Source organism: Asterias amurensis, chromosome 6, assembly GCF_032118995.1.
Source record: "Asterias amurensis chromosome 6, ASM3211899v1".
Classification (NCBI taxonomy): domain Eukaryota; kingdom Metazoa; phylum Echinodermata; class Asteroidea; order Forcipulatida; family Asteriidae; genus Asterias; species Asterias amurensis.
The window spans coordinates 14,442,694-14,586,872 of record NC_092653.1 but is presented as its reverse complement, the minus strand read 5'-3'; the positions used below and the strand labels follow the sequence as shown (position 1 = coordinate 14,586,872).

General features: G+C 37.7%; 3 protein-coding genes and 1 pseudogene across 3 annotated transcripts; 3 read left to right on the top strand and 1 right to left on the bottom strand.

The window, feature by feature from the left end:
* Positions 1-4,595: 4,595 nt before the first annotated feature.
* Positions 4,596-17,533, top strand: LOC139938238 (uncharacterized; annotated as a pseudogene).
* A 24,312-nt stretch (positions 17,534-41,845) lies between these two features.
* On the bottom strand, positions 41,846-81,485 carry LOC139938832 (uncharacterized). Its single transcript, XM_071934473.1, has 31 exons — positions 81,211-81,485; positions 78,448-78,564; positions 74,392-74,520; positions 73,372-73,497; positions 72,435-72,551; positions 71,759-71,881; positions 70,854-70,994; positions 70,214-70,336; positions 69,303-69,416; positions 68,501-68,617; positions 66,690-66,806; positions 65,467-65,592; positions 63,749-63,880; positions 62,284-62,403; positions 60,903-61,016; positions 59,934-60,053; positions 58,424-58,546; positions 57,376-57,495; positions 56,474-56,590; positions 55,991-56,128; positions 54,572-54,682; positions 53,510-53,626; positions 52,218-52,331; positions 51,320-51,430; positions 50,753-50,869; positions 50,267-50,380; positions 49,075-49,185; positions 46,483-46,596; positions 46,093-46,122; positions 45,735-45,843; positions 41,846-44,118 (listed from the first exon to the last, which is right to left on the bottom strand). The coding sequence occupies exons 1-31, from the start codon at positions 81,341-81,343 to the stop codon at positions 43,767-43,769; spliced, it is 3,867 nt and encodes a 1,288-aa protein (XP_071790574.1). The 5' UTR covers positions 81,344-81,485; the 3' UTR covers positions 41,846-43,766.
* Positions 81,486-85,765: 4,280 nt separating this feature from the next.
* LOC139938833 (uncharacterized) lies at positions 85,766-116,508 on the top strand. Its single transcript, XM_071934474.1, has 13 exons — positions 85,766-85,858; positions 99,300-99,452; positions 99,615-100,165; positions 100,577-100,856; positions 101,301-101,318; positions 102,878-103,186; positions 105,963-106,073; positions 107,344-107,445; positions 110,434-110,538; positions 113,676-113,771; positions 114,774-114,910; positions 115,465-115,732; positions 116,252-116,508. The coding sequence occupies exons 1-13, from the start codon at positions 85,813-85,815 to the stop codon at positions 116,506-116,508; spliced, it is 2,433 nt and encodes an 810-aa protein (XP_071790575.1). The 5' UTR covers positions 85,766-85,812.
* Positions 116,509-132,186: 15,678 nt separating this feature from the next.
* On the top strand, positions 132,187-140,623 carry LOC139938237 (uncharacterized). Its single transcript, XM_071933645.1, has 10 exons — positions 132,187-132,247; positions 133,336-133,584; positions 134,466-134,561; positions 135,191-135,286; positions 136,311-136,421; positions 137,868-137,963; positions 138,982-139,118; positions 139,646-139,919; positions 140,183-140,346; positions 140,546-140,623. The coding sequence occupies exons 1-10, from the start codon at positions 132,187-132,189 to the stop codon at positions 140,621-140,623; spliced, it is 1,362 nt and encodes a 453-aa protein (XP_071789746.1).
* Positions 140,624-144,179: the final 3,556 nt, after the last annotated feature.

Below are 144,179 nucleotides of genomic sequence, written 5' to 3'. Positions count from 1 at the left end.
AAATTAAATGCGCATTACACAAATTGTTTATATGGAAAAAATTTTATTATAAAATTAATTTTGAACTGTGCCAATGCCTACTTTTAATAACATCTTTTAGACTGAAGATTTTAAATTCACACCCCGGTCTAATCGCTTTTTTGATCTTTACCAATACTAACATAAATTATGGGATTAATTGTGTTGATATGGTTAAGGAGAAAAATACGTATTTTTGGCTACTGTCTGTTTAGTCTTTAACTATAAACACTTTGTACTTGCCACTTTTGCTAAGGTGTGTCCTTCCACCAAGCCATGCTTTTTGTCCACTACTCTAACATCAACAGGTTCTCACTCTTTTTATTAGGTCATCTATTCAACCACTGGCGCAGTGAGCGTCGGTAAATTAAATTAAATTATAAATAAACAAGGGACATTTTATGAAGAGCTCGGTCGCTCTGCCTTTCATAACAGTCAGTATATAGGCCCTGGTAGCGTTTGTTTACACCGCAGCGAGGGGTTTTGTAAGCTGACAATTCTTGTATTGAGATAAGAAGGCTACGTTGCCACGCTTTTAAAAATAATACTCCAATGGTGGTGTGTAAAGCGGCGTTTTGACAATATTATTATATGGAATTTTGGCTTTTTCACATTTTTTTAAATAATCCTTTTGAACATTACATACGGCGTTATTATTATTGAGTCCCATTTTAAGACGGGAATTTGCAGTGTAACAATACAAAATCAAACCGTTATCAGTTATCAAACCCCTGTAATTATGGACTGGTTTTTGAGGCATCGGGTTATACACCTGGGTTTTCGCCATTGTTGTTTCCTCCTAAATCTAAACATCACTCGATCTCATTCATCCATATTGATGCAATAATTGTGCCTTTGGATAGATATGTAAGAAACAAGTAAGTAAATAAGCAAATTAAAGAAATAGATTAATAAGCCCGACTATAGGACAACATACCGTTAATGATATACTGATGAGTTAAACAGCTTAGTCTCCAGCCGTTTCGTGAACATACAAATTAAAAATTTCGAACTTGGATGTGGAGCCAATGCCGTGGGTTTACGAAGGACCAACAGTTTTCAGTACAGTGGTTGTAATTATATATATACAATATATATAGTATTTTAAAATTTTATTCAAACTTTATAAAACTTAAAACTGATCGTGTCAACTGGAAGTGGTATTTTGTCAAAATAAAGCTTTTGTCACTAAAATATGTGTTTTGATGAGTGGAATATGAATAAACAGTTTAATAAAAAGTTATTTTCCATTTTATTTACGAATTTAAAAGTAGGCCCGACTCGAGAGGGCGCTGTTCGTGACGTCAATCGAGGCGCGATATTTGAAGAGAAAATGTGTAGTCTGGCCCCGTACACTACGTCTGGATACCTGATCGGTATGATGCCTTTGTACATAACTACGGTCACGGAGCAGACTGCACGCACTGTATGGCTGCTGTGCGGACGGTCCACTCGGATTACCCAGCACGGTGAATCGCACGCAGTAACACAATATAGTGACGCTTGGCGCAAGCTAAAAATATGCCCTCAAAGTTGAAACAATACCCGATTTTTTCACGTTAGACAAATGCTCCTTTAGGTTCATCACGTCTTTCAGGTACCTTTTTCGACTTCCCACTAGCTGGAAAAATTGTTGGGATGGCGTCATGTTTTAAAAGAGAACTTTTCTCTTCATGTCAAAATGTGTATTGTATTCCGGATTCTCGAAGTGTTTGCTGCACAGCGCTTGAAAAAACGTCGGACCGGACCACTTTGCAAACTGACCCCATCTTTAGTTGTTTTGCTGCATCCAGCAGCAATACACCTGGTCGACATTGCCGGAAAAATGCAAGAAAAAACTTGTTTTCGAAACGTACAAACTCACGACTATAGGACTTGCATGTACTTGCACGACGTGTGTTCGATGTTCGATCGAGGTATCCCCCCCCCCCCACAAACAACTTTATATATTTTTCAAACAAATAAATCATTACAAACAATTATTCAAAAAAAATATTTTCATTGTTCATAAACATATACTCTAATGTTTGACGTTTTTTTTTTTTTTATATATTTCCTGGTGACTTTAACATATTTTAAACAACAGCCGTCCTTTCACCCTGGTGCATTATAGAGACAACAATTATGAACATGGAAACAATAATTATGATGACTCCATAGGGGAACTCTAAAGACTGGGGTTGTCCACAATAACGTTTGTGTTCAAGGTCTACGGGTTACTGTTCCGTATGCAGGGACAAAGGAAAACAAAAAACAATGACCCACAGGGATGCATTCTTTGAGATTGTGTGCTTTAAAGGGAAGAGAATTAAGATAGTTATAAGAATGACAATTAAAGAAATTGTTGTGATTGGGAACATTGTATAGTTTTTTTTCAGATTCACTTTAATTTTAAAGCAAACATATTGTTGGTAAATTTGCTGCTATTTAATCTGTATACGTTGCAGAGGAAAATATTATTATTTAATGGTGGAAAGTTTTCAGTTAAATATTGAATCTGTGGTGTGGTTTTTTTCTTTAAATGAAACGAGCACGACGTATGTAGAGACCAAATTGATTTCAAAATATCTGGCGTTGACGTGTCATTTAAACTCAGCCAAGCGATCTATCCAAAATTAAAAATGGTTTTCAAATATTGATCAACATTGATAATGAACAAAATAAAAATGGCAAAAATAAATATGACGCAAGAGAGCGTGCATCAAAGTGAAATTGACATGAAGAATTGACAAGAATACTGCCGACGGCATGTGTTGTTGGGGATATACCAGGGGCGGCACCTGTGTTTTGTTAATAGGGGGGGGGGGGCACACACTTTTAGTCCTAGGTGTGCACCCCATCAAAGAGGGGGAAACAGACCATCGGCCTCGTTGTTTTTTTTCTTCAAGATTTCAATAGGATTACTTTCGCTTAACAAGTTCTGGCTATTTTGCTAACCTAATTGCGGGGAAAATATTCTTGGGTTGGGAAGGTATAATCAAAACGTGCGAAAAGCTGAATTTATCAGGAAACTATAATTTCTTGCTGCCTCAGTGACCGCATTGATAAGCAACACCTAACGATGAGTGATTAACAACAATAGAACACCATACACCGCGTGCCCGTAACTGTAGCAGTACTAACCTGGCCACACTGCCACTTCCCTTAATATTTTTGAAGCCTTATTAAGTTTTTGAAACGAGAGAAGACGAAATATAATATATCCGTCGATATCACAATATTTTTATTCCTCTATTATTTGGTTTATCATTTTATTAAGGGAATAACTGAGTGGCGACGAGTTATAAAACGGCCGTTTAAGACCGGCAGGGTCGTGGTGACCGTGCGATAAACAAGCTGAAGGCGAGGCCGGGCCTTTATTTATCGCACGGACATGACCCTGTAATGTTTTAAACGGCTGTTTCAGAAAGATTCAGACTGTTATATACTCGACCCATTTTTGTTACAATGCGTAGTAAAGTAGAAAGCTCTGTAAAAACTTATCTGTTATCCAACCTTCCTGATCTTTGTTACTGAAGTGCATTTGTTATGAGACAGCTGCGGATAGCATTTGTTTGCATGCTAACCCGCACAAATGCTATCCGAAAACAGTCGATCTTAACCAGCTCATAATCAGGCATTCAAACACCCCACGTCTGTCTCAGGAATAACGAAACATTTTATTAAACATTGCTTCTTTCTCTTCATAGGCCATGGGCCCAAGCCATTTATTCTGTCAAAATGCTGCAGGGTCAGGGGTGAAGAAGGTTTGAGGTCATAATATCATAGAGAAGGTATTCATAATAAATAATTTACAATGTTCAAGTTCAAAGTTTGGTTTGGCTCCTCAAAAAAGGCGATTTTCTTAGCCCCTTTTTTAGGCAAATTATTGGAGTTACAACCTTGTTCCCAAATATCACGAAAATGGTGCTATGGGACTTTAGTACACATAAACTCACTACCCATGGGAACGAGTGTGAGATTGTTTGTTTGTTTGTGTAACAACGCAGATGTCAGACAGTGCATGCAATGGAGGGGTTGCAGTGGGTGTTTGTCGTGCAACAAAAGACGAATTTGAACCTGTTATTGCATTTAAAGAGTCTTCTTGGGATAAAGTTATTGAATGTGTAAGTACATGGAAAGAGTTAGATGGTTTAGAGAAGAAAGCTGCCATGGAATTTGACCTAGAAAAGAAACATTTGTATGGGTATGACATACAACATCATGTATGTATTAGTTACATAGTACTACATGTACCAACGTTCTACTGGAGGCGTATTGGATATGGGTTTCAGTTGAAGGAAGATGTTATATCTATCCTCTCCAGAAACATTTATATCCAAAACCAATAAGAGAATGGAGAGGTTAGATCTTCTTGGGTATTCTTAAGCAAAAAGCAAAACAAATCAGCAATTTGTAAAAAAGTCTGTCAGACACACATTTTACAGATATTGAGCTAATCGTATTTTTGCGTGGTTTGAACTTCATCCCCAAACGGTCTACCATCCTACGCCATTTGAAACTGCTTTTCAGAAAAATGAGACTAAGCGTTTTAATGGCGGGGAAACAAAGGCGGAGCCTATATACACCCCTTCCGAATGCCATCAATAAGGAATCTTCAAGTCACCTTTAACACATACCTAGAATCGTACATTGAAGGTACACTGGAGGAGTTGTCCAAAACAAAAATTAAAAATGTGTGACAAATTGACTAAAGCAGACGTCCAAGTCAAACAAAACAAAAATTGCCATAAACCATTTGACAAAGCCAGGGGTGTTTGCGTTCTCAATAAATCAGACTATATACACGAGGGGACTAGGCAACTATCTGGGCCGCACTATAAGTTGGTTGACGAGGATTTAACAAGTGAAATTACAGCTGCGGTCTACCAGGCAGTAACTAATCTGTTCAACAGGCACGTTGTCTTTTGGAACTAATCAATGGCGCAAATGTCTTTGAGTTTAATAACAGATTCTATAAACAAACAGTAGGCGTGGTAATGGGTAGCGAATGCAGTCCAGAAATATGTAATATCACTCTGTTCAAATACGAAAAAAAAACACCGTCAAGACGTCGTCCGTTTTGATCAAGTTGTTTTTGTGATAATAACTCTTCTCCTGACCATTAATGTGTATTGTGGACATTAAAGGCACTGGCCCTGAATATTGTCAAAAACCAGTGTTTTCACAAAGTTTTTTTCTCTTCAAACATTTTAATTATGTGTGAGAGAGGTGCCACTCAACAATTAACAGCTCACGGAAAGGGCCTTAAAAAGAGCATTTTCAAAAATCTCAGCAAAAGAATCCTATCAAACACTGTTCACTGTTACCTTTGAGGTATTTTAAACACCTATACCTAAACGGAATGTTTGCAACGAAAACCGCTGGATAAGGGCAACGAAATGATTTTTTTTTACACAATTGAAATATATTTATAATCATATGACTCGATTTCCATATTCATTGAAAAGATTTTAAGTGAAATTCAGCAAAGTTCACGACTTGATATTTTCGTTCAAGCAGGTCTTTAATTCGGCGCGGTGCAGCGGCCATTGACCCGGTCGTCGCCCAAGAAGGGAAACCCGGGTCAAAATGTTATTCCCTCATTAGTCTCGCGATGCCATGTATAGATTGTTGAACCAAGCGTAGCAAGCCGCAATCTATCCCTACCGTTGATCAAAACACTGCAACTTTTCTTTTACTTTGGATAATCTTATTTGAAACATTTTATTTCTTTTAATTTAAAGTGTCCTTGATGAGGTTCGCAACAGTTACAGCATTTAGTTGCAGCTTCGGGAGGGAACCGGACCCTAAGAAGAACGGCATTATACGGTGGGTCATGCCGTTAAATCACCGCCTACGATGCCAGTGTACCAGCATCTACCCTGGAGGCATGAACACGTATACACCCGAGAGAGGGTTTGATCCGTTTTACACCGATCACCCTCTATTCACAGACCTCGATTTTGAAATATTCAACTACTTCGATTGTGAAAGTGAGTAGCCTAAAGACAGTGGACACTGGTAATTGTCAAAGATCAGTCTTCTCACTTAGTGAATCTCAACATATGCATAAAATAACAAACCTGTGAAAATTTCAGCTCAATAGGTAGTCGAAGTTGCGAGATAATAATGAAAAAAAAACAACCTTGTCACATGAAGTTGTGTGCTTTCAGATGCTTGATTTCGAGACCTCAAATTCTAAATCTGAGGTCTCGAAATCAAGTTCGTGAAAAATTACTTCTTTTTCGAAAACTACGTTATTTCAGAGAGAGCTGTTTCTCACAATGTTTTATACTATCAACCTCTCCCAATTACTCATAACCAAGTAAGGTTTTATGCTAATCATTATTTTGAGTGATTACCAATAGTGTCCACTGCATTAAAATGAAGATATTAAACCACTTACTCTTTTTTTTATCCCGATGGATAACTATTTAGAAATAGTCTTGTTTGGTCAAGACTGTTTTTTTTTAAAGTAATTTACCGACACTCTTTTGAACCAAAGTGATTCAACAAAGGTGTGGGCTGAAAAGAAGAAAAATAAAGTAAAAAATTAGGCGGCATGATGGCCGCCTGAATTTACGGTCCAGATAGATTTCAGACGATCTTGGACTTCTAAGTTCACAACATCCATTTAGACAAACTTGAAAGAAAACCAAGGTCTGAATAATAATAAACCTTCAACTAATTGCACCATTTGACTTTGTATTTGCGCATATATTTGCGTTTTCATTATATCTGCCATTATGGGGAAATCAGTCTACTCTACAAAACTTTTCCTAATCTTACTTCTTCATAAAGTGATTGTCATTATCAATCTTTGTGATTACACGGATTTCTCATTCTCAGATTGCTCACTGACTAATTGTGAAAACGGAGGTACATTCATAGACGATCCTTGTCATTGTTCCTGTGCCCAAAACTGGACTGGCAAAACCTGTACTGGTAAGTGCAACTAAGCCAAAGCAACTAAGTCATTGCAACTAATCACAGCAATGATTGTGGTCGGACAAACTCGGTCATGCGTGCGCGTATATTTGGCACGCGCGGCAGAATCGTGCAGAATGTCATTGGGAGTGCTCATACACGTGTCTTGCTCACGTGCGCGGTGGGCGGAGCTTAGTGGAAAGCCGGAACGGTCCATTGCCCAAAGTGTGAACGGCAATGCATTTGAACCACCGCCAAACGTCACTTAAAGAAACACGTTGCCTTGGACCGGTCGAGTTGGTCTTTGATAAGCGTTTGAAACAGTTTGTTATGTAGATAGATAATTTAAAAGTAGAATATAATGATCCACACAAATGTACCTCGAAAATGCACGGTTTTCCCTTAAAGGATTTGGGTACTTTTTGGGTACTTTTTGAGAAATTTTACTTGGTTTGGTTTGGCTAAAACAATTGACTCTGAGAAACCATAACTCGTATCTCAGTTTCTCAGCATGAGTCGTTTGTTAACTGTAGCGTCATTACTACCCGGAGTGACACACCAAAGACCCACTCACTGTTGCCCTTATTGATAATTGAATCCCATGTCAGTCAATGTTATCAACGTCAACAGAAACTTGACTACTAATCCATGAATTAAAGGCAGTGGACACTATCGGTAATTGTCAAAGACTAGCCTTCACAGTTGGTATATCTCAACATATGCATAACATAACAAACCTGTGAAAATTTGAGCTCAATCGGTCATCAAACTTGCGACATAATAATGAAAGAAAAAAACACCCTTGTCACACGAAGTTGTGTGCGTTTAAATGGTTGATTTCGAGACCTCAAGTGCTAAACTTGAGGTCTCGAAATCAAATTCGTGGAAGATTACTTCTTTCTCGAAAACTATGGCACTTCAGAGGGAGCCGTTTCTAACAATGTTTTATACCGTCAACCTCTCTCCATTACTCGTGCTCAAGAAAGGTTTTATGCTAATAATTATTTTGAGTAATTACCAATAGTGTCCACTGCCTTTAAATGTGTCTAAAATTATCATAAATTTCGTAAAAATAATAAGTTTCGTGAAAAAGCAGTACTCCACCAGACACTACATCAGAAACAACAAGTTTGCTGGTTTTCGTTACTCATAAACACACAATTTCTGCAGTAGTCCAGTCTCCAGACGGCTTTTATTTATATTAGCCATTATTTACCCTGAAGAGAAAATTGTTTCCAGAGTGTGCATTGACTGGCTGTGAGAATGGCGGTACGCTCGATGCAGCAACCTGCAAGTGTACATGCCCGAAACAATGGATGGGAAATGACTGTGCTGGTATTAAGTAGAAAGTCATGATTCATGGTCCTTAAAGGCCGAGTTATAGTCGGTCGCGCGATGGTCCGGCGATGGAAATCTTGACGCGCGATCATAAAAAGACACAGTTTTTAGGCCTCAGTCTTAGGATTGCGCGCAAGATTTCCATCGCGCGACCGACTGTAAACAGGTGTGGCGGTTTCAACTTTCCGCCGTGTTCAGTTTTCCGAATGACCAAATACGGTAACATTACGTCATGCGATGCCTGCGCACAGCAAGCAAAATTTGTCAATTTTTAGTGCTGTATTGAGTCATCCGCGTTAATCTCCGGTAGCTGTCATGGCGGCGTCCACGAGTACAACGAGCGGCGAACGCGTGGATCGTATGAGAGAATTTGGTGTGGCACAAGCAGTGTGACCTGCTTAAAGTTGTACGCATGAATACGTGTAAAGATGGGGCAAGAGGATGTGACTAAACAGAAAAGAATCGTAATAATAAACAATTTGGGGTCACTGAGAGAACTACAGTACTCGCCAGGGTACTCGCGGTGGTATTTTTGTCTGGCTACGTCACCCGGAAAACTGAACACGCCGGAAAGCTTAAACCGTTCGAACAACGTGGTGAAATGTCCGGCTACGTCACCCGGAAAACCGAACACGGCGGAAGACTGAAACCGCCACACCGGGTTAGAAGGAACACGTTGCCTTGGATCGGGCGATTTGGTCTTTGAAAAGCGTTTGAAACCGTTTGTTATGAAATGCATATGGTGAGATTGATAATTCAAAAGTAGAATATAATGATCCACACAAACATGCCTCGAAATTGCACGGTTTTCCTTTCACTTTGCGAACTAACACGGTCGGCCATCATGGAGTCCAAACCTTATTGACTCCACAAAATGGCCGACGGTGTAGCTTTCACGACATAAAAGGAAAATCGTGCAATTTCGAGGCATGTTTTGTGTGGATCATTATATTCTACGTGTACCGTAATGTTAATTTATTAACAAGTTACGTTCGAGAGATAGTTTTGTTTGTAAATTAATACAGAGTGTGCATTGAAGACGGATGAAGATTGTGCGCATAGCGGCTCGCTCAGTGACACCACATCGGCCTGCAAGTGCACTTGCACAGGGAAATGGACGGGAAACACCTGTACTGGTGAGTATGATCTTCATCGCTTTTGGTGAGAAACATTGAGATGCTGACCATTTAGAGACATTTTTTACTTAATGGTTTGGTTTGGATTTTGTTCACAACAAACGTTTGAATAAAAAAAACAAAAAAAACAAAAAAAACAAAACAAGAATGCTTTCTGAGGATTGCAGTGCCCGTTTGCGAATGAATGCTGCGGCCAGAGATGCGGTTAGTACCCCTATGCTTAGTACCCGCTTTCACCTCGCAAAAACCAGGATGGGTCCGAAGTTCTTCTGAAGAAAAAGAAAACCCTGACAGGCTTGTGTTGATTCTCCAACCATAACCCTTTAACTCCTCAGAGTGACACACCAAAGACCCACTTCAATTGATGTAATTGTCACGGGAATCCTATTGCAATGCTCCCGTTTCACAACCGATAGAAACTTAACTGATGCACCTTGCAATGTGTAGAAGCTGCCATCTTTTTTGTAAACAAAACTCAAAATAACAAGGAATTAATGCAGCAGCCCATGGGCTGCTGCACAGTCTCTGATGGTTTATAAAGCCACGAAACAAACTAAAGTAGGAAAATCTAAATGTTCAATCAATTTCACCATCTTTGCTTGAAGAAGATACTTTCTGCCTCACTGCAGAATCTGAACTGTTAAAACTGACATCATATGTATTAACGTTTAGATATCAAAAAGGAATACAAATGTAGTCCTACGCCATAATTTAAACACCATAACAAAGAACTTGAATCCCCGCCGAACAACAATTGAAATAATCCACAATGAAATGTGTAAAATCTAACCATCTCTCTGAATAATTCTCGGGGATTGTCATTTATTGATATTAACTTCTTGCAGCCTAGGCTCCAGGCAATTTATGTTAACACAATTTTTTATTTTATTCACAATTTAAGCTCGAGAGATAATTTTGTTTGTATATTAAAGAAACGTTACATAATTGGTAAGAAACAAAAAATCGTTTAAGATCACAGATTTACATACAACTTACACAGTCTAATGATGATGACAGTTGAAAACATTCCTTGAAATATTTCTTTCTGAAATGTCATATTTGATGAGAAATAAAAAAATCTAACTTCACGTTTGGAGTTTATCGATCAGTGAGCGTTTTATTCATTTTTATTTTGGCATCGATGCAATGCAAAATTTGTAATCGGGTTCTCACTATTGTCTCATGACCCAGATGGCCGATCGATCTCAAACTTTTACAGGTTTGTCAGTTTATGCATATGGTGGATTACATGAAGTGCTTTATACACTGCCAGCAACTGTTTTGTTAGCAAAAACCAATTCTGTAACGTTCCTTTAATACAGAATGTGCATTGAAGACTGACAGCTGTGCGAATGATGGCTCGCTCAATGCCACAACTTGCACGTGTGATTGTACAGGGAATTGGAATGGAAACACATGTTCTAGTAAGAATGATCTTAATGTTTACATGTATGGACATACATTGGTAAAAACTCCAATATTAATGATCGTAATAACCGTTGATGAGAAGCAACGAGCTGCTGGCCATTTTGAGAAGTTTTACTTGCTTTGGTTCGGCTAATCATTCTCCCAAAACAATTGAATCTGATAAACCATGAATGCGTGACTCGTATCTTTAGTTTATCAGCATGAGTCGATATTGAACTGTTGTCATAACTCCTCAGAGTGACACACCTAAGACCCATTCACACTAGCCCTAACTATGAATTGAATCTTGTTGAAAAACGGTGGCCCTATGGGATTGCACTGTTTAGTTTGGGTGGAAATGATCAGATATACCCAAACCTAATAGTGTAGTACTGTGTCTTCGAAATGGCTTAATGGCAGTGCTATTTTATCAACGTCAACATAAACCTTTTATTACTGATATTCCATGATTCAATGTGTAACTAGTGTACGTCTATTTCCCCAAGGGACTTTGAGTGACCATTGCTCTTCTGGTCACTCACAAGCCCGAGGGGGAATAGACGTACACTAGTCACCGAATTATGCCAGTCAATATGTGTTTTATTACACAGCTCGGTCTTAAATGTGAGATAAGAACAGAAATCTGGAAAAGAAAGTGTTTCAGCCTACCATACTACAGAACAAGCAAGAGGTGTGTTATAACACACCTCTTGCTTGTTCTGTATTCTGGTTGGCTGAAACACGGTCACGTGGGATGAACTAATAATATTATAGTCTAATGATCGCGCGCACTAGTCTTTGAAAATAGTGCCCGGTTACAGCGCCCTCTCTTGACTTGAGCCGTGAACAGCAACTACAAAACTTCCTTTCTTTTCCATATTTCTGTTCTAATTTCACATTTAAGGCCGAGCTGTGTTATAAAACAAATATTGACTGGCATAATTCGGTAACTTGTGTACGTCTATTTTCCCCTCGGGCCTGTGAGTGACCAGAAGAGGGACCTATTTCCCTCGGCCTTCGGCCCTCTTCTAGGTCCCTCTTCTGGTCACTCAAAGTCCCTCGGGGCAATAGACGTACACTAGTTACCTCATTGCCAGTCAATATGTGTGTAATAGGCCTATCTTTCGTTAAAATAATAAGTTTCAAGAAAAAGCAGTACCACACAAGACACTACAGCACCACACTACTGATTGTCTTTACTAACGAGGACCTACAGCGTCTAGTCTGTCGAGAAGGCCTTTAATGTCACGAAGTGTTGTTAAATATACTTTTGTTTCAGAGTGTGATTTGACTGGCTGCGAGAATAACGGTACGCTCAATGAAGCAACCTGCACGTGTGGATGCCAGGACCAGTGGATAGGAAAACTATGTACTGGTGAGTAAAATGTAATTCATCCTTAATCTTTCCATTCCAAGATCGCGTTCCTTACATCCAATTGGTGCATATCAAAAATACTATTTGTATCAACCCTATATCGCTCAAAAGAAAAACATCTAACTGCCTCGTAAGGATTCTTTGATGCCCATTGCAAAAAAAAATTGAACTGTTATAAATGACACTATTTGAGTTGCCATTTTGATACTTAAAAGGATCCAAACTGTACACCATCGAGTAACATTTTTGTTGTTTGAGCAACCTTTTAATTGAATTTAAAATTTTAATTTAGATTCTCTCGTCGGTTTCTTTATGAGGCAACACCAATGGTGTCATCCAGTTTTTGCAGTGTATACTTATGTGAACACCGTCGGTAATACTAGTATTACTCTGCAAACTGCCATTGCTGCAAAGAAAGATCAGTTTTTTACAGAAAACCGGTGTAAACAAAAATGGTGGCCGTAATGTTCACCACCGTCATTGGCTTGAGAAGAGTTAATAACATATTCTAAAACCAATAAAACGAAAAACAAAAAACTAGGACTGTTGACGGTGGATAAATATTGATTAATCAAATTTCACAAAGAACACAAACTTCATTGATATTTCACCACGAAATCTGTCAAATCTTATGATCGCTTTTGTTCACCAACATAGTTCGTCGGTGATTGTCGTGTTAACGTTCGAGAGATGTATTATACTTTTTAATTATTTATAGAGTGTGCATTGGTTACCGGAGATTGTGTGAATGGCGGCTCGCTCAGTGACACATCTGCCTGCAAGTGTGATTGCACAGAGAAATGGAAGGGAAACACCTGTGCTGGTGAGTATGATCTTAATGTTTACATGTATGGACATAAATTGGTAAAAACTCCAATATTAATGATCATAATAACCGTTGATGAGAAGCAACGAGCTGCTGGCCATTTTGAGAAGTTTTACTTGGTTTGGTTTGGCTAATTATTCACCCAAAACAATTGATTCTGATAAACTATGAATGCGTGACTCGTATCTTTAGTTTCTCAGCATGAGTCGATATTGAACTGTTGTCATAACTCCTCAGAGTGACACATCTAAGACCCATTCACACTAGCTCTAACTAGCCCAACTATGAATCGAATCTTGTTGAAAAACGGTGGTCCTATGGGATTGCACTGTTTAGTTTGGGTGGAAATGATCAGATATACCCAAACCTAATAGTGTAGTACTGTGCCTTCGAAATGGCTTAAAGGCAGTGCTATTTTATCAACGTCAACATAAACCTTATATTACTGATATTCCCTGATTCAATGTGTAACTAGTGTACGTCTATTCCCCCAAGGGACTTTGAGTGACCAGAAGAACGACCTTTTTCCCGAGGCCGAAGGCCGAGGGAAATAGGTCGCTCTTCTGGTCACTCACAAGCCCTAGGGGGAATAGACGTACACTAAAGTCACCGAATTATGCCAGTCAATATGTGTTTTATAACACAGCTCGGTCTTAAATGTGAGATAAGAACAGAAATCTGGAAAAGAAAGTGTTTCAGCCTACCAGAATACAGAACAAGCAAGAGGTGTGTTATAACACACCTCTTGCTTGTTCTTGCTTGTTCTGTAAACGTGACAGGTTTTGGTTGCTTTCTTAAATCCTATCACACATAACTCCCGAACGTGACTCACACACACTGCAAAAACTGGGGTGCTTAATTGACTTTCCTGGTATCTATATGTGACAACACCAACACGGTGTTATTTATCCCCGTTACTTTATCGTTGGTAAAATTAACACCGTGTCAGTGTTGCCACATATAGATCAAGAGAATCAATTGAACACCCCAGTTTTGGCAGTGCAAGGCCTACTTACAATATTGTCGAAGTTGTGGAGGGAATCCCATTGCAATGCCGATAGAAACTTTACTGATGTTTCACCATGCAAAATATTAACATGAGACATTTGTTTCCAGAGTGTGCATTGACTGAGTGTAAGAACGGCGGGACGTTCGATGCAACAACCTGCATGTGCACATGCCCGAAACAGTGGATGGGAATTATCTGTGCAGGTGAGTAGGATGTCTCTTATTATTTTACATTTTCATAGATTGAGTTCCTTATTCCAAATTGATGCATATTAAAATAATATCTGTTTCATCCTGATTGCGCAAGAAGAAAATACAAATAAATCTTCAAAATGATTTTAACCGTTTGTACCCGATGAGAGTACTTCTGCCCCACTGCAAAAACCGGGGTGTTAAAGTTTTACAGTTTGGGTGCTTCATGGATACACAAAAAGGAATCAAAGGTACACCTTAGGGTGTTCATACAACCCACATTTCTACCGAACAGGTTGTTCGACGTGATAAGAGCATGGTTTTGAGCACTCGCTCCAACTGGTGGGGTTGCACCGAGATAAACATAGAATTTGACATATGCCATTTTCGACAGCTCAGGTTTGCGGACTTCGGCTTCTTTTCCCCTTATGTGTGAAGCCACTATAAGGACAGCACACGCTTTATAAATATCCGACAGCCAAATATGTTGTTTCGAAAACGACCACATTATTTGTTCTGAGACTGCGGAGTTAAAACAAAAACAGTTACTTCACTGTGATGCCGAAAGTGATCTAAGAGCCAATCCGCTTTAGGCCCGGGGTCGATTTCACGAAGCTCTTCTTAACTTACGATGCATCGTATGGTTTACGATGCATCGCGGCTCTGCGATGCATCGTAGCTCCGACGTACTGCATAAACGATTTCACGAAACGCGTCGTACCGACGACGCATCGCAACGCATTGAAAATGCCCTTTATATAAAACGAAGTTTTAGAACGAGGATGACCTTTTTGCACTACGGCTGTTTTATGTCAAATACGCGGTGTAATAACGAAACAGCCGTTTAACAAGAGACGAAGAGAGGAGAAAGAAATGGCGCAGACGCGCAAAATGTACAAGACACTGCGTGAACGCCGCCATGTTTGTTTATGTTTTTTCATGTTTTTTGAGCAAACGAATGGTGGCGCTAGACAGTTTGCTTTTACTGCTGAAGGGATTTTAATCACTGGCGTTTTGTCGAGTACATGTACTTGTGTAAGTTTACAGAAATAAATTAAAATTGTTCATGTAATAAGTAACAAATTAAACATTTCATCGATGCTTATTAATTAAAATTTACCTTTTGTGTCGTGTTCTAATTCAACCCTTTCCAATAAACCAACAATTCCATTTCGTGTAAAGCGATAGCGCCTGTAAATTTCATCGTCCGTTAATAATGTATCAAGTGGGCATCTTCGGTCACGAATAACCTTTCTCGGCGTAATGCCCGCCCGGCTTCTCTGTCTAGAAGCAGCATTAACGCCATTTGAGACTAGAGCAACGTGAGTTAAGACGACCCTTTGGGTGATCGTAAGTTACGATGTACCTTAGCTCGTTGTCAAGGAATTTGCGACGTCTAGAATGCATCGTAAGTTTCGTGCAATCGATGGGGGAGCACGTCGTAAGTTTACGACGCGTATACATCGTAACTTGAGGTACGACGCCTCGATAACGAGAACGAAAAAGAGAACGATAAAAATGCACGCCCTTGATTGGTTGAATGAGCGTTGGTGTTTTCTGCGTAGAGCATTTCAACCAATCGATGGCGTGCATTTTTATCGTTCTCGATTTCGTTCTCGTTTTCGTTCTCGTTATCGGGGCCTGTGTGACCGGGCTTTTAGCGTCGTTATCGTTATCGTTTTTGTAATCGCTACAGTGTGATACAGCCTTTATGGACTGTGGTAATCCACGGATGTTGCCCAGGATGTTTATGTTTTCCTCCTTAATGTTTTTATTTCATTCTATAGAGACCAGACACTACGATTGCCAAGACTATTTAAAGGCTAACTCTAACAGTATGAGCGATGTTTACACTATTTACACATCGAAGTATCCACAAGGCCTCCAGGTACGCTGCGACATGAACTACTGGAAAGGATCGATTGTAAGTTCCTCCTCCATCAACAATTTTACAAAAAGAGACTTAGGAGCACATTTATATTCCAGTTGCTGAGAGTTGTCATGTTCAATATTTCAAAGAATGTGGTCTCTTATAAGAATTTGAATTCAACTCATATTAAAACGTCAAATAAATTGGGAAAAAAAAATAATTGTGTTAAATTCATTACTGTGATTATCTATACGTCAACGTGTCAACATGTGGGCGGACCAAAATGTCAATACCTGATAATATTTGAGTCCACCAACATCAAATCCGCACCAAATTAAAGCGATTATCAATTCATGAATACTCTCTTCACAGAGCCTCCCATTATTTAATTTTCCACAAATTAAAAAACAATCGATGAATTTGATCAAGACAAAATTTACAAGCTGATAGACTTTTTGGTGTAGGCTATTGTCCTTTTAAAGTATTCTTGTGCAGACAACGTTAATAAATAAACACATGGTGGACCTATTATTTATGTCGGTTACAAAATAATGAATTATTTGCACAAAATGTGTTTAATCACCACACAAACCTTGGACAAACTTGTTAATTAAGTTTGATGATATGCCTAGTTGTTCTGTGTGCTTGGTTTTAAAGGTTATCCAGAAGCGTGTAAGTGGTGACTTGAACTTCACCCGCGGATGGGATGAGTACAAGAAGGGCTTTGGTGACCTGAGTACAGGGAGTTTCTGGCTTGGAAATGAGAAGGTCCGTCAGTTGACTGAGGATCAAGACACCAAGTGGGAGATTCAAGTCAAAGTTCGGAATTCGTCAACGACTCATCGGCGGTGGAGGAGTTATAAATTGGGTAACTTTCGCCTCTCGGGTGAAAACTACACCATTCAAGTTGACGGATCAATGGACTGCGGAAACGGTAAGCAGAGTCTTTCTCAATTCAATCACAGGCTCGTACACTTGTTCTTGTTTATGTTTAAAAAACCTCATTTTCTATTCGACCGCTACTCTATCAAGATTCCGACATAAATGCTCCTTTAAGAAAACAATGAACAATAGGCAGGACCAAACACTCTTTTTATAAACAGTTTTTTAACATTACTTTTAAATGTTAAGCAAAACTGTTTCAAACCAAATGCAACCTAAAAAATGTGCAAACTTAATGTTTTTCTATTTACTCAGGTTGTGCTATTTTGTCTGCAAATGGCAAACCGTTCTCAACACACGACAAAGACAACGATGGCGACGAAGGAAGGAACTGTGCCGGGGAGTCGAAGGGAGGCTGGTGGTTTAATGGTTGTGATGATAGTGAGATTAATCTTAATGCCGAGTATACACATAATGGTATTTTGAACGTACCCTGTGGGCCTCTTGGCATTACAGACACCAGGCTTAGAATCAAACGCATGTCAGGAGAAACTTAAACATTCACACCCTAAAGCAAACCCCAAATTGCCATAGAATCCTGATTTTAAACTTGATATTCCATGCGCTTTTCTGTTAGAGCAAACCCATCGGAAATATAGAATGCTCAGTTCCAACAAAAGCCAACAGTCGCATCGGAATCAAAACAGCGCTGTGAAATATTTTTAGACTTCTATCAATGTATTGTATTTGTTTTCATGATCGAAAACGAATCGTAGGTAACAGACGCGTCTGGATTTGTAGAAAAAAAAAATACAAATCATCGGAAGAAATGTTGTGTTGTATGATTAGCTAATTGTTGTCAAGTAATATGTTACGTATAGGATTTGAAACTTTGCATGGTAGAAATAATGATATACAAAGGTTTGCGGTAATACCATGTAATAACTATCTCTAATGAGTTGGGGTGGTTCTGAAAAGAACCATTGGTTTCAACTCCTATAAGTAATATATTGTTGTAATTTTGTATTAGAGCCAAAAGCTTCTATGGAGTCAGGGAGGGGGGAGGGTGGGAGAGGGTCAAAATCTCAAGTAGCTAACTATTAAACAAAAAATTGATCAAATTTCTGTTTTTAATTTGAAGATTTATTTATTTATTAATGTCATTATTACTATTCTCCGTACATTTCCCCCAGTTTATGGTTACAAATATTTGTTTTATAAATCACTGATTAACTTCATAGTTGGAAATCCTTATTGTAATCGGTAGTTTTAAAGTTTAAAAAGTAATAATTTCATAAAATTCAATTGGTGTATGTTGTGGTTTTTCGGACCTTTTAAATATTTAACCATTGTGAATCACTATTAAGCTTTTTTATTTTAGGTCTTTAAGTTCATCCTCAGCAAAACGTCATGTGTAATTAATGGGAGTAGTTAACTAGTTAAATTCTACCCGTTAACTTTGCCGGGGGGGGGGGGGGGGTTAAACAATTTAGCTCTGACTTTGAAACTTTTAAAACCCATCAACAAGTGGAAATGAATGACAGCATACATAATTAGTGAGGCTTTTATTTCCTTGTATGCGACTCAGTCTGATGTGAACGGTCCATAGTGATGAATATTCATTATGAAGTATCAAACGCCATTCATAATTCAGCGTCATCCAATACTCGCGGGATGAACGCATTCAAATACAAGTGATGTTTGGAGTACAAAGGGTTCAAGAATAATATACAAACTAAACAAAGCTTATAGTATTGGCTGCTCTCAGTGAAAAACAACAACCTGTTTGGGCTCAGAACAATGTGTATTGTTCACTTATTTTGCTCTTTTAAATGGACACTTGTCTTTTATTCGTAAAACGGAGGTAAAAATTCATTGCACTTTTAACTGCACACTGTTGTTTGATGAATGCACGTAAAGTGCAAGAAAATTATACGTAAAGTAACAGCCGTTGCCATTGAAGTGTTTTTAGTAGAAATGTTAGTTGTGTTGTTTATGAAAAACAATCTTTTAAATTTAAGATAACAATGTAGTAAATAAATTATTTCGGTGTGATTATATCTGGTAATAATTGAACTGCTTATGAAGAAAAATAACATTCAAATTGTGTAGTCTTGAATAAAAGTATAGATATACTGTAACAAAATCATTGCTCGCGCTTTTGAGATATCGCCGACAATCCGGGCGATTATGTCCTTGCAAAAATAATGGGCGGGCAGGCACATCCTGAGAGAGGTTACTGTAAGTAACGCTTCTCAGATTCAAATTTTGGTGGATAAACACCTGATATTATATAGTCCACAACTAATTTATATCACTATAAAGTGACGAATAAGTTTGTGCTGCCATTATTCATTTGAAGTGTGATCACTGTTTTCTTTGTCAGATACTGTGCGCTCTCTCTAAGTGCTGTATATTATTATTATTACTTGATTACCAAACGTTCATTCCTTTCAAATAAAAATAGAGGACCACAGCCCAGTGGGCAAAATACGTTGAAATAACGTTGAAACAACGTCATACCCCGACGTTGAAGTAACGTTGAATAATAGTTGGAATTGCAAATAGTTTTCACGTTGAAATGCCGACGTAAAAACAACGTTAAAATCACCATGTTGTTTCAACGCCAAGTTTAGAAGTTAAAACAACGTTGAATAATAGTTGGATTTGCTAATCGTTATAACGTTGAAATGCCGACGTAGAAACAACGTGGCAATCACATTGTAGAAACACTGGCTCTTTAAATACCTAGTTGATTAATTATTTATTATCATTAGTGTTAGTTAATACTACTCTGTTGTTTACATGTACTTGAATAGCCCGGATCCCCTTTGCACAATTATTATTAGCATTCATTATTGTCATTCGATTCAAGGAACATGGTAGCCTTTAGTCAAGGCGCACGCGGCACACCGGATAGCACGCACAGCCCCAAAAATGTAACGCACGAAAAAAGACTGTCACCGCGAGCGGCGAAGCCGCGGAGCGCCTTCTAATACCAACTCGTTTTGGGGGCCTTATGTTTTTCTTTACATTTGCCAACGATTTTGGTGGGAAAAAATGTAACGAATTTGCATCGAACGTTCTTGTGACGTCATACAAGTAATTGTGGCTTCTTATTGGCCAGCAGACTCACCACGCTAATGCATTATGCATTACATTTTCTCCCACCAAAATCGTTGGCAAATGTAAAGAAAAACATAAGGCCCTAAATTTGAGTTGGTAAAGGCGCTTCGCGGCTTCGCCGCTCGCGGTGTAGTTTTTTTTCGTGCGTTACATTTTTGGGGTTGTGCGTGCCATCCGGTGTGCCGCGTGCGCCTTGACTAAAGGCTAGGAACATGGGCAAGATGGAGACAGCATGATATAAAGGTATATTGAATAAGCTCCACAACCAATCGCTTTGTATGGCATTGCCATATTAAACGAAATTGCTGGAACTATCACTAAATCCGTTGCCTGCGTGTGAACAGACAAAACAGATTTGAAGTTATTAATTATCAAATTACTACATGGCTACAATAACATTTTATTCTGTTGTTTCAACATCTGAAAACATACAGGGCGTAACTGCCTAAAACTGTTTGAACACAAGAAGTGTTATCTACAATACAAGAAGTGTTATCATGGCTATACGTATTGCTCGTTTATGTTCACGTATTGCCAGGCGCGCACGATTTGATTGTTTGTCATCAAAGATGGCGGCCAACGTTGGAATTTTACTTCTATTTCGTTTGTTACATTATTGTTTAAAAATTGCGGACGTAAAATAATCAAAAACAGTATAAGTTTTAAAGCTTCAAGTTTCCAAAAACAAGAAAAGAACATTTGAGAACACTCTGAAATGTTGAAGGATATAGTGGTGTCTTTAAACGTTATGGCCCTGTCACAAGAGACATGTTTTACGGGCATCTTGGACGCAACCAACTGCAGTGCATGCTACATTAGGACAAATTCGGTTGCACGTGGGTCTATCTTTAAAAATTATATTCCAACCCCAAGAAAAAATTTAACGGCCGCATTTGAAAGAATTATGTTCTTTAAAGACACTGGACACTATTGGTAATTGTCTAAGAATAGTCTTCGCAGTTGGTGTATCTCAACATATGCATAAAATAACAAACCTGTGAAAATTTGAGCTCAATTGGTCATTGAACTTGCGAGATAATAATGAAAGAAAAAACACCCTTGTCACACGAAGTTGTGTGCGTTTAGATGGTTGATTTCGATACCTCAAATTCTAAATCTGAGGTCTCGAAATCAAATTCGTGGAAAACTACTTCTTTCTCGAAAACTATGTCACTTCAGAGGGAGTCGTTTCTCACAATGTTTTATACCATCAACCTCTCCCCATTACTCGTCACCAAGTAAGGTTCTATGCTAATAATTATAATGAGTAGTTACCAATAGTGTCAACTGCCTTTAACCATTGTGAATCACTATTAATTTATTTTTAGGTCTCCAAGTTCAGCCTCTGCAAAATGTCACGTATTGCCAACGCGAACATTTTCAAAATGGCTGCCATGTTTCAATTCTTGTGAAACTATAGGTCATTAAAATGAAGAGGAGTAGTTAATTAATTAAATAATACCAGTGTATTATGCCGGGGGGGGGGGGTAAACAAGTCAGCTCCGACTTTGAAACTTTTGAAACCCATGTGGTAATGAATGACAGAATACACTGTTAGTGACGCCTTTGTTTCTCTGTAAGCGACTAAATCTGATATGAACGGTCCCTTATTCAATATTTATTTTGAATGATCAAAACGCCCTTGATAATTAACGTCAGTCTATACACGCGGGATGAACTCATTCAAATACCAGTAATTTTTGGAAAACAATGGGTACTTAGAACAGACAACATACAGAGACAAGGCTTATAATTACATTATCGGCTGCTTTGACATGGAGTGCATTTTTTTTTTTTTTTGGGGGGGTGGGGGGGTGGTGCTTAAAACAATGTGTGTTAGTCCTTTTATTTGTCTTTTCACTGGATACTTGTCTTTTATTCGTAAAACGGTTGTAAAAAATCATTGCACTTTCAACTGCCAGTGCTGTTTGATGAATGCACTATCAAGAAAATTGAACGTAAAGTAACAATAGCTAGTGTTGTCGTTGAAGTGTCTTTAGTAGAAATGTTATTTGTATTACTTATGAAAACAAATCTTTCTAAACGTTGGTAACAATGTTGTGTGATTATCTGGTGATAGTTTAACTGCTTAGAGGAAAACAAAAACATTGAAAGGAACTAGCATGGCAAAGTCCGGGACACATTGAGTTACCGGTCCATGCTGATGAGTCGCTTCATGACCTTGGCAAAGTCCGGGACACATTGAGTTACCGGTCCATGCTGATGAGTCGCTTCATGACCTTGACCTTGGTAATCACATACAACAAAATCTGAAATGGGACGCTCATATTGACTGTATGTGTAATTCTTTTAACCGTAAACTTTATTTTTTTAAGACAGTTAATACGTTGTAATATACCAGCCAGTGACATGAGAATTGTATAATGTCAAATATATTAGACCCGCCATTGAATATGCATCTCCTGTCTGTTTCTCTGGACTAACTCTGTGTTTGGATTGGTTGCAAAAGAAGGCCTTACCTATGATTACTGTATGAGTCACCTATACGAGAAGATTTGTAATGACTTAAATATTCTTCCCATATCACAGAGACTTGAAAAGTTGACAATACATTTCGGCAAAACACTCCTCAACTCAAACACATCCTGAGAGACGTTACTGACAGTAGCGCTTCTCAGATTCAAATTTTGGTGGATAAAAACTGATACAATAATCCACAACCAAATCACTTCAAAGTGACGAGTAAGTTTGCACTGCCGCTATTCATTTTAAAAGTGATTACCAAACGGTCATTGTTTTCATACAAATAGATGGCAACAGGTGTTCTTAAATATAACATATTTATTGTTCTTAACATACTTTACAAAATGTTGAATCAACAATTAAGTGTTAAGTAATAATGTATTTGAATGTTGTGCTTGTGTTCACAATTTAAATAAAATTGCACAAAACCCACTTCTGTGCGTTAAAGAGTCAATTAATGCCCGAGGTCATCACTCAGGCAGTGTAGATTCTGCACATAACAATCCGCGAACGGTATCTAAATTGTCCCCGTAGATAGTCTCTCGTGATCGTTTTATTTAACGGCACAGGGGTGGATTTCACAAAGGTAGTCCTAACTTAGGACTAGTCCTAAGCAATGCTAAGAGATAGGACTGGTCCTAAGTTAGGACCAGTAACTCATCCTAACTTAGGACTGGTCCTATCTCTTAGCATTGCCTTGGACTAGTCCTAAGTTAGGACTACCTTTGTGAAATCCACCCCAGGGGTCGATTTCACAAAGGTAGTCCTAACTTAGGACTAGTCCTAAGCAATGCTAAGAGATAGGACTGGTCTTAAGTTAGGACCAGTAACTCATCCTAACTTAGGACTGGTCCTATCTCTTAGCATTGCCTTGGACTAGTCCTAAGTTAGGACTACCTTTGTGAAATCCACCCCAGGGGTCGATTTCACAAAGGTAGTCCTAACTTAGGACTAGTCCTAAGCAATGCTAAGAGATAGGACTGGTCCTAAGTTAGGACCAGTAACTCATCCTAACTTAGGACTGGTCCTATCTCTTAGCATTGCCTTGGACTAGTCCTAAGTTAGGACTACCTTTGTGACACCTTTGGTATTTGTTAAAGACCAGTCTTCTTATACTTGGTGTATCTCAACATATGCATAAAATAACAAACTTGTAAAAATTTGAACTCAATTGGTCGTCGATAATATAATAATGGAAGAAAAAAACCTTGCCACACGAAGTTGTGTGCTTTCAGATGCTTGATTTCGGAACCTCAAAATCAAATTCTGAGTTCTCGAAATATAATTCAAATATTTTAGTGGAAACTTGCTTCTTTTTTTCGAAAACTACGTTACTTCAGAGGGAGCCGTTTCTCACAATGTTGTATGTTACAAAGTAAGTTTTTATGCTAACAACTATTTTGAGTAACTACCAATAGTGTCCAGTGTCTATAAACTTAATACCAGAAGAAAGTTTGGTGGAAAATAATTTTTTTGGTCTCATAATATTACCAACAACAAAAAGATATCCATGTCAATAAAAACAAAATAACAAAAAAAAAAAACCTGGGAAAAAAATTATGCGGGTTTTCACACACATGTTTAATTAGTACTTGATGACGCTTTCACCGGCTGGTTTTAAGGGGAAGGAGAATAGTTTCGAATTATTTCTGAATATTAATTTTATGTTTTTTACCCATACACCGATGTTTGTTAGCACTGTATACTCAGTACTTCCCGATTCCTTATTTCTGAATGTTGATTATACCTTAACTTTACACTGGTAGTGTGCCCGTGGCTGATTATAGGACTACAATGTATACGTAAACACCCAGTAAATATGCTGCCATCTAGCGTTGCAAAGGCTCCAACTGGTGTAGACGGGTTTAGCCTGAGCACCTGACGTCACGCTTCGAGGCTCGTGATAAAGACAGGGGCCCAGTTTATAATACGGGTGTGCAATTTTATTAAAAGAAATCATTATTTTACTGTTATCTGTATAGTATGCAGTCACCTAGGCTACACATTTAACCGGCACCTGTAATGAATTCCCCGGTCTATATCGGTGAACTTCATCCATCGTTCATGCTGCCTTTTGATTGGTCGGCGCATCTTCAGAAGGCAACGCCCAGAGTTCACCACGTCGCCAAGCAGAGATTGTACTTGAAAAGACCACGAGACTCCAGTATGCCAGATTGCTGGCTGGGAAGGAATCGTCTTTCGTGTGTCGCAGTTACCGATAAAACTGAGTTTTACGCGTTGTTGTACATCTATCCGCTGTGTTTATTTTATGAATATTCATTGGAGGATTTGGCCTAACTTACTGGTGTCTAGGACGCCAATAGAAACGGGAAGATGCACAGCACGCAGTGGGTTAGCTTCATTACCGCTGTGGGTATCGGTAAGTCAATTTTAGCCTTTCTGCAATGTTGCATTTAATGATGTCTGATTTGAAAGTGATTCCATTATTAATTTTGTTCAATCTCCACATAGTTAATTATCCCCTCATCCCGGAGCTCAATTGCGAAGTTATCGGGATCGCGTAAAATGTCCCGGTTTCCAACAAATATCAATTCAGTTTTTCGCATTCTAATATAAGACATGTAATACTACATTATTGAACGATTCTTCAGTTGAATTTATACAGACCGTTTTTTCTGTATGAAAAAAAATATCAATCCAATATTTTACCTGTTTACTATACATAGGGCGACGTATGTTGGGAGACCGAACAGACTCAATTGTTAAACTGGCGTCAACCTGTCAACTCAATCAAGCAATCTCACTGATTTTCAAATGGTTTTCAACTATTGATCAAATCAGCGGCATGTGATGTTGAACGTACGTTATAGTTTAAACCAAGGGCGACACCAGGGTATTGTTAGGGGGGGGGGGACGACACACACACAACTTTGAGCCTAAGGGATGCACCCCCAATAAAAAATAAACAGAAAATTAATTACAAGTCTCAGAAAATGTTAAAGTGTCAAACTAACAGGATAACTTTAATAAGAGATGTTAAATTTTCATCGGGGATAAAAATTATTAATTGGTTTTTACCCATACACCGATGTGTGTTAGCACTGTATACTCAGTACTTTCCCGAGTCCTGTGAATAAATATCACAGGCATGTTACTCGGGTGAGATTCGAACCTATGACCCTTGCAATTTTAGAGCAGTGTCTTACCCACTAGACTACCGAGATTGCCCGGTAGCTAGAGGCAGTTCGATGTTTTGGCAGCGGGTACCGCAACGATAATAAGAGATGTTAAAATTGCATCGGGGATAACTTTACATAAACATGCATTAAAACACGTTATTTAATTGTATGACTCCATCTTTCTCTACATGTACCAGTTCTGATCTGACTGTTATAATCAGCGTTTTGGTGGACTGAAATCTAAAATGTTTGTCCTGCTCATTTTGGTTAATTTTTATGTAGACATTTTTAACAGGAAGTTTTCCACCACGACAAATTTTAGACGCACTTCTTTTGAAATAGTGTTTTTAAACTATTATTATAAGAAAAATAAGGGAAGCAGAAGGCAAAGGTTTAAAATTATGTATGTATTTGTTTTTCTTTTCTATAAAGATGAAAAATATATAATAATTTCCCCCCTTATCTGTTGTATATTTCTTCTTGGAAAACAACTAGTCCCTTTGTGTATATTGGCTATAACCTTTACGATTTCAATAGAATTACTTTCGCTCAACTAGTTCTCGCCACTGTGCCAACCTTAATTGCGAGGAAAATAATCTTGAGCACGGAAGCTACAATAAAATCGTGCGAAAGGCTGAATAATTATCAGGAAACTATAATATCGTGATGCCTGAGTAAACCACATTGCTAAGCAACACCTAATGATAAATGATTACCAACAACACAACACCATACACCGCGTGCCCGAACTATAGTTGTAAAAACCGGGCCACACGGTCACTTCCTAAAGTATTATAGTTGCCTTACAATGAAACAAAGAAGCGCTGGCAGACTTTCAAAAAAACACCCCTATATCAAAAGTGGATCACACTTAATTTTAAAAACCAATTTCTGAAGGGGTAAAATAATGTATGAAAGAACAAATTCTATTTTTTTCCTTTTAAATGTACAGGTGCTTCAAATTTACCATTTTTTTTTTACTTAAATAGAAAAAATGACACCTTTAAAAAAAAAAATCTTTGATTTTGACAGGAACCCAGTCTCAAATTTTTGAAAGAGAGAAAGTGAAATCTATTACTAAATGTTGTCGATGTCAACAATACATTTTTTTCTATTTTTTTGGTTTACAACTATTTTTAAATTAAATTTAATGAACATTGCTTCTTTTTGTTTAAGCATCCTGGTATGGGTTCGCAACAGTTACAGCATTTAGTTGCAGCTTCGGGAGGGAACCGAACCCTAAGGAGAACGGCATTATACGGTGGGTCATGCCGTTAAATCACCGCCTTCGATGCCAGTGTACCAGCATCTACCCTGGGGGCATGAACACGTATACACCCGAGAGAGGGTTTGATCCGTTTTACACAGATCACCCTCTCTTCACAGACCTAAAGATAGAAATTGACAACTACTTCGAGTGTGAAAGTGAGTATCTTAGGTAAAGATAAACAAATTGGATACCATTGGCTGCACCAATCAGTTTCAACATGGAAAAAAAAATGAATCGATAATTTACTTTACTCTGAAGAGCCTTTCATTAAACTTTGCCCCATGTCCGTTGCACTAGCAAGTTCTGCTTGATGACGTTTTCCTAAATTGTATTACCGCCTTAAAGGACATTGTAAATGTGACCCACTTTCGATCGAAATTATTTTTTTCTCCCATAGCTTTCCTATTTTACGCCCAACTACCATAAACTTTGCAAAAAAAAAAAAAAAAGCAAACAAACGCTCACTAACCCAAAAATCTCCAAACGCGAAATTAGATTATTTATTTCTCATCAAATATGAAATTCCAGACAGAAATATTTCAAGAGATGTTTTCTACTATCATTATCATTGGTTCTATATGTGAATCTGTGATCTTCATGGTTTTTGTTTCTTACCACTTCGGTAGCGTTATGAAGGTACGGTACAAAACATTTCATGTGCATCGTCTTAGAAAGATATTATATCACTATTAACATTTGTACTGACTACCATTCTCAGATTGTTCACTGACTTGTAAACACGGCGGTAGATTCATAGACGATCCATGCCATTGCTCGTGTGCTCAAAACTGGGCCGGCAAAACATGTACTGGTAAGTATTGCGGGCACAACTTGAGTAAGATCGTTATGTGGAATCCTTGATACTTCAGATAAGCAGACAGACTGACTAGACAGGCTCTTATCTTGATGGACATAACGCATGTTTCCCCCAAAAATTGTGAATGGAATCTGAAAGCAAGACCCTATTGTCTTAATTTTGTTTCTTAAAGGCAGTGGACACTATTGGTAATTACTCAAAATAATTATTATCATAAAACCTTTCTTAATTACGAGTAATAGGGAGAGGTTGATAATATAAAACATTGTGAGAAACAGCTCCCCCTGAAGTGACGTATTTTACGAGAAAGAAGTAATTTTCCACGAATTTGATTTCGAGACCTCAAGTTTAGAATGAGGTCTCGAAATCAAGCATCTAAAAGTACACAACTTTTTGTGACCAGGGTGTTTTTTTTTCTTTCATTAATATCGCGCAACTTTGACAACCGATTGAGCTCAAATTTTCACAGGTTTGCTATTTTATGCATTATGTTGAGATACACCAAGTGAGAAGACTAGTCTTTGACAATTACCAATAGTGTCCACTGTCTTTAAAGACACTGAAAACTATTGGTAATTGTCAAAGACTATGCATAAAATAACACACCTGTTAAAGTTTTAGCTCAATCGGTCGTTGAAGTTGCGAGATAATAACAAAAGAAAAAAAAAACACCCTTGTCACACAAAGTTGTAACCTTTCAGATGCTTGATTTAGAGACCCCAAATTCTAAATCTGAGGTCTCGAAATTAAATTCATGGAAAATTACATCTCTCTCGAAAGCTACATCACTTCAGAGGGAGCCGTTTCTCAGAATGTTTGTTACTACCAACCTAGACCGATCCATTACGCCCCACCTCCTTACCAGTTGGCCAATCACAGCCGCGAAACCCGATCACCATTAGTGCAAAGATCACCAAACGGTTCAAATGGTGATCAGATTTCGCGGTTGTGATTGGTCAATGGTAATTGGGCCTGGCTTAATGGATCGGTGTATTTCCATTACTCGTAATCCAGTAAGGTTTTATGATAAAATTGTTTTGATTAATTACCAACAGTGTCCACTTTGCCTTTAATTGATACAAAGTGTGCCTTGACTAACCAAGATTGTGCCAATGGCGGCTCGCTCATTGACTCAACCTGCACGTGTGATTGCCCATGGTATTGGAAGGGAAACACCTGTACTGGTGAGTATGATCTTCATTGTTCTCATGTATAGCCAAAGATTGGTAAATACTTGAAAATTAATGATCAAATCAAATTTTGGTGAGACGCACTGCGGCTGATTTTGAAAATGTATACGTCAAAGAATGGTTTCAGAAATGATTGCTCGGCCCCAAACATTCGATTCTATGAAACTACGAATTCATCTATCGTTTCTGGGTTGATGAGGGTTGATGCCCGTTTGCGGCCAGGTATGCGGTTGGTGTCCGCTGTCACATCGCAAAGTATTTATGGATTTCATGTTCTTTAAAGATCAAATTAAAATTTTAAATAATTGTTGAGTAAGGGACTGTAAAATATGATTTTGGGTTGCCACGGCCAAATAAAATTTCCTCTAGAATTATTTTTTTCGTGGACCTTTCCCCCAAAACTATATCAAACGGGACAATAAAATAAAGATTGCTTCGTTGCCATTGCAACAGCCGATTTACACAGAGTGTGCATTAAATACCAATGACTTACAGTTATTCTTAAACCATAAATATGCCATAAACTTAGTGTGGAGAATTGCATGCTTAACTTTAATGCTGGATAAATATTCAGTACTCAAAATATTATCACCGCAAACTGGTATTCCACTATGCAATGTGTCAACTTTTTTGTATATAACAAATTAACCAGGAGGCCTATCCTGTGATTGTCGTTACTGACATAAACTTCCCACAGCCGAGGCTGTAGACAGAAATGCACGACATTTTATTTACAATTGACGACCGAGAGATATAATATTTTGTTCAATCCATACAGAGTGTGCATTGACTTCCGAAGATTGTGCGAACGGCGGCTCGCTCATTTACGCAACCTGCACGTGTGAGTGTGAAGGGAGTTGGATGGGAGACACATGTAATGGTGAGTACGATCTTAAAGGCAGTGGACACATGTATGGTCATGAAGTGGTAAATACTCCAATATTAATGATCATATCAACTTTTGGTGAGAGCACTGCAGCTGTTGACCATGTTTTAAATTGGTACTTTGAAGATGGTTTCGGAAATTATTGCTCACCCCAAACAGCCGGTTCACTGAAACTCTACGAATTTATCCATCGTTTCTATTGCGGCCATAGATGCGGTTGGTACCCGCTGTCACATCGCATTGGTTTGTGGTCTTGTAAAGTTACTGGGACAGTGTGTTGTTGAATATCTCGAGCAAAAATCGCGGTCGGAATCCTGCTGATAATACACCTTGCTCTGTTTCTAACCTTCATTAGGTGTTCGGCCACCAGCCGAACAACTATTGTTATTGTTCTGTTTTTTTTTTTTTTAGGTGTTCGGCCACAAGCCGAACAACTATTGTTATTGTTCTGTTTTTTTTTTTTTTTTTTTTTCTGCGTGTTCTTCTCCTCGAACGTTCTCGCGCGATTTTCGCAAAAACTAAAGCTTGTATGAACCTGAAACTTACCATATATATTGATCTTAATGAGTAGACGAAACAGCAACATTTTTGGAATGATGACGTCATTGATGACGTCATTACGTTCAAAAAAACGCTAAAAATTGGAGAGTTCATATCTTGAGAACTACAAATGCCACACACAAGATATTTGGTGCATATAAAAGGTCTTGTAATTAGCTACAAAAGTCGTGCACAACGTGACCTCATGTGACTTTTACTTCCGGTTGAAACCGGAAGTACAAAATTTCAAAAGTTTATATCTCAAGAACTATATATCATATTCGCAAAATTTGAATATCAGTTTGAAGATCAGTTATCCTGCTCAAACTTTTGCACAAACATAATGCCAGTTGAATTTTGCCTTCTGGTCGTAAAAGCGCGCGTTTGTGTTGACCTCCATTCATTACGCGTAGAAACCAGATAGTATCGCCATTCATGTATGTGAATGCTACTATTGTATTGTGGGTGTGTGTGTGTGTGTGCGTGTAGTTCATGTAGGCCTACATTGTATCCATGCTCTACGACAAAACAGCACTGCGTGGCTGTGGGCATTACGGGTTGTGTATACACATGCAGACTCCGTTGAAGGCGCGCGTAATTCAAATTCCACTACGCTGGGATTCGCCTCATCTTTCTTCGTGCGATTTTGAACAAAATGTTAAACTACTATGAACTTGAAACTTATCATGAACATGAACCTTCATGAGTAGATGAACCCGCAACTTTTTTGGAATGATGACGTCATTGATGACGTCATTACGTTAAATAAACGGTAAATAAATGAAAAATTCATATCTTGAGAACCACAAACGCTACGTACAAGATTCTTTCACTACATGAAACCTCTTGTAATGTTCTACAAATGTTGTACACAACGTGACCTCATTTGACCATTCACCCGAACACCCTGAGTTTGTACACAAACTCTCAATTTCTAGTTTTTTTTTTTTTTTTTTTTTCTGCGTGTTCTTCTCCTCGAACGTTCTCGCGCGATTTTCGCAAAAACTAAAGCTTGTATGAACCTGAAACTTACCATATATATTGATCTTAATGAGTAGACGAAACAGCAACATTTTTGGAATGATGACGTCATTGATGACGTCATTACGTTCAAAAAAACGCTAAAAATTGGAGAGTTTATATCTTGAGAACTACAAATGCCACACACAAGATATTTGGTGCATATAAAAGGTCTTGTAATTAGCTACAAAAGTCGTGCACAACGTGACCTCATGTGACTTTTACTTCCGGTTGAAACCGGAAGTTCAAAATTTCAAAAGTTCATATCTCAAGAACTATTTATCATATTTGCAAAATTTGAATATCAGTTTGAAGATCAGTTATCCTGCTCAAACTTTTGCACAAACATAATGGCAGTTGAATTTTGCCTTCTGGTCGTAAAAGCGCGCGTTTGTGTTGACCTCCATTCATTACGCGTAGAAACCAGATAGTATCGCCATTCATGTATGTGAATGCTACTATTGTATTGTGGGTGTGTGGGTGTGTGTGCGTGTAGTTCATGTAGGCCTACATTGTATCCATGCTCTACGACAAAACAGCACTGCGTGGCTGTGGGCATTACGGGTTGTGTATACACATGCAGACTCCGTTGAAGGCGCGCGTAATTCAAATTCCACTACGCTGGGATTCGCCTCATCTTTCTTCGTGCGATTTTGAACAAAATGTTAAACTACTATGAACTTGAAACTTATCATAAACATGAACCTTCATGAGTAGATGAACCCGCAACTTTTTTGGAATGATGACGTCATTGATGACGTCATTACGTTAAATAAACGGTAAATAATTGAAAAATTCATATCTTGAGAACCACAAACGCTACGTACAAGATTCTTTCACTACATGAAACCTCTTGTAATGTTCTACAAATGTTGTACACAACGTGACCTCATTTGACCATTCACCCGAACACCCTGAGTTTGTACACAAACTCTCAATTTCTAGTCTTTTATATATAGTTTTTTTTTTTAAATATTGTTTATATAAACAATAAACTTGTTGAAGAGGCAGTACTCCACAAAGCACTACAACAATCTTTAATAACATGGCCACAAATGCAGCAGTCCAGTCTTTATGGACGGACTTTTTAAAGCCTCGAAATGCTGTTAAGAATTATATTTATCCTCAAGAGATAATTTGTTTGCAGAGTGTGCATTGACTGACTGTGGGAATTATGGTGTCCTCGATGTAGCAACCTGCACGTGCACATGCCAGGAACGCTGGATGGGAAAAACCTGCAATGGTGAGTTCAATATCATTTATTTTTTATCTTTTCCAAGTTTGCTCTCCGTATATCAAATTGGTGTAGATTAACATAATTTTATTTGTTTTGTTCAAGAAGAAAATACAAATTTTCAAACAATATAAGAGTAAGGGGACTGTAATGTCAAGGGTGGCCGCAGTCAACAATTACTTTTCTTCCAGCTTTCTTGTTTCGTGGACCTTTCCCACAAACTACAAAATACGTGAATATTTAAAACAAAAATTGCTTCGTTGCCAAGGCATAATTTTCAGCTGTCATAAGTATATTGTATGTTTTCATACTTAAAAAGGAAAAAAAAACTATTTGAAATTAATGGCAGAAGCCAACTTGTATACATTAAATCCAACCTCTAAGGACTTATCTACCATGTCCATTGATTTACATTAAACTTACACAGTTTGAAGATTGTGATACAGGTTTTCTCGGTCAAATTCGGCAAATCAGCAGTCAATTTCATTATCGTGCGTTCGAATTAAAGCTGCTTTGCCTCTCCAGTTGTTACTGCGTTTCAAATTCAGAATTCGGCCATTCGATTTAGTTTTGAGTTGAGTCAAATTCCTTTAGCACTCTGTTCAATTTATCGTATCGTCATTCTTTTTCGTGCTACACATGCCTCGAGAAGCGTCTGCGAATTTGAATGCTGCTTTGACGAATTGTTAAATTGAATGACGATTTTGGTAAGTCGAATGACGCAACATTACATTTGACTAATCATAAAACGAAATCGAATGACCCTTTTCAGTTGCATTCGATTTCGCGCGAAAGAGAATAGCCTAGAGGTTAAATTGGCTGCTCATTTTCCGAAATTGACCGAAAAAACCTATAGTAGAATTTTACTTACTGAGGTGCTGTAGTTTTTGAGAAATGAGTAAAACAAATAATTTTCGTCCAGTTTTAGCATGTAAAAACGTATTAACCAGTTATGCTATGGTATGGTATGGTATAGTATAAAAATATCATAACTGGTTAATGGGGTTTTACATGCTAAAATAGTTTTCTTCTTTTTGAGACGAAAATTATTTTGTGACTTGTTTTACTCATTTCTCAAAAACAACGCAACCTCAGCTAGTAGTATTTGAAGGGAAACTTTCCATTGTCATTATCTTCAAACCCTGTAAGTTTAATGTAAATATGTGGACATTTTGAAAAAGTACCCGAATCCTTTAACATTTGTTTTGTTAGAAAGTAATCAACTTCATGAAGCACATAACTGATTATCTTTACTAACATGGACTCAAATGCTATTCTTTACGGACGGACTTTGAAAGCCACGAAATGCTGTTAACTATTATTTACCCTCACCCTGAACTAAACGGCAACACAATATTTTTGTTTTAATATACATAAAATAATGCCAAGGTGCAACAGCTATAGAGCAACTTTGTTTTGCTTTCTTCGTTTACAGTTTGAAGATTGTAGCCAATCCGCTACGCATGGGGATTTTGTAAGGCTCTGTGATATTGCCCAGGATGTTAAAAACCGCCCTTCATTTGAAACAGTTGACAATCTTAAATTGCTTGGAGTTACATTGTCTTTTAATAATATGTTTTGGGATATACATGTTCAAAACATAGTTCCTAAGTGCAATAGATTACTTGGTTTTATCCGCAGTGTAGCTGGTCATACATCACTTGAAGCTCACTTGCAATTGTATAAGTCTCTGGTCTTGCCTGTGTTGTATTATTGCTTTCAATTTGGAATCCATACTTACAAACAAATATTGCGGCTGTAGAAAAAATTCAACGGACAGCCACTACAGAATGATTCTTAAACAGAGACGCCAAGATGAACCCCATGAGTCTATATTTGCTCGCATCAAAGCTCATGTTTGAATTCCAAATTGCTTATTAATTTTCAAAGAGACACTGTCCCACCTTAAGTTTAATTACCATCAACAGCAGGCATACTGACAAGCTTTGTTTTAACCATTTATCATTCAAGAAAAATTCAACCAAAAACAGCTGCATTTTCTCTTTTCCAACTAAGTGGTCTGCTCTACCTAATGATGTTAAAAACTCTCTTCTCACTAATATTTTCAACATTTTTAAAGGGAAACTAAAAGTTGCGGTGTATTCCCGATATATCCTTTTTCTGGCAGTTTTGTAAACAGATGTTTTCATCTTGTATGTTTTTTCTTGTTGTCTTGCGTCCATGTTTTGTTTGTCTTCGTAGTTTGTTAATTTGTGTCTTGTTTAGTTTGCATGTTTGTTTGTAATTTTGTGCTTCATTGTATTTAAATGCCTGTTTGTCTTGTTTATTTTTTCGTTTGTTTGTTTGTTTGTTAGTTTTTTGTTTGTTTGTTAGTTTTTTGTTTGTTTGTTTGCTTGTTTGTTAGTTTTTTGTTTGTTTGTTAGTTTTTTGTTTGTTTGTTCGTGTTTAATTGTTTGTTTGTTTTTAAAAAACCTGTTTGTTATGTGAAATTGTTTGTCCTTTTGTCTCTTGTCCTTCCAGGTTGGACTAACACACCTCTTGGTGACAGTGCAGGCACTTTTGTCAGTCCTGGCAAACCTGGATTGTTGATGTCTTTCTGTTGTCCTGAGTCCTGTAGTACTTTGTTATCTTTCTCTTTTACTGCCTGCCCTCCTTTTTCTATCTTGATGTATCTTGAGGTCTCGAAATCAACCATCTAAACGCACACAACTTCGTGTGACAAGGGTTATTTTTCTTTCATTATTATCTCGCAACTTCGATGACAAATTGAGCTCAAACTTTCTCAGGTTTGTTATTTTATGCATATGTTGAGAAACACCAACTGTTAAGGCTATGTCTTTGACAATTACCAAAAGTGTTCACTTCCTTTAAGAGTTTTATTCTTTTCGTATAAATTTTTGTATTTTTATGTGAATTGCAAAAAAAATAAAAATATATATATATTATTTCAATTTCGTTCTAGAGACCAGATACTACGACTGCCAAGACTACCTCCAGGCTCATCCTAACAGTGAGAATGGTGTCTACACTATTTACCCATTGAAGTATCCAGAAGGCCTCCAGGTACGCTGCGACATGAACTACTGGCCAGGATCGATTGTAAGTTTCTCTTATATCAACGATTCGTCAAATAGAAAAGTGTTTTAAGGGAAGGTACACGTTTGGTAATTGTCAAAGACCAGTCTTCTCACTGGTGTATCCCATCATAATATGCATAAAATAACAAGCGTGTGAAAATTTGGGCTCAATCGGTCATCGAAGTTGCGAGAAAATGATGAAAGAAAAAACACCCTTGTTGGACGAATTTTGTGCTTTCAGATAGGAATAAAAGACTTCTAGATCGAAGTCTTTTATTATTTTAGTGAGAAATTACCTCTTTCTCAAAAACTACATTACTTCAGAAGGAGTCGTTTCCCACAATGTTTTATACTATCACAAGAGCTCTCCAATGCTCGTTACCAAGTCAGTTTTTAAGTGAATATTTGTTTTGAGTAATTACCAAACATATACCTTCCCTTTAAATTAAACAATAGATCCCTCTCTCGGATTGTCTCTACATTCTAACTCCTACTAGGAGAACACATTTTGCAGTTTCACAATAAACAGTTTCAAAACCTAACCAAAATATATTTGGTAATTAGTTTGTGTAAGTTTTTAGCGACTCTTCTCAAACTTTAGTTAAGCCCGTAAAAACCCGTTTAGGCGCAATTCATCTTATCTTAAAGGGTCTAGTTATTTTTTTGTAGGACACAAAATACAATGTCCACAGATTTACACTAAACTTACACAGTTTTTGAAGATAAGGATATAGTAGAAAGCTTATTAGAAAGATACTTATAGTTCAGACGTGGACCCTACCCATAAAACATCTAAAACCACATTTACAGTGCTTATTCTCAAGCCAACAATGAAGCCCCCTGCCCCACTGAATCACGCGCACGGACAGTGTCATAATTATATCATTTATATCTATCATGTAAAAAGTTCATTTGTATTTAATGTCTGTTACGTAAATCCCTTATTTCGAATAACATACTTCCCCATTATGTCTGACGGCCAAACATCATCAACTGAAAGCCGTAATTGACCGCCATCTTTGATGTAAAACAGTGGAAAGGTGTACACTCGACTCTCAGCCAATGACAGCTCCTCATCATGCATTCACATTTTATCAAAGATGGCGGCCAATGACGTATATTGCAGTCCATATCAGAACCACACCCACCGCAGTAAGAGCAATTGTTAACACATTGATACTCTCGTTTACGCACCCATTGTTTAATCATCGAGAAAGATGAACTTGATAAAAATAACTACACGTTGATGGTCTGTCCTGGTTGAACACTGTCTTTTTGTGTTCGGATAGGTGGACAGATTTCAAAGTTAACACACATTGTAGGCAGTCAATAGATACTTTTTTCTTGCACAAAAAGTGGATGCAATAACCTTTAAAACCACAACAACAAACATCCCTTAGTTAGAGTTTGTTATGATTTATGATGCTTTTTCTCTTGTTACCCCCGACTTTAAAGGTCATCCAGAGACGTTTAAGTGGTGTCTTGAGTTTCAACCGCGGATGGGATGAGTACAGGGATGGCTTTGGTGACTTGAGTAGTACAGGGAGCTTCTGGCTGGGAAATGAGAAGGTCCGTCAGTTGACTGAAGATGGTGACGCTTGGGAAATTGGAATCAGGCCGAACGTTCCTTGTCAGGAGCAATATTGCTCGGGTGGTTCACTCAGAAACTTCAAGCTTTCGGGTGAAAACTACACCATTCATGTTGTCGGCCCATTTGGCTGCGGTAACAGTAAGTATAATCTTTGTCATTCTATCACAAGGCTTTTGTTGTTATTGTTGATTACATTTGGACAATTTGAATTGGTTTCGCTTCATGATCAATATCCCATCTTAATAAGCTCCTCTTGATTTAGAAGCAATGGGCTAGGGAAAAACCAATACATTTTCAAACTGACTTCTGTCAAACTTGTTTTCAACAATGCGCCTGTTGAAAGTGTCACACCTTTTTATAACTAAAATGTGCAAACCAATGCTGTTTCATTCACTCAGATGATGATGTGATTTTATCTGCAAACGGCAAGCCATTCTCAACATACGATAGAGACAACGATGGCGAGAGTGTGATAAACTGTGCAGAGGAGTCGAAGGGAGGCTGGTGGTTTGATGGTTGCAATGATGTTGGGTACCGGAGAGAGATTAATCTTAATGCCGAGTCTGCAACTGGTGGCTTGAGTTGCGACAGCGCGCTAAAAATTAGACGTATGATATGAATGAATTAATCAATTCATACCCTCTTAAATTTAATACTGGGAGTTCTTGCGCTTTCTATTACAAATCAAGTCACCGGAACTATCATGAACCTATCTTTTAATCCAACACCAACCCATTCAACCCATCAGCGACACTTATTTTTTATAGGCTCACGTATATACAGTTAGATATCCATAGAGTAAGAACTGTCCTACTCTATAGATATACCACCCTGGTGTCCACCAAGAAGCCTTACGTATAATGGACAACCATGACACATCTTCAATTTCTCTACACACCATCAACATTCCATAATCGGGGAAGTTCAAAGATAAAGAAGGAAGCCAAGTGACTTGAACCAATAAACACCAACAAGTTACCACACGCCAATAGAGAAAAAACACTACCGTGCCAAACCATAGTAAATTTGCACACACAAAATAAACCACTACACAAATTGGGCCATTACAAACCTCTTGTGCTTTTTATATAAATACAGTTCTTGTTAAAAAAAAAACAAAAAAAACGTGTGAACGGAAAAATAATTTTGCTTTTGGATTTGTTTCGCTGTAAAGTAAAACGTTGGTTTCAATTAGTGATGTTAGCGAAACTCCAAACATTTGATCAGAGTCGCGCTGGGTAAAAAGTTACACGAAAAACCCCGTCGCGCATATGAATCAAAACAGCACTGTGACGTCATACCTCGGACTCGAATCAGACAATACGGTGAAAAATGCATGCAAAGCGAAGCTTTGGGTGCCATTTCTTTGATGTTGTACAAAACCCCTTAACCCCATTAAAGTGTAAATATTTTTCTGACACCATGATTATAAATACAGGAGGAAAAACAAACACATTTATACAGTCAAATAGATAGTATCCTTTGTAACTATTTTGTTGTCGGATTTAGTTGTTTAGATGAGCAAAATCAAACATAAAAAAATACTTTAATTTAATGTACCTTCTTTTTGTGGAAGATACAATTTCGGATATCTTCTTTTGAGCAGGAAAAGTCAAACTTTTCTGTGGAGGCAAACTCCTGCCAACATCTGCCAACTCAGCTAAAATGCATTTGGGCCACCGTCGAAAAACTTTGGGAAAGTCGGCATAATAAATAAACGTGAAACAGACTTTGGGAAGATCAGAGTCAGTGTTGAAAGGGACATTACAAAAATGGTTTTTGATAAAAAAAGAGTAGTAGTGTAAGCATTTTATGTCATTCACAATATTTTTATACAAAAACCTGTAGAAGTTTGAGATCGATCGGCCATCTGGGTCACGAGAGCATAGTGAAAAACCGATTACAAATTTTGCATTGCATCGATGCCAAAACAAAAACGAATCAAACATTCACTGAGCGATAAACTCCAAGCGCGAGTATGACATTTCAGACAGAAGTATTTTGAGGGATGTTTTCTTCTATCATCATCGTTAGATCTGTGATCTTCACGATTTTTGTTTCTTACCAATATGTAACGTTCCTTTTATCGTTGTGCGAACGCTGGCAAACAGTTGAAATTACAATAATTGTCACGACGTAGTTATGATTTGGGCAAACTAGCGTCGCCTTTATAAGGTTGTGACAACGTCGACCAATATTGTGCATCAGAAACAGGTCGCTCTCCAACGTTGGCTCATGCGTGGTAAAATTACGGGCAACTTATTTTTATAAATGTTTCAAAATAGCTTTTAAAACCTAATTATTGTGATATATACAGAAACTCATTCACTCCTGAAGGGAGGTACTTAATTACTTAAATGGTATCCGTCAAATCCGTTTTAACTTTTAACCTATCCGTGAGTGGTATTGGGGACAGCATGCACAATCAGCGAGGTTGGTTTTATTTGTATTAAGGCTAAATCTTTGATTAATTGATGATTTTGCATTTTGAATTATCTAGCGCCATCCGATGTCATTGTTGACGTTAATTGCGGGATGAATACATTCAAATAGGCCTACTAGTGCTGTTTGGAGTACAAATGTAGAAAATAACGTGTAGTTTAGTTAATTAACTAAACTCATTGCACTTTTTAGCGCACATTGTTTAATCGTGCTCGACAAACGGCTGTAAGAATTCATTGCACTTTGAACTGCACATTGTCGTTTAATGAGTGCACATAATTAATTTTGCACTATCAAGAAGAAAATTAACAGTAAAATAACAATAGTGTTATTAGTAGAAATTTTAATATTTTGTATTATTTATGGAAAGCAATCTTTATAGATTTTATTAACAATGTCATAATGAAATTCTTTTGATGTGATTATCTGTAAAGAATTCAACTGCTCAAGAAAACAAAATTATTGAAGCAAAAAACAAATGACCATAACGTGGGACCCATTGAAGTCCGGGGGGTTATGTCCCCGCAAGAAAAATAATCCGTAAGTGGAATAGACGATCTGAGAGACGTTACTCTCACTAACGCTTCTCAGATTCAATTGTTGATGGATAAAACTGATATATTTGTTCACAACCACATCACTTTGAATCATGATGTAAACAAGTACGTTTGTACTTTGTAAGAGCGACTGAGAGTGATTACCATATAATTGTATATAGTTCACTTTCAGATAATCAAAAACTATAGGCCTATGTGGCCGAAATGGTTCCTAAAGATATTTAACAATTTTTTTGAATCTAACATAATTATTTATCGATTAGAATGTTTAGGAATGTTGTATGTCACTTTCTTGCTTCTGTTCACAATTTCAATAAAATTGCACAAAATCCAAGTCTTTGTCTTATAAAAACAATTGTTTCCTGAGGTCGTCACTCCGTTGATTAGACTCTGCACAATTCCTGGACTGGATCGAATAGTCATTTTAAAGACACTGGACACTATTGGTAATTGTCAAAGACCAGTCTTCTCACGTGGTGTATCTCAACATGTGCATAAAATAACAAAACTGTGAAAATTTGAGCTCAATTGGTCGTCGAAGTTGCGAGATAACAATGAAAGAAAAAAACACCCTTGTCACACGAAGTTGTGTGCTTTCAGATGCTTGATTTCGAGACCTCAAATTCTAAATCCGAGGTCTCGAAATCAAGTTCGCGGAAAATTACTTCTTTCTCGAAAACTAACTCCACTTCAGAGGGATCCGTTTCTCACAATGTTTTTTACTATCAACTTCTCCCCATTACTCGTTACCAAGTTTAAGGTTCTATGATAATAATTATTTTGAGCAATTAGGCCTACCAATAGTGTCCACTGCCTTTCAACAAAACAGTTGCCGGCAGTTGAATCACTTCATGTTATCCACCATACAAAAACCGACAAGACAAATCTGTAGAAGTTTGACATTGATCGGCCATCTGGGTCACGAGAAAGACAAACAAGTGAAAAACCGAATGCACATTTGTTTTTACAAATATGACATTTCAGACAGAAATAATTCAAGGGACGTTTTCTAATCATCGTCATTCGACCTGTGATCTAAGACGATGCGTTAAGTGTCTCCTCTTATCACCCTTTGTTCCCTTTTCTTGTATGTTTTATGATTATTTGTTGTGATATTTGGAAATAAAAAACAAACAAACAAATGAAACAACTAGGCTTACATGCTTACGAACTTGTGGTTCACACAGCAGGAGGACGTTTAGTTTTAAAAGCAATTGAACGAACTAATAGCCTATATATACAACACCCCGAAATTAAGACTAATAATTAAGCTTAAAATTAAAAACCTGGACGACAAATATTACGGGGATACCCTCAGTTTATCGTTTTGCAAGAAACACAAACAACGAAGATTTCAACGAAAAGTTTAGACTTTCAATAACAAACCCACAGCAAGGGGAGACTACGCCGTGAACACGCAGATACAAGTATCACACCATTTAAGGGCAAACGTAAATCATAGAAAACTGAATCACAAAAAACACATTTCGTCTTTACGACAACTACCAACCGGTGTGGCAGGAGAAAGTCCCCCATTTATAATTCACACAAAGAAAGAAAAAGTGGATATCGTATGTTTTTAGAAGAGACGCGTAAATCCGTTGTGCATTCTAAAATAACGTTTCGTCCCATAACACAATTATTTCAATCCGTAAAATTGTTTAACACGTTTGTCAAAAACGTTCAGCACCGCTCAGCAAGATCTTTTGAAAAAACTTCCTACCATGATTATTTAAACCGTGCACGTTTAGTGAGCATGTGTGGCGGTTTGTGTTTGAACGAAAAGTACCATAAGTCTTTAAAGGTGAATGTCTACTGATGCTCGATATCACTGGGGATAATGAGTTTTATTACAAATTTAACACTCATATAATAGACAACAAATGATTATGAAATATAAAAATACAACTCAAAACTGGATTTATTTAATTCAATATCGAGCTTTTTGCTTTTATGCGTATAGAATATGCTAAATGCAAGCTATAGTGGGCCTATGTTACAATATTTATTGTTCAACTGATCTAGAGGACTACAACAACAAAATATATATTCCATAGAGAAATTTAATTGCCACAACTATGAGACCAAATCATTCTTAAAACAGTCCTCTTGAATATCATATTTTTTTATAACCATATTTTTGTTAGAGACACGTTGCCTTGGATCGGTCGAGTTGGTCTTTGAAAAGCGTTTGTAACCGTTTGTTATAAAATGCATATGATTAGAAAGATATTTTAAAAGTATAATACAACGATCCACACAAGTATCACTCGAAATTTCGTGGTTTTCCTTTTACCTCGTCGACAAACACGGGAGTCAACAATTTGACTCCCAGAAATGGCCGACCGTGTTTAGTCGACGAGGTAAAAGGAGAACCGTGCAATTTCAAGGCATGTTTGTGTGGATCATTGTATTCTACTTTAGTTTTACAACATCTTTCTACCCATATGAATTTTATAACAAACGATTACAAACGCTTTTCAAAGACCAACTCGACAGTTCCAAGGCAACGTGTTCCTTTAATGTGGTGTCGTACCCATACAACGAACTATGTACTTCTGAACCATCAATTACGGAGAAATTTTTGACTCCCACAAATGGCCGACCGTGTTAGTTCGCAAAGTTAAAGGAAAACCACGCAGTTTCGAGGCGAATTTGTGTGGATAATTTGTATTCTACTTTTAAAACATCTTTCTAGCCATATGCATTTTATAACAAACGGTTACAAACGCCTTTCAAAGACCAACTCGTCCGATCCAAGGCAACGTGTTCCTTTAAGCTTGTAATTTTTGAGAGCCGTTACTCATTCTTATTTAAATAGTTGTGCATTTCGCGGCACCCCTAAGAGTTCCCACACGCCCATGTGATGTAAAAATAGGCCTTGCTCCCCTATAAGCCCCTTCCTAGTGAATTCTGACCCAGGACTTTTTCAATATACATTACTTTAAAAATATTCTAGACAAAATCGCACATAAGCTAATCAGGTTTTACCTGTTTAAGGCCTAGGCATACACAATTGAACAAACTATTAGTACAGTGTAAACAGCGATCTATCTTGTGTGCAATTCAAATTTAAAATTAAAACCCTCACACTGAAAGATTTAGCAGGTTGAGCCAGCAACCATTCTCAAAAGGACAATACAGATATATATATATATATTTATGTGAATTAAAAAATAAATGTAAAAAGAAATGTATATGCAAGCCCATTAAACTAATTTGATGCAAATTTAATGCAAACTCATGTGAGAAAAATTGTTCGCTTAAAAAAAGGCTTTAAAAACCCATAACATTTGATGCAGGATTTAAAAACAGCATCATCTAATAAGGAAATATCTATAGCTGATAAGAACTCAAAATTAAACTAATTTAAAGGTTAAAACGATTTTGAAAATGTTGAATTAATAAAATCGATATCTTCATCTCCAGTTGCATAACTTCAAACTCTGCGATCATTTCATAAACAGAATTTACTTCAGGAGTGATTTAGTATCCGGCTGCGGAAACACATCAGATGATGTAGAAAGTGGGCGAGTGGAGTAAGCAGGTGGTGGATTTGCAACCATGTAAGCCGGGTTGTCATACCCGGCTTTGTCTCCATTGCTTTGCAGCTGGCTGAAAGCCATATCATTGGGAGTGGCATAGGGGTTCTCACTTTTGGGTCGCTCCTGCTTCACACCCCCCTCTGCACCCCCAGTTGGCATTCCTTGAACGGTGTCGTTATTAGCGTTATACGCTAGACCAGCATTGGAGAAGCGAGAGTTGTAGATGTGATCAGGAGTGGGCACACCACCGTCCTGCTGCCCAGGCTGGTTTCGAGGTCTGGTAAAAAGAAAAGAAAAATCATATGTTCATAAAGTAACTTCATAGTACATAGGCAAGTTGAAGCACAAGGTTGAAAAGACCAAGTTAGTATAAGTCTTTAAAAGAAAGTCATTCTACTTAAAGGCAGTGGACACTATTGGTGGTTACTCAAAATAATTATTAGCATAAAAAACCTTACTTTGTAACCAGAAATTGGGAGAGGTTGATAGTACAAAACATTGTGAGAAACTGCTCCCTCTGAAGTGGAGTAGTTTTCGAGAAAGAAGTAAATTTCCTCGGATTTGATTTTGAGACCTCAAGTTTAGAATTTGAGGTCTCGAAATCAAGCATCTGAAAGCACACAACTTCATGTGACAAGGGTGTTTTTTTCTTTCATAGTTATCTTGCAACTCCAATGACCAATCGAGCTCAAAACTTCACAGGTTTGTCATTTTATGCATAATATGTTGAGATACAGCAAGTAAGAAGACTGGTCTTTGACAATTACCAAGAGTGTCCACTGACTTTAATCAATTTATGTATAACAAGTTGATCATAAAACTTCTATATTTTATTTAGATGATACCAGTTTTGATAGATGGAGGAGTTGGGGGCTTCAACATAATTAGTGGGGGAAGTTCTGATGCCCAACAGTCAGCCTTATTATACCAATACACATCCTCACAGCACTTCCCAAGCACAGACCAACAGTTTGCCTTATTACTAATAATAAGATCTTATATAGAGCATTTCACAGTAACCTTCTCAATGCGCGTTACAATTAGTGCCCTGCAGCTGATTTCACGAAACGCTAGGATTAACCCTATCTCGAGTTATAGGACGAGTAACTTTTCCTAACTTGGGATTAATCTGAAGGTCTGCATGCTACAGTGCAGGGTTGGGAATCATCCCAAGTCCTATAAGATTAATCTTAAGTAAGGAAGAGTTTAATGAAATCGCCAGATGGTCATTGGGCCACTAACATTCCTTAAATCTTTCTCAGCTCCCTTCGGAGTAAACAACGTGGGCAACCTTTTAGCAGTCCATAGACTTTTTCATACACAATCAACCTGTACCCTCGCACGTACCCATTTACGTGTGTACCCCTGGGTGAAGAGAAGCAATTAAGGAGCAATCAAGGACACACGTTTTACAACCAAGATGCAAAGCCAGACTCTTTTGACTTAAAGGGAAGGTACATGTTAGGTAATAACTCAAAACAAATATTAACTTAAAACTGACTTGGTAACAAGCATTGAAGAGCGGTTGATAGAATAAAACATTGTGGGAAACGACTCCCTCATGAAGTAACGTAGTTTTTGAGAAAGAGGTAAATTCTCACTAAAATAATAAAAGACTTCTAGCTAGAAGTCTTTTTTTCTTTTCTGAAAGCACACAATTGTGTCCAACAAGGGTGTTTTTTCTTTCATCATTTTCTTGCATCTTCGATGACCAACCGAGCTCAAATTTTCACAGGTTTGTTATTTTATGCATATGTTGAGATACACCAAGTGAGAAGACTGGTATTTGACAATTACCAATAGTGTACCTTCCCTTTAACTACCAGAACTTGAATTCGATGCTCTTTAACCTCTGGGCCAGGACACCCTAAACTTCAAACTGCAAACCCATACCTTCGCTTTCGGATGACCTTGAACATGATGACGGCCGCGATCAGAATAATTACAACGAGAAGAATAATTCCAAGTGGTAATCCAACAACCAGTGCTGTGGACTGAGCACCTGTTGGGCACACAATCAAATAAATACCTCAATCAAAAACAACTGTAATTTACCAAAAATTGTGTAACAAAATTACAAAGAGAGAAGAATTTATACAAATATGATTTTCACAAATGATACAAAAAAAAAAATAAATAAAAAAGTCATCAACATTATGGCACAGGACAACTTTTTCTTGCAAACTGTTATAAAGGTATCAGTACTCAATGTTTCTAAATTGTGGGTTGTATCTTTAGCCTCTCAACTTACCTCTTGTACCAGACACATTGACATCACTTCCTAAAAATAAATAAAAAAGAGAAATTTCTGAGTGTAGCTGTTGCAATCGATACACACAAGAAGGTATTCATGTGGTAAAATTTGCTGTCCAATCAATGTATCAAATTTAGACAGAATTGTTGCCTGATTTTAAGTCATTGTGCAAGTGAATAATGTCACAAATCAACTTCGAAACAAAAATCAAACAATAATTTATTTAGTTTGACTTGAGCATTGTATCTGACTATATCCATCCATGTTCCAGAATCACACACAAATCAAATGGACTTGAGATAATGTCTGAAACCTTCAAAGAAAAACCAGAAATAATAGTTTTGCACATAGAGACTGTATCAAGTACAGACAATAAAGGTGTTTTACCTTTCTCGCAGTTATCACCAGTGTAACCTGTTCTGCAGTTGCATTTTGTTTTGCCATTCCCTGTTGGATAACAGGTACCACCGTTAAGGCAAGCTACATCAGCACAACTGACATCTGCATTGGAATTAGAAAAATCAATCAGGTTATATTATTAGTCAATCTTCCATCACATGGGTGTAGTACTATAAATGAGTTTTTAATTTATAGAATAGCAAACAACACATCAATCATACTTAAAATTATTGTTTTGCGATTTACGTGTACACAAATGCAGGGCTATAAAATTGTTTTTGATCATAACATAGGTACATGTAGGCCTACACTAGGAGAGCTTTAGTATCAATCTGTTATCAAACGCCTTTACTTTCACAAACACATTATTTGAAAGATATACACAATTGTAGAATACAAGAGAGTTAAGCCTAAACTGAAATGCAGAAATATAAGAGACTAGGCCTTCTACACATTTGAAGAATGCAACTTTTAGAATAAAGTTCGCAATTGCAGAACACAATAGAATAAACATAATTGAAAAGAGCAAGAGGATATTGAAAAAAACAAAAGAATATCAACTCTTGAATAATATGAGAATACACAATATTGCAGAACTTAAGGAGCACATGTGAACAGTATCAAAGTACGAATAAATACACACATATTCTAAAAGCAACAGCATTATAATAATTGATGAATACAAGAAAATATACATAAATGCACAATACATTGAGAATATACAACTGCAGAAGGAGGGGGGAGGGAAATGACAAGAAAGAAAATTGCACACAATATTCTGAATGCAAGTGACTAAGGGCATATAATGAGGGCAGAATATAAGAAAATAATTTCACAAATGCAGAATTCATGAGAATATACACCTTGCAGAATATAGGAGCCGATTCAAAACTACAGCAAGAAAGAGAAAAGTTGTAGAGTTAAAAAAATATACACATATTCTGAAAGCAAAAGAATTGCAAAATACAAGAAAGTATGCACAAAGGCAGAATATATATTACACATTGCAGAATAATGGAGATTCAAAATTGCAGAAAAAAGAGAAAGTTGTAAAGTATAACAAAATATTCACATATTCTGAAAGCAAATACATAATATAATTGCAGAATTTGAGAAAATATGCACAAATGCAGAATACATATACACATTGCAGAATAAAGGAGATTCAAAATTGCAGAAAGAAAGAGAAAAGTTGTTAGGTACACAAAAATATACACATATTCTGAAAGCAAAAGCATAATATAATTGCAGAATTTGAGAAAATATGCACAAATGCAGAATACATATACACATTGCAGAATAAAGGAGATTCAAAATTGCAGAAAGAAAGAGAAAAGTTGTTAAGTACAAAAAAATAACACATATTCTGCAAGCAAAAGCATAATACAATTGCAGAATACAAGAAAATATGCACAAATGCAGAATACATGCGAATATACCTGTGCAGAATAAAGGAGATTCAAAATTGCAGAAAGAACGAGAAAGTTGTAAAGTATAACAAAATAGTCACATATTCTGAAAGCAAATACATAATATAATTGCAGAATTTAAGAAAATATGCACAAATGCAGAATACATAGACACATTGCAGAATAAAGGAGATTCAAAATTGCAGAAAGAAAGAGACAAGTTGTAAAATACAACAAAATATACACATATTCTGAAAGCAAAAGCATAAAATAATTGCAGAATACAAGCAAGTATGCACAAATGCAGAATACATGAGAAAATACACATTGCAGAATAAAGGTGATTCAAAATTACATCAAGAAAGAGAAAAGTTGTAAAGTACAACAAAATGTTCACATATTCTGAAAACAAAAGCATAATATAATTGCAGAATACAAGAAAGTATGCACAATGCAGAATACATATTTTTTTGTACACATTGCAGAATAAAGGAGATTCAAAGTTTCAAATAAAAGAGAAAAGTTGTCAAATACAACAAAATATAAACATATTCTGCAAGCAAAAGCATAATTTAATTGCAGAATATAAGAGAGTATGCAGAAATGCAGAATACATGAGAATATACACATTGCAGAATAAAGGAGCTGATTCAAAATTACATCAAGAAAGAGAAAAGGTAGGATTTGAAACTTTGCATGGTGGAAATACGATATATAAAGGTTTGTGGTAACACCATGATAATGACTATCTCTAATGAATTGGGGCTTAGGGGTGGTTCTGAAAAGAACCGTCGGTTCCAACTCTTGATAACAATAGTTCTTTTCAGAACCACCCCAACTCATTATTGATAGTCATTACATGGTGTTACAGCAAACCTTTCTATAAGAGAGGTTTGTGGTAACAGTGTGGATATCTCTTAAACCTCCTGTTCTTCTCAGCACAAAACATTCCTAAAACAAGAGAGATATCCACATGGAGTTCCCGCAAACCTCTCTCGTTACAATTAAACGTATTCAAATGAAAACAGGTTGATGCTATCTAACATTAAAAGTGAAAACAGTCTTTGTCATCACTTTACATCTACACTACGAAGGGTACAGGGACTGCAAAATTTGTGAAATTTTGCATCCCTCAAGCCATGAATATTTGATACAATTTTACAGGACTCACGTTTTCCACATGTTAAGCCAGAGTAATTGGGCAGGCAAGTGCATTTAACAACTGCAGACTCAACTCGACATGCACCTCCGTTAAGGCATGGGTTTGTCAGACAGAGGTTCGCTGCAAATAGAAAGATAAGGTTGGACATCTTTATCTGATTCCAATCACACCATTAGGCAACCAATAGTTTCGAGAGAGGCCACACAATTTACAGCAAAATACACGATTTCAAAATCGAATACACCAAATAAAAGGGCAAACAAAATATTGAAAGGTAAAACATACAGCACATAAATAAATACATGAATGACTATGAGGAAAAAATTGTTTTCTGTTTTTCAAAAGATAAAAACAGAAAACAGTGTTTTTAGTGTTTTAAAGATAGTACAAAGGCCACAGGTTGGGCAATGAGTGACAATAAGATAAATATTTTACTGAACCCCCCCCCCCCCCCATAAACTTTACCTATGCACAGTGTAGTAATTAATTTTATACAACACTTAAAACATAAGCTTAATTAGTAACTTCCCAAGTAGTGATTTTCTTCTGAAGTACATCTAATTAGAACTTTGCTAATGGCCCAATTTCATAAAGCTGTTACAAGCAGAAAACACTTCTTCAAGATGTTTTACCGCATACCAAAAAGTCAAGCAATAAGCTCAACTGAACTAGACATTCTAGACGATAAGTTACTTCTGCCAAGCAGGTTTTTGTTTGTGCTCACAGACTTTATGTAATTGGGCCTTGCTTTTATCCAATGGTAGTTTTTTTTCTTGGCCTTTAAGAATCAGTTACAATATTTGACTCTCAGTTCTTGGCTACAATAATAACAATAAAAACCATTTTTTTTATGAGGTTTGACTAAAAACGATTCCAACATTTTGTTCGTTCCTTAAACAGCTCAGCTCCCTCAACAAATATTCACTACTTGGCCAAATCAATCACAAGAATCATCCCTGCCCTCACAGGTACCCATTTACCCCTGGGCATGCTGGGTGGAGAGAAGCATTTACAGTAAATTGTCTTGCTCAATGACACATGTGTCACTCAACCAGGAATCGAACCCACACTCTGCTGAACAAAAACATCAGAGCTTAAGTTTGGTGTTCTTCTCCGAAGAACTCAAGGTACTTGAAAGTAATTAAAGTAAGTGCACATTTGCCTCCATCCATCCCTTATATTATAAGTATGATAAACTAACCTGTTTCACAGTTTCCACCAGTGAATTCCTTGGGGCATGTACATTTTGTCCTGCCACCTCCAAAGGCTATGCATGTGCCGCCATTCAAACATGTTACACCAGAGCAATCAATGTCTACATATGGAAAAATAAAGTAACTCAATAAAAACCAGCACATGTGAATATACGCCTTGCACAGATGTCACACCAGCAACCATCTGCACCTTGTCTGGAAAAATTTAATAAAAACCTGAAAATACCCCCTCCATTGGTCAGTGACATGCCAGTGTGGGGGAGCACCTTATAAGTAGTCATAAACCCTCAGCCAAAAATCTCCAGAAAATCTAAAAAATCTACTCCGCAGTTGTAGAATACACAGCAAGATCATTCTCTAAAGAGCACGATCTACCTGGCAAGTAGGCACTATAACATGGTGTTACCACAAACCAATATTTATATTGATACCTCACCATGCAATGCCTCAAATTAATCTTTTGGTATACTTACGAGTTTCACATCTGACACCAACAAAAGCTGCTAGGCATGTGCATTCAGCCTCTCCAGTAACACTATTTGGGGAACAACGTCCACTATTGAGACATGGGTTTGACATACAGCCACTCTCTGCAAACCAAAATTTGTATGAAAACATTTTTAAAAACATTGAATTTGATAGTTTTGTATGCAATGTTTACTGGGTGCTGTGATATTTGGACAAGTACATGTAGCAATCTCAAATGAACTACCTCATACTCTACATCTTGCATAGTAGGAAATCGTCACCTCCATGGTCAGACGCAGATTGGTGATTTTTGCAGGCTGGAACCACCCTCTGAAATGACTTAACCGTTTCAAATTCGTAACACTTTTGTACTTATACTTTGAAGATTAGACTGAAAACTAGCTTGTTTAATATGGCATATCTGTAGTTGCTCTTAGGCATGCAACTCACCCAGCAAATAGTGCTTGCACAATATTGCCAAAATTTCTATGGTTGAATTCCTCCATACCTATATAGTGCACATGTTTTTGAAACCATACTCGTAATAGATCAACACTTTAAAAAATACTTACCTGTTTCACATGTTGGCCCAAAATAGTTGGCCAAGCAAGTGCATCTGAATGAAGCCTGGTCGGATTGACATGCACCTCCGTTAAGACATGGATTTGACTGACAGAGATTCTCTGAAATGAAAAGAAGAGTTTGAAATCTAAATTAGTTTCCATTCAGGCTAAAATAGGCAAAGAAAAGTCAGTCAGGTTGGGTAAACATGATAAAAAATTAAGGCCCTTATAACATGTATAAAGCGCTCTTACACAGGGTACTGCAGCACTTAATTAAGGAAACAGTACAGACTAGTCTTCACAGTTGGTGTATCTCATCATATGCATAAAATAACAAAATTTGAGCTCAATCGGTCATAGAAGTTGCGAGATAATAATGAAGAAAAAAAAAACACCATGTAACACAAAGTTGTGTGCGTTTAAATGGTTGATTTCAAGACCTTAAATTCTAAATCTCAGGTCTCGAAATCCAATTAGTGGAAAATTACTTCTTTCTCGAAAACTATGTCACTTCAGAGGGAGCCATTTCTCACAATGTTTTATAATATCAACCTCTCCCCATTACTCGTTACCAAGAACGGTTTTATGCTAATAACTATTTTAAGTAATACCAATAGTGTCCACTGCCTTTAAAAACATGTACACCAATAATGAACTTTCAAACTGTCTTAGAGAAAAACATAAGAGAGACTATAACATTCCTTAAACAAATCAATATTTTGGATAAATGTACATGTAGTTTTCCATCAGGAAAAAAAATACCCCATAAATATTGTTTGCAAGTTCATTTGGATAACGTGATTAAAAAAAAAAGATCAGGAGGTTGAGATACATGCAAAGCAAGCCCAATTTTCAAAATTAAAAGTAAAATTTCAAAAGATCACCGATAGGGAAAGAGTATACTCACGTGTCTCACAGTTTATACCAATGAAGTTACTTGGGCAGATACATCTTGCCCCACCACTTCCATCGGACAAGCATGTTCCACCATTCAAACATGTAACACCAGAGCATTCAATGGCTATGTATGAATAAATAAAATAACTAAATAACTAACCAGTTAAAGACTCTTGTGATGTCACAAGCGGTATTGTCTGCACACCATATCTCAATTTCATAAAGCTGTAATAAGAGTGTCATTAAGAGTGTCATGGCCAAGTGGTTAAGAGCATGGAATTCAAGTTCTGATGCGCTTTCACCGGAGTGTGAGTTCGAATCCCGGTCGTGACACTTGTGTCCTTGAGCAAGATACTTTACTATAATTGCTTCTCTTCACCCAGGGGAATAAATAGGTACCTGCGAGGGTAGTGGTCGATATTGTGAATGAAAAAGCCTTTGGAGCGATATAAACTGTTGCCCAGGTTGTATACTCCCAAGGTAGCTGAGAAACATTAAAAAGGGATGTTATTGGCCCTATGACCAGGGAACTAGTGTAAAGCGCTTAGAGAATTAAGTGTTAGTTATTAGGCGCTATATAAATCCAAAGTTATTATTATTATTTCACAAATTCAATATAACCCAGTTTGGGGATTGGAAAAGGAGTACCGTTACTCTTAGTATATACATTGTAATGTACTGTACATCTATTTAGACAATGAGGCTATCCTATTTGGTATAATTACTAAAAATTTGTGAAGTGCTCTGAATCTCATTCTTCTTAAACCATTGACTGCGCTATTGAAAATGGATTTAAAATGCTTCTTTACTTTGGAAAGTACCTCCTATTACTAATGATTCTACTGTGAAATTCCACCAAAAATGACTCCTTCAAATTATGTGTCAAGGTTAAGTTTTGTATTATAAAACATTGCTCAACTTTATATCTTGTTTAACTATCGTGCCTTTTCGGCATTTTTGTAAAGTGAGGAGTAGTTGTAAGTTTATAAAGGCACTGGACATCTTTGCTAATTGTCAAAAATACGTCTTGCCACATACTATAACAAACCTGTAGAAATTTGAACTGAATTGGTTGTTGAAGATGCAAGACAATAATGAAAGAATAAACACCCTTTCTACTGATGCTTGATTTACGTTACTTCATTGGGAGCCGTTTCTCACAATGTCAACCTCTCCCCATTACTCATAATCAAGTAAGGTTTTATGCAAAAAATTATTTTGAGTAATTACCAAAGTGTCCACTACTGTCTTCAAATAAAAAATGTCCCGGTGACAAAATAAATAAAATCAATATATACTTACTTGTTTCGCATCTGCGACCAGCAAAAGCTGGTTGACAACTACATTCAGCCACTCCAGTATCAAAATTTGGGTAACAATACCCGCCATTAAGACATGGAGATGAGCTACATTCATTTTCTACAAAGTACAAACATACAAATATGAAGTTTTCACCTTGATTGCATTATGTAGAAAAATCTTTCAAATTCACAATCAATGCAAATACATCTATATGGAAATTAGCTCCAGCCATAACTGTCTGGAATTAGTCAGACATCACAAATTATACATAAGGAAATAACAACAATTTCTACTTTAGTCTTTGGCTTTAAAATGACTGAAATAAGGAATGAAATAAGAAACCCGTGGGGAATAGGCTCTATGAAATTGGGTTTTACAAAATTTTATAGCTGAAAAGAGCACACAACAACTTTATGTTGACTTCTTAGACACTTTTGCCAATATGTCCAAATCTAAAAATAACTCACAATGGAGAAACAACCTGTTGAATAAAAACATCAAGTATTGTGATTGACACAAAATGGTCCAAAAATAACCCCAACAATCATTTTGAGTAATTATGTCCATTGCGCATAAGATGTGTAGGTGTAGATGTAAACTTTGGGTTCCTGCGCCAGGAGTTTTACCTGTGATGTGACAAACATGGCGCATTAGTTTTATTTTTTATTTAAAACATGAAAAGAGACGTTCCAATGTGATAATATCTTGATTGATGGAAAAGGGGAAAATGCAGAATCAATAGGGGACTTTCGGAACACTTTGTGGCAGCAGACTTACATGTACTAGGTAAATCCATTGTTCTTGAGTGCGTTTTGGCGACCCCACCCAACAACTGTTTCGGTTGTTGGTTGTTGGTTCTGCTGTTCAGACTGAACGACGACCTAGTTGTGAGCTCGGTTACCGTTTTGGTTGTGACGTCAGAAACAGTTTTTGGTTGGGGTTGCCAAAACGCACTCCTTGATGATGTGCGTGTTCTCAGAACTACAGAAACAATGGACAGATACCTGGTAAGTCTCCTGCCACTTTCTTGCGTTCCAAAGTCTCCTATTGCAGTATACTTACGATGTTCACAGAACTGCCCAAGCCAGTCTGAATCGCAAACACAGTAAGAATACCCATAGTCTTCATAGCAAGTACCGCCATTCATGCAGGGGTTTGAAGCACATGCGTCCTCTGTTTGGATTGAACACATCATTCAACAACAATTTTAGGCACTAATTAAATGCTCAAAATTAGAGAGATTTATATAGACCGTATTGAATATATGACGTCACTGTTCAAATATTTACCCTATGGCGTCAGCGAAAGTGTGCGTAAACAGAATCACCAGAGCTTGAGTTCGGTGCTCTGATATCCATTCGGCCATGACACGCCACATTGACCGAGACTTATAGTTTGCTCAGTGATTTTTTTGTTAAGGCCCTACGCAAGTTTATGTTGGGCACTTATAGATATTGCATTGTCATCAAACCTTTCAAAACAAATACCTACACAGCCAGTAATACAGAGTATTCTAAAAAAAAAACAAAAAAAAAACATTATTGGTAATTACTCAAAACAATTAATTATTAGCATAAAACCTTACTTGGTAACAAGTAATAGGGAGAGGTTGGTAGTATAAACATTGTGAGATTCAAGTTCCTCTTAAGTGAAGTAGTTTTAGAAAAAGAAGTAATTTTCCATGAATTTGATTTTGATACTTCAGATTCAGAATTTGAGGTCTCAAAGTCAGGCATCTGAAAGCACACAACTTTGCGTGAAAAGGGTGTTTTGTCCTTTAACTATTATTATCTCGCAACTTTGACGACCAATTCAGCTCAAATTTTCACAGGTTTGTTATTTAATGCATATGTTGAGATACACCAGTATTCATCTTTCTTTTTCTGCAAACAACAAGTTCGCACAGTAAAGGAGGAAGGAGTAATGACAAAAAAAAGGAGTGGAAACGTGTTGGTTTTTGCTTAGAAACGCGCGTATGCAGGGGGTTTTGCACTGTCAATGGCTTAATTGTCATTACAAATTGATATATGCTCACCCTAGCATGAACCATTTCCAGACTTTTTGGTCTCATATGGAAGTTGAGAGTCCATATCCATACAAGTAAACCGTTTCCCCAGAATCATACATTTTTTTCTCGGCAGCCATTTCAAAAGTGTAGTGTTTTTTTCCTTTAGACACACAGTAGTCCCCAAATCTGCTTGGGTTGCTGTATTGTATTTCCAAAATGCATCTAATAATAATAACTATAATATTGTAATATTGTTAGTTATAATATTTTAAGTTTTTATTTAAAAACTTGCTGGGTGCTCTGGGTGCAGTAACCCCCCCCCCCAAAAAAACAAAAAAAAAAAACAAAAAAAAGACACATGGAAAAAAAAAAAAAACAGACAAAGCAAAAGTAAATGAAAACCTGAGATTTGAATTTTGTGGTACACAAACAAGATCTGAGATTAAGGGGTAGAGCGATCTACATGTACTTACCCACTTCCGTTTCGCATAGGTCACCAGTGTAGCCACTCGTACAAGAACAGTAAGCTCCACCATAGGAACCATAGTAGAAATCAGAGTAACAATAACCCCCATGCTGACAATCAAGTTCATCACAAGGATCGCTTACTTCTGCAACCAATCAAAGTTATATCCATAACTGATATACTCACTGTATACCTCAAATTACATGTACTCACATAATTATAATTAAATGGGAATCAAACAGCAGTGCCTAAAAATAACATTACTTTTATGATCGTTATTAAATGGGAATCAAACAGCAGTGCCTAAAAATAACATTACTTTTATGATCGTTATCCAAATGCTGCCAAAGGGTTTCGCTACATTTTGACATGTTTCTACCACGGTTTGTAGCAATTGGATTTAAACCAAATCTTTTTACCGGTTTACTAACAGTAAATGTTTTTTTTTTCTGTCTGATTTATTTAACTGAGGCTAGAAACTTTTACGTACCCGTTTCACAGTGAACTCCCGTCGATCCATAATTACAAGAACAATATGGAAAACCATCGTAGTAGGTGTAACAATCTCCATCATTGCAATTGAAACTGTCACAAGGATCAGTAAATTCTTTAAAAAGGGAACAGAAAAACAATTACAATTAATTTTGTATGTACTTTTGGTAATACATGTATCTTTACATATCAAGATTAGGTAAAACAAACACTACCATGAAAATAAATTAATAATAAATTTTATTAAAAAAAAAATTAAAATTAAAAATAAAATTGATTGTACATGTAAAGGGTTGGAAATACACCTCGGCGACTAGTGCGACTAGTGTCATAGTTGCGATTTTTGATTGCTTCTTGGTTAATCATGACATCCGGTTGAATGAACCAGACATCGGTAACACAATACTTTTTAATATTATAAACAAGAACTTTACAATATTGCACATGGGGCAAACATGATGCAATGCATCTCGTGAATTAAAAAATATTCATAAATACTTCAGACAGTTTCGCTATTCCTGTTGGTGGAGAGGGCGTCATGTGGGTGTGTATAAATGTTTGTTTATGACCAGTAAAAAGTGTTGAAACATAGGCGTGACACGCAAGCTTTGCACATGTGCTTATAAGACAGTTTCTTCGTTCCGGTAAAATTATCAAGAACCTGGCCTCGTTGGGATTAAACCACTAGTTAAAAACCTCATCACCACACATTGATTCCCTTATGTCATGACGAGTGTCAAAGTCACAACTGTTTGAGGAGCGACTACAAGTACTACAAGTAGTAACATTCACTCTTCATTCTAAAGGCTCCCTATACTTTCTCCAAGAGGTTGTGCTTAAAGCTATAGGGAATTTTTTTATTTTTTTTTTCTCGATATTTTATGTTTTTGATTCCTTTACCTGTTTCACATCTCAGTCCAGTCCAACTGTTAGGACAAATACAACTCGTATCTGACCCATAGTAGGATATACAAAAGCCTCCATTCAAACACTGTGTGTTGTCACATGGGTCCAAAATTTCTAAAGTGAAGAGCGAAACATATGCAACATATATTATTATAAGTATGCAACAAAGTTTCAAAATACACCAGTCAAGGCTGAATAAATATTCACACATTTTTGCAACCACTTGTTTCCCCAGTCCATTGTACTTTAAAGGCAGTGGATACTATTAGTAATTACTCATAAGTAATTTTTAGCATAAAAACTTACTTGGTAATTAGTAATGGGGATAGGTTGACAGTATAAAACATTGTGAGAAACGGCTCCCTCTGAAGTAACCTAGTTTTCAACAAAGCAGTAATTTTCCATGAATTTGATTTTGAGAACTGAGATTTAAAATTTCATATTCAAGCATCAGAAATTACACAACTACGTGTGGCAAGGGTGCTTTTTTCTTTCATTCTTGCAACTTCGATGACTGATTGAGCTGAAACTTTTACAGGTTTGTTATTTTATGCGTATGTTGACATACAGCAAGTGAAAAGACTGGTCTTTGACAATTACCAATAGTGTCCAGTGTCTTCAACGCGTCAAACTACAAACTAGCCCGCTTTTTGCGTGAGTTCAAACGAAAACCTACACATTTTCATTGAAATTAATAACATTTCAAATTTCAATCTCATAAGCTAAGAACAACGTATCAAAGTTAGTGTGCTGTAAACAAAAGCCCAAACAGAACATTGACCCATGTGGGATAGTAACACTCGATTTGATAATGGCGTGTCATGGCCTACATGTAGCGGTTAAGTGCAACGCATTGGGTTAGTCTTATTACATGTATGTCTGTGGTGGTAATGTCTTCCAGTATTTCCTGTTTTGGTTATGAATTAATTAATCCCCAGAAGTGATACTAATATGTTTGAGAGCGCCCTCACGCAATTAAAAATACAACGCATTGGGTTATGATATGCCCCTTCTATTAAGCTATGGTCCCTATCATCCTTACCTGTTTCACAATGCTCTCCAGTGTAGTCAAAATCATAACATACGCAGTAAGCTCTATTAAAGCTCAAAAAACACGATCCGCCGTTTAAACAGAACCAATTATCACATGAAGCCGTCTCAATCGCTTTGGATAACAAAAATAAGGGTTCATAATTATACTTCCATTGGTAAGCTTGGGCAATATCTCGATAGTATTGAAATTTGCCATACCATTTCGTAAACCATGACCATTTATCGTCTAGATTTTTTGTTAATCAAATTATCAGCAAATCTTGGTCCTAATTGAGACGTCTTGCAACCACAAAGGGTTGTTTAAAAAAAATATTAAGTCGCTGAACCAACCACAAGATTCCCCAATTGATCTTTGAAAACAAAAACAACATCAAAGTCTTTATAGCTCCTGAAGAGTCACACACAGCTGTCTCAATCGCTTTGGATAAAAAATAAGGGTTTATATATATACTTCCATTGGTATCAACGGGGAACCTAACAGATTGCGAAGATCATGTATATGTAATCATCAATTATTGATAAACATCAAAAATCTATGAGAGCAGAAAACAATGTTTTTCAACAAATAATTTAGGACATAAAAATAATCAGTAGCAGAATCATGTAAGTATTTGCATATTAAATTAAAAGCAGACTCAGGCGAGTATTTGTGTAGTGAAATAAATATTTGTTGTTTGTATACTTGGCTAACAAAAGACTTAAATAAGGTTTGCTTACTAATACTTTCTACCCTGTAAAACATTGTTTTAATTTGTTACAATGTAAATTGACCTTTCAAAATTGAAGTGGAAATTATGGGTGGCCTGGCGAGACAAACATGCACTACTTCAGGTTGTTGGTACACTTTTGTACCAACCAGACCCATGTTCATTTTTAAGCACGCAAGTCTGGGGGAAAAATATTTGAATATCCGGTTAATTTTGGGTACTGAATACCAAATTTCACAATTCGCCCAGCACTAGTACATTACCTACACTTCTTTCAGTAATGTTGGTCATACATACTGCAATACAGCTCCTATGTGGACTTTTAGCAAGACATGCTCTGAAAGTTCTATTGATGGACTGAATTGAAAATGTTACCGCCTACTTACACAATTTTCTCAAAACTGAAACTGCTAGTAGACAAAATAGTTAAATAATTTACTAAATTGTGCATTTTCATTAGAACTAGCAGTAGTACATTGTAGCCACTTGGGAACAGGGATAAAATATTTGGTAAGGTTTCAATTATCTATGAATTGAAAAACTACAAAAATGTCCATTTTAAAAGTACTTTAGAAATTCATTAGGGCTTCAAATTCATAAAACAGCAAACAATGGACTTGTGTGTTTCACTTAGAAACAGGGATGATAAGCTTAAGGGATAACATATATATTTGTTTTCCCCTCCAAAGTACATATCCCTCACATCCCTCATAAAATAGTAAACAGACAGTCACAAGTAGTCCCTTGTTCACGATTTGTGTCAAAAACAATTTTAAGTTATAAATTACTTACGTGTTTCACACTGAGGTCCTGACCAGCCATCAGCACACACACACCTCAAACCATAAAGGGATTTACATGTACCCCCGTTGTAACAAGTGAAGCCTGGCGAATCACATGCGTCACCAGTTGCTGCAATAGGATAATTAAGGTTTATTCTTAGGGACATTCCTTCAAATTAAAATTTGCTTCATCGTTGCTTGTTTTAAAATTTTAAAATTTAGAGGAGTAAAAAGAATAACTAGACATGGTTGTTAGGAAGGTGTGAGACAAAACTAACAAGAACTGAAATAAAAAACGAAGCAGAGGTGCAAAGACCTTTATCCAATTTCTTTAAAAATACTAGCACATGTATCAATAGTAGGCCTGGGCGAATTATTCGAATATCCGGTTAATGGCGAATAGGTTTTCCTATCCGTAACCGCGAATGCCTTTTTTTTCTTAACCGGATATCCGCATAGGGCGCGAATACCTATTTACAAACCGGATAATTCTGTAATTACAACCGAGTGACCGGATATTCTTTAATATCCGAATATCCGCGGACGTCGGGTGACAACTGATATGAATGTTTTGTCTGAATCCTTATGAAACTTCTATTAAGACAGCATAAATTAAGTATTTAACTATGCTCACCTCCGTGAAAAGTTAAAACCATGACATTTCTGACGTAATTTGTTCAAAGATTACAAAAGCTTTCCGTCACGTAGAGTCAATCACGATCAAAAGAAAAAGCAAATCGCCATCTTTAAATTAGATCCGGTCATTTTTATGAATGAACCGAGTGACACTGTCTAGAACTAATATCAATCCGCCCATAAGATCTCATTCGCAAACGAACAGCGCCCTCTAGCGGCAAAAAAAGCTATTCGAATATACGGTTAATTTCGGATAGTTGGCCAGCGGTATCCGAATAACAAAATTTCACTATTCGCCCAGCACTAATCAATAGTATGACAAATATTATGTTGTGATGCTTACCATTTCCACACGTCAAGCCACTCCAGCCAGTTGCACAAATACAGAAAAATGAAGAATTAGTGAAGGTCAAGCAGATCCCATCATTCTGACAAGGTTCACTGTCACAAGCGTTGACTGTCAAAAAAGGTGAGAAAGAGAAAACAGCGGGTTAAGCAAAATTAAAAGCTGTTAAAAAGGAAGGGTGTGTTTGATCATTTTTAAACACTTCCAGGCCCTTAGGAAGCTCAACAATAATGGTTGCAGGCCCGTCTGAGAAGTTGATTTTTGAGTTAAATGTAAAGTGCCAAGATTTAAGGCATGGCGTTCTGGAGCCCACTTTTAACAGGAACGAGGAAAATGGTTTGATTCTAGATGTGCTGTGGTGAAATTTGAGGTCGATTTCTAGCCAGTTTTTCCTCACTTTTTCTGTTGAGCACCCTGCAATAGCCCTTTTAATTTCAATATTTACACTATTATCTAAACATTAAGCTCAAAAGTATGTTTATCTTACTTGTATTTTCACAATGATCTCCAAAAAAGCCATATGGGCGTAGCCTTGCTCAAGGCAGTCAAATTATTCACTCCGAAAAAAGACCGCCGTTGTATAAAACCCACCCGTATTCACTCTGCGTAACATCGCACGACACGATGCCCCCGTACACTATCCGCATGCGTCGGCCGTCAGGCCGACAGCCTTGTAGGGTCTGTGTTGAAGCCACTGACCTCATTACTATAATAAGCGAAGAGTTCCCACGGTCAGCTCATTACCAAAATGCCCGCGAAAGATGAGACATGTCTACATCATCACACACCACCACCACGGACGCTCAGCAAGCATGATAGGCGTGCGTGATTGGACGTCAAAATGAATAATTCATTTGCCTCACATCCTGTGTTGTCTGATAGGTCTGACGAACGATATACATATTCATGAGCTGCATACTAGCATATCCGAGAGCCCCCCCAATTTTTTCCACTAGTGGAATTTTTTCAATACAACACATTAAACCCGGAAGATACAGACCCGACAAGGCTGTCGGCCTGACGGCCTCCGCATGCGGTTAGTGGTACAAGTGCGATGACTTGTGTGAACAGTATTCGTACGATCTGACAGTGTGTATACGGGTGGGTCATGCGGTGTGATCGCTAGCACCACGAACAGGGTATACGGGTGGGTTTACAGCGGCGTCTTTTCGGAGCGAATAATGCGACTGCCTTGAGCAAGGCTAATATGGGCGTTGACACTCGTAGACATCATTTTTTTTTAAACAAACACAAATTTTACTAATGTTTGTTTTAATCTTGTGTGCTACAGATTGCTATATAGTCACAGATTTTAATTTCAATTCGTTATCTTTGCACTATTATCCAAACATTAAGCTCAAAAGTATGTTTATCTTACTTGTATTTTCACACTGATCTCCAAAATAACCATATGGGCATTGACACTCGTAGACATCGGTGTGTCTCCAGAAGCATTGACCACCATTTAAACATGGTGCTGATCCACAGGGGGAAAAGGCTGTAAGAATGCAACACAAAAATAATTAAATGATAAGTGGAATGATAATTTAGGAATAGTTATACAACATGACCATTTTGTATAAGCAACTTTCCTTCCATTTTATGAACTCAAAACAGTTTTGATTATTATGAGAACTGCTGTTTCCATTTTCATGTTAAACGCTGCAGCATGATAGTTACTATTTATACCAATGTGGAAGTTAAGCCAAATTAAAAAAAAATCAAAAACAACCACACAATCAGAAGATTTGTATTATTTTCTTTTTACAAAAATATGAATTAATAAAACAACCTATCATTTACTTACCCAAGTTTTTTTTTCACTTGAAATGCACTTTTCTTAAATCTTTGGTAATACACAAAAGGTCTCACTCATATGGGGTGAATAACAACTGAACAAAACTTCACCAAGACACCAACCTTTCTCAAAACAGGCATTGGAGCCTATGCATTGGGGGTTAATAATAATAATGGCATAACGCAGGCCTGGTGATACCCTACGGAGGCTACAAAAGCGATTGCTTCCTTGCCCCCTGGTCGCTGTCTTAGTGCCCTTGAAATAATACAGTAACAATTTACAGTTTCCTCATGGGAGGAATTCCCCCGTTTAGGAAGGAGAAAATGCCTTGGTGCCCTTGCCCTTTCAGAAACGAATCATAGCCTTCGGGCATACATGTTCATACGCATTGCCTCATCAGTCTGTCACAAAGTGACATTCCAGCCACAGATCCATTTAACAAAAGTCTGAGTTAACAAAACAAAGCGACACTCCTAGCATAACGATTTTTCATTTACTAGACTGAAATGTGAATGAAGGCATAAACAAATAAACAGAAGATGCAAGAGATGAGTTTTTAGTTTGTTCTTGAGTGAGCGGTGCATGTTTTAAGTCTTCTTGATTAGCTTTGCTCCATAGGGAAGGACCAGACCCGGAGAAAGATTTGGTTACATAAACATAGTCATATATTTATATGTACGTGTAGGCCTACTGTTTAGTATGGAAACTATAAGTGTAATATTGATACAAAACTAGAAACATTAGCTTGCAGAGACCTGTAAATGGTTTAAACTGCAAAATGGAGTAAATGGCTGACATTTCACCCTTTTCAATTACATAAGCAGTGGAGTGGTAATACATAAATAATGAGAGAGAGTCAGATAGCACACATACAAAAAAGCATGTTTGTTGTGTTATCATTTCGCCTTCGAGAAAGACTCTGCTAGGGTCAAAATGTTAGGCCATTAACTATTTTTTGCATTGATACAAATGTGATTAAACATGGTACACAACACACACACAATTTGAACATAATTACCAAGCACAACACAGAGTGTTTACTTACATTGTGTACAGTTAATGCCATACCAATCTGGGCTGCAAATGCATAAGTAACCACCATCATCAAGCCGATCACAAGTTGCCCCATTTTCGCAAGGGTTCAGATACCAAATTTCGCATACATGACTTGCTGGAACTGAAAAAAAAATTTTTAAAAATTAGCACGGATCATCATTAATAATAATAATATAATAATAATGTTAGCATTTATATAGCGCCTCACAAAGATCGGAGCACAATTTACATACAAACAAACAATGCAATGGCAAAGACAAAAAAAACAGTATCAGGCAAAAACAAAATGGTAGGATTAAACGAATAAAATGAGTTTTGAGTCTATTTTTGAACAGCTCCAATGTGTTGGCTTCCCAGATGTTACGGGGAAGGGAATTCCAGAGCCGGGGAGCAGCGGCTTGAAAAGCATGATCTCCTATGCGTTACTTAGTTTTGGTGACATGAAGGCGTGTTTTGTCGTATAATGAGCGGGTGGCATAGACGAATAAGTTGAAAGAAATAGCCATGAGTTAAACTAGTTAAAGGCAGTGGACACTTTTGGTATTACTCAAAATAATTATAAGCATCAAACCCTACTTGGTAACGAGTAATGGGGAGAGGTTGGTAGTATAAAACATTGTGAGAAGCCGCTCCCTCTGAAGTGGAGTAGTTTTCGAGAAAGAAGTAATTTTCCACGAATTTGATTTCAAGACCTCAAGTTTAAAACTTGAGGTCTCGAAATCAAGCATCTGAAAGCACACAACTTCGTGTGACAAGAGTGTTTATTTCTTTCATAGTTATCTCGCAGCTCCGATGACCGATTGAGCTCAAATTTTCACAGGTTTGTTATTTTATGCATATGTTGAGATACAGCAAGTGAGAAGACTGGTCGTTGACATTTACCAATAGTGTCCACTGGCTTTACGCTTTAAAAGCACGATGTACATATGAGCGTGACTTCAATTGACCCATTATCGAAAAACTGTAAAAGACATTCAAGATAGCAAACTCTAGCTCAGTGTGTCAAGGCCCAGCAGTCTAATGCACAAAGTTCAAGTTGTGTGTCAGAATTATAACACAATGGGGTTTTGAATCGTCCCAACTCTAGTCCTTGATGAGCAGACACTTTGACTCTAATTGCTCATTGTCATTTATGTCCTTTCTTACAGATTCTGCTCGGTAAAGAACTAGAAATTGAAAATTTTGTAAACTTTTGTACAGCTTTCAACTTTCTACGACACACTTAGCATCATGTTTACCTTTAAAATACCAGTGAAGAGCAGAGGTTTTTATTCGTGTACATATAATGAGTTTATTGGTTGAAATTATAACAGGATCTGTTTCGTTGTAGGTATATTCTAAATGAGATGTTCTCATAATGGATCACCTTTTTCTACAATACAATACAAGGCATGGGCGAGTGGTTAGGGCATCAAATTCAAGTTCTGGTGGTTATTGAGTCACTGAGTGTGGGTTTGAATCCCGGTCATGACACTTGACCGAGGGCCATCACTATAATTTCTTCTCTTTACCAAGGGCAAGGGGTATCAATTGGTACCTGCGTAGGAAAAGGTCGATATTATGCTTGCAAAAGCAACTTGAGCGCGATGGCAGCTCAAGGCTGTATACTCCAAAGGGAGCAGTGAGATATGTTTAGTGAGAAATGCGCTATACAAGAAATTTTATTGTTATCATTATTATACAAAAAATTTGAAACATTGTACTCACTTTCATTTTCGCAGTGCTCACCAAAGAAGTTACCCTGGCAGGTACAAATGACTAAACCGTTCAGTGACTCACATGACCCTCCATTCTGACATGGATGGTCCAGTAAGCAGGAATCGAGTGGATCCGCTATCAAGAGAAAACAATAGCAGTATAGTTACACTTTTATTTGGAAAATTAATTGAAAACATGATTAAGGCAAAAGCTTAAAGGAACTGTGTCTCGACCTAGTCTTCATTGTGAGTTATGGTTGCTGGGTTGCAGCCAAATAAGTTAGGTCCATAACAGCGGCTAGGCACCAACCTGTTAATTATACCTTTCACCAAAAAAAACCTGTAAAAATCTTCAGAACTGGTGTTTTGTCCTTCCTCGTTGTGTTCAGAAATGTTCTTCATGTTTAAAGAGCTTTCACTTTGGTGTGCCACCTTATTTTTTTTACATACAGTTAACAAGTTATGCATATGTTGAGAACTGAAGACTACATGTACTTTGGGCTCTGTAACAATAGCAAGCAAGGGCTGTTGATCCAACCCCGTCTTGGGCTCTCAAACTCCGGCTCCTAGCTCTCTTTGATGTTGGAAACACTGTGCAAAATGCACATTGTTATAAAGGGTCTATGTAACTTTTCAAAATGTCCATAGATTTACATTAAACTTACAGGGTGTGAAGATAATGATAGTGGAAAGCTTCCCTTCAAATATTACTTACTGAGGTGCTGTAGTTTTTGAGAAATTAGTAAAACAATGTCATGAAAATACGTTTGTAAATGATTAAAATAATTTTCATCTCATGAGACGAAAATTATTTTCATGACATTGTTTTACTCATTTCCCCAAAACTACAGCACCTCAGCACCTAATATTTTCAGGGAAGCTTTCTACTACCATTTTAACTATCTTCAAACTGTTTAGTGTAAATTAGTGGTCATTGTGTTTTTTGTCATAAAATAGTTACATAGATCCTTTAAACATGATATCCTATAATAGAGAATATCTTGGATGCTGCATTGTAGTGGTCAAGTCACTGTGCATTATTCAGTGAAGTGCACATTTTAGGCGACGCAGCGCTTACATGTTAACCTATTGACTAACCAAATGGTGAGTGTGGCACAGTTGCGGTGTGTGGCGTGCGTGCAATGGTGATCAATAATTTCACTTCAAGGAAAAACAATTGAAGAAAACACTAGTTATTGCAAAACAATTTTAATGATGGGTGTGGTTTCCTACCGATCTCACAGTTGAGCCCATACCATCCCGGAGCACAGTAACAGTACGGTTTACCCGATATCTCTGTACAGTTGCCGCCATTTTGGCAGATGTAACTCGCACACGATGTGGCCGTTTCTAAAGAAACAAAAAGTACCAAAAAAATTAAAAGATGTTAAATTTGCATCAGGGATAATTTTATTTTGTTTTTTTACCCACATATAAACCAATTTTATTTTAATTTATTTATTTATTATTTACCCCAGGGAAAGGTCCTCTCAGTGAAACACTGTTTTTAAAATTGTATTAATGCAAAGATATGTGTGATAGCACTGTATACTCAGTACTTTCCTGAGTTCTGTGAAAAGAAATCACAGGCATAATACATGGGTGGGTGTTGAATCCACGACCCCTGAATTTCCAGAGCAGTGTCATATACCAACTAGATGTTAAGACACCTGTCTGTTTTTATTTCAACGGAACTGGGGAAAGTATCGAGTATACAGTGCTATTAACACACACTGGTGTTTACGGGTTAAAAACCAAAATGAATACGAACAAATTGTTAGTATTGCTATTGCACTGACACTAACAAACCATATTGAATTCTGGAAGTATAATAAAACATAAATGCAAGACACACTCATGTGTTCAGATTCTACATATCACTGATGCATAGTAGCTTTATAGTTGGCAATTGACTTGTATAAATCATTATTTTTTCATGTCTCATAAAGAGTATCACTTAATTTTGTACAATATTTTCTGTATTTTAATGTCTTTTAGTGCAGGAGATCCAAGCCAATTTCTATTGAATACTTGAGCAATAAACAAATTAATCAATCATTCAATGAAAAATATTGTTTTAATACATACAATGTATATTAAAGGCAGTGGACACTATTGGTAATTACTCACAATAATTATTATCATAAAACCTTTCTTGATTACGAGTAATGGGGAAGAGGTTGATATTATAAAACATTGTGAGAAACAACTCCCTCTGAAGTGACGTTGTTTTCAAGAAAGAATTAATTTTCCACGAACTTGATTTCGAGACCTCAGATTTAGAGTTTCAGGTCTCGAAATCAAGCATCTGAAAGCACATAACTTCAGGTGACCATGGTGCGACAAGGGTGTTTTTTTTCTTTCATTAATATCTTGCAACTTCGACGACCGATTGAGCTCAAATTTCCACAAGTTTGTTATTTTATGCATATGTTGAGATACACCAACAGTGAAGACTAGTCTTTGACAATTACCGATAGTGTCCAAAGTCTTTAAAGGAACACGTTGCCTTGGATCGGTCGAGTTGGTCTTTGAAAAGCGTCCTGGCACCGCTTGTTATAAAATCGATTATGGTTAGAAAGATGTTGTAAAAGTGGAATACAATGATCTAAACAAATATGCCTCGAAATTGCGTGGTTTTCGTTTTACCTCATCGACAAACATGGTCGGCCATTTATGGGAGTCAAAACTTTGACTCTCATAAATGGCCGAATGTGTTAGTTCGCGACGTAAAATGAAAACCGTGCAATTTTGACTGATACTTGTGTGGATCATTATATTCTACTTTTAAAACATCTTTCTAACCATGCATTTCATAAGAAACGGTTTCAAAACGCTTTTCATAGACCAACTCATCCGATCCAAGGCAACGTGTTCCTTTAAGCAGTGTGATGCTCAGTACTTGTACCAGTATAGGTGCCTACTTTTTCTTCTAAGAACTCAAGAAGTACTGGGTGTACAGTGCTTAATCTGCACCAGTGTAATTGAACAAATAATTTATGTTCAGCTTTTGGTTTCCCCCGGTATTATCAACATAAACTTACCAAGGGCACAGTTATCACCATGGAAGCCAGGGAGACAGAAACAGACGTATGTACCGATGAAACTAATACAAGACCCATAGTTTCTGCATGGAGATGATGAACATGGATCCTGAAAGTCTGAAAAAAAGTATAAAGAAAAAAAAAAAAGATTATAAAACCAAAATACCGTGCCCTATGACTCATGTCCCTCCCTAACAAAAAGTTTTTGAGCATGCTATTTTACTCCGATATACAATTAATGAACAACTTTTGAGGATCCTTTGTGGTAGCATTGCAGCCTGCCCAGGTAAATCCAGATTGCTGAAAAACAACTTAAAATTCAAGGTTTTTAAATATATTTTCTAAAACTAAGTTAAAGAAATCTTTTTTGTGCGCGTTGGGTTGTGTGAACACGCGTTTCGAAATAGATTACGCGTTATTACTAATAGCTACATGTATAAATTGCGTTCCAAGTAATACAATGTACATGAGCTAGCCACCCAGCACGCAGAAGCCAGCTAGTCTTAAAAAGCTCCATCTGCAGCTGATTTCACAAAACTTTACGCAACTGCGTTAAGTCCACTTGCCACACAGATATGGCGAAACTTGCGCAAGTCGACTTACGCAGCTGCGTTAAGTTTTGCAAAACCCGCTGCTGGTCTTTATCTTTATTGATGACTCTCCCCCAGTATGAATCGTGAAAATGTTAAATGAATAACTGTTTTGGGTGTGAATAAATACAGCCCCGGGAAGTGATACAAATATTTTTGAGAGCGCCCTCATGCGGTAAAAAATATATTGATAATGAAATTTTCAAACACACCTGTTTCACAGTCCTCTCCCTGCCATCCATGATCACAGATACAAAAACCAGTTCCAAATATTTCTTGACAGTGGCCATTGTTACAGTCCATTGTGGCACAAGCACTGGTGTCAGCTACATAGAAAACAAATAAATAAACACCATTATTACTGATATACCCAACATGTGGGAAAGATTTCTTCATGGAAATTCATCTAATGTAACTAGAATCAACAGTCATTGCTTATATAACAGATGTACTTTTATTTTTCAGCTAGCTAATACAGTGCACCCTAAGTATAAAATAAATGGCATGTGCAGAGAAGTCTGGAAAGCAATGATCTTGCACTTGCAAAAGACACAGTTTTTTTTTTTTTATAATTCAAAGTTTTGACGAGGAGGGTTGTCTTGTATGTAAGGCATATTTGAAACCTCCAAGCGAGGTACTTATTTTTCACGAAACACAATTCCCAATTGTTTTACAACAAACCAGAAGTTTATATCAAAAAAATCCAAGAGAAGATATTGTATTCTTGTAGATTAAATTGTGCTAATTTTTCATAAAGGATTTCATTTTATAAAGCACTATATGATCATGCCTTTTGTTGGAATGGCGCTATAGGCACTGTTTTGTTTTTATTTGGTTGTTTTATTTACACGTAGATGATCTTCTCATCAAAGGAACTCAGCAAACTCCCAAAGGAGATATAAACACCAAGCTGGCAACACCCAATCTCTCTCATACTACATTGGTTTGACATCTATCATTATGAATTACATAAATCAAGAAGCTGTGATCCAGCAACTAAAAAATCAAAACTTATTCTAGTCATTCTGAAATCAGCAGTAAAAGCTTAGTGTGATTGCAAGTCCTGCAACCAAGGTGACAAATTATTTACTTTAAAAATTGATGACCAAACTCTGAGACTCACCGTCAGGTTGTGAACAATCCAGACCAGTCCATCCTGGAACACAATCGCAGGTGGTTACTCCATAGTATAATTGACGGCATATCCCACCATTTAAACAGGTGTATATACCACAGGGAGTAGAGGCTGTGGAAAAAAAAAAACACTCACATCCATCAACACTTTTGATAAAATCTTGACAAACCTGTTACACTGTCCCTGGTCAATCAGCCAGAAAGAAATAATAATAATAATGATGTACATTTATTGGGCGCTCATATCAATAATAAATGCTCAAGAAAGTCATCATAATAAAATATAAAAAAACTTTAATAACAAAATAAAACCTATTCCCCAATGTGTTTTTAGCTTTCTCTTTCATTCTGATATGCTGAAATTATGCTGGAGCATGACCTCAATGATGATGGTATGGGAACTCCAGAGAAAAGGGGAAGCTCAAAGGCTTTATATCCCCCCCATGACCTGATGACCTGTTAGTTCTTATAACTCTAACAGTTTCATATGACGACCGGCCGACTCTTCCAGGAACAAAATGTTTGATATGATCATGACATGATATATATTCTGGTGCTAGACCACACAACCACTACGGTGAACACAAATCCAGAGTAAACCAACAAATCTGAATGTATGAATATCTTACAAATACTGCAGCTGGGTCCAGTCCATCCGTAAGTGCATTGACAAAACACGTTGGAATCACCCCCATCACCTGCGAGTATTACACACGTAGCACCATTTTGACATGGATCCCTAGAACCGCATGATTGCCCATTGGGTTGATCTGCCATAACAAAAAGCATAAATAAATGTTTAAATCAAATAAGAAAGCACAAGGAAAACTGACTGGGTAAATAATTTTGGGATAAGCTATCACATTTTGATTAGAGCAGGATCTCAACTAACAACCTCTGGATTAAAATGCAGGGCTTTACAAACTAAGCCCTTGTGTTGTAGTATCTTTGTTCAGGGGTGCCGGTCAAGTCACCGACAATAAAATAACCGTAAGAATACAGGAACAATAAACCTTAATTATGGTAAAGTGACTTATATCTAACATTTGTTCATTACAAGTTCTTAAAACACAACAGGGTCCAATGTCGAGCTGCTTGAGCACAACAAATCCCATGGCACAATAAAAGTTATTCTTAAACCAGAATATTGTGTCGTAGCCAGCCAAAATGCCATGTCACTTTTATGTTACTGTTCCCTGCCTACATTATTGTTATGCATTTAGGTACGCTATTCATGGTAAAACCATATCACAGCGTTTACAAAGAGCAATATACTAAACATAATACAAACAAACAACAATAGAAAAAAAAATCAATTAGGAAAGAGGTATGTTTTGAGAATCTTCTTAAACACATTCACTGTTTCAGCAGATTTAATATAGGAGGGAAGTTCATTCCACTCTTTAGCTGCTGAAACAGTGAATGTTCGATCTCCCGCCTTACTGTGAGTCATGGGAAAAGTAAGGCGAAATGGATCTGCATTAGAGCGAAGATTTGTACGCAAAGGTCGATACAACTACATGTATATACTTACAAGTCTCGCAGCTGTCACCCACATAATCTCCTAGGCAAATGCAGTACACAGTTTCTAAGTTGGTGTAGCACGATCCCCCGTTCTGACAGGGGTTGTAGTAACTGCATATGTCATCAGGAGTAGCTAAAAGATCAACAAAAAAAGCAGGCACTGACTTCAAAGCAGCGGTCAACGCAAACTAATGATCTTTAACATGTTTAAAGGCAATTTGGACACTATTGGTAATAATTACTCAAAATAACTGTTAAAGCATCAAAACCTACTTGGTAACAAGCAATGAAGAGCTGTTGATAGTATCAAACTTGTGAGAAACTGCTCCCGCTAGTAATGTAGTTTTTTTATAAAGAGGTTGTTTCTCACCGTCTCAGATATATTTAAAAAGGCTTCAGGTCTGAAGCCTTTTTTTAGGCATCTGATCTGAAAGCACACGAATTTGTGCCAACAATTTTTTTTTATTATTCTCTTGCAACTTCATTAACCAATTGCTTACCAGATTTGACACAGATTTGTTAAATTATGCATAAGTTGGGATACACCAGAAGACTTCAATGTAGACAAGGTACTCATCCTAACTCGAGATAAGACTACTCTTAACTCTTTGTGAAATCCACCCCAGTGTCTTTACAAGCAAGAGTTAAACAAAATCCCATGAAAAGTTAGTGTGAGATTTACTTACTTGCTTCGCAGTTTGTTCCCCAGTACCCTGTGGGGCAAAGGCAGACTGGGTCACCATGGTCAGCATCACATACACCACCATTTTGACAGACGATGTTGTTACACGGGTGGGCATTCTCTAATGAAGGGCAGAAACACTATTGTTAAATTCTGGTAATCAGCACCAGGCCTGGGGGACCAGTGAAATTTACTTTTTGACAAGTCGTGCCACAAAAAGTTGCCACTTTGACACTAGTCGCAACTAAGATGCTTTGCAGCCTTAAGTGTGTAACTTGCCACAGGCGCAATACTCATGCTGGAAGTATTGAAGGATTGTGTCACTGATTCTTCAATCCTTCCAGCATGAATATCTGCAGATATCTATCAGACATCTGATTGTGTTTTGAAGGTAAATTATGGATTTGTGCATGAATAGCCCAATAATTGGTGAACCAAACAGGTAGTCGCGACTATTTATGTTGTAACTGTGTCGGCACGATTAACCAAGTAGTTGAGTGGTCCAACTCGACTAACTAATGACACTAGTCGCCCAGGCTTAAACAACACTATGTAGCCAAACGCAGCAACAAGTAAATCATTACAAATGTGGTATCATTTTAAAGAAGAACACTTCAGCTTTGCATTGATAATTTAACATTATACAAAGAGAGTAATAAATATAAACATTATATACGTACTTGATTACAAAAAGTTTCCTAACTTTGTGTGAGCAGCTTATATTATTGTGAATGAAACTAGTAGTAAACAGGCCTGGAAAAACTAATAGCACCAACATCAATTGCTGTGGTGCCCTTTGCAAATTTCAAATACAAATTCCAATTTTCTTTATAAAAATGTCCCAAGTCCCCAGACATGCCAGAGGAAAATTGATGTGCCCCTTCATAGGCCTACATTAATAAATGTAATTATGTACAAAATTAAGTTTAAGTTTTCCATACCACAGAAGGTTCCATGAAATCGTTCAGTGCAAAGGCAGTAAATTCCTTCAATTGTAGTGTCATCATGGTAACAGGTTCCTCCGTTTGAGCAAGAAATACGGGCACAATATGACTGTGTGGTTGCCGCTGTGAAAAAAAAAATCAACCCAAATGTTGTTAATGGTGACTTCACTAAGACATGAGGCCTCTATAGCAACTCAAAATTTACAATACTTTTTCTAAACGTTACACTATCGGTAGTTATTTGTTTGTTTGGTTATTTTAACAGGACTGATTATAAGAAGTTTGACTACAAAAGATCTGCAACGAGGTACACGTACAACATACAAATACATAGAACCATACATATGAGTAGCATTGAGTATGGTTTCCTTCTGTTTGTTGAACTCCTACGGCTGGTTCTGTAGAATGGTGGCATCCCTTTATTTTGTGGAAGAGCCAACCCAGTTGGGTTGGACATGCTGGAGAATGAGTGCGTCAACTGGGAATGAACTGCGAAGCACATAGTTTAACTTAAGGCTGTAAGCATGCTGTTCCTAAGCCTCTAGAAATTGGGCCCTCCCTGATGATAAAGGCCTTGTGTTTAAATAAAACGTAGCCAGGCGGTATTAAAGCCTTACAACAAGTTTAAACATACTCAAATTCACATGACCATTGTGATGCTATAAAGGTGTCAAGTTTGTGAGTGTCACATAAAAAAGTACAACCGTTCACGGTTTTGTGTTATTACGGTTTGTCACAATTAAAATGCTTTTAAAAAGCTTTTAACTGAACAAGAACTAAACAAATATCATGTCATAATCACTTTCATACCCAACAGAAATGAAAGATAAGTTGTTATTTTATCAGTCAACATTTAACATAATAGTTTTTTAATTTAAAGACTAGAAAAGATGAGGGGGATATTTGTATTCAAAACAACTGTTGGACATGCCAGTCAAAACAACTCTGGCAAGTGGCATCAGTCCTGCGATCCAGTGTACAATTTGAGCCATGTTGCATGGCTATAATGGTGCTTACCTGTTTCGCATGATGAACCAGTAAAACCCTCTCTGCAACCACAACGCCATGATGGGGGATTAGTGTACTCAATCAGAGAGCAGTGGCCATCATTAAGACATGGGTTACTGGTACAGACATTGTAGTATTCTGCAATGGAAAATAGACATTAGGAATAATTGGGCACAAAATATGATGTCTGATTGTGGTTCTCTTAAGTAAATTATGTTGTCGTGAATATAAGTACCGAAACTGTATGAGCATTGAGCATGCAACACAAATGGTTCACAAGCTGGAAGTCGCGACCATTTCTTTATATTCATGACAGCATGATGAACCGAGTTGTGTGACGACTATTTTGCCTTTGGTAGTCGAGGCACGATTAATAGCGTAGTTGAAAAAAATAAAACAGTTTTCGCAACTCAATAAGCAATCAATACTACGACAATATACTACTTGGTTTTGGAGCAATGCATGCAGTAAAATGAAATACAATCTGTCTTGTAAACACTAGCCCCATAATGTTCCGATCCAACCGGCACCATTGATATCAATTTCTTTTGCTTATTTATCTAGCCCCACTTGTGTGGCCAAGGCTAGCTGACTTAGCGACACGTCCATACCATTTCCTCACCCGAAGCGCAAACAATTACGGATGTTCCCATAAATAGTCGGGTTCCTGCAATTGTTGCAATTGAAGTACCATAGGGCTGATGTCTACAACTTCAGTGATAATAGCATTATTATAGATCTGTAAGTTTCATGATGGAGATCTTTGCAGACAAAAAAGCAACAGAAATTGATATCAATAAAAATAGTGATGGGGCCAAAAGTACGGCAGAGTGGATTGGACCCATTTATGGGGCTATGTAAACAGTTATGGCACAGGCCCGCCAAAGCGGGGGGTGCTAGGTGGGTGCTGCAGCACCCCTACCAAAAAACGGGGGTGCAAGCTAAAGCACCCCTAATTTTCTAATGTAATGGCTCGGAATAATGGCTTGGAATGCACGACAGGGGCTAGAGTATCTAGGACCAAAAACCTTCTGGGGCCCGCTTATTGGCTTCGTCTATTCTCTGGAAAATCCACCATACACCCATTGGAAAAAATGTGCTCTGGCGGGCCTGTTATGGCACTCTCTCTGTAACCATAAGAAATTTTTTAATAATGCAGACACCACCTGCCACACCTATCAGGACAGATCAGAGCCCCATGACTTTTTACTGTAATTTGCTGAATATTTTTAATGACTAATAAATTAATGTGATCATCAGACTGTCAAACTCTTGTTTTATTATATTTTTATTATATAATGCTATACACAAAAACATTTACTGTGGCATTTAATGCATAAACAAACCTGGAGTGTGGTGTGGAAGTCACAATTGCTAACATTAAAAAGTCAGAGAATGCACTTAGCATTTCCTTACCAACCACAACAATTAAACGGTTAAACCATAGAGTAAGGACAAAAAGAAATTTTGTCCTTACTCTATGGTTAAACTTATTCACGGTATAATAAAGAGAACCGAATTGCCTCGAAAATAATGTAAACCTTACCGATAATAACCTTCCGAGAATAGGGAACATCCGGTCACAATCCGCTATGAGAAACATTGGAACTTTTAAAGAAAAAGAACTTTTTTTGCATGTCCTGTGTTCTTATATCCGGCATTGTGGTGGAGAGTGAAGCAGACAACATCGACAGAAAATGAAAGTGTGCCAATTTTTTGCAGTTAGGCTGGTGCCCTGCCAAAGCCGTGTACAAACAAAAGGAGGCGTCTGTGAACCAGTTTAGTGACGTAACAGCCTGTAAGTGGTCACATGGGTTGTGTTTCCGACTGCCGCAGGCTCCCCGTGGTCAAATACCTCCATATGGTATAGGCAAACAACAAGTTAAATTGAACGTTTCTTAATCATGTCAGAAGAGCTTTGTTCTAAACTTATCTTAAGACTATTGTTTTTTTTTACACGGAGCCAGTCAGCCATAAATCAACAAGAGCACATCGCCACCCAGCGTTGCTGCTGTCAGTCCCTCATCACGGTCAAAAGACTGCAGTATTATTTTCACCACCACTAGAGGGCGCTAGAGCACTTTGACGGTCACGGCCACACCCATGACTCAATTTAATTCATGGCTCGCTTGTATTTTTAGCCGTCAAATTCTACGCTGAGACGATCAAGTTTGATCGCTATTAGCTAAACCGTTTAAGGCATCTCATTCACCAGTTAGCGCTTGCACAAAGTGTATTATGCGACAAATGAATGTAAGTTGCCAAAGTACGGGGGGGGGGGGCACATAAAACCCGCTTGGTGAATGAAGGGGGATTTTAACCAGCGAGCAGACCGATGTTGTGGCAATCTGGGGTTTACTGGACCCCCCGTAAATTTTACTGTTAGTTTTATTGTTTAAAGCCATTGGACCCTTTCGGTACAGAAAAAAAAAAAAAACTCACATATTTACAAATAACTTACAGGGTTTACAGAAGGTAGTAGTGAAAGACTTCCCTTGAAATACTAATCCATGAAATGCTTTACTTTTTGACAAAACAGTAAAACAATATCAATTCTCGATAGCGAGAGTTACGGATTTATTTTTTAACACATGTCATGACACGGCGAAACGCGCGGATACACGGGTGGGTTTTCCCGTTATTTTCTCCAGACTCCGATGACCGATTGAGCCTAAATTTTCACAGGTTTGTTATTTGATATAGAAGTTGTGGTACACAAAGTGTGGGCTTTGGACAATAGTGTTTACCGAAAGGGTCCAATGGCTTTAAAGTAGTATGCCTTATTTTTTTATTTTATTTTTAACGAGCGTTTTTATTCAACCTTAACAAATTGTAACCAGGATATCATTATGGGGAAGGTTTTTTTCCTTTGGTTGTCTTGAAACTAAAGGCATTACTTTCGGTTAGAAGCCTACAACGTGCAGCTTGTGATAGTTTTAGCGAATTGTTCTAAAAAAAAATGTTTACTTCCGAAAATGTTAATCTGAGAAGCGTTAATTCAGATTGTGTAGTGCTTAAAGATCGGGATATTCTCTTTTCAAGGACATATTCGCTCCAAATTTCTGGCAACAATGTCAAAAACGCGATGGCCAATTGAAATAATGTTAGTTTGATTATACACATGAACAATTGTATAGCCTTAAACGAATCGAACGGTTTAAAGGCAGTGGACACCGTTGGTAATTGTCGAAGACTAGCCTTCACAGTTGGTGAATCGCAACATATGCATATAATAACAAACCTTTGAAAATTTGAGCTCAATCGGTCATCGAACTTGCGAGATAATAATGAAAGAAAAAAACACCCTTGTCACACGAAGTTGTGTGCGTAATTAGATGGTTGATTTCAAGACCTCAAGTTCTAATTCCGAGGTCTCGAAATCAAATTCGTGGATAATTACTTCTTTCTCGAAAACTATGGCACTTTAGAGGGAGCTGTTTTCACCATGTTTCATACCACCAACCTCTCCCCATCACCAAGAAAGGTTTAATGCTAATAATTATTTTGAGTAATTACCAATAGTGTCCACTGCCTTTAAGAACAGTTTCATACCAAAACCTTACGAGTCGAATGAGCCAAGGTGAGGCCTTTGCGGCTTTTGGTTGGGGCGCTTTAAGGGAAGATGTGTGATTGCTCTCGCAGGACAGGTGTAATTTAGGACACTTTAATTAGAGGCGCTTTACACATACAAAAACCACACAAATCTCAAAAACCCTTACAACCTTAACTGAAATAATTTTTTTCACAGGCTTGTTGTATTTTCAGTTTGTTTCATTTTCACATGTTTGTTGTATCTGCAATTTGTTTCATTTTTACAGGGTTGTTGTAATAATAGTATACATAAACCATTTCAAAAAAAAAGAAACCGAGTAGGCCTACTGTGCTACGAAACTATAATTATTCAGATATTTACGCAAACCTTTACAATTATTGTGGAAAAAAATAAGGCTGTATAGCTACTGTGTCAGAATTAATTGTTGCTTTTCCTTTACGGATTCTAAGGGACCATTCAAAATAGTCAATGTAAAATAACTTGTACAGTGATTTACAAAAGATAATACTCACGGCAGTTTTGGCCAGCGTAGTAGCTCGGGCAGAAACACACTGGAGTCCCGTGTACGTTGTGGCAAGCTCCACCGTTCTGACAGTAACCAAAGACACACGGGTCTGGTGGAATGGGCTCTAAAATCAGATATTAGGGAGAGAAAACAAAATTAGTCACTTCGCCTTCAAATGACAGTTTAAACTATCACCCTTACGGTCGATTCACGGACCCCAAGATTCAGGGTAGCACTACAGGCATTGGACTCTATTTGTAATAAATCAAAGAAGATGAAGCTTGAAAACGTCGGTGATAACGGGCAATGATATAAACAGCTGCAGCTGCCTCTATTAAAGTAGGCAAACCAAAAGTGTAAAATTACACTTTGGACGGCATAATTTGTTCAGTAAATATTGTTTCTGAGACACAGGTAATTTCTCACTCAAAATATCAAAAGACTTCAGGCCTGAAGTGTTTTTAGGCATCTGAAAGCACACGCAGTTTGTGCAACAATTGTGTTTGTCGTTTATTCTCTTGCAACTTCGATGAATAATTGAGCCAAATTTAACAGATTTGTTATTTTATGGATATGTTTTAGATGTGTGTTTTTCGCTATTATTTATTATTGAAATGAAATGATATACAACTTAAAGCCCATATAGCTCCTGTGCTTTTCCGTATGCAAATAAAAACATACATAGAGTTAACAAACCTCTGAAAATTTGGGCTCTTTTGGTCATCGAATTCGCAAGAAAAATTGAATTCCAAAGAAAGAAAAAAGAAGCAATATTGCACAAGATTGTGCGCTTTCAGATGCCTAAAGTGGAGTTTAGGCCTGAAGTATTTTTTTTTGTAAAATGATTTTAGTGATAAATTTCCCCCTTCTAGAAAACAACGTTACGAGGGAGCCGTCTCTCACTACAACAGCTCTGCATTGCTCGTTTCCTAGTAAGTTTTAAATAACAAAATTTCTTTTGAGTCATTGCCAGTTGTGTCCATATACCTTCAAAGGGTCTATGTACTTTTTGTATGGCCAAAAACACAATGTCGACAGATTTACATTAAATTTACATAGTTTGAAGATAATGATAGTAGAAAGCTTCCCTGAAAATATTACCTGCTGAGGTGCTGTAGTTTTTCAGAAATGAGTAAAACAATGTCATGAAAATTATTTTCGTCTTTGTGATCATGAGACGAACATTATTTTAGCGTGCCAAAAGGTATTTTTATGACATTGTTTTACTCATTTCTCAAAAACTACACAGCACCTCAGCATCTTATATTTTAATGTACGCTTTTTACCTTCATTAACTTCAAACGGTGTAAATTTAATGTAAATCTATGGACAATGTGTTTTGTGTTACAAAAAAGTACCCACATCCTTTAATAAAACCACGGCCTTTGTAAAAATTTCCAACGGTGTGGTATTTGAATTGAGAGCTATGCATATTTTAGAGTGACCCTATCACCCCAATTAGTGATATTATTATTAGTACAGCCTCGCGCAAATGATGCACGTTGCCATGGCTGCGCCGCCATTGATATAGAGCACTGGCAGCAAAATCATTTTGTTTTTACTAGGAAAGCATTGCAAAACCCGTTGCCTGTGTTAATTTGTAATCAACTTGAGTGTCTTTCTCAACAGTTTACAAAATTTTTTGTCTTGACATGAGAGCATGCAAAAATTATATACATTACACTTATAAACGTATTTGAAAGTAAACATAGGATGAGTACGTACTTGTACTAAAAAAACTACCAAAACAACCTTACCGCTGTGACACATTTTAAAACTCAACCGTGTAGTTTTCGCGCCTTTTACATTATACCTGTTGCATGAGCCATTTTCAGGATTCAGTGTTTGTTTACTTGTTATTTTTTACGACATGGAAATTGTGTACATTGTTAAGAAAGACACCTAATTCAAACCTCTACCAAATTAAATAGATTACCACGATTTGTTCAACTTCTTTGTATACATTATATTGCGCTGCAACAGACACGGCAATAGGTTTCGTGGGGTTTCGTTAATAATAGGCTTAAAGGTCTGGACAGTGGACACCTTCGGTAAATCATTGTCAAGAAGACCAGTATTCTCATTTTGTGTATCCAAACGTGTATAAAATAACAATCCTCTGAACAATTTGGCTTGTTTGGTCATCGCAGTTGCAAGAGAAAAATGAAAGAAGACAAAAAACAACTGTTGCACAAATTTGTGTGCTTTCAGAAGCATAAAAATGGCTTCAGCACTGAAGTCTTTAAATATTAAATTTTCAGTGAGAAATTACCTCTTTCTCAAAAACTACGTTGCTTCAGAGGGAGTCCTTTCTCACAATATTTTATATTACCAAAGCTCCCGATTCCTCGCTATCAAGCATTTTTTTTATGCTGACAGTTATTTTGAGTAGTGTTGCGCTGCAGAATTTTTGTCGAGTGTTTCTTTGCGTTTGGTGTGGCTCTGTGTGTAGAGATGGGAAAGGCAGCATTTTCTGAATAATTTTGTTAATTTGCAAAATTCTGTTATTTCCATCTTAGATTTTGTGAAAACTACACTCTAAAAAACACTGGCACGGTATAAACACAAAATATTGTTGTAACCACTTGTTAAACACGTTGATAAACATGCTTACTATTTTGACACCTGCTCAAATATTGTAGCATTTAAACACACACACACACATGAACTTAAGTATGTCTGAGGTTATTATGTGAAAAGCGTGTGTACAAAATGTATGCTTATAAAAGTGTTAAAATTCTCAAAACTGTTCTACAGCGTACACTTGTACCCACTTGCGGCGCATAAGTTGTGCTGTCATCATCCCATGGCCATGTGCAGTTTACTGCGTGTAACTGGAGGCAAAGCAACGCTCCGAGCACCCATCCCACCGGGCTGCGAAAGACTTTCGCTGACACAACCATTATATCCTGACACTAGTTTTACTACCAGTAAACCATGCAGTGCTTCTGAACACTTAAACTATTAAAAACATAAGCCTGTTGCTGGTGTGGTATAAGCAAGCTCACCAGAACCCACGATAAGTTTGAAGTGGCGAGTTGTCTGAGTGACAACCAAACCGAGAGTGTTTGTGAACGTAGCTCCATCTCTAGCTGCTCTTGTTATGTCTGCGAACCGAGCCGTACCAGGAGTTGACACACACCATTGTACTCATTTTCTCCTGAACCCGGTGCTGATCGAAACACACAAAATGAAATTGAACAGAAAAATATTGAGCTCAAGGCTCACTGAACCCTTTTATGGATTTTCCCTCTACGTCCTGTTTCTGCCGAAAAACTCAATGTGTATAGAAAACGGAACAAAGCTATTTTCTGTGTTGGTATTTGTACAACTTGGGTCACCAAAGGGTCTAATGGTTACGTGGGCATAGCAAAACTGTTAAGTCGTTTTAAAATGATTTTTAATTGGCTATCTTACTCTTGCATTATTAACTTTGGTTTGTATGACCTATACAATCTCATAAGTATAATCTTACCATTCTTCAACAATTTGCGGGTTCGATTGGATTCTTTATCTTTCTTATTCCCTCACTGTATTTTTTTTTATTATGCTGTTTTACACATACTTTCGTTTCCATCTTGAAGATTTCCTGTTTTGTCTGACTTGTGAATGGCTATCTGCTCACTAAGATTGACGTCCTCAGGATGTTTGTAATAGTTAACCTTTCTGTTTTGTTATTCTCATGGAGGTTTCGAACACCTCCCCATCTCCCCCCTTCCCCCCCCCCCCTTCTAGTCGACCGAGGTTGGAATCATGTTGAGATTTGCTTATCCTTGTATTATACACCTCATTACGTTGGGAGATCAGCTTGAAGCACCACAGGAGCTGGATAGCTAAGCTTCTATCTTTCTTATTCCCTCACTGTATTTGATTATGCTGTTTTACACATACTTTCGTTTCCATCTTATAAAGTTCCTGTTTTGTCTGACTAGTTAATGGCTATGTTTTCAATTAGATTGTGACGTCTTCAGTATGTTAGTAATAGTTTGCCTCTCTGTTTTGTTATTCTCATGGAGGTTTCACGTCACTGTCCCCCTCCCACCCCTCCAGTCGACCGAGGTTGGAATCATGTTGAGATTTGCTTATCCTTGTATTATACACCTCATTACGTTGGAAGATCAGCTTGAAGCACCACAGGAGCTGCATCTGGAAAGCTGAGTTCTCTGTCTTCCAGTGCTCCTCCTTCCATCTTTTGGTGACCAGGTGATATGCTGAGAGATAGGTTCATTTGTGTTTCTATAAGAGTGCCCTGCGAGTTTCGTCAGACAATGCTGTTTTTTTTTTTTAGTGGTAGTTTTTTTCTCAAAAACATTTGTATACCGTCACCGTTTTAAGGTCATATTAGTGATTTTGACAGATCTTATTGGTCTTATTTTTTCTCACAAAACACAAAATTCTTAATGTTTTTGAGGAAAAACACAATTAGGCAAACATGCCTCGAGGCTGTGTAAACCAGGGCACAATTTGATAGAGCTGCTGTAACCAAAGTAGTTTGCGTAACACCTCTCTGCTTAGCAAAAAATAAGCGGGATTCCAGTCACAAGGTTTAAACAGGTGCACTTGAGTCTTTTAAAGGGAAACCAATTGAAATTTGCAAAATGACCAACAACTTTCACAGGTTTATTATTCTATGCTTTTAGGATACACCAAGTGGGAATATGGTCTTCGACAATTACGTCTAGTGCCTTAAATCAATCAATCAATCAATCAATTAATCAATCAAACAATAAATACAACCTTATAAAGGCAGTGGGCACTATTGGTAATTACTCAAAATAATTATTAGCATAAAACCTTTCTTGGTAAAGAGTAATGGGGAGAGGTTGATAGTATTAAACATTGTGAGAAATGGCTCCCTCTGAACTAATGTAATTTTCGAGAAAGAAGTAATTTTCCACGAATTTGATTTCAATCAATCATCAATCATGCTCCTTAACCTTTTGTTTACCAACAAACCACCAAGCCGCCTAAAACAATACACCTAACTAGGTGGGATGAGAAAACCCTCTCTATATAGCTTGTGTTTGGAGAAAACAAAGTAACATCAAAATAAAACTGAATAGTCGAAAGTATTAAATTCTACTCGTTTATAGATCATTATTAATTCCCCTCCACAGTTTACTTATACAATATAGACCCTAATGATGATGAAATAATTTAGCTCCTGCCCAGAAAATACTCATTTTGTACTAAAAAATAAATTGTCTTTCATCATGATTATATTGCCGAACTCTAATGGCCTAGGAATTAACAGTATGAGCAATGCTCCAGATAAATGCTTTGAAAAGCTATAGATGTTTTCATTTTAACCTTATAAAAACTAATAATCATAAAAAATTTACCTCCAGCCGTTAACGAGCGGGCACTAATTGTTTCCTCGGACTCATTATTTCTGGACGCTTTACTGAAAAGGACAACAATTGCACGTAAATGATGAGCAGCCCTGGCTGATTTGAAATGTGACTATGATTCTAGTCGCTAACTGCAAGTGAAAACCCAATAACTCGATCAACAGTATTTTATAAGAGCTTTCTTTTGCAACGTCACAGCCCGAATGTTTTTGCTGTTTTTGGTAACAATGTAACCAAATTCGTTGATTTTGTTTAAAACAAAACAACTTATTATGATAGGTGTTTTATTCAATTGAAAGTTTGCAGAAAATGTTAAAATTTTGTAAAAAATCTGTTTTTACGATTTAGTGTTTTACTAACATTCGGCCGACCATGCCAACCGAGGCGGTTTGTTTATCAACAAAAGAAAGGTCTATAATTAGTGTTTCAAATGCCACCAGTCCGTGTTATTGTTAGATTGAGTTGGCCCAGGGCTGTGTCCTCGCACCCTCGTTTGTAAGGGGGGGGGGCAGGCTGGATGCCCCCTGGTGTTCAGGGGTTCAAAGGTGACTTTTACTTCATTACATGAACAGTTTTGAAACCCGATATAATGCGATTTTCAAATAATCATGACTAAAGTAAATGTACACGTTTGGTAATCACTCAAAACAATGGTTAGCATAACAACTTACTTGGTAACGAGCAATGGAGAGCTTGTGATAGTTTACTATACGAACACACATTGTGAGAAACGGCTCCCTCTGAAGTAACGTAGTTTTAATTAAAAAAAAATACTTCAGCTGAAGTCTTTTATTATGCATCTAAAGAGCACTTTAAGTAAACTGCAACAAGGGTGATTTTTCTTTTTGCAAATTCGATGACCAAGTAATTTCACAGGTTTGTTATTTTATGCACGTTGGGATACACCAAGTGAGACTACTGGTCTTTGACAATTTCAATCGCGTCCAAGTGCAAATTTCACAAAGAGTTAAGACTGGTCACATCTCGTCCTAACTTAAAGGCAGTGGACACTATTGGTAATTACTCAAAATAATTATCATCACAAAACCTTTCTTTATTACCAGTAATGGGGAGAGGTTGATAGTATAAAACATTGTGAGAAACAGCTCCCTCTGAAGTGACGTAGTTTTCGAGAAAGAAGTAATTTTCCACAAAATTTGATTTCGAGACCTCAAGTTTAGAACTTGAGGTCTCGAAATCAAGCATCAGGAAGCACACAACTTCGTGTGACAAGTGTGTTTTTTATCTTTTATTATTATCTCGCAACTTCTACAACCGATTGAGCTCAAATTTTCACAGGTTTGTTATTTTATGCATATGTTGAGATACACCAAGTGAGAAGACTGGTCTTTGACAATTTCCAATAGTGTCCACTGTCTTTAAGAGTCTGCCAAACGTTTTTTGTATCTCCTAGCACTAGTCCTAACCCTTTGTGAAATCGAAATTCGTATCGCATTCCTATTCGCAGGAAGTATAAACCGGGCTTGTAGGACTAGCCTAACTTGTGAAAAGTCCTAGGATATATTAAAAACTTAAGGCTAGTCCTTAAGTAACTCGTCCTAAATCGAGATAAGGATATAGTCTTAACTCTTTATGAACCGTCACACAGTGCCTTTAAGACACATAATTAGTTTGTTAGGCCTACCAGACAACTCTAGCTACACCATGAAGTGAGTGTGGCAGAAAAGCACATTGAGCCTGCAGACAAGAATTCACAATTGAAATCCAATTTCCAGGTACGATTCTCCGATCTATATCAATAAAGTTATTGTCATTCACCTAATCACTCTGTCATCAACGTTAAATGATTTATTGGTGCGTTAACACACAATGACTAATTGATACTTAAGTATGTCATGCAGTCATTGAACAGCACCTTGGGGAGGATGCAGCGTGTGGTTCCTTTTTATGCCTGGATGTTTCGCGTTTTTCCCCACAACATTGCCGCCTCCGATCAGCAGCTCTGTGGTGACTCTGAATGTTAGTAACGTTCAACGACACTGACAAAATAGGCGACCAAGATGTCACTTTATGTGGCCGTGGTGACACTTCTGGCAGTTGTTTATGGTAAGCTTTTGGTTTATATTTCTTTAATATCCAAAATAAGCTGTTGATTACGTTTTTTGCCACAGTGGTAATATCTTGGTGGTATATATAAATTATTCGTGTCTTTATTCGAGAAAAAAAGGACATGTAAAACAAAGCCTATGACATATGATATAATTTGGGTGAACAAATCGCATTTACTATAGGTTTTCCCGGACAATTTCGGCCAAAACCTTTCAGTTTTGTTACGAATTCAAACTCACACATTTCCCCCTAATCCACTCAAACTAGGGTTTCTTTTCAGCTATGAATGCAAATGAGTGGCACATCTATTAAAGATGGCCATGCGGGAGCATGCTATATAAAACGGAACGCGAAGCCTTTTATTGCCTGGGGTCCGGGCCCTCTGGGCGCGGAAAAATTTTGCATTCCAGATGCTCTGTGGTGCAATCTTAGGCCAATAGGAGGCAAAAAGAATGGAACAGAACATAAGCCTTTAAAATGCGAGCAGCAGTATAACCTTTTTGCTTAACAGCATCTGAGGTGTGGATTTATGACACAAGTTTTAGGGGGCAAATCTGTCAAAGAGTGAGCACACGAATGTGAAACCTTTACGGCATGGGTCCGGGTCCGGGCCCGCTACGCCCGGGAAAATGTTTGCATTTTAGATTCTCTGTGGTGCAATCTTAGGCCATTTAGAGGCCCAATGGCAAACGAAACAGAACAGTAAGCCTTCAAAATTTGAGCAGTAGAATTTGGGCCTTTTTTGGATTTTGGAAATACTTTGTATAGATGATTGTTTGCAATGTTTGTACGCAAGGTTTGCGGAATTGCGTGGAAAAAACAATCTCAGAAACATCTCAATTGAACGGCAACGGCAGACAGACACAGCGCGTCACGAAAGAAAACATACAGAGGACTATAAAAAAGGAGATCACACGCATGTGCGGCACCATAATGTAGCCCGAGCCCTAAAAATGTACCTAGATGTAGCCCTGACCTAAATGTAGCCCCAAACATGTACCTAAATGTAGCCCGGACCTAAATGTAGCCCCAAACATGTACCTAGATGTAGCCCGGATGTTGCTCTTTTGTCTATATATTCAAATGTTAAAACCTGCGAGTTAGGTTAGCCTTAAAATCCTTTTCTTTTTGTCATTTTCTTTTGTCCTTTTTTAATTTTGTTATATTACTTTTATTACTTTTATTATTCTTCTTTTTATACGAGACCCCACATAAACCCACCCTGTAAACAGCTGTTGCTTTTATCTGCACTTCGAATAGTTATTATTTAAACACTTTAATATACCGATTGCATTACAAATGTTTTCATGTGATCACGTGACCTAAGTGAGTATCGAAAAACACAGTTACACAGTAAAGACATGGGAAGACTCGTACCGATGGACCATAATTGGCTGTATTTTCGCTAAATAACCCTTAACTTAAAACGAAGCCCTTTTTGTTAATTTGAATGTTGTGATATTGATTTAAATCACATTTGCTGTTTGATATTTCCAATAATCTACTACAAAATGCTCACGCGCCGTTTGCGTTGTGCACAGCGTCAAGTCGGGCTGAAGGGATATTACGAAGTTGATCCGACTCATAGTTGACAGCTATCCCTTCCAATCAAATAGTTTGAGGGTGAAAAATAAGGGATTTGCAGCTCCTATTTGGTGTAACTGTGTTTACCCATTACTGGCATTGTTCAGCCACCGGTAAGGTCTCATGTTACAATCCCGGAATATTCTTCAGTGATTTCGAGAATTGAGTCTTTATTGAACAACACATTGCAGCAGTAATCATGTCTTTTAACCGCACGTTTTATCCCATGTTTGTTTACATATATTAACACCACAACAGGTCACGTGACGCACGGAGCGCAATCGGTCTATTGAGTCCAGTTTAATATTATGCATGTTTTTTTTATTTGAAACGAGTCAAACATTCATTGTAGCAATCATAGTGTGTAAGGCGAGAAGCGAATCATACATGTAGCTGTGTATCCGACCATCAGATGAGACAAGTGTGATTTTTTTAAATTTTATTAGATAAGTGCATCTTTATACAGAGTTTTACTATAGATGGGCAGGCGCCGTTTGTATGGTGCGGGTAGGAAACGAAAATGGGTAGAGAATGCATAGGTTGATGAGGAAAACGCATGTTTTTGGTGTGGTCCCTGGTAGTAAACCATCCCTTGGTTGCTTGGACGTTGCTTTTGGAGCTGTCCATATGGTGGTTAAAACTGCACTTACTATCTTTGATGTTTTGATATATCTCCACGGAAGAAAGGGAGTGTGGGTTTATTAGAGATCGATCATTGGTGGTGCACGACAACTGACAGACCATTCAACAACATAGTATGTGTATGGGAAAAGAGAATAACGCGTAGCCCTTGTGCAATCAGACTATAAAGACGAGATTGTATATGTGACCAAAAAAACAACATTTTGATGGTTTTGTATAATAATAAGCATCGTAAAGAGTGTTTGTAGGAAGGAGGACACGCACAAACAAAAATAAAGTAATACCGGAACGCACTGAAAGTATTTCCCTTGTTAATGGAGAATCATGTAAATTAAAGTTTTAAAGAACGTATGGGACGATATGTGGGTAGTCCTCAGGGAATGGGTTTTTGTGCGGGGGGGGGGGGGGGGGGGTGGATAGGATAGATAACAACACGTGGTATCGGTATGGTCTCTGGTAGTAAAAGTTTCCCGACTGTTAATTGATGTTTTGGGGTGGGAGACAGATGTCTCTGTGTTCAAACACTGAGTCAATGATTACAGCAGAACTATTTTATGAAACTCTATGAAGACAAGGGAGGTACAAAGGGAGGGGGCGGTAAAAGGAAAGGGTTTCTGGGGAAAGGGTAGTTGGAACATATAGGTCGGGGAGACATTGAGGGTGGGGGTGTTTATAGTAGCGGTGTTGAACAATAAAAACAACCCAATGGGCTTGTGCTCAAGAAACGGTTGAAGCAAATCTTCCACATACTTCCTATACGACGAATATCTAGCAGTAGGTTTGTGTTTAAGAAAAACATTTATATGAAAAAAGGCGTCTACGTCCAAAACGAGAACGTAACAAGGTTCATTCGGTGTTTGTGAACAAAGCTCTTCCGTGGTCTTTTGCTGGATTATGTGCTAAAATTACCAATGAGTCTTTAACTGAAAAACGGTTTGGAAAATGTTGTATAGGTGTCTTGAGTTATGGTTCCACTTCAGGTTGACCAGGGAGTAGAGACTAAACTGGCATAAAATTTCAAGAAATAACTTCCCCTCATATTCTTTTTCAATCAGTAAGTTTCGCCATGGTTGGCCTGTGGTTCTGGTCAAAGAGAGACCGGTTTTTAGCGGGACTTTCTTGGCTAAATGCCGCAGGCTTTGCCTTGTCGTGGTTTTCATCTTGGTTTTTGTTTGCATTTCCTTTTTTTGAATTTTTTTTCCCTGTCATTCTCTGAGCGCTTTGTAACCTTATGAAAAGGCGCAATGTAAATGGTATTATACTATTATTAGTATTTTATTATAGGCCCCCTATAGAACGGGGCCCATTTTCAATGCCTTTATGCTTCAACCAAACTCTGCCCACACAACCACCATGTTCCGCTTATAGCACTGAAAAATATGTGCAAGATTCGAATAAAATATTACATACGATGAGTTTCTCCGCAAACAAGCAAAAATATCCCTGCCAAGCTGTGAAAATAATATGCTTTATGTAAGCGCATAATATCCGCGCTTTTAAAGTGTCAATTATTAACCTACGCAGTGAAGCAGAGTCGTTTTTTTAAAATACTTTTACATGTTTGAAGTGTAGGCCTTACCAAACCTACTTACAGAGCAACATATCATGGTTTTGATAACCACCAAACTCTGCGCTTACGATCACCATTTTCCGCTTTAAGTGCAAGCCCGGAATATAATGTGCGAGCTTGGAAGCAAACATTTCGCTTGACTTAAGCGCATAATTCACCACTTCTGCTAATGGCACTGAATATTTGCTTCCAGAGCAGAGCATGACATTGAACCCTTTCGCACAAGAATTTTCATGAAGCAAGTTCCCATCATGACAGACCTGGGTGACTAGTGAAATTTACTACTCGACTAGTCGCACCTTAAACCCATTTACGACACTTGTCGAGATAAATTTTGGATATTCAAGATTTGTGCCGCAATGTGCCGCAAGCGCAATATTAACTATACATTAAGTGTTTGTGAACAAACACGAAGCTGTTCCGTGTTGTTTTGCTCAGATTTTGTGCTTCATTGCCCAAGAAGTCAATAACTGGAAAAAAGGTTTTTCAAAACAGTTGTGTAGCTTTTGATGTTTAGATACATGTTTGGGGCTACATTTAGGTCCGGGCTACATTTAGGTACATGTTTGGGGCTACATTTAGGTCCGGGCTACATTTAGGTACATGTTTGGGGCTACATTTAGGTCAGGGCTACATTTAGGGCTCGGGCTACATTATGGTGCCGCACACACGCACGTACGCGCCCTTAAAGCCAGTGGACACTATTGGTAATTGTCGAAGACCAGTCTTCTCACTTGATGTATCTCAACGTATGCATAAAATAACAAACCTGTGAAAATTTGAGCTCGATTGGTCGTCGGAGTACCGACATAACTATGAAAGACAAAAACACCCTTGTCACACGAAGTTGTGTGCGTTTAAATGGTTGATTTCGGGACCTCAAATTCTAAACTTGAGGTCTCCAAATCAAATTCGTGGAAAATTACTTCTTTCTCGAAAACTACGTCACTTCAGAGGGAGCTGTGTCTCACAATGTTTTATACCATCAACCTCTCCCCAGTACTTGTAATCAAGAAAGGTTTTATGCTGATAATTATTTTGAGTAATTACCAATAGTGTCCACTGCCTTTAAAAGACACACGAGTTAACCAAAACTGGGGGAACATCCCCCCGCCACCTCGCCCCCGATTGATGCCAATGACGGGACACTTGAGTTTCTTGATAAAGGTGGACAAAGACACGGGGGAAAATTTGATATTGTGTGCCCCCCCCCTTCAAAAATGGAGGGGGTGGGGACACGTCCCTTCCACTCTTTCAAGGGGGGGGGGGGGTTGCAAATAATGTCAACGATGGAGCATTCGTGTGAGAAGCCTTTACGCAGTGTCCGGGCCCGCTTAAGGGCCCGGGGAAAATTTTGCATTTAAGATGGTGCAATATTGGGCCAATTTTGAGAGGGGATGGACATTTGATTTAGTGTCCCCCCACCCGCCCATGGCGGGACGGGGGGGTTATTCTGCACAGTGCAATACCATGGGCTTCATGATAAAGGTGGTCAAAAAGATGGGGGGACTTTTGATATTGTGTCCCCTACCCACCAAAAGATGGGGGGGGGGGGGACATGTCCCCCCTGTCCCTCCCCTGATTGACGCCCAAGGTATTACCCGGTATATAGTGTATTACCTTAAAGACACTGGACACTATTGGTAATTCTCAAAGACCAGTCTTCTCATCTCAACATAATATGCATAAAATAACAAACCTGCGAAAATTTGAGCTCAATTGGTCGTCGAAGTTGCGAGATAATAATGAAATAAACAACACCCTTGTCACACGAAGTTTTGTGCTTTCAGATGCTTGATTTCGAGACCTCAAAATCTAATTCTGAGGTCTCGAAATCAAATTCGTGGAAAATTACTTTTTTTCTCAAAAACTACGTTACTTCAGAGGGAGCCGTTTCTCACTATGTTTTATATTATACAGCTCTCCATCGCTTGTTACCAAGTAAGTTTTTGTGCTAATAATTATTTTGAGTAATTACCAATAGTGTCCACTGCCTTTAAAGTTTGCCCTGTCAGACTATAATAATTTATCTAACAATTAGTCTTCTGAGATATTGCATCTAGCCAAGTCGCAGGGGTCCCGTAGTTCTTACTACGCGTTTGGTTCTGCGACGGTTAGTAGTTTTCAGCCAAACGTTGTCGTTATCAGCACAACGCAGATTCATCATCCCTAGACTTGATTTCAAGTCTGAGATCGCGGTTATTCCTCTAGCCTTGCTCAAGGCAGTCGCATTATTCGCTCCGAAAAGACGCAGCTGTAAACCCACCCGCCGTATACCCTGTGCATGGTGTGTGCGATCACACCGAATTACCCACCCGTATATATACTGTCACATCGCACGAATACTGTTCACACAAGTCATCGCACTCGTACACCACTAACCACATGCGGAGGCCGTGAGGCCGACAGCCTTGTCGGATCTGTATCTTCCCGTTTTAAAGGAACACGTTGCCTTGGATCGGACGAGTTGGTCTATAAAAAAGCGTTTGTAACCGTTTGTTATAAAATGCATATGGTAGAATACAATAATCCACACAAGTTTGCCTCGTAATTGCGTGGTTTTCCTTTTACTGTGCGAACTAACACGGTCGGCCATTAATGGGAGTCAAAAATTTGACTCCCATAAATGGCCGACCGTGTTAGTCGACGAGGTAAAAGGAAAACCGTGCACTTTCGAGGCATGTTTGTTTGGATCATTGTATTTTACTTTTACATCATCTTTCTACCTATATGCATATTATAACAAACGCTTTTCAAAGACCAACTCGACCGATCCAAGGCAACGTGTTCCTTTATAGTGTTGTATTGACAAAATTCCAATAGTGGACGAAATTGGGGGGGGGGGGGGCTCTAGGATATGCTAGTATGCAGCTCATGAATATGTATATCGTTCGTCAGACCTATCAGACAACACAGGATGTGAGGCAAATGAATCATTCATTTTGACGTCCAATCACGCACTTCCCTTATCACGACCTTTGGACCCTATCATGTGTCCGTGGTGGTGGTGTGTGAGGTAAACATGTCTCGTCTTTCGCGGGCATTATGGTAATGAGCTGACCGTGGGAACTCTTCGCTTATTATAGTAATGAGGTCAGTGGCTTCAACACAGATCCTACAAGGCTGTCGGCCTAACGGCCTCCGCATGCGGATAGTGTACGGGGGCATCGTGTCGTGCGATGTTACGCACAGTGAATACGGGTGGGTTTTACGCACAGTGAATACGGGTGGGTTTTTATACAGCGGCGGTCTTTTTTCGGAGTGAATAGTTCGACTGCCTTGAGCAAGGCTATTATTCCTCTAAATCAGCCACGAAAAACGCCAACACGGAATCGGAGGCTAGTGACGGAGGTTAAGACTCGGTTGAGGTAAAAATCAAAAATATTTTAAAAATGTTGGCAGACTTCAAAAAATGGATTTTGGCAGGTATGGGTACACAAAACACAAAAATCGAAAACAAAAGTTATTTCAGACATTGGTTGCCATGGTTACGGCCAAAATAAGATTTTCAGCAAATTTTTTACCTTTTTTAAGTGTCAAAATATAGGTAAATTGAAAGCACTGGTACGTCTAAAGGGGAAAAGGTTGAAGTTTTTCTTTTACACATATTGCACAACCATGTTTACTCTTTCAGAAAAATTTTGTAAAAACTAAGTGTGCGATCAACTTTGGATCAAACCACTATTTCAAATAGGGGTGTTTTTGTCATATTTTTTTAAAGCGAAAAATAGGGGTATTGAATTGGGCCATAAATCCGAAAGTGGCACTTTGTGGATTATGACACTTTTATAGTTGGAAGATAAGGTACCAACCTACATAAAAATGCAATAAAATGTTTTGGTATTTTAAGTGCGCGAACACACTTTTGCAGGAAAGTTAGCACTTTGGCAGGGGAAAAACGCAATAAATGGCCAACAATTATACATTATTATTAGGTAACTTTCAGGTAATTTAAAAAAAAAAAAAAAAAAATACCTTATGGGTGGAAGGGACTAGAGGTGCATTCAAACAAAATAAACTTTTGAAATCACTATATAGCCCGTTGCCATGGTAACAGCTCATTTTGTGTTTCGGCAGTTTTGGGCCGATTTTGGGGTCTGAAAAACTGTATTTTAGCATAATTATATTTTTTTTCATATATTTTTTTTGATAAAACCTGTCACATAAATACAACGAGTCGTCCTTTGCTTTACTTGAGACAAAAAATTATTACTTTAACTTTTACCCTAATGCTATTTTAGAACAACATTAGCGCATGTTTTTTAGAAAATTGCAAAATCAACATTTCTACCCTATTTTTGGCCCTCAAAATGACATTGCTAGGGGTCTCAGAGTCAGAATATTTTCATTTCGGTCGTATTTCGGGCCAACATTTGTCCTTCCATGTTGAGAAAAACTTTGAGAAAAACTTGGGCAATTGTATCGTGTTGTAACAGTACTGCCTAAAAATGCATTCTGAAGTTGTTTTCTTCAGATTGAATTAATAACATTAATAAAATAATACTTTTAAGTCTTCCATCAATCTGGCACCTTTCATAAGCACCCTGTAGCCTTGTGGACTACACAATATTGATCAAGCATATTTTAAATGACCTACGTTTTGGATTGTATACCCCCCTCCCCTGCCCAGCCCCCAAGCATATCAAACTTTGTTGACAATGCATTACAAAGCGCTGTGAACACTGCGCCTCCTTTGTTGAAAGTTCCTTTTTTAAACTCCCATTGCACATCATTAATAGTAGGAAAGTTTGTGCTGTCTTCAGTCTCTTTTGGGGAATATTTCCATTTCGGTTGTGATTGGGCGATTATTTGTGTTTTCATGTCCGGGCAGTACAAAATGGGCAACTGTATCATGTAGTGACACTGCCTCAAACATGGTACTACATGTACTATTTGCAAAAACAATAACAAAATAATTCTCTCTAATGGGATTTCTTACATGCTGAACAATGATGTTGATTGAAAAAAAGATAAAATAAAGCAAAGCAACTTACAAGTATAAAAATGTAACTCTCAATTGTATACAGTGTTTGTTCGAAGACTCACCCCAAGCTAATGCGGCTGGTATAGAGTTATCCGGCTATGTTCCATTAGGGAACTTGGAAGTTAATTGAATTTCGTAACCATTAATTGTACAGTCACTGATTATGTGATGCCTCTGCGCAGCGTTAAGGACGTGTTGGACATTTTTGATTTGTCAAGAAAATTGAACATTAACTTGAAGATTAAGACTGGGTTGCTCTAAAAATCAAAGAAGTGGTGGCAGACTTTCAAAAATGGATTTCGTTTATACTTTGCACAAGTGAATGCCATCAACCAAAATGTAAAAATAAAGCAAATTTTTCATTTAAACCTTCGTTGCCATGGCAACGGTCAAAAGTAGAAAATTACCATATTTCACCTAATTTAGCTCTTTTCATGAGTAAAAATTACCCAAAGTTGAGGGCTTCACTGTGTTAAAACCAAAGAGTGGACCTACCCCCCAGCTGGATATGGTAAATATACATCCTTAATCTTTCCAAAAATGCATTTGACAAAAGTACACTTGATTGTGAATGGAAGATGCCATTATTTCAAAAAGGGGTGTTTTGAGGAAAAGTCAATTTGGGAAATACAGGTGGTTGCTAAAATTGTCAGAAGTCCCAAAGTGGCATATTTAGGAAAGTTTTGCTTCCAGGCATGAAAGATAAGATACTGGTCTGTAAGACATTAAACAAAAATGTTTTGGTATTTGTTGTACTGGGGAGCAGTGCTGCCACAAACTTCGTGCTTTTTTGGAAAAAATTGTTTATTTCCAAATTGTATAACAAAAAATATGATTTTTTTTAAATTGATTTTGTTTACTCTTTGCACATGTTAATTCCTTCAACCAAAGTGTAAAAAGAAAGCATAGTTTTTTTTGCATCCGCACTTTGGTTGCCATGGCAACGGTTAATAGTAAGAAAATTTCCGTGTTTCACCTAATTTAGCTCTTTTCGTAAATAAAAATTACCCAAATTTGAGAGCTACACTGTGTAAAGACCAAATATATGACCTGCCTCTCAGCTGAATATGGTAATTATACACCCTTAGTCTTTCCAAAAATGCACCTGACACAGGTACAGTTAATTGTGAATGGAAGAATTCATTATTTCAAAAAGGGGTGTTTTGAACAAAGGTCAATCTGGGAAATAGAGGGGGTTGCTAATTTGTCAGAAGTCCGAAAGTTGCATATTTAGGAAAGTTTTGCTACCAGGCTTGAAATATAAGATACTGGTCTGTGGGAAATTCAAAAACATGTTTTGGTATTTGTTGAACTGGGGAGCAGTGTTGCCAGAAGCTTCGTGCTTTTTGGCAACTGTTCAGATTTTAAGTTATAAAATAATGCTCTTTTTATGAATTTTTACATGCTTTTTAAAAGCATGTTATGAAGACGGACAAAATATAAGGACAAAATATAATAAAGCATCTTATGACAACAAAACTCTCAGTTGTATAAACATGCATCACATACTGAACAATGATGTTAAATTGAAAAAACAGGCACACAATATAGCAAAGCAACTTACAAGTATAAAAATATAACTCTCAATTGTATAAACATGCATCACAAAGAGAATCTGTTGTATGTTTGTGGTCATTTACGTCTGGCTATAGCAGCTATAATTTTCAAATTAATGTTCAATTTTCTTGACAAATGGACGTCCACAGCTCTTCATTTGAACATCAAAAATGTCTAACACGTCCTTAACGCTGCACAGAGGCATCACATAATCAGTGACTGTACAATTAATGGTTACGAAAATCAATTAATTTCCAAGTTCCCTAATGGAACATAGCCGGATAACACTATACCAGCCGAATTAGCTTGGTGTGAGTCTTCGAACTATACACTGCATACAATTGAGAGTTGTATTTTTTTTACTTGTAAGTTGTTTTGCTTTATTTTATCCTGTTTTTGTTCTGTTTTGTCAATCAACATCATTGTTCAGCATGAAAGAAATGCCATTAAAGAGAATTATTTTGTTCTTGTTTTTGCAAATATTATTACCATGTTTGAGACAGTGTCACTACATGATACAGTTGCCAATTTTGTGCTCCCCAGACATGAAAACACAAATAATCGCCCAACACAACCGAAATGGAAATATTCCCCAAAGGAGACTGAAGACAGCACAAACTTTCCTACTAATAATGATGTGCAATGGAAATTTTAAAAAGGGACTTTCAACAAAGGAGGCGCAGTGTTCACGGCGCTTTGTAATGCATTGTCAACAAAATTTGATATGTTTAGGGGCTGGGCAGGGGAGGGGGGGGGGCATAAAATCAAAAACTTAGGTCATTAAAAATATTCTTGATCAATGTTGGGTAGTCCACAAGGCTACAGGGTGCTTATGAAAGGTGCCAGATTGATGGAATACTTAAAATAATTATTTTATTTATGTTATTAATTCAATCTGAAGAAAACAACTTCAGAATGCATTTTTAGGCAGTACTGTTACAACAGGATACAATTGCCAAAGTTTTTCTCAAAAGTTTTTCTCAAAATAGAAGGACCAATGTTGGCCCGAAATACGACCGAAAGGAAAACATTCTGACTCTGAGACCCCTGGCAATGTCATTTTGAGGGCCAAAAATTTTTAAAAACATTTTCTGAAAGACTAAATATGGCTGTTCAATATGTGTAACAGAAAAACTTCAACCTTTTCCCCTTTAGACGTACCAGTGCTTTCAATTTACCTATATGTTGACACTTAAAAAAGGTAAAAACTTGTAAAATTTGCTAAAAATCTTATTTGGCCGTAACCATGGCAACCAATGTCCGATATAACTTTTTTTCGATTTTTGTGTTTTGTGTACCCATACCTACTCGTACATGGAGTTTTGCCAAAATCCATTTTTTGAAGTCTGCCAACATTTTAAAAATATCTTTGATTTTTACAGCAACCCAGTCTTAAAAAGCTGCTATAGCCAAACGTAAATTACCACAAACATACAACAGAATGTCTTTGTGATGCATGTTTATACAATTGAGAGTTATATTTTTATACTTATAAGTTGCTTTGCTCTATTGTGTGCCTGTTTTTTTTTTTTTTAACAACATCATTGTTCAGCATGTGATGCATGTTTATACAACTGAGAGTTATGTTGTCATAAGATGCTTTATTATATTATGTCCTGATATTTTGTCAGTCTTCATTACATGCTTAAAAGCATGTAGAAAGTCATAAAAAGAGCATTATTTTATAACTTAAAATGTAAACAATTGCCAAAAAGCACGAAGCTTCTGGTAACACTGCTCCCCAGTTCAACAAATACCAAAACATTTTTTTGAAATTCCTACAGACCAGTATCTTATCTTTCAAACCTGGTAGCAAAACTTTCCTAAATATGCTACTTTCGGATTTCTGACAAACTTAGCAACCCCCTCTGTTTCCCAAATTGACCTTTGTTCTAAACACGCCTTTTTGAAATAATGGATTCTTCCATCCACAATTAACTGTACCTGATTCAGGTGCATTTTTGGAAAGACCAAGGATGTTTATTTACCATATTCAGCTGAGAGGCAGGTCATCTATTTGGTCTTTACACAGTGAAGCTCTCAACTTTGGGTAATTTTTAATTATGAAAAGAGCTAAATTAGGTAAAATACGGCAATTTTCTTACTTGTAACCGTTGCCATGGCAACCAAAGTGCGGATGCAAAAACTATGCTTTCTTTTTACACTTTGGTTGAAGGAATTAACATGTGCAAAGAGTAAACAAAAATTATTTAAAAAAAAAGTCATATTTTGTTGTTGTACAATTTGAAAATAAACACACTTTTTTTCCCAAAAAGCACTTACAAAAAATTCTTACAGGCCAGTATCTTATCTTTCATGCCTGGAAGCAAAACTTTCCTAAATATGCTACTTTGGGACTTCTGACAATTTTAGCAACCCCCTGTATTTCCCAAATTGACTTTTCCTCAAAACACCCCTTTTTGAAATAATGTAATCTTCCATTCACAATTAACTGTACTTTTGTCAAATGCATTTTTGGAAAGATTAAGGATGTATATTTACCATATCCAGCTGAGAGGTAGGTCAACTATTTGGTTTTTACACATGGAAGCTCTTAACTTTGGGTAATTTTTACTCCTGAAAAGAGCTAAATTAGGTGAAATATGGTAATTTTCTACTTTTTACCGTTGCCATGGCAACGAAGGTGCAAATGCAAAAATTATGCTTTATTCTTACATTTTGGTTGATGGCCTTCACTTGTGCAGAGTATAAACAAAATCCATTTTTGAAAGTCTGCCACCACTTCTTTGATTTTTAGAGCAACCCAGACTTCTGCAAGAGGGCGCTATTTCAGGCAGTAAAGTGTTGGCTAAATCGGGTATGAACACATAGGATGTAAGAATGGGTTTCTCAAAAAACGGAATAGAAAAACTATCATTATTTTGATCATGTTGAAAGAAGGGGGCCTCTGGAATGGTGCTGGGGCGGGGAGAGTGGGGCTGAATGTTTTGGAAAGTCAGGGCATAATTTTGCTGCACCCATTGTTTGATACAGGTAAACAAATTACACCAGTCTGAAAACTATTCTTTGAAAGGAGTGAGGCATACGAGCACAGTTTTGGAGTGCTTTTTGTTTATTTATTTTTCACACTTTTGTTTCAGCAAATTTGGCTTCATCAGATGAAGGCATGGGTCTGTGTTATCGCTGTCCGCTACATCACCTTGATGGCGACGAAGGCTCTCCATACGCCTGGGTGAAGTCATTCCTTCAAGAGATCAAGAGAAGATGTCCTGGTCTTAAGACTACACCGAAAGGTAGGTATCTATATGCTCGAATGTCAAAATGTGTGGCAGTAATTCAGGGGATCTGGTGAGAAGTGAATAGCCTTTCGTCTGTTGACATTTAGGGATGATTTCCATCCAACTAAACTGTTGGTGACGGTAGTAACATTTTGTCTTTTTTTTTTAAAAAAACAGGCACGACGCAGAGATCTACCCCTGGCCGGACCACCGGCTCCGAAACTACAGCCACTAACCCAAAGACATCGACAACTTACCCACCAGCTTCGACCACTGACCTTAGTACGGTGAGTGAACCGTCAACCACGACAAACAACCCTTCAGCTAAGACTACCGAACCACCAACCTCGACGGTCAGCAAAACGCCAACTACGACCACGGACCCGCCAATTACAACCACGGACCCACCAACTACGACCACGGACCCACCAACTACGACCTCCGACCCGCCAACTACCACCGGCTCGCCAACTACGACCACGGACCCGCCAACTACAACCACTGCCCAGCCAACCACCACCACTGACCCGTCAACTACGACCACTGTCCAGCCAACAACAGCCACTGAGCCTTCTTCTACTACAACCAAGCCCGTATACGTTGACTGCCAGGCCTTGCTCGACGCTGGTCACAACAAGAGTGGTGTGTACAATATCACCCCATCTCAGTATCCTGACGGCCTGGAGGTCTACTGTCACATGAATACAAGCAGGGGAAAGGGATGGATAGTAAGTTGTCTAATATTTGAGAAGATTATACTTTGTTCTATTCTTTGTAACTGAAACTCGAAATAATGTAAACAGTCCATAATAAATATCCTAAATATGGTGATGCTGACACTTTATCAAAAGAACCTTCATTGAAACATTGTTCAAAAATTAACAACAAAATTAACAAATTTCTTCACTAATTGCAAAGGAATAATAACAACAATGTAAGTTACATGGCATCAAGGTTATTCGCATATGCTTGATAGTGCTATATTTTTTATGAGCAAAATGTTGTGTTGTATGCATATTATACACCATGAGACTACACTTTACAGCCACACCCCTCACCGCCACTCTCTTTCAGCCCTCCTGTTCCGCTCCTCCCTTTATCAAATTAAAAGTTATTATGTTGATTATTTTATTTTATAGGTTTTCCAGAGACGCGTGGATGGGACGGTGGGTTTCATCCGCAGCTGGGCCGAGTATAGGGATGGTTTCGGTGACAAGGAAGGGTCGTTCTGGCTGGGGAACGAGATCCTCCGTCGTCTCACTGAACCCGTAGCTGGGGAGCAGGAATGGCAGATGATGGTGCGGCTAACAATCGATAATGGAAGCCAACATTATGGGGTGTATGGTGATTTTCGTGTCGATGGAGAGAACTACACTCTTCATGTTGGTGCATTTACAGCTGACCCTCATGAACCTATGGGTAAGTATGCTATTACAAATTTTATAACAATTCAAGTGTGTTCAGTTAGCTGTTAACAGATGTACACTACCGGTGTGTTGTCTGATAGCACTTTCCTTTGACTCGACTTCCTTCAGTTGATGTTAATTTGGGTGACACACACCGGGGATGAAAATCCCACATAGGCCTACACTTAATATATATTGTTATGAAGCGACTATACCAAGACTTCATTGTCTAATGACTTCAACATCCAGCGTTCTTGACCTAGCGGTAAAGTAGTTCACTCGCCCTCTTTCAAGCATTTACGTTTCTATTTAAAATGATTTGCGGTTGAACAACGAAACATTGACAGGATCGGGAACCTGTGACCTCCAGATTGAAGTGCCGGTGTCCCAAGGAATTCTGTCCGCTGGAGATTCTGTCCCCCCATATGGTGAATTTGGAAGAAGGATGATTCAAAAGAGAGCCCTTTTGGAAGAAGTTTGTACACAAGTTTGCCAATGGTGACATAATCTCCATGGGAACAGATCCCCCTGCCACATCCAGCGGCGCTCTACTAACTCAGCGTCGGCCTACCTGTTTTGCCAACGCCTCTGTTCTGTGTGATAATCAGAAGCCATACACAACGTGTGACAGCCGTTTAGCCCGGATCAAACCCTGTTTCATGATACAAGTCAGGGATCACTAAGGGGATGTGGTGTTTTGTTTCAGATATCAAATATTACCACGAGAGAAACTGATTGGTAAAATGTAAATGACTTGGGGCTGAACTAAGAAAAAGTTACTTCTTGAAACCTAAAAATTGTAGTTTGTTTTAAATAAAATTCAATTCGTATACAATAAAAAGATACTCTTCAATTTAATTTTGAAACAAAATGTTTAACTTGGGACCAAGTTACCGCTTATTTTTTAAGAAAGTTCAACAAACACATTCAACAATCACGCCCAAAGATGGTTATAGGACACACAAAAACGCTATTATGAATGTCAATGGGGCAAAATGCAGAATTATACTCAAGAAAACGAGGATCAAGTTTTATTCTCTGATTTTCTTTGTTGTTTGTTTTACTTTTCTCATCTATTTTATGGCTAAACAACTCAATATTTGTATAACTAGTTGTTAGTATTGGAAGAAACAGAATTGCGCACTCGGAAAACATTATGTGAATTGGACCAACTATGGAGGTTCGAACACAATCGAGACTTGCACAACCTTTTTAAAAAGTCGCATAGTTAAATAAAAATAGCAGCAATAGCTTTTGTAAAAACCACTAGGCGTTCAACATGTTCAAGTTTCAATGTACGTATGTGTGTAAAATCGTGTCTAAATTTGTTTGGATGTGCCATGTTCCCAGACGTAATGTACGGGGGCCCGACTACAAACATTCTCTCCAAATATCGCGCCTTGAAATACGTCACGAACAGCGCCCTCTCGGGTCGGGGCCTACTCGTAAATTTGTAAATACAATCAAAACTAAGATTTTTAAACCTTAGTTAATTTTTTTATTCACATTCCTCTCATGAAAACACATATTTTAGTGACTAAAGCTTTATTTTAAAAAAATTACCACTTCCAGGTGACTTTAAGTTCACTTTTGTAGTTTATTATTAGCTGGGATCCATGGGAGATCAGTGAGTTTTTCTTACTGAATGGATTTCTCACGATAAACAAGAAATAAATAAATAAAACCTATTGTCGATGATAACTACTTTTCTTTTCAAATATTGTTGGAACTTCCTTTCTATTGTCCACTTTATAGAACGAATTTTTAAATTGTCAAATCATTATTAAATATGCTTTTGTTTTAGGTGATTGTCTGGTTCCTCCCGGTGGGCCCTCGGTGATGTCAAACCATGGCTATAACCTCAGCTTCGCTTCGGGCATAGTCATGGTTTTGGATCACCTTGGGCCTATAATTTTAACTGTGCCCCTCATATAGCAGTCAATGTTTCTATACATACTGCAAGAACTAGGGCCTACATGTAAAATAATGTTTCCCTTGTTTCTTTATTATTTGCATTTTTATTTCTGCCCCCAGCTGATTGTCTGTCATTTCCCGGCGAGGAACCACCATCCAACGGACAGCCCTTCACGACGCACGATCAGGACAACGATGCCGAACCCGATCTGAACTGCGCCGATGAGTTGAAGGGAGGTTGGTGGTTCAATCGATGCACAGAGACAGGCGTGGGTGTCGGGCGGCGCAGTAACCTGAACGGCGAGTATTCTCAGATACCCCCAGACGATCAGTACGGCCGCGGTATCGTGTGGAGCTTCATCTACCAGCAAATAACGCGCACTGAAATGAAAATGCGTCGTAAAGTCCTCACGTCTAGCAGTAATAAAGGTTAGGTTTATTTTTCGGAATATTACTCAGAATCTTTTTGTATGTACTCAGATTTTTTACGGCGATCTCATGTACTCCTAATTAAACTATAAGTGTACCTTTTGAGAGAGAGACAAAAATCTATTTATATTTAAATTTTTCGAATCCAAGAAATCTTACAAAAATACGTTTCTGGACTCCTGATTGCCCTAGACCTTGTTATCGCATTATGTCATCCTCACTCATCAGGGGGAAAAAAGGGATACGATACCGAAAATAACTCGAATAGTTATTTTAATCGAATATTGGACTGTACCGAAAAAAACGAATCGAATATTGGACTTTAACTTAAACTATATTTAAATTTATAAATTCCAATGAATCTTTAAAAAGTAGGTTTCTGGACTCCCGATTGCCCCGCCTTGAAATTTCATTATCTCATCCTCACCCTATCAGAAAAAAAGACAGGATACATTATTGAAAACAAATCGAATAGTTATTTTAATCGAATATTGGACTCAAGTTAACATTATATTTGCGAATAAACTCATGCATTCACTCAGTTGACCCAAGTTGTCGCGTTGCCGCATGCTTGAGTCGGGCTCAATGTCTGACACGCCACACAACTCTATCATGCATACAGCTGATTAGCTCCTCCTTGTTGTTAACTCATGCATCCTCGACCAGCCGTCGATTTTACCAAACTCCTCTTAACATAGGATTTGAGACAGTCACGATGTCAGACACGCCACACAACTCTATCCTGCATACAACTACTGATTTGCTCTTCCTTAACTCCTGCATCCTCGACCAGCCGTCGATTTCACCAAACTCTTTTTAACTTAGGATTAATCGTAGGACTTAGGAAAAGTTCTGCATCCAAAAAAGTAAGACGCTTTGAACCCACCCTACCGGGACGGGTTACTCGTCCTAAGTCGAGATAGGATTAATCCCAGCGTTTCGTGAAATCGGCTGCTTGCCTTGAGCATGGTCCTGGTGGGTCTTCCTGGACCGCGCCTGCCGTGGGTGGTGGCTCCCACACGCGATAAACAGCATACTCAAATTTCGACTGGACTATTAATCAGAAGTTAACTTGAAATGTTGACGTCCAAGATTATAAAATATGCCCAATGAACAGGGATAATAATGTTACAAAGTGCCTTGATTAAGCTGTAGGATTTGTGCTATACATAAAAATATAAACAAAATTATATTTAACTTTATTAATTCAGTGTAGGGTCATATATTTGGTTTTTGTTTAGGTTATAATGCTAATTTATAGACAGAATTTTCAATATCTTTACCAAGATAAATCCATCCAGGTTTTAGCAAGGCGGCGCGGGTACCAACCGCATCTCCCGTCTAAGCATTCAAAAGTTGACACCAAGGTCATTTGAATTTAAAAACCTCGCCTTGTGGTGAGTTTAGATTTTAAAGTGTTGTCAACAAACTGTTATTGACTCATCAACGGGATGGTAGTGAGGGGGGGGGGGGCATTTCAGACGAATAGGTTCCACAGCATGCTTACCACCATTCTCACCTTTATAACAAGAAAGAATCGGATGGAAATGCGCCCCCCCCCCCTCAAAAACAAATAATCGAAATAGGTACCAAAGTATGACACTACATAACTACTGCAATATTGTATATACACAGATATTATTGTTCATTCTATAATAAACACGTTGCCTTTGGATCGGGCACTTTAGACTAGAAAAGAGCGTTTGTAACCAGAAATGCAAGAAATGTCATTTTCTTACATCTTACGTTTGAGGGATACGTTTTATTGTTTTAAAATTATTACAGAGTGTGCATTGAAACTATATTTCTAACCATATGCATTTCATATAACGGTTACAAACGCTTTTCGAAGACCAACTCGACCGATCCAAAGCAAAGTGTTCCTTTAATCCTTAAAGCCATTATACACTTTTGGAAAAAAAAATGAAAAGAAAATCATCACATATTTACAATTAACTTACAGGGTTTACAGAAGGTAATGGTGAAAGACTTCTCTTGAAATATTATTCCATGAAATGCTGTAGGCCTACTTCTTGAGAAAACATTAAAACTATCAATTCTCGACAGCGAGAATTACGGATTTATTTAAAAACACATGTCATGACACGGCGAAAGGTGCGGAAACAAGGGTGGGGTTTCCCGTTATTTTCTGCCGACTCCGATGACCGATTGAGCCTAAATTTTCACAGGTTTGTTATTTTATATATAAGTTGTGATACACGAAGTGTGGGCCTTTGTACAATATTGTTTACCGAAAATGTCCAATGGCTTTAATAAATTGAATAAAGGAGCTTGTGCAAAATATCAGCTCAAAACGGTGGTCGCGTATTTGAGATATCGCCGAAGATCAAGAGCATGTAAACGCAGGAAGAATAATCTGTTGACCTTATTGACTCCACAAAATGGCCGACGGTGTAGGTTTCACGACATAAAAGGAAAATCGTGCAATTTCGAGGCATGTTTTGTGTGGATTATTATATTCTACCTTTACCGTAATGTTAATTTATTAACTATTTTTATCTTTCGTATTTCGCCTGTATATTGTAATACTTTTCAGAGTTGTTTATATTATATTTCCATGTATTTTTGTAAATGGTTAATTTTTAGTGTAATTTGTATACAACATAATATTTTTAGACACGCAAAACCAAAACGAATTTCACTGTACTAATATTTTTTTTTTTTTACAAGTGACAATAAAACATTATTCTATTCTATTCTATTATATTCTAACAAGTTACGTTCGAGAGATAGTTTTGTTTGTAAATTAATACAGAGTGTGCATTGAAGACGGATGAAGATTGTGCGCATGGCGGCTCGCTCAGTGACACCACATCGGCCTGCAAGTGCACTTGCACAGGGAATTGGTCAGGAAACACCTGTACTGGTGAGTATGATCTTCATCGCTTTTGGTGAGAAACATTGAAATGCTGACCATTAAGGGAAATTTTACTTAATGGTTTGGTTTGGATTTTGTTCACAACAAACGTTTGAATTAAAAAAAAATAAAACAAGAATGTTTTCTGAGGGTTGCAGTGCCCGTTTGCGAATGAATGCGGCGGCCAGAGATGCGGTTAGTACTCCTATGCTTAGTACCCGCTTTCACCTCGCAAAAACCAGGATGGGTCCGAAGTTCTTCTGAAGAAAAAGAAAAAAACCCTGACAGGCTTGTGTTGCTTCTCCAACCATAACCCTTTAGCTCCTCAGAGTGACACACCAAAGACCCACTTCAATTGATGAAATTGTGAAGGGAATCATATTGCAATGCTCCTTTTTCACAGCCGATAGAATTTACTGATGCACCATGCAATGTGTCAAAACTGCCATCTCTTTTGTAAACAAAACTCAAAATAACAATGAATTAATGCAGCAGCCCCTGGGCTGGCTGGGCTGCTGTACAGTCTCGGATGGTTTATAAAGCCACGAAACAAACTAAAGTAGAAAAATCTAAATGTTCAATCAATTTCACCATCTATGCTTTAAGAGGATACTTTCTGCCTCACTGCAGAATCTGAACTGTTAAAACCGACATCATAAGTATTGCCATTTAGATATAAGAAGGAATACAAATGTAGTCCTACGCCTTTAATTTAAACACCGTAGCAAAGAACTTGAATCCCCGCCGAACGACTTTGAATAATTATTAGGGATTGTCATTTATTGATATTAACTTCTTGCAGCCTAGGCTCCAGGCAATTTATGTTAACACATTTTTATTTATTTTATTCACAATTTAAGCTCGAGAAATAATTTTGTTAGTATATTATTAAAGGAACGTTACAGAATTGGTAAGAAACAAAAATCGTTTAAGATCACAGATTTACATAAAACTTACACGGTCTAATGATGATGATAGTTGAAAACATCTCTTGAAATGTTTCTGTCTGAAATGTCATATTTGATGAGAAATAAATAATCTAACTTCGCGTTTGGAGTTTATCGATCAGTGAGCGTTTTATTCATTTTTATTTTGGCATCGATGCAATGCAAAATTTGTAATCGGGTTCTCACTATTGTCTCATGACCCAGATGGCCGATCGATCTCAAACTTTTACAGGTTTGTCAGTTTATGTATATGGTGGATTACATAAAGTGCTTACACTGCCAGCAACTGTTTTGTTAGCAAAAACCAATTCTGTAACGTTCCTTTAATACAGAATGTGCATTGAAGACTGACAGCTGTGTGAATGATGGCTCGCTCAATGGCACAACTTGCACGTGTAATTGTACAGGGAATTGGAATGGAAACACATGTTCTAGTAAGTATGATCTTCATGTTTACATGTATGGACATACATTGGTAAAAACTCCAATATTCATGATCATAATAACCGTTGATGAGAAGCAACGAGCTGCTGGCCATTTTGAGAAGTTTTACTTGGTTTGGTTCGGCTAATTATTCACCCAAAACAATTGAATCTGATAAACCATGAATGCGTGACTCGTATCTTTAGTTTCTCAGCATGAGTCGATATTGAACTGTTGTCATAACTCCTCAGAGTGACACACCTAAGACCCATTCACACTAGCCCTAACTATGAATTGAATCTTGTTGAAAAACGGTGGCCCTATGGGATTGCACTGTTTAGTTTGGGTGGAAATGATCAGATATACCCAAACCTACAAGTGTAGTACTGTGTCTTCGAAATGGCTTAATGGCAGTGCTATTTTATCAACGTCAACATAAACCTTACTGATATTCCCTGATTCAATGTGTAACTAGTGTACGTCTGTTTCCCCAAGGGACTTTGAGTGACCAGAATGAGGTAACTAGTGTACGTCTATTGCCCCGAGGGAGTTTGAGTGGCCTGGGGTCGATTTCACAAAGAGTTAGGACTAGTCCTAACTTAGGACTAGTCCTAGGAGATATATAAATTGCATGGATAGTCCTAAGTTAGGACGAGCAACTGGTCCTAACTCTTTGTGAAATCCACCCCAGAAGAGGGACCTAGAAGAGGGCCGAAGGCCGAGGGAAATAGGTCGCTCTTCTGGTCACTCAAGCCCTAGGGGGAATAGACGTACACTATAGTCACCGAATTATGCCAGTCAATATGTATTTTATAACACAGCTCAGTCTTAAAAGTGAGATAAGAACAGAAATCTGGAAAAGAAAGTGTTTCAGCCCACCTCTTGCTTGTTCTGTATTCTGGTTGGCTGAAACACGGTCACGTGGGATGAACTAATAATATATAGTCTAGTGATCGCGCGCACTAGTCTTTGAAAATAGTGCCCGGTTACAGCGCCCTCTATTGACTTGAGCCGTGAACAGCAACTACAAAACTTCCTTTTTTTTCCATATTTCTGTTCTTATTTCACATTTAAGGACGAGCTGTGTTATAAAACAAAATATTGACTGGCATAATTCGGTAACTTGTGTACGTCTATTCCCCCTCGGGCCTGTGAGTGACCAGAAGAGGGACCTATTTCCCTCGGCCTTCGGCCCTCTTCTAGGTCCCTCTTCTGGTCACTCAAAGTCCCTCGGGGCAATAGACGTACACTAGTTACCTCATTGCCAGTCAATATGTGTGTAATAGGCCTATCTTTCGTTAAAATAATAAGTTTAAAAAAAAAAAGCAGTACCACACAAGACACTACAGCACCACACTACTGATTGTCTTTACTAACGAGGACCTACAGCGTCTAGTCTGTCGAGAAGGCCTTTAATGTCACGAAGTGTTGTTAAATATACTTTTGTTTCAGAGTGTGCATTGACTGGCTGTGAGAATAACGGTTCGCTCGATGAAGCAACTTGCACGTGTATATGCCCGAACCCGTGGACGGGAAAGACCTGTACTGGTGAGTACAATGTAATTCATCCTTAAAGTCACCTGGAAGTGGTATTTTTTCAAAATAAAGCTTTTGTCACTAATATATGTGTTTTGATGAGTGGAATGTAAATAAACAGTTAACTAAGGTTTTAAAAAATCAGTTCTGATGTTATTTACAAATTTAAGAGTAGACCCCGACCCGATAGGGCGCTGTTCGTGACGTCAATCGAGGCAGACTTTGCCTGTAATGCGTAGAGTAAACACAGTTGCAAAGTACATGTACGGACCAAGTCGTGAGTTTGTACGTTCAAAAAAAAATTGTTTTTGTTTTTTTCCGGCAATGCCGACCAGGTGTATTGCTGCTGAATGCAGAAAAACACTTTTTGAAATGTACCAACTCACGACTTGGACGTACATGTACTTTGCACGTGTGTTTACTATACGCATTGCAGGTAAAGTCTGCCTCGATTGACGTCACAAAAGGGGTAGGCGGAGTCAGCCCCCAAACATAGAGTAATATTTGTGTTACTTGAGCAACCTAAACTTTTAATTTAGATTCTCTCGTCGGTATCTTTATGAGTCAACACCAATGATGTCATCCAGTTTCTGCAGTGTATATGTGAACACCGTCAGTAATACTAGTAGTTTCCCCTGCAAACTGCCATTGCGGCAAAGAAAGATCAGTTTTTTTACAGAAAACCGGTGTAAACAAAAATGGTGGCCGTAATGTTCACCACCGTCATTGGCTTTAGAAGAGTTAATAACATATTCTAAAACCAATAAAATGAAGAAAAATAAACTTAGTGTAGGATTGTTAACGGTGGATAAATATTTAATAATCAAATATCACAAAGAACACAAACTTCATTGATATTTCAATTTTTAAATTGGTTAAAACCTCCTGTGCCTCGTAAGGATTCTTTGATGCCCATTGCACAAAAATTTGAACTGTTAAAAATGACACTATTTGAGTTGCCATTTTGATACTTAAAAGGAATCAAACTGTACACCGTCGAGTAACATTTTTGTTGTTTGAGCAACCTTAACTTTTAATTTAGATTCTCTCGTCGGTATCTTTATGAGGCAACACCAATGATGTCATCCAGTTTTTGCAGTGTATACTTATGTGAACACCGTCAGTAATACTAGTATTACCCTGCAAACTGCCATTGCGGCAAAGAAAGATAAGTTTTTTACAGAAAACCGGTGTAGACAAAAATGGTGGCCGTAATGTTCACCACCGTCATTGGCTTGAGAAGAGTTAATAACATATTCTAAAACCAATAAAACGAAAAACAAAAAACTAGGACTGTTGTCGGTGGATAAATATTTAATAAGCAAATTCCACAAAGAACACACACTTCATTGATATTTCACCACGAAATCTGTCAAATCTTATGATCGCTTTTGTTCACCAACATAGTTCGTCGGTGATTGTTAACGTTCGAGAGATGTATTATACTTTTTAATTATTTATAGAGTGTGCATTGGTTACCGGAGATTGTGTGAATGGCGGCTTGCTCAGTGACACATCTGCCTGCAAGTGTACTTGCCCAGGGAATTGGACGGGAAACACATGTGCTGGTGAGTATGATCTTCATCGCTTTGGGTGAGCAACATATTATTATGCTGACCATTTAGAGACATGCATTTTACTTATTATAATGGTTCGGTTTGATTTTTGTTCACAACAGTCATTTCAATCTGAGAAACAATGAATGCAAGCAGGAGTCGTTTCTAAGTTTTCTGAGGGTTGCAGTGTCCGTTTGCGAATGCTGCGGCCAGAGATGCGGTTGGTACCCGCTTTCATCTCGCAAACACCTGGATGGATTCGAAATTCTTCCCGAAAAAACCCTGACAGGCTTGTGTTGATTCCCCAACCATAACCCTTAAACTCCTCAGAGTGACACACCAAAGACCCACTTCAATTGATGAAATTGTGAAGGGAGTCCTATTGCAATGCTCCCTTTTCACAGCCGATAGAAACTTTACTGATAGTCCACCATGCAATGTGTCAAAACTGTCATCTCTTTTGTAAACAAAACTCAAAATAACAAGGAATTAATGCAGCAGCCCCTTGGCTGCTGCACAGTCTCTGGATGGTTTTTAAAGCCACGAAACAAACTAAAGTAGGAAAATCTAAATGTTCAATCAATTTCACCATCTATGCTTTAAGAGGATACTTTCTACCTCACTGCAGAATCTGAACTGTTAAAATTGAAACCATGTGTATTGACATTTAGATATCAAAAAGGAATACAAATGTAGTCCTACGCCATAATTTAAACACCATAACAAAGAACTTGAATCCCCACCGAACGACAATTGAAATAATCCACAATGAAATGTGTAAAATCTAACCATCTCTTTGAATAATTATCGGGGATTGTCATTTATTTATATTAACTTCTTGCAGCCTAGGCTCCAGGCAATTTATGTTAACACATTTTTTAATTTTATTCACAATTTAAGCTCGAGAGATAATTTTGTTTGTATATTAAAGGAACGTTACATAATTGGTAAGAAACAAAAATCGTAACACGGTCTAATGATGATGATAGTTGAAAACATCCCTTGAAATGTTTCTGAAATGTCATATTTGATGAGAAATAAATAATCTAACTTCGCGTTTGGAGTTTATCGATCAGTGAGCGTCTTATTCATTTTTATTTTGGCATCGATGCAATGCAAAATTTGTAATCGGGTTTTCACTATTCTCTCATGACCCAGATGGCCGATCGATCTCAAACTTCTACAGGTTTGTCAGTTTATGTATATGATGGATTACATAAAGTGCTTACACTGCCAGGAACTGTTTTGTTAGCAAAAACCAATTCTGTAACGTTACTTTAATACAGAATGTGCATTGGTTACCGGAGATTGTGTGAATGGCGGCTCGCTCAGTGACACATCTGCCTGCAAGTGTACTTGCACAGAGAAATGGGAGGGAAACACCTGTGCTGGTGAGTATGATCTTAATGTTTACATGTATGGACATAAATTGGTAAAACCTCCAATATTAATGATTATAATAACCGTTGATGAGAAGCAACTAGCTGCTGGCCATTTTGAGAAGTTTTACTTGGTTTGGTTTGGCTAATTATTCACCCAAAACAATTGAATCTGATAAACCATGAATGCGTGACTCGTATCTTTAGTTTCTCAGCATGAGTCGATATTGAACTGTTGTCATAACTCCACAGAGTGACACATCTAAGACCCATTCACACTAGCCCTAACTAGCCCTAACTATCCCACACCTCTTGCTTGTTCTGTATTCTGGTTGGCTGAAACACGGTCGCGTGGGATGAACTAATATACACATATTGACTGGAAACGAGGTTACTAGTATACGTCTATTCCCACGAGGGGACTTTGAGTGACCAGAAGAGTAGCCTTGCTCAAGGCAGTCGAATTATTCACTCCGAAAAAAGACCGCCGCTGTATAAAAACCCACCCGTATTCACTGTGCGTAACATCGCACGACACGATGCCCCCGTACACTATCCGCATGCGGAGGCCGTTAGGCCGACAGCCTTGTCGGATCTGTATCTTCCCGTTTTAATGTGTTTTATTGAAAAAATTCCAATAGTGGACGAAATTGGGGGGGCTCGAGGATATGCTAGTATGCAGCTCATGAATATGTATATCGTTCGTCAGACCTATCAGACAACACAGGATGTGAGGCAAATGAATTATTCATTTTGACGTCCAATCACGCACTTCCCTTATCACTACCTTTGGACCCTATCATGTGTCCGTGGTGGCGGTGTGTGAGGTAAACATGTCTCGTCTTTCGCGGGCATTATGGTAATGAGCTGACCGTGGGAACTCTTCGCTTATTATAGTAATGAGGTCAGTGGCTTCAACACAGATCCTACAAGGCTGTCGGCCTGACGGCCTCCGCATGCGGTTAGTGGTGTACGAGTGCGATGACTTGTGTGAACAGTATTCGTGCGATATGTGACAGTATGTATACGGGTGGGTCATTCGGTGTGATCGCACACACCATGTACAGGGTATACGGCGGGTGGGTTTACAGCTGCGTCTTTTCGGAACGAATAATGCGACTGCCTTGAGCAAGGCTACCAGAAGAGCGACCTATTTCCCGAGGCCGAAGGCCGAGGGAAATAGGTCGCTCTTCTGGTCACTCACAAGCCCTAGGGGGAATAGACGTACACTATAGTCACCGAATTATGCCAGTCAATATGTGTTTTATAACACAGCTCGGTCTTAAATGTGAGATAAGAACAGAAATCTGGAAAAGAAAGTGTTTCAGCCTACCAGAATACAAAACAAGCAAGAGGTGTGTTATAACACACTTCTTGCTTGTTCTGTTATAACACACCTCTTGCTTGTTCTTGCTTGTTCTGTAAACGTGACAGGTTTTGGTTGCTTTCTTAAATCCTATCACACATAACTCCCCAACGTGACTCGCCCACACTGCAAAAACTGGGGTGCTTAATTGACTTTCCTGGTATCTATATGTGACAACACCAACATGGTGTTATTTATCCCCGTTACTTTATCGTTGGTAAAATTAACACCGTGTCAGTGTTGTCACATATAGATAAAGAGAATCAATTGAGCACCCAGTTTTGGCAGTGCAAGGCCTACTTACAATATTGTCGAAATTGTGGAGGAAATCCCATTGCAATGCCGATAAAAACTTTATTGATGTTTCACCATGCAAAATATTAACATGAGACATTTATTTCCAGAGTGTGCATTGACTGAGTGTAAGAACGGCGGGACGTTCGATGCAACAACCTGCATGTGCACATGCCCGAAACAGTGGATGGGAATTATCTGTGCAGGTGAGTAGGATGTCTCTTATTATTTTACAGTTTAATAGATTGAGTTCCTTATTCCAAATTGGTGCATATTAAAATATTATCTGTTTCATCCTGATTGCGCAAGAAGAAAATACAAATAAATCTTCAAAATAATTTTAACGTTTGTACCCGATGAGAGTACTTCTGCCCCACTTCAAAGACCGGGGTGTTAAATTTTTTACAGTTTGGTTGTTTCAAACAGGAATCACAGGTACACCTTAGGGTGTTCATACAACCCACATTTCTACCGAACAGGTTGTTCGACGTGATAAGAGCATGGTTTTGAGCACTCGCTCCAACTGGTGGGGTTGCACCGAGATAAACATAGAATTTGACATATGCCATTTTCGACAGCTCAGGTTTGCGGACTTCGGCTTCTTTTCCCCTTATGTGTGAAGCCACTATAAGGACAGCACACGCTTTATAAATATCCGACAGCCAAATATGTTGTTTCGAAAACGACCACATTATTTGTTCTGAGCCTGCGGAGTTAAAACAAAAACTTCATTATGATGCTGAAAGCGATCTAAGAGCCAACCCGCTTTACGCGGGGTCACACAGGCCTCGACCCTCGATAACGAGAACTAAAAAGAGAACGATAAAAAATCACGCCCTTGATTAGTTGAACGAGCGTTGGCGTTTTCTGCGTGGAGCATTTCTACCATGAATCGAGGGCGTGCATTTTTACCGTTCTCGTTACCGTTCTCGTTTTCGTTCTCACGATAAAAATGCACGCTCGCGATTGGTTGAAATGCTCCACGCAGAAAACGCCACGCTCATTCAACCAATCGAGGGCGTGCATTTTTATCGTTACCGTTTTCGTTCTCGTTATCGGGGCCTGTGTGACCGGGCCTTTAGCGTCGTTATCGTTATCGTTTTCGTAATCGCTACAGTGTGATACAGCCTTTATGGACTGTGGTAATCCACGGATGTTGCCCAGGATGTTTATGTTTTCCTCCTTAATGTTTTTATTTCATTCTATAGAGACCAGACACTACGATTGCCAAGACTATTTAAAGGCTAACTCTAACAGTATGAATGATGTTTACACTATTTACACATCGAAGTATCCACAAGGCCTTCCTGTATACTGCGACATGAAATACTGGCCAGGATCAATAGTAAGTTCCTCCTCCATCAACAATTTTACAAAAAGAGATTTAGGAGCACATTTATATTCCAGTTGCTGAGAGTTGTCATGCTCAATATTTCAAAGAATGTGGTCTCTTACAAGAATTTGAATTAAACTCCTATAAAACGTCAAATAAATTGTTTAAAAAAACAACTGTGTTAAATTCATTATTTTATGTGTGAATATCTTTACGTCAACACGTCAACATGTGGCCGGGAGTCAATACCTGATAACATTTGAGTCCGCCAACTTCAAATCCGCCCCAAATTAAAGCGATTAGCAATTCATGAATACTCTCTTAACAGAGCCTCCCATTGTTTAATTTGCCACAAATTAAAAAACAATCGATAGGTTGATCAATACAATATTGTCCTTTTAAAGTATCCGTGTGAATACAACGTTAACAAATTAACACAATGTGGACCTATAATACGGTTACACAAGGTTTTTTTGTTTTTAAAAATGGTGTTTATCACCCCAATAATACCTTGGTAAAATTTGTTAATTAAGTTTGATGGTGCTTCTGTATTCTTGATTTTGAAGGTTATCCAGAGGCGTTCAAGAGGTGACTTGGATTTCACCCGCGGATGGGATGAGTACAAGAAGGGCTTTGGTGACCTGAGTAAAAGGAGTTTCTGGCTTGGAAATGAGAAGGTCCGTCGGTTGACTGAGGATCAAGACACCAAGTGGGAGATTCAAGTCACGGTTTGGAATTCGTCAAAGACTACGTGGAGTGATATAATTGGTAATTTTCGCCTCTCGGGTGAAAACTACACCCTTCATGTTGACGGTTCAGTGGACTGCGGAAACGGTAAGCAGAATCTTCCTAATTCAATCACCAGACTAGTATTTATGTTTATTCTGTGGACGCTGACCCTATCGAGATCCCGACACAATGCTCCTTACAAACATGAATTATAGGCAGAACCCACCACCATTTTCATAATCATTTTTGTTTAAACATTACTTTTAAATTTGAACAAAACTTTTCAAAAAATTGTTCCCAACCATCAATTCAACTAAGACATGTGCAAATCAAAATGTTGTTCCATTTACTTAGGTTGTGTGATTTTTTTCTGCAAATGGCTTAGCAGGATCTTTCTCATACAATCACTTTGCCCGTAGACTTATTCTTAATTTGACGAATTTGTACACTTGTTTCACGGACGCTTATTGATTGAGATCCCGCCATAACTCTCTTGATTACAAAAGCAACCCTTCAGACTTTCAATATTAGTTTTTCCGTAGTTCTACACTTTTTTTTCATCAGCAAAACCTGTTTTATTGTCTGTGAAATTTGCAAACCAATGTTGTTGCATCATTTACTCAGGTGGTGTGATTTTATCTGCGAATGGCATGCCATTCTCAACACACGACAGAGACAACGATGGCGAGAGTGGGAGGAACTGTGCCAAGGAGTCGGAGGGAGGCTGGTGGTTTAATGGTTGTGATGATGGAGAGGTTAATCTTAATGCTAAGTTTACAACTGATGGCGTTTCAAACATACCCTGTTTCCCAAATCATATTGAAAAAACCAGGCTTAAAATCAAACGCATGTCGGAAGAAACTCAAACATTCACACCCTAAAGCAAACCCCAAATTGCCATAGAATACTGATTTTTAACTTGATATTCCATGCGCTTTTCTGTTTAGAGCAAACCCATCGGAAATATAGAATGCTCAGTTCCAACAAAAGCCAACAGTCGCATCGGAATCAAAACAGCACTGTGAAGTATTTTTAGACTTCTATCAATGTATTGTGTTTGTTTGCATGATCGAAAACGAATCCCGTAGGTGACAGACGCGTCTGGATTTGTATAACAAAAAATACAAATCATCGGAAGAAGTGTTGTGTTGTATGATTAGCTAATTGTTGTCAAGTAATATGTTACGTAGGATTTGAAACTTTGCATGGTAGAAATACGATATACAAAGGTTTGCGGTAATACCATGTAATAACTATCTCTAATGAGTTGGGGTGGTTCTGAAAAGAACCATTGGTTTCAACTCCTATAAGTAATCTATTGTAATTTTTTATTAGAGCCAAAAGCTTCTATGGAGTCAGGGAGGGGGGAGGGTCAAAATCTCAAGTAGCTTACTATTAAACAAAAAATTGATCAAATATCTGTTTTTAATTTGAAGATTTGTTTATTTATTAATGTCATTATTACTATTCTCCGTACATTTCCCCCAGTTTATGGTTACAAATATTTGTTTTATAAATCACTAATTAACTTCATGGTTGGAAATCCTTATTGTAATCAGTAGTTTTAAAGTTTAAAAAGTAATAATTTCATAAAATTCAATTGGTGTATGTTGTGGTTTTTCGGACCTTTTAGATATTTAACCATTGTGAATCACTATTAAGCTTTTTTATTTTAGGTCTTTAAGTTCATCCTCAGCAAAACGTCATGTGTAATGAAGGGGAGTAGTTAACTAGTTAAATTATACCCGTTAACCCGGCCGGGGGGGGGGGTAAACAATTTAGCTCTGATTTTGAAACTTTTAAAACCCATCAACAAGTGGAAATGAATGACAGCATACATAATTAGTGAGGCTTTTGTTTCTTTGTATGCGACTCAATCTGATGTGAACGGTCCATAGGGATGAATATTCATTATGACGTATCAAACGCCATTCATAATTCAGTGTCATCCAATACTCGCGGGATGAACGCATTCAAATACAAGTGATGTTTGGAGTACAAAGGGTACAAGAATAATATACAAAATAAACAAAGCTTATAGTATTGGCTGCTCTCAGTGAAAAACAACAACCTGTTTGGGCTCAGAACAATGTGTATTGTTCACTTATTTTGCTCTTTTAAATGGACACTTGTCTTTTATTCGTAAAACGGAGGTAAAAATTCATTGCACTTTTAACTGCACCTTGTTGTTTGATGAATGCACGTAAATGCAAGAAAATAATACGTAAAGTAACAGTAGTGTTGCCGTTGAAGTGTTTTTAGTAGAAATGTTAGTTGTGTTATTTATGAAAAACAATCTTTTAAATTTAAGATAACAATGTAGTAAAGAAATTCTTTCGGTGTGATTATATCTGGTAATAATTGAACTGCTTATGAAAACAATAACATTGAAAGAAACTAGCATGACCAAAACGTGGGACCCATTGAGTTACTGGTGCATGCTGATGAGTCGCTTCACGACTTTTTTTTAGGGAAAAAATAAGGGTTGTTGAAATCGTTCAAATTGTGTCGTCTTGAATAAAAGTATAGATATACTGTAACAAAATCATTGGTCGCGCTTTTGAGATATCGCCGAAAATCCGGGCGATTATGTCCTTGCAAAAATAATGGGCGGGCAGGCACATCCTGAGAGAGGTTACTGTAAGTAACGCTTCTCAGATTCAAATTTTGGTGGATAAACAACTTTTATTAAATAGTCCACAACTAATTTATATCACTATAAAGTGATGAGTAAGTTTGTACTGCCATTATTCATTTTAAGAGTGATCACTGTTTTCTTTGTCAGATACTGTGCGCGCTCTCTAAGTGCTGTATATTATTATTATTACTTGATTACCAAACGTTCATTCCTTTCAAATAAAAATAGAGGACCACAGCCCAGACGTAACCCGACGTTGAAGTAACGTTGAATAATAGTTGGATTTGCAAATCGTTTTCACGTTGAAATGCCGACGTAAAAACAACGTTAAAATCACCATGTTGTTTCAACGTCAAGTTTAGAAGTTAAAACAACGTTGAATAATAGTTGGATTTGCTAATCGTTATAACGTTGAAATGCCGACGTAGAAACAACGTGGCAATCACAATGTAGAAACACTGGCTCTTTAAATACCTAGTTGATTAATTATTTATCATTAGTGTTAGTTAATACTACTCTGTTATTTACATGTACTTGAATAGCCCGGATCCCCTTTGCACAATTGTTATTAGCATTCATTATTGTCATTCGATTCAAGGAACATGGTAGCCTTTAGTCAAGGCGCACGCGGCACACCGGATAGCACGCACAGCCCCAAAAATGTAACGCACGAAAAAAGACTGTCACCGCGAGCGGCGAAGCCGCGAAGCTCCTTTTAATACCATCTCGTTTTGGGGACCTTATGTTTTTCTTTACATTTACCAACGATTTTGGTGGGAGAAAATGTAACGAATTTGCATCGAACGTTCTTGTGACGTCATACAAGTAATTGTGGCTTCTTATTGGCCAGCAAACTCACCACGGTAATGCAGTATGCATTACATTTTCTCCCACCAAAATCGTTGGCAAATGTAAAGAAAAACATAAGGCCCCAAATTTGAGTTGGTAAAGGCGCTTCGCGGCTTCGCCGCTCGCGGTGTAGTCTTTTTTCGTGCGTTACATTTGTGGGGTTGTGCGTGCTATCCGGTGTGCATCGTGCGCCTTGACTAAAGGCTAGGAACATGGCCAAGATGGAGACAGCATGATATAAAGGTATATTGAATAAGCTCCACAACCAATCGCTTTGTATGGCATTGCCATATTAAACGATATTGCTGGAACTATCACTAAATCCGTTGCCTGCGTGTGAACAGACAAACAGATTTGAAGTAATTAATTATCAAATTACATGGCTACAATAACATTTTATTCTGTTGTTTCAAAATCTGAAAACATACAGGGCGTAACTGCTTAAAACTGTTTGAACACAAGAAGTGTTATCTACAATACAAGAAGTGTTATCATGGCTATACGTATTGCACAGCTCGTATACAGGCTATTGTTTGTCATCAAAGATGGCGGTCAACGTCTGAATTTACTTCTATTTCGTTTGTTACATTATTGTTTAAAAATTGCGGACGTAAAATAATCAAAAACAGTATAAGTTTTAAAGCTTCAAGTTTCCAAAAACAATGAAAAAACATTTGAGAACACTCTGAAATGTTGAAGGATATAGTGGTGTCTTTAAAACGTTATGGCCCCGTCACAAGAGGCGTCTTTAATACGGGCATCTTGGACGCAACCAACTGCAGTGCATGCTACATTAGGACAAATTCGGTTGCACGTGGGTCTATCTTTAAAAATTGTATTCCAACCCCCAAGAAAAAATTTAACGGCCGCATTTGAAAGAATTATGTTCTTTAAAGACATTGGACACTATTGGTAATTGTCTAAGACTAGTCTTCACAGTTGGTGTATCTCAACATATGCATAAAATAACAAACCTGTGAAAATTTGAGCTCAATTGGTCGTGGAAGTTGCGAGATAATAATGAGAGAAAAAACACCCTTGTCACACGAAGTTGTGTGCGTTTAGATGGGTGATTTCGATACCTCAAATTCTAAATCTGAGGTATCGAAATCAAATTCGTGGAAAACTACTTCTTTCTCGAAAACTATGTCACTTCAGAGGGAGCCATTTCTCACAATGTGTTGTACCATCAACCTCTCCCCATTACTCGTCACCAAGTAAGGTTTTATGCTAATAATTATTTTGAGTAGTTACCAATAGTGTCAACTGCCTTTAACCATTGTGAATCACTATTAATTTATTTTTAGGTCTCCAAGTTCAGCCTCTGCAAAATGTCACGTATTGCCAACGCGAACATTTTCAAAATGGCTGCAATGACTCAATTCTTGTGAAACTTTAGGTCATTAAAATGAAGAGGAGTAGTTAATTAATTAAATAATTCCAGTTTATTATGCCAAGGGGGGGGGGGGGGGGGTAAACAATTCAGCTCCGACTTTGAAACTTTTGAAACCCATGTGGTAATGAATGACAGAATACACAGTTAGTGACGCCTTTGTTTCTCTGTAAGCGACTAAATCTGATATGATAAATAACAAAGGAGATAAGTGTACTGCAGGTGACTGTTTATGCATGCACTTCGTACAGCATTTCGCGGGAACAATGCCCAGATGTTGCATAAAACTTGCCCAGTTGTTGCGCAATTCTTTGATCGAAATGCGCATGATCGGATCATTTGCCCAACTAATGTGCATCATTTTCACCAACAATTACGATTAATTCAAACTACCAAAAAGTTGCCCAAAATATGGGCAACATTGTAACCAACAATTATGATGAATTCAAATTACGAAATATTTGCCAAACATTTGCCCAACTTGTGTTTCACTTCTTGTAGAAAAAAGGGCAAACAAAATGTTTGCCCAACAGTACCAATTGTTGCTTTCAATGGGCAATTTTTGACCAATAATTGTGGAAATTACTTTGCCCAACAAAATATGTCACATAGTTTGACCAACGTTTTTGCAGCGTAAAAACAATATGTATTAGTCCTTTTTTTTGCTCTTTTCACTGGATACTTGTCTTTTATTCGTAAAACGGTTGTAAAAAATCATTGCACTTTCAACTGCACATTGTTGTTTGATGAATGCACTATCAAGAAAATTGAACGTAAAGTAACAATAGCTAGTGTTGTCGTTGAAGTGTCCTTAGTAGAAATGTTATTTGTATTACTTATGAAAACAAATCTTTCTAAACGTTGGTAAAAATGTTGTGTGATTATCTGGTGATAGTTTAACTGCTTAGAGGAAAACAATAACATTGAAAGGAATAAGCATGGCAAAGTCCGGGACACATTGAGTTACCGGTCCATGCTGATGAGTCGCTTCATGACCTCGGCAAAGTCCGGGACACATTGAGTTACCGGTCCATGCTGATGAGTCGCTTCATGACCTTGACCTTGGTAATCACATACAACATAATCTGAAATGGGACACTCATATTGATTGTATGTGTAATTCTTTTAACCGTAAACTTTATTTTTTTAAGACAGTTAATACGTTGTAATATACCAGCCAGTGACCTGAGAATTGTATAATGTCAAATATATTAGACCCGCCATTGAATATGCATCTCCTGTCTGTTTCTCTGGACTAACTCTGTGTTTGGATTGGTTGCAAAAGAAGGCCTTTCGCATCATTCTTACATATGATTACTGTATGAGTCACCTATACGAGAAGATTTGTAATGACTTAAATATTCTTCCCATATCACAGAGACTTGAAAAGTTGACAATACATTCCGGCAAAACACTCCTCAACTCAAACACATCCTGAGAGACGTTACTGACAGTAGCGCTTCTCAGATTCAAATTTTGGTGTATAAAAACTGATACAATAATCCACAACCAAATCACTTCAAAGTGATGAGTAAGTTTGCACTGCCGCTATTCATTTTAAGAGTGATTACAAAACGGTCATTGTTTTCATACAAATAGATGGCAACAGATGTTCTTAAATATAATATATATATTGTTCTAAACATAATTTACAAAATGTTGAATCAACAATTTAGTGTTAAGTAATAATGTATTTGAATGTTGTGCTTGTGTTCACAATTTAAATAAAATTGCACAAAACCCACTTCTTTGTTTTAAAGAGTCAATTAATGCCCGAGGTCATCACTCAGGCTCTGCACATAACAATCCGCGAACGGTATCTAAATTGTCCCCGTAGATAGTCTCTCGTGATCTTTTTATTTAAAAGCACAGGGGTGGATTTCACAAAGGTAGTCCTAACTTAGGACTAGTCCTAAGCAATGCTAAGAGATAGGACTGGTCCTAAGTTAGGACCAGTAACTCATCCTAACTTAGGACTGGTCCTATCTCTTAGCATTGCCTTGGACTAGTCCTTAGTTAGGACTACCTTTGTGAAATCCACCCCAGGGGTCGATTTCACAAAGGTAGTCCTAACTTAGGACTAGTCCTAAGCAATGCTAAGAGATAGGACTGGTCCTAAGTTAGGACCAGTAACTCATCCTAACTTAGGACTGGTCCTATCTCTTAGCATTGCCTTAGTCCTAAGTTAGGACTACCTTTGTGAAATCCACCCCTGGACACCTTTGGTAATTGTTAAAGACCAGTCTTCTTATACTTGGTGTATCTCAACATATGCATAAAATAACAAACTTGTAAAAATTTGAACTCAATTGGTCGTCGATAATATAATAATGGAAGAAAAAAAACCTTGCCACACGAAGTTGTGTGCTTTCAGATGCTTGATTTCGGAACCTCAAAATCAAACTCTGAGTTCTCGAAATATAATTCAATATTTTAGTGGAAACTTGCTTCTTTTTTTCGAAAACTACGTTACTTCAGAGGGAGCCGTTTCTCACAAGGTTGTATGTTACAAAGTAAGTTTTTATGCTAACAACTATTTTGAGTAACTACCAATAGTGTACAGTGCCTATAAACTTAATATCAGAAGAAATTTTGGTGGAAAATAAGTTTTTTGATCTCATAATATTACCAACAACAAAAAGATATCCATGTCAAAAAAAAAAAAAAAAAAAAAAAAAAAAAAAAACCTGGGGAAAAAAATTATGCGGGTTTTCACATACATGTTTAATTAGTACTTGATGACGCTTTCACCGGCTGGTTTTAAGGGGAAGGAGAATAGTTTCGAATTATTTCTGAATATTAATTTTGTGTTTTTTACCCATACACCGATGTGTGTTAGTACTGTATACTCAGTACTTCCCGAGTCCTTATTTCTGAATGTTGATTATACCTTAACTTTACACTGGTAGTGTGCCCGTGGCTGATTAGGACTACAATGTATACGTAAACACCCAGTAAATATGCTGCCACCTAGCGTTGCAAAGGCTCCAACTGGTGTATACGGGTTTAGCCTGAGCACCTGACGTCACGCTTCGAGGCTCGTGATAAAGACAGGGGCCCAGTTTATAATACGGGTGTGCAATTTTATTAAAAGAAATCATTATTTTACTGTTATCTGTATAGTATGCAGTCACCTAGGCATAACATTTAACCGGCACCTGTAATGAATTCCCCGGTCTATATCGGTGAACTTCATCCATCGTTCATGCTGCCTTTTGATTGGTCAGCGCATCTTCAGAAGGCAACGCCCAGAGTTCACCACGTCGCCAAGCAGAGATTGTACTTGAAAAGACCACGAGACTCCAGTATGCCAGATTGCTGGCTGGGAAGGAATCGTCTTTCGTGTGTCGCAGTTACCGATAAAACTGAGTTTTACGCGTTGTTGTATATCTATCCGCTGTGTTTTTTCATTGAACATTCATTGGAGGATTTGCCGTAACTTACTGGTGTCTAGGACGCCAATAGAAACGGGAAGATGCACAGCACGCAGAGGGTTAGCTTCATTACCACTGTGGTTATCGGTAAGTCAAACTGAATGTTTATGTAAATGGGTTTATAAAGCAATGTTGCATTTTAATGTTGACTGATATGAAAGTGATTTCATTGTTTGTTTGTTTGTTAAAGGAACATTACAGAATCGTTTTTGCTAACAAAACAGTTGCTGGCAGTGTAAGCACTTTATGTTTTCCGCCATATACGTAAACTGAAAAACCTGTAGAAGTTTGAGATCCATCGGCCATCTGGGTCACGAGAGAATAGTGAAACACCAGTTACAAATTTTGCGTTGCATCGATGCCAAAACAAAAATGAATAAAACGCTCACTGAGCGATAACTCCAAACGCGAAATTAGATGATTTCTTTCTCATCAAATATGAAATTTCAGACAGAAATATTTCAAGGGATGTTTTCTACATCATCATCAATAGACCGTGTAAGTTTTATGTAAATCTGTGATCTTCACGATTTTGTTTCTTACCAATTCTGTAACGTTCCTTTAACCCAAACTCCGGAGCATGCTAGTTCAAGCAAAACAAAAATATCAATTCAGTTTTACGCATTCTAATTCAAGACATTTAATAGTAAATTTTAACGATTCTTAATTATAATGTATTGGTTACTTTATATATATTATAACATGTTCGTTTTCATGCAAAATGATTTCGCTTTTTGTTCCAGCCATTTTATTTCATATATGGGCGTTAAAAGACACTGGACACTATTGGTTTGTTAAAGACCAGTCTTCTCACTTGGTGTATCTCAACATATGCATAAAATAACAAACCTGTGAAAATTTGAGCTCAAATGGTCATCGAAACTGCGAGATAATAATGAAAGGAAAAAAAAACACCCTTGTCACACGAAGTTGTGTGCTTTCAGATGCTTAAGTTCGAGACCTCAAAATATTCTAAATCTGAGGTCTCGAAATCAAATTCGCGGAAAATTAATTAAAAAGGTTACATAACTATTGCTTCACAGGGAACGGTTCTTTTAAAGACATTGAACACTATGGGTAATTGTCAAAGACCAGTCATCTCACTTGGTGTATCTCAATATATTGCATATAAACAAACCTGTGAAAATTGAACTCAATTGGTTGTCGAACTTGCGAGATAATAATGGAAGAAAAAACACCCTTGTCACACGAAGTTATGTGCTTTCAGATGCTTGATTTCGAGACCTCAAAATCTAATTCTCAGGGCTCAAAATCAAATTCGTGGAAAATTACTTCTTTCTCGAAAACTACTTCACTTCAGATGGAGCCGTTTTTTTCACAATGTTTTATTATACTATCAACCTCTCCCCATTACTCGTTACCAAGTAAGGTTTTATATGCGATTAAATATTTTGAGTAATTACAACAAATAGTGTCCACTGCCTTTAAGAGTGTACTTCTAAAATTCAATTTATACCACATGAAATTAAATGATTGACCAGCTCTTGCTGCTGCCTTTTTATTTGAAACTGAATGAGTCTTGCAGCCTTTCGAAACCGAACGATCTTTTTTTGACAAGAATGAACGCTAAACTGGTGAAATAAATCCTTTTGACTGTTGAATGTTGATTCAACGGAGCATTCATTTTAAACGAAATTGTAATTAGCCGAATACTAAAACAGTGTATTTTATTGCAATTTCCGGAAAACCAGTTTAGATTGTTGGATTGAGACAAATAGTTAACCGTTCATGTTGATGAACTGTTCACAAATATGTGATATTTTTAGATTGAAACTAATCATGCATGTGTTGCTCTTTGTTGTTGCTCTTTGTTTACTAGTTATAAAATTAAATGCGCATTACACAAATTGTTTATATGGAAAAAATTTTATTATAAAATTAATTTTGAACTGTGCTAATGCCTACTTTTAATAACATCTTTTAGACTGAAGATTTTAAATTCACACCCCGGTCTAATCGCTTTTTTGATCTTTACCAATACTAACATAAATTATGGGATTAATTGTGTTGATATGGTTAAGGAGAAAAATACGTATTTTTGGCTACTGTCTGTTTAGTCTTTAACTATAAACACTTTGTACTTGCCACTTTTGCTAAGGTGTGTCCTTCCACCAAGCCATGCTTTTTGTCCACTACTCTAACATCAACAGGTTCTCACTCTTTTTATTAGGTCATCCATTCAACCACTGGCGCAGTGAGCGTCGGTAAATTAAATTAAATTATAAATAAACAAGGGACATTTTATGAAGAGCTCGGTCGCTCTGCCTTTCATAACAGTCAGTATATAGGCCCTGGTAGCGTTTGTTTACACCGCAGCGAGGGGTTTTGTAAGCTGACAATTCTTGTATTGAGATAAGAAGGCTACGTTGCCACGCTTTTAAAAATAATACTCCAATGGTGGTGTGTAAAGCGGCGTTTTGACAATATTATTATATGGACTTTTGGCTTTTTCACATTTTTTTAAATAATCCTTTTGAACATTACATACGGCGTTATTATTATTGAGTCCCATTTTAAGACGGGAATTTGCAGTGTAACAATACAAAATCAAACCGTTATCAGTTATCAAACCCCTGTAATTATGGACTGGTTTTTGAGGCATCGGGTTATACACCTGGGTTTTCGCCATTGTTGTTTCCTCCTAAATCTAAACATCACTCGATCTCATTCATCCATATTGACGCAATAATTGTGCCTTTGGATAGATATGTAAGAAACAAGTAAGTAAATAAGCAAATTAAAGAAATAGATTAATAAGCCCGACTATAGGACAACATACCGTTAATGATATACTGATGAGTTAAACAGCTTAGTCTCCAGCCGTTTCGTGAACATACAAATTAAAAATTTCGAACTTGGATGTGGAGCCAATGCCGTGGGTTTACGAAGGACCAACAGTTTTCAGTACAGTGGTTGTAATTATATATATACAATATATATAGTATTTTAAAATTTTATTCAAACTTTATAAAACTTAAAACTGATCGTGTCAACTGGAAGTGGTATTTTGTCAAAATAAAGCTTTTGTCACTAAAGTATGTGTTTTGATGAGTGGAATATGAATAAACAGTTTAATAAAAAGTTATTTTCCATTTTATTTACGAATTTAAAAGTAGGCCCGACTCGAGAGGGCGCTGTTCGTGACGTCAATCGAGGCGCGATATTTGAAGAGAAAATGTGTAGTCTGGCCCCGTACACTACGTCTGGATACCTGATCGGTATGATGCCTTTGTACATAACTACGGTCACGGAGCAGACTGCACGCACTGTATGGCTGCTGTGCGGACGGTCCACTCGGATTACCCAGCACGGTGAATCGCACGCAGTAACACAATATAGTGACGCTTGGCGCAAGCTAAAAATATGCCCTCAAAGTTGAAACAATACCCGATTTTTTCACGTTAGACAAATGCTCCTTTAGGTTCATCACGTCTTTCAGGTACCTTTTTCGACTTCCCACTAGCTGGAAAAATTGTTGGGATGGCGTCATGTTTTAAAAGAGAACTTTTCTCTTCATGTCAAAATGTGTATTGTATTCCGGATTCTCGAAGTGTTTGCTGCACAGCGCTTGAAAAAACGTCGGACCGGACCACTTTGCAAACTGACCCCATCTTTAGTTGTTTTGCTGCATCCAGCAGCAATACACCTGGTCGACATTGCCGGAAAAATGCAAGAAAAAACTTGTTTTCGAAACGTACAAACTCACGACTATAGGACTTGCATGTACTTGCACGACGTGTGTTCGATGTTCGATCGAGGTATCCCCCCCCCCCCCACAAACAACTTTATATATTGTTCAAACAAATAAATCATTACAAACAATTACTCAAAAAAAATATTTTCATTGTTCATAAACATATACTCTAATGTTTGACGTGTTTTTTTTTTTTTTATATATTTCCTGGTGACTTTAACATATTTTAAACAACAGTCGTCCTTTCACCCTGGTGCATTATAGAGACAACAATTATGAACAATTATGATGACTCCATAGGGGAACTCTAAAGACTGGGGTTGTCCACAATGACGTTTGTGTTCAAGGTCTACGGGTTACTGTTCCGTATGCAGGGACAAAGGAAAACAAAAAACAATGACCCACAGGGATGCATTTTTTGAGATTGTGTGCTTTAAAGGGAAGAGAATTAAGATAGTTATAAGAATGACAATTAAAGAAATTGTTGTGATTGGGAACATTGTACAGTTTTTTTCAGATTCACTTTAATTTTAAAGCAAACATATTGTTGGTAAATTTGCTGCTATTTAATCTGTATACGTTGCAGAGGAAAATATTATTATTTAATGGTGGAAAGTTTTTAGTTAAATATTGAATCTGTGGTGTGGTTTTTTTCTTTAAATGAAACGAGCACGACGTATGTAGAGACCAAATTGATTTCAAAATATCTGGCGTTGACGTGTCATTTAAACTCAGTCAAGCGATCTATCCAAAATTAAAAATGGTTTTCAAATATTGATCAACATTGATTATGAACAAAATAAAAATGGCAAAAATAAATATGACGCAAGAGAGCGTGCATCAAAGTGAAATTGACATGAAGAATTGACAAGAATACTGCCGACGGCATTTGTTGTTGGGGATATACCAGGGGCGGCACCTGTGTTTTGTTAATAGGGGGGGCACACACTTTTAGTCCTAGGTGTGCACCCCATCAAAGAGGGGGAAACAGACCATCGGCCTCGTTGTTTTTTATTATTATATTCTATTATATACATATTTCAGAGCCAAATAAATGGGATAAAGTGTACACAAATTGCCCAATGTGGCCTAGTTATTATTATTATTTTTTTTTATTTGGGGTTTGGGTATGTGGGAGCAGGACAAAAAGAACACCAAACTCAAGCTCTAGTGATTCTGTTCACCAGAGTGTGGATTCGGGAGTCAAGATACTTATGTCCCTCAGCAAGACATTTAAACATGCTTCTCTCCACCCAGGGGTAAATGGGTACCTGTGAGGGCAAAGATGGTTCTTGTGATTGATTTAGCCAAGTAGCACATTTTTGTTGCACAGGCTGTATCTTTCCCAATGATATGAGCTGGTTTAAGGAATGAATTAAGGCCCAGTGACCAGGCGTGCCAGCCCAGGGGTAATAATGTGACGCGCTTTGGGACGCCCTTATGGCATAAAAAGGGCCTATATAAAAACTATTATTATAATATTAAAACAAAAAAGACTCAAAATAAAAATGTCTGCCCTGTAAATTTTTTGCTGTTCAATTTCAAGGCGGATAGTAAATTAAATTTCAAGACAGTAGTTTTTAAGTGACGGATCCAAGGTATGTTACACACAGGCGGGTATATTCGTTACGGCGCTGCGCGAATAATACAATTACTTTAATGGACGTTTTCCCCATGACCAACTTGAAACCTTGTCGTTGCATGAAAATCTGTTAACATAATCGCTCTTAATGTTATGCACTGCCTTTAGATAAAAAAATCTGGGTTTTTCGACTCTATACTTTTGTTGTTATTTGACAAAAAAAATAAGGACGCAGTAAAGTCAAGGTTTCAAATTATAAAAATAATTTTACCCTCATTCGTAAGTTATTTCCACCTGAAAAAAAAAATACAAAATACAAAAAACAACAAGTTCATTGGTGTTGCTAACCTTCAAGATTTCAATAGGATTACTTTCGCTTAACAAGTTCTGGCTATTTTGCTAACCTAATTGCGGGGAAAATATTCTTGGGTTGGGAAGGTATAATCAAAACGTGCGAAAAGCTGAATTTATCAGGAAACCATAACTTCTTGATGCCTCAGTGACCGCATTGATAAGCAACACCTATGAGTGATTAACAACAATAGAACACCATACACCGCGTGCCCGTAACTGTAGCAGTACTAACCTGGGCCCAAATTCATAGAGCTGCTTAACGGTCGATTTTGTGCTTAACGGGTGCACCTAGCAAGTTTTTCATTTCATAGCCTTGCGTAAGCAAGGTTTTTTGCTTAAAACGGCGAGGCAAGCAAGCAAAAAAGGTCCTTAAAGCCCCATTGCTTAAGCACCCTGTTTAAGCGACGGGCCCAGTTTCAAAGAGCTGCATCCCGTAACGGTCGATTTTGTGCTTAACGGGCGCACCTAGCAACTTTTGCATTTCATACCCTTGCTTAAGCAAGGTTTTTTGCTGACATAGGTAAGCAAACAAAAAGGGTCCTTAAAGCCTCTATTTTGCTTAAGCACCCTATTCACACAGCGCATAGTGCAACAACACTCATTGCAAACGATGTTATTGTGCCGGCACAGCGGTGATTGTACGTGCGTTTGTATGGTAGGTGTAGCGAATTACGAGTGTCTAAAATGCTTCAGAATCATGCTGTACAATGTATTATCTTCTTGTTTACTTTCAAGTTAGTGTGTAAACCTTTCGAGGGGCACTTTGAACCATTACAAATAATACATATCAGACACAGAAGGTGATGAATTTTTTTATCGCCACTCGAGTGCACCCCGCATTTATTTCGCCCGCCATTTTGTCAGCACCTTCTTCTTTTTCGCGTAAGCAAACGAAATAAAATGTTGCGCGCGCAGTTTGTTTACGTGCTTAAGCTAGCAACCGCTGGTGAAATAGGTTTACGCTTAAGCAATTTTTGTTGCTACGTTAAGCCAACATATTTGCTTACCGTTAAGCAGCCCTAGGCCATGCACACAGTGCAAAATACACTGCCTTCTTCTGCGCAGATTGTTTACGTGCTTAAGCTCGTGTACGTTTAGCATGGAATCTGAATGGTTTTAAGCAATTTTTTTTTGCTACGTTAAGCGAAAAAATGTGCTTACCGTTAAGCAGCTCTATGAAATTGGGCCCAGGCCACACTGTCCCTTCCCTAAATATTTTTGAAGCCTCATTAAGTTCTTGAAACGAGAGAAGACGAAATATAATATATCCGTCGATGTCACAATATTTTTATTCCTCTATTATTTGGTTTATCATTTTATTAAGGGAATAACTGAGTGGCGACGAGTTATAAAACGGCCGTTTAAGACAAGCAGGGTCGTGGTGACCGTGCGATAAACAAGCTGAAGGCGAGGCCGGGCCTTTATCGCACGGACATGACCCTGTAATGTTTTAAACGGCTGTTTCAGAACGATTCAGACTGTTATATACTCGACCCATTTTTGTTACAATGCGTAGTAAAGTAGAAAGCTCTGTAAAAACTTATCTGTTATCCAACTTTCCTGATCTTTGTTACTGAAGTGCATTTGTTATGAGACAGCTGCGGATAGCATTTGTTTGCATGCTAACCCGCACAAATGCTATCCGAAAACAGTCGATCTTAACCAGCTCATAATCAGGCATTCAAACACCCTACGTCTGTCTCAGGAATAACGAAACATTTTATTAAACATTGCTTCTTTCTCTTCATAGGCCATGGGCCCAAGCCATTTATTCTGTCAAAATGCTGCAGGGTCAGGGGTGAAGAAGGTTTGAGGTCATAATATCATAGAGAAGGTATTCATAATAAATAATTTACAATGTTCAAGTTCAAAGTTTGGTTTGGCTCCTCAAAAAAAAATTTCTTAGCCCCTTTTTTAGGCAAATTATTGGAGTTACATGGTGCTATGGGACTTTAGTACACATAAACTCACTACCCATGGGAACGAGTGTGAGATTGTTTGTTTGTTTGTGTAACAACACAGATGTCAGACAGTGCATGCAATGGAGGGGTTGCAGTGGGTGTAATTGTCGTGCAACAAAAGACGAATTTGAACCTGTTATTGCATTTAAAGAGTCTTCTTGGGATAAAGTTATTGAATGTGTAAGTACATGGAAAGAGTTAGATGGTTTAGAGAAGAAAGCTGCCATGGAATTTGACCTAGAAAAGAAACATTTGTATGGGTATGACATACAACATCATGTATGTATTAGTTACATAGTACTACATGTACCAACGTTCTACTGGAGGCGTATTGGATATGGGTTTCAGTTGAAGGAAGATGTTATATCTATCCTCTCCAGAAACATTTATACCCAAAACCAATAAGAGAATGGAGAGGTTAGATCAAAAAAGCAAAACAAATCAGCAATTTGTAAAAAAGTCTGTCAGACACACATTTTACAGATATTGAGCTAATCGTATTTTTGCGTGGTTTGAACTTCATCCCCAAACGGTCTACCATCCTACGCCATTTGAAACTGCTTTTCAGAAAAATGAGACTAAGCGTTTTAATGGCGGGGAAACAAAGGCGGAACCTATATACACCCCTTCCGAATGCCATCAATAAGGAATCTTCAAGTCACCTTTAACACATACCTAGAATCGTACATTGAAGGTACACTGGAGGAGTTGACCAAAACAAAAATTAAAAATGTGCGACAAATTGACTAAAGCAGACGTCCAAGTCAAACAAAACAAAAATTGCCATAAAACCATTTGACAAAGCCAGGGGTGTTTGCGTTCTCAATAAATCAGACTATATACACGAGGGGACTAGGCAACTATCTGGGCCGCACTATAAGTTGGTTGACGAGGATTTAACAAGTGAAATCACAGCTGCGGTCTACCAGGCAGTAACTAATCTGTTCAACAGGCACGTTGTCTTTTGGAACTAATCAATGGCGCAAATGTCTTTGAGTTTAATAACAGATTCTATAAACAAACAATAGGCGTGGTAATGGGTAGCGAATGCAGTCCAGAAATATGTGATATCACTCTGTTCAAATACGAAAAAAAAAAACACCGTCAAGACGTCGTCCGTTTTGTTCAAGTTGTTTTTGTGATAATAACTCTTCTCCTGACCATTAATGTGTATTGTGGACATTAAAGGCACTGGCCCTGAATATTGTCAAAAACCAGTGTTTTCAGTTTTTTTCTCTTCAAACATTTGTATTATGTGTGAGAGAGGTGCCACTCAACAATTAACAGCTCACGGAAAGGGCCTTAAAAAGAGCATTTTCAAAAATCTCAGCAAAAGAATCCTATCAAACACTGTTCACTGTTACCTTTGAAGTATTTTAAACACCTGTACCTAAACGGAATGTTTGCAACGAAAACCGCTGGATAAGGGCAACGAAATGATTTTTTTTTTACACAATTGAAATATATTTATAATCATATGACTCGATTTCCATATTCATTGAAAAGATTTTAAGTGAAATTCAGCAAAGTTCACGACTTGATATTTTCGTTCAAGCAGGTCTTTAATTCGGCGCGGTGCAGCGGCCATTGACCCGGTCGTCGCCCAAGAAGGGAAACCCGGGTCAAAATGTTATTCCCTCATTAGTCTCGCGATGCCATGTATAGATTGTTGAACTAAGCGTAGCCAGCCGCAATCTATCCCTACCGTTGATCAAAACACTGCAACTTTTCTTTTACTTTGGATAATCTTATTTGAAACATTTTATTTCTTTTAATTTAAAGTGTCCTTGATGAGGTTCGCAACAGTTACAGCATTTAGTTGCAGCTTCGGGAGGGAACCGGACCCTAAGAAGAACGGCATTATACGGTGGGTCATGCCGTTAAATCACCGCCTTCGATGCCAGTGTACCAGCATCTACCCTGGGGGCATGAACACGTATACACCCGAGAGAGGGTTTGATCCGTTTTACACCGATCACCCTCTATTCACAGACCTCGATTTTGAAATATTCAACTACTTCGATTGTGAAAGTGAGTAGCCTAAAGACAGTGGACACTGGTAATTGTCAAAGATCAGTCTTCTCACTTAGTGAATCCCAACATATGCATAAAATAACAAACCTGTGAAAATTTCAGCTCAATAGGTCGTCGAAGTTGCGAGATAATAATGAAAGAAAAAACAACCTTGTCACATGAAGTTGTGTGCTTTCAGATGCTTGATTTCGAGACCTCAAATTCTAAATCTGAGGTCTCGAAATCAAATTCGTGAAAAATTACTTCTTTTTCGAAAACTACGTTATTTCAGAGAGAGAGCTGTTTCTCACAATGTTTTATACTATCAACCTCTCCCAATTACTCATAACCAAGTAAGGTTTTATGCTAATCATTATTTTGAGTGATTACCAATAGTGTCCACTGCATTAAAATGAAGATATTAAACCACTTACTCTTTTTTTTATCCCGATGGATAACTATTTAGAAATAGTCTTGTTTGGTCAATACTGTTTTTTTTTAAAGTAATTTACCAACACTCTTTTGAACCAAAGTGATACAACAAAGGTGTGGGCTGAAAACAAGGAAAGTAAAGTAAAAAATTAGGCGACATGATGGCCGCCTGAATTTACGGTCCAGATAGGTTTCAGACGATCTTGGACTTCTAAGTTCACAACATCCATTTAGACAAACTTGAAAGAAAACCAAGGTCTGAATAATAATAAACCTTCAACTAATTGCACCATTTGACATTGTATTTGCGCATATTTTGATTTACGGTACAGGGCGAAATGTATCATTTTCACTTTATATCTGCCATTATTGGGAAGTCTACTCTACAAAACTTGTCATAATCTTACTTCTTCATTAAGTGATTGTCATTATCAATCATTGTGATTACACGGATTTCTCATTCTCAGATTGCTCACTGACTAATTGTGAAAACGGAGGTACATTCATAGACGATCCCTGCCATTGCTCCTGTGCCCCAAAATGGACCGGCAAAACATGTACTGGTAAGTGCAACTAAGCCAAAGCAACTAAGTCATTGCAACTAAGCCAAAGCGATGTACATGTACATGTATATGCAAACCTGGATTTGAGATATTCTGTAATGGTGAGTATGATCGCCATATTTACATGTATGGTCATGAATTGGTAAACAATCCAGTATTAATGATCATAATAACCGTTTGTGAGTAGCAAAGAGCCGCTGGCCATTTTGAGAAATTTTACTTGGTTTGGTTTGGCTAAAACAATTGACTCTGAGAAACCATGACTCGTATCTCAGTATCTCAGCATGAGTCGTTTGTTAACTGTAGCGTCATTACTACCCGGAGTGACACACCAAAGACCCACTCACTGTTGCCCTTATTGATAATTGAATCCCATGTCAGTCAATGTTATCAACGTCAACAGAAACTTGACTGCTAATCCATGAATCAAATGTGTCTAAAATTATCATGTATTTCGTAAAAATAACAAGCTTCGTTAAAAAGCAGTACTCCACCAGACACTACATCAGAAACAACAAGTTTGCTGGTTTTCGTTACTCATAAACACACAATTTATGCAGTAGTCCAGTCTCCAGACGCCGTTTATTTATAATAGCCATTGTTTACCCTGAAGAGACAATTGTTTCCAGAGTGTGCATTGACTGGCTGTGAGAATGGCGGTACGCTCGATGCAGCAACCTGCAAGTGTACATGCCCGAAACAATGGATGGGAAATGACTGTGCTGGTATTAAGTAGAAAGTCATGATTCATGGTCCTTAAAGGCCGAGTTATAGTCGGTCGCGCGATGGTCGGGCGATGGAAATCTTGACGCACGATCATAAAAAGACACGGTTTTTAGGCCTCAGTCTTAGGATTGCGCGCAAGATTTCCATCGCGCGACCGACCAGGTGTGGCGGTTTCAACTTTCCGCCGTATTCAGTTTTCCGAATGACCAAATACGGTAACATTACGTCATGCGATGCCTGCGCACAGCAAGCAAAATTGGTCAATATTTTTAGTGTTGTATTGAGTCATCCGTGTTACTCTCCGGTAGCTGTCATGGGGGCGTCCACGAGTACAACGAGCGGTGAACGCGTGGATCGTATGAGAGAATGTGGTGTGGCACAAGCAGTGTGACCTGCTTAAAGTTGTACGCATGAATACGTGTAAAGATGGGGCAAGAGGATGTGACTAGACAGAAAAGAATCGTAATAATAAACAATTTGGGGTCACTGAGAGAACTACAGTACTCGCCAGGGTACTCGCGGTGGTATTTTTGTCTGGCTACGTCACCCGGAAAACTGAACACGCCGGAAAGCTTAAACCGTTCGAACAACGTGGTGAAATGTCCGGCTACGTCACCCGGAAAACCGAACACGGCGGAAGACTGAAACCGCCACACCTGGTTAGAAGGAACACGTTGCCTTGGATCGGGCGATTTGGTATTTGAAAAGCGTTTAAAACCGTTTGTTATGAAATGCATATGGTGAGATTGATAATTCAAAAGTAGAATATAATGATCCACACAAACATGCCTTGAAATTGCACGGTTTTCTTTTCACTTTGCGAACTAACACGGTCGGCAATCATGGAGTCCAAACCTTATTGACTCTACAAAATGGCCGACGGTGTAGCTTTCACGACATAAAAGGAAAATCGTGCAATTTCGAGGCATGTTTTGTGTGGATCATTATATTCTACGTGTACCGTAATGTTAATTTATTAACAAGTTACGTTCGAGAGATAGTTTTGTTTGTAAATTAATACAGAGTGTGCATTGAAGACGGATGAAGATTGTGCGCATGGCGGCTCGCTCAGTGACACCACATCGGCCTGCAAGTGCACTTGCACAGGGAATTGGACAGGAAACACCTGTACTGGTGAGTATGATCTTCATCGCTTTTGGTGAGAAACATTGAGATGCTGACCATTTAGAGACATTTTTTACTTAATGGTTTGGTTTGGATTTTGTTCACAACAAACGTTTGAATAAACGTTTGTGTTGATTCTCCAACCATAACCCTTTAACTCCTCAGAGTGACACACCAACGACCCACTTCAACTGATGAAATTGTGAAGGGAGTCCTATTGCAATGCTCCCTTTTCACAGCCGATAGAAACTTTACTGATAGTCCACCATGCAATGTGTCAAAACTGTCATCTCTTTTGTAAACAAAACTCAAAATAACAAGGAATTAATGCAGCAGCCCCTTGGCTGCTGCACAGTCTCTGGATGGTTTTTAAAGCCACGAAACAAACTAAAGTAGGAAAATCTAAATGTTCAATCAATTTCACCATCTATGCTTTAAGAGGATACTTTCTACCTCACTGCAGAATCTGAACTGTTAAAATTGACACCATATGTATTGACGTTTAGATATCAAAAAGGAATACAAATGTAGTCCTACGCCATAATTTAAACACCATAACAAAGAACTTGAATCCCCGCCGAACGACAATTGAAATAATCCACAATGAAATGTTTAAAATCTAACCATCTCTTTGAATAATTATCGGGGATTGTCATTTATTTATATTAACTTCTTGCAGCCTAGGCTCCAGGCAATTTATGTTAACACATTTTTTAAATTTTATTCACAATTTAAGCTCGAGAGATAATTTTGTTTGTATATTAAAGAAACGTTACATAATTGGTAAGAAACAAAAATCGTTACACGGTCTAATGATGATGATAGTTGAAAACATCCCTTGAAATGTTTCTGTTTGAAATGTCATATTTGATGAGAAATAAATAATCTAACTTCGCGTTTGGAGTTTATCGATCAGTGAGTCACCGAATTATGCCAGTCAATATGTGTTTTATAACACAGCTCGGTCTTAAATGTGAGATAAGAACAGAAATCTGGAAAAAAAAGGGTTTCAGCCTACCAGAATACAAAACAAGCAAGAGGTGTGTTATAACACACCTCTTGCTTGTTCTGTTGTAACACACCTCTTGCTTGTTCTTGCTTGTTCTGTAAACGTGACAGGTTTTGGTTGCTTTCTTAAATCCTATCACACATAACTCCCCAACGTAACTCACCCACACTGCAAAAACTGGGGTGCTTAATTGACTTTCCTGGTATCTATATGTGACAACACCAACATGGTGTTATTTATCCCCGTTACTTTATCGTTGGTAAAATTAACACCGTGTCAGTGTTGCCACATATAGATCAAGAGAATCAATTGAGCACCCAGTTTTGGCAGTGCAAGGCCTACTTACAATATTGTCGAAATTGTGGAGGGAATCCCATTGCAATGCCGATAAAATTTTTATTGATGTTTCACCATGCAAAATATTAACATGAGACATTTATTTCCAGAGTGTGCATTGACTGAGTGTAAGAACGGCGGGACGTTCGATGCAACAACCTGCATATGCACGTGCCCGAAACAGTGGATGGGAATTATCTGTGCAGGTGAGTAGGATGTCTCTTATTATTTTACATTTTAATAGAATGAGTTCCTTATTCCAAATTGATGCATATTAAAATATTATCTGTTTCATCCTGATTGCGCAAGAAGAAAATACAAATAAATCTTCAAAATAATTTTAACCGTTTGTACCCGATGAGAGTACTTCTGCCCCACTGCAAAAACCGGGGTGTTAAAATTTTACAGTTTGGGTGTTTCATGGATACACAAAAAGGAATCAAAGGTACACCTTAGGGTGTTCATACAACCCACATTTCTACCGAACAGGTTGTTCGACGTGATAAGAGCATGGTTTTGAGCACTCGCTCCAACTGGTGGGGTTGCACCGAGATAAACATAGAATTTGACATATGCCATTTTCGACAGCTCAGGTTTGCGGACTTCGGCTTCTTTTCCCCTTATGTGTGAAGCCACTATAAGGACAGCACACGCTTTATAAATATCCGACAGCCAAATATGTTGTTTCGAAAACGACCACATTATTTGTTCTGAGCCTGCGGAGTTAAAACAAAAACTTCATTATGATGCTGAAAGCGATCTAAGAGCCAACCCGCTTTACGCGGGGTCACACAGGCCTCGACCCTCGATAACGAGAACTAAAAAGAGAACGATAAAAAATCACGCCCTTGATTAGTTGAATGAGCGTTGGCGTTTTCTGCGTGGAGCATTTCCACCATGAATCGAGGGCGTGCATTTTTACCGTTCTCGTTACCGTTCTCGTTTTCGTTCTCACGATAAAAATGCACGCTCGCGATTGGTTGAAATGCTCCACGCAGAAAACGCCACGCTCATTCAACCAATCGAGGGCGTGCATTTGTATCGTTATCGTTTTCGTTCTCGTTATCCGGGCCTGTGTGACCGGGCCTTTAGCGTCGTTATCGTTATCGTTATCGTTTTCGTAATCGCTACAGTGTGATACAGCCTTTATGGACTGTGGTAATCCACGGATGTTGCCCAGGATGTTTATGTTTTCCTCCTTAATGTTTTTATTTCATTCTATAGAGACCAGACACTACGATTGCCAAGACTATTTAAAGGCTAACTCTACCAGTATGAGTGGTGTTTACACTATTTACACATCGAAGTATCCACAAGGCCTTGATGTATACTGCGACATGAAAAACTGGAAAGGATCGATTGTAAGTTCCTCCTCCATCAACAATTTTACAAAAAGAGACTTAGGAGCACATTTATATTCCAGTTGCTGAGAGTTGTCATGCTCAATATTTCAAAGAATGTGGTCTCTTATAAGAATTTGAATTTAACTCATATTTAAACGTCAAATAAATTGTTAAACAAAATAATTGTGTTAAATTCATTACTGTGATTATCTATACGTCAACATGTCAACATGTGGGCGGACCAAAATGTCAATACCTGAGTCCACCAACATCAAATCCGCACCAAATTAAAGCGATGATCAATTCATGAATACTCTCTTCACAGAGCCTCCCATTATTTAATTTTCCACAAATTAAAAAACAATCGATGAATTTGATCAAGACAAAATTTACAAGCTGATAGACTTTTTAGTGTATATTGTCCTTTTAAAGTATCCGTGTGCATAGGCCTACAACGTTAAAAAAATAACACATTGTGGACCTATATACCTTGGTTAAATTTGTTAATTAAGTTTGATTGTGCTTCTGTTTTCTTGATTTTGAAGGTTATCCAGAGGCGTGGAAGAGGTTACTTGAATTTCACCCGCGGATGGGATGAGTACATGAATGGTTTTGGTGACATGAGTGGGAGCTTCTGGCTGGGAAATGAGAAGGTCCGTCGGTTGACTGAGGATCAAGACACCTCGTGGGAGATTCAAGTCCAGGTTGAGGTTGTGTCAATGACTCAACAGAAGTGGAGGGGTTCTAAATTGGGTAACTTTCGCCTCTCGGGTGAAAACTACACCATTCAAGTTGATGGTTCATGGGACCGCGGAAATGGTAAGCAGAGTCTTTCTCAATTCAATCACAGGCTCGTACACTTGTTATTGTTTATGTTTAAAAAACCTCATTTTCTATTCGACCGCTACTCTATCAAGACTCCGACATAAATGCTCCTTTAAGAAAATAATGAACAATAGGCAGGACCAAACACTCTTTTTATAAACAGTTTTTTAACATTACTTTTAAATGTTAAGCAAAACTGTTTCAAACCAAATGCAACCAAAAAAATGTGCAAACTTAATGTTGTTCTATTTACTCAGGTTGTGTTATTTTGTCTGCAAATGGCAAACCGTTCTCAACATACGACAAAGACAACGATGGCGACGAAGGGATAAACTGCGCCGAGAAGTCACAGGGAGGCTGGTGGTTTGATGGTTGTGATGCTGGAGAGATTAATCTTAATGCTGAGTTTACAACTAATGGCGTTTTAAACATACCCTGTGTCCAAAATCAGATTGAACAAACCAGGCTTAAAATCAAACGTATATTATAGGAGCAACCGGCCTTGAAACCAGGCTTAAAATCAAACGTATGTTAGGAGAAACATTCACACCCTAAAGCAAACCCCAAATTGCCATAGAATCCTGATTTTAAACTTGATATTCCATGCGCTTTTCTGTTAGAGCAAACCCATCGGAAATATAGAATGCTCAGATCCAACGAAAGCCAACAGTCGCATCGGAATCAAAACAGCACTGTGAAGTATTTTTAGACTTCTATCAATGTATTTTAATTGTTTGCATGAGCGAAAACGAATCGTAGGTATAACAGACGCGTCTGGTTTTGTAGAAAAATAAAATACAAATCATCGGAAGAAGTGTTGTGTTGTATGATTAGCTAATTGTTGTCAAGTAATATATTGTTGTAAAAATGAATGCAATTGTTATTATTAGAGCCAAAAGCTTCTACGTAGTTGGGGGGGGGGGGTGAAGGGGTCACAATCTGAAGTAGCCTACTATTAAACGAAAAATCAATACATTTTCTGTTTTTATTGTGAAGATTGTTTTTAGTTATTATTAATATCGTTATTGCTTCTTCTCCGTACATTTCCCCCAGGTTATATATTTGTTTTATAAATTATTTACTTATCAACTTAATGGTTGGAAATTCTTATTGCAATCAGTAGTTTTAAAGCTAAAGTTTAAAACGTAATAATTTCATAAAATTCAATTGGTGTATGTTTTAGGAAAAGAAGGTTTGTGTTTTTTTCCGGACCTCTTTAATATTTAACCATTGTGAATCACTATTAAGCTTTTTTATTTTAGGTCTTTAAGTTCATCCTCTGCAAAACGTCATGTGTAATGAAGGGGAATAAAATAGTTAACTACGTAGTTAAGTTATACCCGTTAACTATGCCGGGGGGGGGGGGGTTAAACAATTTAGCTCTGATTTTGAAACTTTTAAAACCCATCAACAAGTGGAAATGAATGACAGCATACATATTTAGTGAGGCTTTTATTTCTTTGTATGCGACTCAATCTGATGTCAACGGTCCATAGTGATTAATATTCATTATGAAGTATCAAACGCCATTCATAATTCAGTGTCATCCAACCTGTTTGGGCTCAGAACAATGTGTATTGTTCACTTATTTTGCTCTTTTAAATGGACACTTGTCTTTTATTCGTTAAACGGAGGTAAAAATTCATTGCACTTTTAACTGCACATTGTTGTTTGATGAATGCACGTAAATGCAAGAAAATAATACGTAAAGTAACAGTAGTGTTGCCGTTGAAGTGTTTTTAGTAGAAATGTTAGTTGTGTTATTTATGAAAAACAATCTTTTAACATAACAATGTAGTAAATAAATTCTTTCGGTGTGATTATATCTGGTAATAATTGAACTGCTTATGAAGAAAAATAACATTGAAATAAACTAGCATGACCAAAACGTGGGACCCATTGAGTTACTGGTCCATGCTGATGAGTCGCTTCACGACTTTTTTTTAGGGAAAATATAAGGGTTTTTGAAATCGCTCAAATTGTGTAGATATACAGTAAAAAGTTCATTGGTCGCGTTTTTCTTTATAAATATCGCCGAAAATCCGGGCAATTATGTCCTTGCAAAAATAATGGGCGGGCAGGCACATCCTGAGAGAGGTTACTGTAAGTAACGCTTCTCAGATTCAAATTTTGGTGGATAAGCAACTTATATTAAATAGTCCACAACTAATTTATATCACGATAAAGTGATGAGTAAGTTTGTACTGCCATTATTCATTTTAAGAGTGATCACTGTTTTCTTTGTCAGATACTGTGCGCGCTCTCTAAGTGCTGTATATTATTGTTATTACTTGATTACCAAATGTTCATTCCTTTCAAATAAAAATAGAGGACCACAGATGGCCAAAATTGTTTCTAAACATAATTTACAAAGTATTAAATCAAACATTTAGTGATAAGTAATAATGTATATGAATGTTGTGCTTGTGTTCACAATTTAAATAAAATTGCACAAAACCCACTTGTTTGTGTTAAAGAGTAAATTAATGCCCGGGGTCATCACTCAGGCAATGTAGAGTCTGAACATAACAATCCGTGAACTGTATCTAATTTGTCCCCGTTGATACTCTCACATGATCTTTGATTTAAAGACACCGTACACCTTTGGTAATTGTCAAAGAACAGTCTTCTCACGTGGTGTATCTCAACCAATGCACAAATAACAAACCTGGTCGTCGAAGTAGCGAGATAATAATAGAAGAAAAAACACTTTTTTCTTTCGAAAATTACGTTTCTTCAGAGGGAGCCGTTTCCCACAATGTTTTACACTAGGCCTATCAACAGTTCTCTCCATTGCTTGTTACCAAGTAAGTTTTTATGCTTAGTATCAATTACTTTCAGTAATTACCAATAGTGTTGACTGCCTTTAAAATTGATATCGAACAAAAGTCAAGTGGCGAGGACAAAGGATGTTTGGTATGAAAGGATGGGTTACTGGACCATAAAAGGGGTAAATGTATTGTTCGACAACAATGCAGGGAGACATGAAAGGGTAGGATTAGAGAGCAAGTTGCATCATGATGCAACTGACAATGGTCAATTAATAAGAATAGCAAGATCAAAGGTATGATGATTTAAAAATAGGTATGAGGGACCTGTGGAAAAAAAAGGGGGGGGGGTTACTTACATCAGATAGTTACAGTGATGAATTTATAAAATCAACTTTAAACAAAATTAATTTATACTTTATGTAGAGAATATATACAACCTATAAGTTCTTAGGCAGAAGTGAAGTGAAGGGTAATGAGAAGTTATTTAACACCAGTGTTTATGTTATTAAGTCCAAAGGGTTTGACTGTCTTGAGTTGGTGAATCCAGTGTGATTCTCTATTCTCTCTCTCTCTCTATATATATATAAAAAACCACAAAAAAATAAAACTGAAAAGAGAGAGAAGATAATGCGGGTTTTCAAGTTACATAATAGGCCTACATTTTTTAGTACCTGATGACGCTTTTATCGGTTGGTTTTAACGCGCAAGGGGAAAGGAATAGTTTCGGATTATTTCTGAAGGTTGAATATACCTTTAATTTACATGGGGTTGTGGTGGTTGTGTGCCTGCGCCTGATTAGGACTATACGTGAACACCCAGTAATTTAATATGCTGCCACCTAGCGTTACAAAGTCTCCAACTGGTGTATACACCAATTCAGGCGCGCAGTGTTGAGCAGACCCCGACCCGAGAGGGCGCTGTTCGTGACGTCAATCGAGGCAGACTTTGCCTGCAATGCGATTAGTAAACACACGTGCAAAGTACATGTACGTCCAAGTCGTGCGTTGGTACATTTCAATAAGTGTTTTTCTGCATTCAGCAGCAATACACCTGGTCGGCATTGCCGGCAAAAACACAAAAAACTCACGACTTGGTCCGTACATGTTCTTTGCAATTGTGTTTACTCTACGCCTTACAGGCAAAGTCTGCCTCGATTGAGGTCACGAACAGCGCCCTCTCGGGTCGGGGTCTACTCTTAAATTTGTAAATAACATAAGAACTGATTTTTTAAAGCCTTAGTTAACTGTTTATTCACATTCCACTCATCAAAACACATATATTAGTGACAAAAGCTTTATTTTGAAAAATTACCACTTCCAGGTGACTTTAAAAGCCGCCGGGATCCGGCGGTTTACGGCGGGAAATGAGGGTTAGTTAAAGACGGCCTCCCTTAATAGACTGGTCCCTAGACTGCCACCATGTCTTGCAAGGATTTAGACAGGTATTGGCTTAAATGTGCACATTACGTCGGATTTAATTGCAA

Bases quoted from the DNA above. Each gene is read 5' to 3' on its own strand.
- LOC139938237 (XM_071933645.1), top strand. From the start codon at position 132,187: ATGCCATCAATAAGGAATCTTCAAGTCACCTTTAACACATACCTAGAA. The intron at 133,585-134,465 runs GTGAGTAGCCTA...TCTCATTCTCAG, and splicing joins CAACTACTTCGATTGTGAAA to ATTGCTCACTGACTAATTGT. The intron at 140,347-140,545 runs GTTTTAAACATA...CTTTTCTGTTAG, and splicing joins CTGAGTTTACAACTAATGGC to AGCAAACCCATCGGAAATAT.
- LOC139938832 (XM_071934473.1), bottom strand. From the start codon at position 81,343: ATGGTTGTGTCAGCGAAAGTCTTTCGCAGCCCGGTGGGATGGGTGCTC. The intron at 69,417-70,213 runs GTGAGTCTCAGA...TTTTCTATGTAG, and splicing joins GGATTGTTCACAACCTGACG to CTGACACCAGTGCTTGTGCC. The intron at 50,381-50,752 runs GTAAGTATACCA...TTCCATATGTAG, and splicing joins TGGTGTCAGATGTGAAACTC to ACATTGATTGCTCTGGTGTA.
- LOC139938833 (XM_071934474.1), top strand. From the start codon at position 85,813: ATGTCACTTTATGTGGCCGTGGTGACACTTCTGGCAGTTGTTTATG. The intron at 100,166-100,576 runs GTAAGTTGTCTA...TTTATTTTATAG, and splicing joins GCAGGGGAAAGGGATGGATA to GTTTTCCAGAGACGCGTGGA. The intron at 115,733-116,251 runs GTAAGCAGAATC...TCATTTACTCAG, and splicing joins TTCAGTGGACTGCGGAAACG to GTGGTGTGATTTTATCTGCG.